Source organism: Zalophus californianus, chromosome 10, assembly GCF_009762305.2.
Source record: "Zalophus californianus isolate mZalCal1 chromosome 10, mZalCal1.pri.v2, whole genome shotgun sequence".
In the NCBI taxonomy this organism is placed as follows: domain Eukaryota; kingdom Metazoa; phylum Chordata; class Mammalia; order Carnivora; family Otariidae; genus Zalophus; species Zalophus californianus.
This window is the reverse complement of record NC_045604.1, coordinates 92,961,808-93,088,665: the sequence shown is the minus strand read 5'-3', so window position 1 is coordinate 93,088,665 and position 126,858 is coordinate 92,961,808. Positions and strand designations below refer to the sequence as shown.

Below are 126,858 nucleotides of genomic sequence, written 5' to 3'. Positions count from 1 at the left end.
AATGATGTTGAACAGCATTAGGCATGAGGGAAATGCAAATCTAAACCACGACAAGATCTCCCTGCAGAGCTACCAGGATGGGGTAAAGTTTCGGAAAAAAAAAATGTGACAACCCCAAATGCTGACAGGAGTATGGAGAACCTGGATCACTCATACAATTGCTGGTCAGAATGTGCAGCACATTGTCACATGGGGAAACAGCTTGACAGTTTTAAAAACCTACACATGACAAAATGAATTAAGTAGTATTGGATTATAAAGCAAAGCATGGAATAAATATCCATGAATTCATACTGATGTAAATAAATGAATAAATAAATAAATGAGGGAGAAGAAAGAAATCTCTCGAGTGGAAGAATTCCAGGTAATTTCTGTAGAAACTCTATCCTCAAGGAGGTGAAGCATTACTGTGCATGGTGACTTCCTTCCAAAGAGGACAGTATGGGAAGGCAGTAAGAAAGAGTAATTTACAGTGGAAAAATCTTTCTCTGTATTATTTTAATCAAGCTGACAGTGCTATTGAATCCCCTTCAATTTTGTTGGAAGCGAAGAATCCTTCTCATACCTACAAAAGGATTTGCTACATGATCATTGTCATTGTTGACTTTTTCAATGCCCACACCAGTTCTTCTAAGTGTTCCCTCACCCCAGGTTTGACTTCCCAGGGCAGACACCAGGCAGGATTTGGGGTGAGAAGGAAGCTCTTCTGTGAGCTAGGAGGAGAACAATGGGGAAAGGGAGCCAATCACACGAGGTGAGGATCTGGAAATGGAGTCCCTCAAACAGTTTCTCAACCTTTCTTCGTTGTCCCCCCCTCTATGGAGATTTTTGATACTTGTTTTCTTTCTAATTACCCCTCCATTAAGGTTTTTTTTTTAAGATTTTATTTATTTATTTGAGAGAGAGAGTGAGCGAGCACAAGCAGGGGGAGGGGAAGAGGGAGAGGGAGAAGCAGGCTCCCCACTGAGCAAGAAGCCCACTGTGGGACTCGATCCCAGGACCCTGGGATCATGACCTGAGCCAAAGGCAGATGCTTAACCGACTGAGGCACCCAGGAATCCCTCCATTAAGTTTTAATACCACTGATACACTACCTTTATTTACGTACTTTAGCTCTTTGGAAATGGATGCCTGGGGTCCCCCTGGGAGTGTTCCATGACTCCGGAGGAAATGTGTGCCCCTTTGAAGCACACTGCTCCTGCCAAGTGGCAATGTTCTCTCTTCAACCATCCAGACTCTCTTATGGCCCGAAAGTCTCTACCCGCTCTCTCTCTCACCACCTCTACCCCATGTCCCACTCACTTTCATCCCCAGCACCTCCAACATCACCTCCTGGACTTGCCATGAGATACCGAAATAGCTAAGTTCCTTGTCAGGGGCCACTGCTGGCTGGTGCTCTGCTCCATCAGAGCCCATGTCCGCTGTGTCCATCGTGAAACCTTTAGAGCTAGCACACAGCCTGGCATCGAATCACCATTAATGGAAGAACCGATCAACTGAGACTTGCCTTCTTCCCTACAACCCTCATCCCCTCCACACACCTGTATTGGTTAGCTACTGAAGGATAACAAACTGTCCCCAAACATACTGACTTAAAACAATAACCCTTCATTTAGCTCACAATTCTGCAAGCTGGCGGGGCAGTTCTTCTAGTCTGGGCTGACTTGGTGGATCTCATCTGGACTCTCCTGAACATCTGTGATCAGCTGGCGTGTTGGCTGGGGCCTGCATCTAGGGGGGGCCCCATCTGGGCCAGCTCATCTCTGCTCCATGTGGTCTTCCCATCCCACAGGCAAGCTGGCTTATTCACACCTTGGTCACCACAGGGTTCCTCTGCAGCAAGAGAACCCCAGTGCACGAGCATCTTCAGGTTGCTGCTTGCGTCCTGTTTCTTATCCCATGGGCCAAAGCGAATTGCCTGGCCACTCCCGATTCAAGTCGTAGAGATTCAGGAAGGCTTTACGACCCTCCTCTGTAACAGGCCACACCGCACCACCCACACCAAAGCAAGAGCTGCTGCCCTTCGTGACTTTGTCCTAGACTTGGTTTCCTGTGATGCTCCTTCTAGCATGCTTTTGCCAGGATGTTCCAAGAGCCCCATTCCCTGACTCTCAATCCCCAAGGACCAGTCCCACCTCTCACTCCCTCAATGGCTCCCATCTCCTTGCAATCTCTAAATTCTCTCCCCTCTGCACTCTGGAAGCCGTGATCCACCCTTCAGGGTTCAGACCTCCAGCACTCAAACTCATCCACAATTGGGAAACAACGGGTGGGTAAAACCAGAACAATGAGCCTTACCCAGTTCTCAGAGCTCTCCCAGGTCACTTTATTACTAAATCACTAAGTTTATAACAAGTTCTCTGTTTGCAGACAGGGCAAGGCGATCTCTCCCTCATTGAGCTTAGCCAGGTTTTGGATCTTTTTTTTAATAAAGATTTTATTTATTTATTTTGACATAGAGAGAGAGAACACAAGCACGGAGAGTGGGAGAGGGAGAAGCAGGCTTCCCGCTGAGCAGAAAGCCTGATGCAGGGCTCAATCCCAGGACCCCAGGATCATGACCTGAGCCGACGGCAGATGCCCAACGACTGAGCCACCCAGGTGCCCCCAGGTTTTGGATCTTGTTCTCTTTCTCTCCAGGGGTTCAATGGCCATTTGAGGTCTAGCCTGGAGAGGTGCCTCACTTAAGCCATACTGCATTATTGCAGGAGCTGTTGGTCCTGGAGCCATCTCCTCCCCCAACCCCCCCCGCCAGCCCACCCACGCATTTGGATCTTTAAGCTGACAAACGTTAAGTAACAGCCTACCAAGTGTCACCATATTCATAACCTACTGGGGTGACCATCATTCAGGATAGTGCCTGAGTTCCCCCCTCAACTGAATTCCAAGCATGTTTACCTAGAGTAGCTATAAATCAAAAGCCTTGATAAGGTAGGATTACATCATCCTTCACACCATGACTATTGAGTCATCAGAGCACTCAATTAGCACGGTAATTATATTGGTTTATTTATCTGTTCATCGGCTTCACTCTCAGTGCCTGATACATAGAAGGTGCTTGATAAATACTTGTGGAATGCCTAAGAGTGATGACAAGCTCAGGGAAGGACCATGAAAGACAAAGAAGGTGCTGAGTTCCAGCAACAGGGGATGTTTACACAGGGTAATGGGGGAGAGCTTTTCTGGGGAGGTGATGTTCCCTCTAAGCTTCAAGGGGGGAGGCTGAGTCAGGAAAGGGAATAGCAGAGGCAGAGTCTGGGCAGGTTAAGGGAAAGAAGGCAAGGCTAGGAGTGTCATAGGCAGGAGGAAGATGGCGTGGGAGACGGGAGGAGGGGCCAGACCACATAGGGTCTTGGGTCTTGTGGGCCAGGGGAAGGAATTGGATTTCATACCAAGGGGAAGAAGGGTCCTTGGGGGCTTTAAGGGGGGGTGTGTGGTCGTGAAATGGTCCATTTTATATTTGAGGCAACTACCTCGGAATGAAGCTCTGCCCCTTGTACAGGTTCTTATACTTTCTTATGAAGACCTTAGCCCCTCCACCTGGCTGGCTCTTCAAAGCATTTGCATCTGGACCACTCGGTCAGTTTGACCTCCAGGTCTTCGCTGAGGGTTCTGACCTCAAACTCACTGCTGCGGAATCTTGTATAAAATGTCCGGCTTTCAAGAACAATGCTTAGGCACATCAGTTCTGCAGGTCTCTCTCACTGTCCCGATTGTCTAACTTCTACTCTTGAATTGATCTAGTGTCCCAGAGATGTAGAATTGGACTGCACTATTTTGGCCCCATGGAACTTCAGTATTAAGGCACAGGCTCATGCCAAAGGGTCCTGGGGCAGCAGCTGCACACCCAGGCCCCAGCATTCACAGAGATCTCACTGAAGATGCTCTGGAGAAGCTTCTCGGGTCTCCATGGAGGAGTTGTCCCTCTCTTGAGTATGGAGGCTGACTGTGATTTTATTGAAACTGGAGCATGTTTCCATCCCTGTGAGGACTCAGGAAAGTCAGATTTGCAGCCTGCTTCCAGTACGTGTGTGAACAATAAAATACGCACAACTCAGGGCCTTTTGTAATTTGTTGAGCTCATGTTCCACTCTCATATTTATTTTTGCCTTTTGTGGTGATGTAATTCTATTAACCCTCTCAATTCCTTTTGTGGAACAAGGAGGGACATAAAAAAGAAAACAAAAAAATACAAAAATACAAAATTCTTTGCCCATGGCAGGCATTTTATTCATAACCATCTATACCTCCCCCCACCCAAAGAAAGCAAAAAAAACTCTAAAGTGAAAATACAGTTTGATTCTGCTTTGAACTTCGTAAATTTTGTGATATTGTGTAAAGATATTCTCTGTGCAGCAGAGCAAACACAATCAGAATGACTCCACATTGGGTGTCTGATGACCTAAAAGCTTTCCAATCTCTTTCTCTCTTGCCCATCTTGGATTACAAAAGCTGGAAATCCAGATATTCTGTTTGCCAGCCCCTATTGCAACTAGACCAAGTTCTAGGGTGGCCAGATTTAGCAAATAAAAATAAGGGACACCCAGGTAAACCCGAATTTCAGATAAGCAACACACAATTTTTTTATGTAAGTATGTTCCATGTAATGTTACTTATACTTTAAAAATTCTGTGGTGTTTTCCTGAAATTCAAATTTAACTAGGCACCCTGTATCTTATTTGGCAATCCTACCCAGTTCCTACCATGAGATATAGGGGAAAGAATATTGGAGCACATTTGGAATAATTTTATTCTGGATAAAAAGACAGAGACCACTGAAGAAAAGACCCATCTTTTACTACCAGGAATGCAGCTGTGATGCCTGGCAGTCTAGCAGCTACTTTATGATCATAAGGTAACAAAGAAAAGATTAAAAGTCAACATCTTGATGAAGACAGAGCACAAAGAGCTAACTGAGGTCTTTAATGATATTCTTCAATATTTTATTACTGAAACTGAAAGCATTCTAGATACCCACCGGTGTTTTGGTGGGTTTGGGTTGTTTGTTTTTTGTTTGTTTGTTGCTTGTTGTTAGTAGCCATTTCTGCTACTAAATACTCAAAAGTCTGACTAAGAACTCTAATTTTGGAGAAAAAGGGCTACTCTTCCTCAATGACATCTAGGAACAGATCCAATCTCATAAATGTGGAAATTTATCAGGAATACATGAGTAAATGAGGCTGCAGGGTAACCACACCCTTAACAATAGTGATGGCAGGGGATTTTCCTGTGTTGTTAGGGGCAGGGGTAGAGGGGATACATATAATGCAACAGTCAAAAGCACAAGTTCTAGGGGTGCCTGGGTGGCTCAGTTGGTTAAGCGTCTGCCTTCAGCTCAGGTCATGATCCTGGGGTCCTGGGACCAAGCCCCACATGGGGCTCTCCACTCAGTGGGGAGCCTGTTTCTCCCTGTCCCTCTCCTCCTGCTCTTACTTTCTCTCAAATGAATAAATAAAATCTTAAAAAAAAAAAAAGAAAAGAAAACAAAGAAACAAAAAACCAAAAGTACAAGCTCTACAGCCAATCTGCCTGGCTTCAAATCTACTTCTATCATTTATTGGCTATATGACTTTGGACAACTTACCAAATCTCCATGTGCCCTTATTTCTTCATCTAAGATGAGGATGAAAACAGAACATGACATAGACACGTTATAAGGACAGGATGAGTTAATACAAGTAAAGCAATTAGAAACACAAATATATAATCTATTAGTAATCCCGGATAGCATGCAGGCATGCTCCCTCACGCGTGGCTGATCATCTAGCCAATGGCGCTGTTCCCTCACCTCTGTGTGACATTTCCTCAGGAAAGCTTTCTTGACCAGCCTACAATGGCTAAGCTGCTTCAGTTACGTGAATCTGTGGCTGTCCCACATGTTTGCCACGCTGGATGGCAAGTCATGTTTAACTGTGTCTTCTCAAGAAGAATGGAAGCTCCTGAAGGGCATGTGTCATGTGTGTCCTGCTGGTCTTTTGTTGAATATAGTAATAAAAGGTTGATGGAAGGAAGAAAGGGACAAGGAAGTCTGCATTGGGTATGGACCGTGAGGGTGTGCTGTGGAAATGAAACCCAGAAAAAGCACAATCCAAAGATAGAGACAAGAGCATTACCTAAGGCCTGGTGACAGTCAGCTGGAGAGTAAGACTATAAATGCAGGATGAGGCTCCATCCCAGCATGCTCGCCTTGCCGGCCTTCGACTGTGGGGGCAAGGTGCTCAGGACCGGGGTGGACCAGCTCAGGGTAGCATACAGGAGCACAGGAGGTTGAGAACAAAGGCCCAGAAGCCCAGGTGTCAGACAGTGGAAGACCAAATCAGGGGGCAGTAGGGCCAGGGAGATGGACATGAGAACTCATACTGCTTGAAAGAGAGCAACAGAATGCGGCTACCCAGTCGATGAACAGAACAAGAAAAAGCAGAGAATCAATGACTCTGAGGATGCTGAGTGGAGTGGGGGGTTTACTGGCAGAGAAGGCAGAGCTTCTAAAGAAGAGCTATGTAGGAGGTGGAAGGGATGTCGCTGCTTTTAGGAATGCTGAGTTTGCGGAGCCAGTGACTCAGTCACTTAAGAGGAGATGTAAGATGCTCACCTGGAAAAGCAGTCCAGGAGGCACAAAGCAGGAGACAAGCTCTGGGAATCAAAAGCTTATGGTGAAAACAACCAGATAGAAGATCAGGATGGAAATCGAGGACTTGAACAAGCACTGTAAACAAATGGGACCTGACAGACATCTACAGAACATTCAACCCAGCAACAGAACACTGCACGTTTTTCTCAGGTGCACATGGAACGTTCTCCAGGATAGACTATATGTTAGGCTACAAACGTTAATCTTCATACATTTTTAAGAGACTGGGATCATAGAAAATATCTTTTCCTGGGCGCCTGGGTGGCTCAGATGGTTAAGCGTCTGCCTTCGGCTCAGGTCATGGTCCCGGGGTCCTGGGATCGAGTCCCACATCGGGCTCCCTGCTCCTTGGGAGCCTGCTTCTCCCTCTGCTTCTCTCTCTCTCTCTCTCTCTCTCTCCCCCCCCCCCCCGCTCTGTCTCTCATGAATAAATAAATAAAATCTTTAAAAAAAAAAAAAAAAAAGAAAGAAAATATCTTTTCCTATCACAAATGGAATGAAACTAGAAGTTACCAGCAGAAGGAAAACTGGTAAATTCACAAATATATGGAAATGTTTAACCAATGCACCACAAAAGAAATCAAAAAGGAAATTAGAAAATACCCTTAAATAAGTGAAAATGAAAACACAGCACCCCAAAATGTATAGAATGTTGCAAAATAAGTGCTAAAAGTGACATATACAACTTTAAACAAATACATCAACAAGATGTGGGGCGTCTGGGTGGCTCAGTCAGTTAAGCGTCTAACTCTTCTTTTTTCTTTAAGATTTATTTATTTCAGAGAGGGAGACAGAGAGCACAGGAGGAGGGGCAGAGGGAGAGAATCTCAAGCAGAATCCATGCAGAGCACAGAGTCAGATGTGGGGCTCGACCTCACAACCCTGATATCATGACCTGAGCCGAATCCAAGAGTCAGATGTTTAACTGACTGCGCCACCCAGGCACCCCTAAGTGTCTGACTCTTGATCTCAGCTCAGGTCTTGATCTCAGGGTCATGAGTGCAAGCCCCCAAAAAAGAGAGAGAGAGAAAATATATTTTTAAAAAAAGAAGACCTCAAATCAAAAATGTACATCTTAAATTTACATCTTGAGGAACTAGAAAAAGAACAAACTAAACCCAAAGCTAACAGAAGGAAGGAAATAAGATTACAGCAGAGACAAATGAAATGGAGAACAGAAAAAGAACAAAGAAAATACACAGAACCAAAAACATATTCTTGAAAAAGATCAACCAAACTGACAAACCTTTACTATACTGATAAAAAAAAGAGAGGCTCCAAATGACTAAAATTGGAAATGAGAGTGGGGACATTACTAATGATTTTACTAATTGTTACTAGTGATTTCTGTAATGATTTTACAAAAATAAAAAGGATTATGAGAGTACTATAAACAACCGTATGCCAACAAGTTGAATAACCTAGAAGAAATAGAGAAATTCCTAGAAACCCACTAGTTACCAAGACCAAATTTGAAGAAATAGAAAAGCTGAATAGACATATAAATGGTAAGGATATTGAGTTAGTAATTTAAAACCTCCAAACAAAGAAAAGTCCGACCAGATGGCATCACTGGTGAATTCTACCAAGCATTTAAATAAGAATTAACACCAATCCTCAAATTCTTCCAGAAAATTGAAGAGGAGGGAGCACTTCCTAACTCAGTCTATGAGGCTAACATTACTCTGGTACCAAAGCCAGACAAAGACACCATAAGAAACCTACAGACCAATATCCCTTATGATTATTGATGCAAAAGTCCTCAATGAAATACTAGCAAACCAAATGCAGCAGTGCATTAAAAAAACCTCATGACCAAGTGACGTTATTCCTGGAATGCAAGAATGGTTCAACATATTAAAATCAATAAGTGTAATACACCACAGTAATAAAATGAAGGGGAAAACCACAGATTCATCTCAATTGATGCAGGAAAAGTATTGGACAAAAAATCACATCCTTTCATGATAAAAATGCTTAACAAAATAGGAATTTAAAAAACTACCTCAACATAATAAAAGCTGTATATGAAAAAACCCACAGTTAACATCACACTTAATGGGGAAAAACAAAGCTCTTCCTCTAAGATCAGGAAAAGACAAAGATGCCCATTTTTGCCACTTGTATTCCACAGTTTTGGAAGGTCTGGTTGGGGCAATTAAGTGAGGAAAAGAAAGAAAAGGCATCCAGATTGCAAAGGATAAAAGAAAATTGTCTCTATTTCAAATGACATGATCTTATAAATAGGAAATATGCCACCAAAAAACCTATTAGAATAAACAAATTCAGCAAAGATGAAGGATACAAAATCCACACACACAAATCAGTTTCATTTCTATACACTAAAGATAATCCAAAAAGCAATTTAAAAAATTCCATTTGCAATGGAATAGCATCAGAAAGAACAAAATACTTGGGAATAAACTTAACCAGAGACTAAAGACTTGTGCACTGAAAACTATAAAATATGACTGAAAGAAATTAAAGGTGACGACATGAAGCGGGGGGGAAATCAGAGGGGGAGATGAACCATGAGAGACTATGGATTCTGAGAAATAAACTGAGGGTTTTAGAGGGGAGGGGCGTGGGGGGATGGGCTAGCCCTATGATGGGTATTAAGGAGGGTATGTATTGCATGGAGGATTGGGTGTTACACGCAGACAACGAATCATGGAACAGTACATCAAAAATGAATGATGTACTGTATGGTGACTAACATAAAAAAATAAAAAAAAAGAAATTAAAGACGACTTCAATAAGTAAATGGGAAGACATCCCATATTCATGGATAGGAAGGCTTAATGTTGTCAGGTTATTACTACCCAAACAATCCACAGATTCAATGCAGTACCTATCAAAATCCCAACAATGTTTTTTGCAGAAATAGAAAAACCCATCCAAAAATTCATATGGAATCTCAAGGAACCCAGATAGTCAAAACAATCTTGAAAAAGAATAGAGGTGGAATTCTCATGCTTCCTCACTTAAAAACTTGCTACACAGGTACAACAGAACAGTGGCATAAAGACAAATAGACCAAGGGGATAGAGAGCCCAGAAATAAACCCTCCTGTATATGGTCAAATGATTTTTGACAAAGATGCCAAGACCATTCAGTAGGCAAAGAAAGGACAGTCTCTTCCACAGAGTGCTGGGAAAACTGGATAGATACATGCAAAAGAATGAACATGGAGCCTTACCTACCATGTACAAAAATTAACTCAAAATGTATGAAAGACCTCAATATAAGACCTAAAACTATAAATATACAAATGGCTAACAAGTATTTGAAAAGATGCCCAAGGTCACCAACCATTAGGGAACCACAAAACAAAATTACCTTGAGATTCTAATCACACCCATTAGAATGCCTATTTGCAAAACAAACAAACCCAGAAAATAGCAGGTGTTGCAAGGTTGTGGAGAAATTGGAACCTTTACATTAACTGACAAGAATGCAAAATGGAAAACAGTATGGAGGCTCCTCAAAAAATTAAAAACAATTATCATATAATCCAAAATTCCACTTTGGGGATATACACTAAAAAGAATTGAAAGCAGGAACTCAAACAGGTATCTGTACACCAATGTTCACAGCAGCATTATTCATGGTACCCAAGAGTTAGAAACACCTAAATGTCCTTTGATGGATGAATGAATAACCAAAGTGTGGGAGGAGGGAGGCTGAGGGAAGAAGAAGCCTATGATGACCCATGAACACCAAGTCCTGGGCTTCCAGGAAGAGGAGGAAGCACTGGGCACAGAGAGGAGGAAAAAGTCCTGGGATCGAGCCCCACATTGGGCTCCTTGCTCAGCGGGGAGTCTGCTTCTCCCTCTGCCTGCTCTGCCTGCCGCTCCCCCTGCTTGTGTTGACAAATAAATAAATAAAATCTTTAAAAAAAAATAAGTATCGAAAAGCAATACTCACCTTTCATACTAGTTATGTGCTAAAATTTTCTATTCTATAGTTTTCTAAAATAGTGAACATGATCCACTAAATGGATTCACCATCCAACCACTAATGGCTTGTTGGTCCCAAGGTTTCAAAACCACTGGATTAGTGAATGTTATAGGAGTGTTAAAGACATACCAGTACCAGCCTGAGAGCTTCTCCTTGAACTTCTTAAGACTTGAAAGACCCCTGAAAAGGAAGTCACTTTTTCAGGGGGTGATTAGATGTTATTTCACACTGTATCAGTCAATCCCACCAACAGGCATGCTGTCCCACTCTCTAGAACACTGACTGGGGATTCTACCTGGTGGGAAGATGGGGCCGTCCTCTCTCTAGGAGAGTGGAGGGCCAGGGGGCTTCCTCAGTGCCATCCTGCACACACAGGATCAGGTTCACGGCCCATCAATAACCAGAAGGTTCATCAGGGGTGGACAGGCCTTACATTTCTGAATCACAGGATAAGCGCCCTGGGCCCTACACATCTGTCTAACTCTGTTAGTATTCTGTAGCTGCCATAACAGATCAGCACAGACCTTGTGGCTTAAAACGCTAATATTCTCTTACAGTTCAAGAGGCCAGAAATCTGGAATCCATTTCACTGGGCTCAAGTTGTCAGTAATGCTGGTTCCCTCTGGAGGCTCCAAGAGTCTGTTCTCCTGCTCTTCCCAGCATCTGGTGGCCACCTACATGGTTGGTTTGGCCCTTTCCCCATCTCCAACGTGCACTGCTCCTCTCTGGGCCCACCAGCACACCTCCTTCTCCTCCCACCCTCCTGCCTTTCCTTGTAAGGACCCTGTGATTGCACCGGGCCCCCCCAGATACTCCTGGGTAATCTCCCCATCTCAAGGTCCTTAGCTTAATCACACCTGCAGACCCCCTTCGCTGTATGAGGTAACACATTCAGAGGTTCGAAGGACAGGAGGGGACATTTTAGGGGCCATCATCCAGCTGGTTGCAATAAACCAAGAAGGATTTAAGCAGGCAGGTCCCGGCCAGGGCAGAGCCAGGAGCCGAGAAGAGCTCTGGCCTCGGGTGGAGGTGAAGGCCCAGGTCAAGGTAAACCCCCATGTGGATGCTGGGGCCCGAGATGAGGCTGACTCAGAGGGAGCAAGCCAAGGCTGGAGGAGGATTCGGGATCTTTGGTTTCAGCTGACGTGGAGGTAAATGAGAGCCCACCCAGGGGAGCAAGGAGTGGAGGAGGACCAATGCAAGGGCGAGTGGCAACAACAGGTTTATTTCAAAGAGAAGTCAACGGGCACAGAAGGTGATGTGACAGCCCTAGGAGCTGAGGCTTCTCAGGGTGTGGGATGAGGTTGGTGGGCCAGGTCTGGCCACCACCCAGGAAACGTGGCCCAGCAACTCTGGGAAGGTCAGTGGCTTCAGCTCCTGGCTCGGCACGGGCCTCCAACTGATTAGTAAGTAATTTCCTTCAAACCTGAGGGAAGGAAACACACAGACGCTGTTAAGAGACTCACTGTAGAGCAGAGCAAGCAGACTAAGGTGGGAGAACAAGGCCCTACCGAACTCCAGGCCCACGGCCATCAGCTTGGGGACACAGGCCACACACCTCCTCATGCAGCTCTGCTCTCCTGCGTGGTAAGAGGTGATCATCCACAAGGAAGCAAGGGGTTGGACGAGGCTGTGTTTACGGGGGTTTTGAAGGGATTCAGAAAGCACTGTCACAGCTTATGGGCTCTGCGGTTAACTCCAGAAGTCTACCCGCTCGGCAATGAACCCCAAGCAAATGCAGAGACGGGACAATTTTTACCTCACATATATAGTACTGACGTCACAAAGCAGCCCCTTACAGAAAAATGTTCCGGGTGTTGTTACTTTATGAAAACCAGAACCAGCTTAATAGGATTACAAAAGAGCTACATTTCCAAAAGTGTGGCAAAGTTGAGTCAATCTGGACATAGTGTCATGACAGAAGTTTTATAATGCCATGAAAATTATGCTCACTGAGCATTTCTCACAGTGAGGGGAAATGGCTGTTAGGATACTTAAGTGTAAAAGATCAGGACTCCAAGTACGTAAGCACAGAAATTCAATTCTGCTAAAAACAAAACATAGCTAGAAAAAGAGTGGAAGGAAAAAGCTACCATAGCTTATCTCTGAGTGATGGGCACGCAGCTGATTTTTCTCTTCTTCACTGGACTTTTTAGAAGCTTCCAAAGTCTCTATTAAGAATCACATTTTTAAAATTGGGGGTTGTGTGTGGACAAGAGTATAAAATCCCACTAATAAATTCTTTTAAATAAAAAGACAAATTTAAAAGGATTTTGTGGGCTGAACTGTTGGGTAAATTTATAAACTACCAGATGGCTAAGCCCCAGGGGGATGATTAACAGCCTCATGTCAGCATGGAATGTTCGAGCGGGAGGCTGCCCTTGCTGTGTCATGTTCTGTGTTTTGTCTGGGCTCCCTGCCTAAGGCTGTATGTCATTGGACGAGTCTGCAGGACGCCGTCCGCGGGACACCTGAAGGGCGGCTACTCCAGTTAAGGTCACACTGGGATCTCAGTCTCCACAGGGCTGGAGAGATGCCCAAGGGAGGACCTCAGAGGAAGCAAGACCCACGTGGGGCAGCTGTAAAGGAGGAAGTGGGTCAAGACCGAGGAAGCAAGTAACACTGAACAAGGGCCATGCTCCCGCCATGGCCCTCCTCTGCCAGGCGAGGCGACTTCACCTTAATCACAGAAGGTAAGGGGAGGAATTTGACCCATAGGTGCATGGGTTTGCTGGAGACACACAGAATGACTTGTGTGCCTGATCTCTAGTAAACCTGGTTATAAGGTGATTCAAAAGACAAAGATTGGTTACTTTTATTAAGATTACTGCTCTAAACTCTCAAGGTCTCTTTCCTTCTAACAGAGGAAATGTCAGAGGAGACCTCTAAAGGGCGGTCAGTTTGTTAGTGCTGGTACACATGATTTATCTGAATGATTCACCTGGTTTCTGTGCTATAAAACCAGAGGATATAACAACTCATTTTCTGCCTATGGCTCTTGGACACATGTGTCCAATACTCTAGTTCTTTCCAGGCATGTCTTATGGAGTTTGGAGACAAAAAGATCCCCATTTCTAGGGCAAATCAACAAAAGTAAAATCACGTACCTAGTGCATGTCCTCCTTTGGTTGCCCAACAAAGGCAGTAATGCTGCATGAGCTGTTCGAGAAGTTCCATTTCATCCAGGAATTCAAGTGACTCTATTCTGTGGAGAGAACAAAAGTAGGACAATATCAAGCTCTACAATTAAAAATGAACATGATGACCCAAAGTTTATGAATATGGAAAGATGTTCATATTATACTAAGAAGAAAGAAGAAGAGAGTGCAATATAGTATGTATGGTGGGGTTCCATTTTATCTTTATTATAAAAATAATACCATAAATAAAGTCAAAAGACAAATGACAAACTAGAAAAAAATTTACAACACAAATGACAAATGGGTAGATTCCCTGCTCTGTAAAGAGTTGTTATATTTCATGAGAAAAACTTTTAAAACTCATTTAAAAGACAGGTAAAAGACATATTCACCGAAAAAGAAAAATAAGATGCTCTCAATCTCATTAAAATACAATACTTTTTCAACTATCAGATTGACAAAGATCAAAAAAAGGCTGATATGCATTTTAGCAAGGACATGGGGGAAAGGTGCTCTCCTGCATTACTAGTCAGATTACAAAATGGTACAACCTCTCTGCATGCAACTTGATCTCTTCTATCAATGTTGAAAATGCACATCATTTTACTCAGCAATTCTGCCTTTAAGATTTTACCCTATGAGGGGTGCCTGGGTGGCTCAGTCGGTTAAGCGTCTGCCTTCAGCTCAGGTCATGATCTCAGGGTCCTGGGATTGAGTCCCATGTCGGGCTCTCTGCTCAGTGGGGAGTCTGCTTCTCCCTCTTCCTTTGCCCCTCCCCTAGCTCGTGGTCTCTCTCTTGCTCTTTTTCTCTCTCAAATAAATATATAAAAATATTTTTTTAAAAAAGATTTTACCCTATGAGTACAAAGAGGTATGTTCCAGAATATTCACTGCAGCATCATAGCATAAAACCTTAAACCAGAAGAGCTGGGTTAAATAAATTAAAGCACATTCATACAATAGGATAATATGCACCCATCTGAAAGAATGGAATAGGTCTATATGCCTTGACACAGAACAGCCTCTTATGCTTACCACAGAGTTCAAAAACTAAGTTGTGTAGTAAATAATGTGCAGGGCATACTATTATCTATGAAAGAAAAAGTGGGGGGTATATGCGTTTGTATATGTATAGGTCTCCTCTGGAAAATACAGAAGAAACTGGTAATGGCGCTTGTCTCTTGAAGAAGTGTAGTAGACTGGTAGTGAGGGAAACAGGATTGAAGAGTTGGTTTTTGTTTTTACTCTACATTACTTTATTCTGTCCATTTTCTTTTATCATGTGCTGGTATGATTTTTTTCAAAAAAGCATTTAAAATGTAAACTTTAAAACATATACACACACAAAGAAATATGCAAAACATATAAAATAGCTTAAAAATTTTTTCTATTAAAATATGGGCACACTGGGGGAGATTTCAGACATTTCCAAAAAGTATTAAGAAGAGAATTTAAAATGATCCATATGCCCACTATTCACAATAGTCATTGCTAACATTCAGGTATTGCCATTAGTCCAGGCTGCGGGTGGAGGGAGGGGCATACATACGTGCATTTGCTACACACGTTTCTGTATTTGTGCTTTTGTTCCTGTCTTGGTAGGCAGGCCTAAGGGTCACATCTGAACTGAGAGTGATTATGCATAAGGTACTTGACTTGTCTCTCCCAACTCATCTTACCAGAAGACACACGAGGCAGATTTGCTTCTACAAAACACCAGCACCATAATGAAGGCTCCAGGATGTTTAGCACCAAGTTCAGCTCTTAGGAGACACTAGATTGTGAAGCCGTTCCCTAGAACGTGAAGCTCCAAGGCAGGCGTATCTTTTGGACCATTTTGATCTCTGTTGTACGCCTGTGCTTAGGAAAGTACATGGTGCACAGTTGGCACTCGTATTTGTTAAATAAACAGGCTTGCCTTAGACTTCTTTTTTATACATAGTATCCAGCAAAAGCCCCGTGGCAAATGCAGACACAAACTACCAGGCATTCCCACACCTGGGAGGTCTGTTCGCGCAGCCCTGGGCAGACAGACAAAAGCCCATCCCACCTCATTCCCCTCCTCTGTCAGGGATACACAGCGCTGACTACACAAGGCCATGGCAACACAAGACAAATGACGGCCTAAGAAAAAGTTGCTCCCGTGACAGCTGCCACCAGTTACGGGCTCCCCCCTGGGCATCCAGAAGAGCTGCTAGAGCATTTCTACTTTAGATGCCTGACCAGGGCTATTCAAAACAGCACCTTGACATGTAGCAAATGAAAACCAGCCTGTGGGAAAGGAAAATTCTAGAAGATTCCAGAAAACATGGACCTGATCACATGGAGACATCTCTTTCACAAACAGTCAAGGCCTTGATGTAAACATTTGGAAAAAACAGTCATACTTCTAAAAAATTAATAGCAACTTCTGTGGAGAAGAAAGGCCTAAAATTCTTCTGATTATCTTGTAAGAGACCTATACCGGTAGGTCCCCAGAGACAAGAGGAAACACAAACCAGGGAGTATAAAGTAACGATAAAACAAGAACTGAATTAAAGCTGGCACGAACACTGCCCAGAGATAAATGTGATGTTGTTTATAAAAGGGAAATTAAAGTACAACAAAATAAATAATACGGCACAACTAAATGCCCAGCACTATATGCTACTTTTTAATTACTATAAAATTATTATCACTGATTAATCCATCCACATAACAATATAAATACTATACATCATTGAAGAGGACACGGGAACCTTCTATATTTGGGTATATTTTGGTACGTGAAGAGAAATACAATCAATTGTTAAGTTTCTAAAAGAGGATGGTGATTTATAGACCAATGCATGTAATATGAATCTACTGATTCAAAAACCAGAAACCTATATATCAATAAATATTCACCTTTATATACACACAGAAAAACACACCTCAATTTATTAACAACAGCAATTTCTGAAGGTGCAGCTACAGAGTGCGAAACTACTTTGTATTTCAGGCACATCATACATAGCTTGAAAATTGTTTCCAAACAATCTATTTTATAATGAGGGGAGAAGTCCGTTTAAAGATCTGCGAGCAGACTTTTCCCTGAAGCCCTTGGACAACATCATTCTCCTCTTCCTCCAAAACACAGGGATTGTGCAAAATTTCCACTTGCAGAGGGTGTTCTGGGAGTGTTACAGGTGCGATTGCTTATTTTGACTAAAATAATCTGTGTTGGCATAAACCCTATCTCAGTGGGTGGCTAATGAGTTACTCTCAAGGTGCTATCAATGGTTAGTCTGTATTAGCAGATTAACCTGTTTCAAAATAAGTCTAGTTAGGGTCTGAGGGTTTGTTGTTGTTGTTGTAGTTGTCTTTAACTCATAATTGTTCGCCACGAGGCTAACTATTGGCAATCCCGCACCTGCTCACTTCAGCTTGAGGCAATTTGCTGTACAGTTCCATCATGTCGACTGCTGACGCCGTTTCCCACCCATTCAACAGGAGCCGTTCTTTCTAGAATGTGTGGTGAAGAGAAATGGAGAAGGTACAAGGCACTGGCATAAAAATCCAAAACAGTCTTTAAGCACATGAAAATTTATCTTAGAAATCTTTCGGAAGCCTATCCTGGCCCCTATCTTCCTTCTTTTTATTTTCCAATTTTCTACACCAAACATGGGAGAGAAGTCACTAAAGTATATATTAAAGAGAAATAAAGAAACTTCTCTAGGAGCAACAGTTTTTGAAAGCATTCGAGTGGTAATGTGACGAAGACATGTAAAATCTAACCTATTTAATGGAGGCAGAAAAAAAAGAAGATATTTAGAAAAATCTATTAGATTTCAGTGGGGAGCCTGGGTGGTACAGTCAGTTAAGCGTCTGACCCTTGGTTTCAGCTCAGGTCGTGATCTCAGGGTTCTGGGATCAAACCCTGAGTTGGGCTCCGTACTCAATGTGGAGTCTGCTTGAGATTCTCTCTCTCCACCTCCCGCCCCCTGCTCCTCCCGCTTATGCTGTCTTTGTCTCTCTCTCAAATAAATAAAGTCTTTAAAACAAGGTCTATAAGATTCTAAGAAACTTCACTTGATCTTAAAACTTAAGGGGCATGTCAAGTACAAAGATTGGACCATGTTTGGATCCTATTTCAAACACACCAAATATAGAATTTTTTTTTTTTCTAAACAACTCGGGAGTCTGAACACACACTGCATAGTGTGTGCTATGAAGGAGTTCTGATTGATTTGTGAGGTGTGGCCATGGTATTACCATGATCCCAGGGGAAAGAAAGTCCTTACTGGTAGGAAATTCATACTGAAGCATTTATGGGCAGAACAATATACTGTCTGGGATTTGCCTTAAAATACTCCAGTGATAATACCAACAAAAACTGGGGATAAATAAAACAATATGGACAAAATGTGAATTACTGAAATGGGCTGATGGGCACACGCTGTTCCTTTTACTATTCCCTCTGCTTTCATATTGTTTGAAAATCCGCATGATGGAAGTTTTAAATCCTAGGGTATAGGAAATGTCCATGTGTATTTTCCATACCAAGGGCTTGGACTTCCCTAGCCTGATGAATTAGCAGCCCCCGTGGAGCCCCAGCTTCTCAGATGTGTGAAGGGAAGGTGCCCTTCCCTTGGGGGCTCAGGGCACCAGAGTCCTCACTCTCTGACCTGTGACTCTAACGACTTGCAGGTCTCCACTCCCGCCAGGTCACATTGTCGCCTCCGCAGGTTCTCGATCATGATCTGTCCAAACCGGTCATCCATGTTCACCTGGGAAGGGAAAGAGGAGGCTGGGCACAGCCACAAGGGTTTCTCTGTTTCTCGAATATGCAAAATAAGACGATACCACTCTATTTCTAACCAGTCAAGGCTGATACCCAGGGCAGGTCATGGAGTCGGGTGCAGGCACAGTACACAAGGCTGACAAGGGCGTACACTGAGACAGCCCCTAGAAGGGCAGCTGGATGGGCTGTGCTTGGCCTGCTAGCATGCTGTCCTGCGGGTCTACTCCTGTGTGCACACAAGGGTGCAAGAATGTTTACGACAACATTACATATAACAGGAAGGATCTGGGAAGAAGTTAAACACCCATCATCTGGGGTTAAAGAAATTCTGGCATGGTCATTTAATGGAATATTGCACTGCCATAAAAACAGGAAAAGAAGAGGATATACATGTAGATACAGACACAGACACAGATATGGAATGATTTCTTAGGTAATAAACTTTTGAAAGGTGAGGTACAGAGGAATGTGTAGAATATGCTTCTATCTGCCTTTAAGAAAAAAAAAACACAACTCTGTCTACATTTATATATGCACAGAATAATTCTGGAATCTGGCCATGTTGCTTCCCATGTTAGAGGGCTAAATTCCAGGGTAGGAGAGAGACATGCCTTTCCCTACCTACCCTTTTATACTATTTGGTTTTTAAAAAACTGTGCATGTGCTGTTACTTTTTGAATAAAGAACCATTTTAAAACCAGTTTAAAAAACCATTAATGTGTATATACACACAGATGACACAGTGTACATTACCATAGCATATATGCTATTATCCTGTCACACAAAAGGTATCAAAACTTCATCGCTTTTATAAAATGATGCCCAGAGTTCCTGTGACGACATCGCCAGACAACACCCAGTATTACTCTTTTTTGGTGGATGTGTGAGGCTTATGGGGCACTAAGGTCACACTGCCTGCTATTCCTTCAGAATTGAAGGGTGTCTGTGAATACATGCTCTGTTGTTTCATTGCCTGGGTTGATATCCTGGCCTGACACTCTCTAGCTGTGAGGCTGGGTGGCTGTGGGCAAGATGCCTAATCCCTCTGTGCTTCAGTCCCCTTCTCACAAAACCTGGAGGGCTATTGTGATAATCAAATAAGGTAAGACATGTAAAACTTATGGGATGTGCCTGCTAGTCAACAAATTCTACAAAGTTGCTATCCTTCTTACATCAGTATTGACATGTTCATCATTTATATTTATACAGTTTTTGTCATTTTAAACTACTGATCAGGGGCGCCTGGGTGGCTCAGTTGGTTAAGCGAATGCCTTCGGCTCAGGTCATGATCCTGGAGTCCCCGGATCGAGTCCCATATCGGGCTCCCTGCTCAGCAGGGAGACTGCTTCTCCCTCTGACCCTCTTCCCTCTTGTGCTCTCTGTCTCTCATTCTCTCTCTCTCAAATAAATAAATAAAATCTTAAAAAAAATAAAATAAAATAAACTATTGATCAGAAAACCATGGAAGGCATGGGAGTAATTAATACACGTGAGGATGCTGATGATTTTGTCTTTGTTAGAAAATTAAGTTAAATGTTTATCATTCACAAAGTGAGGATGGGAGGTGGGTATTGAGCCAGTTTAGGGACTGCTATGGACAACGGAGTGAAACCTGGCTACTGTTACACCCATTCACCAGGACTGCAGACTGAGTCTGAGGAGTGCCCCCAATTAAAGAGAGGGAAGGAAGAAAACTCAACCAAGAACCACCTATATAAGAATCTGGCCTGGGGCACGGGGTGGCAAAAAGGTCAACCAGGTCTAGCCTTAGATCTGTCTGTAAGTATGTTGCAGTGGGTAAGGTCTTTACTGCTCTTGTCTGTAATAAAATTTAAAAATAAAATGAGATAAAAAAATAAAGTAAAATCAATAAAAGCAAAATGAAAGAAGCAATAAAAATAGCTACCGTACTTGTCACATGCACACTGCTACACATCATCTCACGAGTTCCCATAATAATCCAGAGAAGTTATCCCTTTAAAAACAAGGACCTGGGGCTCAGAGAGATCCAAAGAATAGCTCATGCCTGCCTAACAGCCAGGCAATGCCATAAATGCTCTTGTACAAATTAATTCACTTACTTCTCACTACAACTCTATGAAGTCGGGACTGTTATTATTCTCATTTTTTGGATAAGGAGACCGGCACAGAGAGGTTATGAAACTTGTCCAGGTCACACAGCTAAGCAGTCTACCTCCAGAGCACGGACTCCCAACCACCATGCAATTTTTCCTAAGGTCACACAGATATGGATAAAAGCCAGGACGAGGATTCAGACCCAAGCTGAATAATTCCAAACCTCTAAAGCGTAACCCTTTCCACTAGATCAGAAGAGAAAAACAGGCAGCCAGTGGTCCAAACTCAGTGATCTTAGAAATCAGGAAATTTTATCTTAAAATCCTGCATTGTAACTTCTCCTGAAAAATTGGGAGTTCTCAACTCTAGGCTCAGACACCCACCAACTGGCTGGCACTGAGCAGGGGCCCCTCCCATGAGATGGGACCTGGATGCTCTGGTTAACCATAGTCCCCACCACTCCCGCCTGCCCCACACTAGCCAACTTCATCCATTTGTATCACTGGCCTGCCTCTGAAGGATTCTGAGTTTGCTACCCCCTACACCTACAGGACAGCCCAAATTCCCTCTACCAAGGTCTATGACTCTACCATAAATACAATGATAAAAGAAGAACTCAAAAAACTTTTACAGAGGCCAAATAGAAGTTCCAAAAGCTCTGGCTGTAAGTTCATAGGAAATCAAGAAATGAAGGATGTTGGGAATTGCTAGAATCAATGAAAAAGGAGGTATGTGAGTGGCCAGAGGCAGAAGGAAAAGAATAAGTGGGAATATGTACTGAGGTTGCTTGGAGAGTGTTAAGCCACCATGGGCATATATGCAGAATGCAAATGTCTTGTGCTCCCATTTACCTGTTCGTAGTTTATGAACATGGCAGTGTCAAAACTGCTGGCTGCCCACTTGAGAAGGTTGGCCGACTGCTCCGGAGTCATGTAAACCAGCACACATTCAGTTACCAGGAGTGTTGGCAACCTTAAGAGAAGAAAAAAAGGCACATACATATGTATTCATCAAACTGGGACTCTCTAGGGATGCCTGGGTGGCTCAGTTGGGTAAGAACCTGGCTTAGGTCATGATCTCGGGGTAGTGAGATCAAGCCCTGCATCAGGCTCCCCATGCAGTAGGGAGTGCGCAGGGATTTCCCCCTCCTTCTCCCTATGCTCCCCCCCGCACATGCGCGTGCTCTCTCTCTCAAATAAATAAATAAATAATGTCAAGTATACAGAAAAAAAACTTGGAGCTCTCTAATGGCACACATGTGGCAGTACTGGCAGGGCAGGAAAACCCTATTTTTCACAGCCCAGGAAAACAAGATGCGCTGAACAAGCACATCAACAATCAATGTAGTAATAGATGTAGAATACCATGATGACCCAAAGTTTTAGACTGTAAAAAGGTGAGCAATGAGCAAGGATTTGCTGGCTTGTGAAACAGTGTTAAAGGCGTGTGGTGGTGTGTAAACACAGCTACAAATTCTCCCCTTCCCCCACCCCCTGCCTCCGCCCCCCCCAACCCCCAGATAGTCCAAGATGACGGAGGAGTAGGAGACCTTAGTTTCATCTGGTCCTAGGAATTCAGCTGGATATCTATCAAATCATTCTGAACACCTGCAAACTCAAACGGAGATCTAAGAAAAGAATAGATGAAACTCTACAAATAGAAAAGCGACCACTTTCTGCAAGGTAGGAGGTGTGCAGAAGTGAATCCAAGGCGGTATATGGGAAGACAAACCATAGGGGGGGGAGGAAGCCTCATCAGCCGGCACTGGAAAGTGATAGAGTGGTGGAGCACAAAATCAGAACTTCTAGAAGTCTGCCCCTGTGAGTGACACCCCTGCTTGAAAGGTGCTCAGGTGGTGAAGCGGGGCAGAATCCTAGGTGGGACAATGTGGTCTCAGGAGGTGCCTGAGTGTGGCAGAGCTCCCAGGCATCGGAGTGGGGAAGACGGCTGTAATCAGCAAGCCCAGGAGTGGGCTCTCAGCTTGGGGTTGCCATAAACTGTGAACCAAGGCACGGTCAGGTGACTACTCTAGGACCAGGGGCCCAGCAAGTGGCAGAACCGCCACAAACCGCCTCCCTCGCCTCCCTCCCCTGGGAGGAATGGCACAGGTGCACACTGCAGGAGCTTGCAAGGTTTGGAGACTTGAAATGGGGTCACGTGCCTGAGATAGAAATGCTTGGTCACAGGCTGGATGAGCACAGAGTGTGGTCAGAGACCAGGGAGACAGGAGTGATTGACTGCTTTTCTCTGATGGCTCACTGAGGAGTGGGGCCCCGAGCTTTGGGCTCCAGGGCCAGAGATTGGGAGGCCGCCATTTTCATTCTCATCCTCTAAAGCTGTGCAGAAAGCCTTCAGGGAACAAAAGCCACAGAGAGCAAATCCAAGCAGATTACTTAGCCTGGCCCCTGGCAAGGATGGTACAATTCTGCCCAGGGCAAAGACACCTGAGAATAATTGCAACAGGTTGCTCCCCTAGAATATCAGCAAGAACATCAGCTAAAACCAAATTTACAGATCATACAGCACTGCAAAACTCCAGCACTAGGGGAAATTAATATATAGAATTCATGGTTTTTTTCCCCACAATTCTTTAGTCTTTGAATTTTAATTTTTATTCTCTTTTCTTTCTCAACCAATTTTATCAACTCTTTTTTAAAATCTTTTTTAATTTCCATTTTTACACTTACATTCTATCCTTTCATTGCATTTAACTTTATTTTTGTGTGTATATATATGTGTGTGTGTGTGTGTGTGTGTATTTCTATATATTTGTGTGTGTGTGTGTGTGTGTGTGTGTGTGTGTGTGTATGTTTATCTTTCTTTACAATTTTGGGATGCAGTTTCTTCTAACAAACAGACCAAAATATACCCAGAATCTAGTGTATTGATCTGCTCCCTTCACCTCTCTGATAATATTCTCTCTCCTTTTCTTCTTTCTTTTCTTGTTAAAGTCTTTTTTAATTTTCATCTTTACAGTTACATTCTATCCTTTCAATGTATTTTATTTTATTTATTTATTTTATATATATACATATATACACATTTTTCTTTCTTTACAATTTTGGGATGTAGTTTCTTTTTTTTTTAAGATTTTATTTATTTATTTGACACAGAGAGAGACAGTGAGAGAGGGAACACAAGCAGGGGGAGCAGGAAAGGGAGAAGCAGGCTCCCCATGGGGCAGGGAGCCTGATGCAGGGCTCGATCCCAGGACCCTGAGATCATGACCTGAGCCAAAGGCAGACGCTTAACGTCTGAGCCACCCAGGCACCCCTGGGATGTAATTTCTTTAACAAATAGACCAAAGTACACTCAGAATATATGTATTGCTCTGTTCTGTTCACCTGTCTGATTATATTCTTTTTTTATTTTTTTTTTATTTATTTATTTTTTTGGTTTAAGGACTCTCCTAATTTGTATAGTGTATATTTCTCTGGGGTCATTGTTGCCATTTTAATATTTGGTTCTCTTGTTCATCTATTCTTCTCTGGACAGAATGACAAGAGAGAAAAACTCATCTCAAAAAAGAGAACAAGAATACTGACTGCCAGGGACCTAAGCAGTATGGATATAGGTAAGATGTCAGAACTAGAGTTCAGAATAATGATTATAAAGATACTATCTGGGCTTGAAAAAAGCACAGAAGACACTCGAAAATCCCTTTCTGGAGAAATAAAAGAACTAAAATCTAATCAGGTCAAAATAAAAAAGGCTATTAATGAGATGCAATAAAAAATGGAGGCTCTAACTCCTAGGATAAATGAAGCAGAAGAGAGAATTAGTGATATAGAAGACAAAATGATGGAAAATAAAGAAGCTGAGAAAAAGAGAGATAAACTACTGGATCACAAGGGCAGAATTTGAGAGATAAGTGATACCATAAAGTAAAACAATATTAGAATAATTGGGATCTCAGAAGAAGAGGAAAGAGAGGGGGCAGAAGGTATATTGGAGCAAATTATAGCAGAGAACTTCCCTAATCTGGGGAAGGAAACAGGCATCCAAGTCCAGAAGGCACAGAGAACCCCCACTCAAAATCAATAAAAATAGGTCAACAGCCTAACATATAATAGTGAAGCTTGCAAATCTCAGAGACAAAGAGAAAATCCTGAAAGCAGCTCAGGACAAGAGGTCCATAACCTACAAGGGTAAAAACATTAGACTGGCAGCAGACCTACCCACAGAGACCTGGCAGGCAAGAAAGGACTGACATGATATATTCAGGGTGCTCAATGAGAAAAATATATAGCCAAGAATACTTTACCCAGCAAGGATGTCATTCAAAATAGAAGGAGAGATAAAAAGCTTCCAGGACAAAAAGAAATTTAAAGAATTTGTGATCACTAAACCAGCCCTGCAAGAAATATTAAAAGGGATCCTTTAAGTGAAGAGAGAGCCCAAAAGTAACATAGACCAGAAAGGAACATTTTACAGAAACAATGACTTTACAGGTAATACAATGGCACTAAATTCATATGTTTCAATAGTTACTCTGAATGAAAATGGGCTAAATGCCCCAATCAAAAGACACAGGGTATCAGATTGGATAAAAAAGCAAGACCCATCAATATGCTGACTGCAAGAGACTAATTTGAGACCCAGAGACACCTCTGGATTGAAAGTGAGGGGGTGGAAAACCATTTATCATGCTAATGGACATCAAGAGAAAGCTGGGATAGCAATCCCTGTATCAGACCAATTAGATTTCAAACCAAAGACTGTAACAATAGATGAGGAAGGACACTATATCATAATTAAAGGGTCTATCCAATAAAAAGATCTAACAATTATAAATATTTATGCCCCTAACATGGGAGCAGCCAATTATATAAACCAATTAATAACAAAATTAAAGAAACACATTGATAACAATACAATAATTGTAGGGGACTTTAACACCCCACTCACTGCAATGGACCCAGATCATCTAAGCAGAAGATCAACAAGGAAACAAGGGCTTTGAATGACACACTGGACCAGACAGACCACATAGATACATTCAGAGCAACAGAATACACATTCTCCTCGAGTGCATATGGAACATTCTCCAGAAGAGATCACATTCTGGGTCACAAATCAGGTCTCAACTGGTACCAAAAGACTGGGATCATTCCCTGCATATTTTCAGACCACAATGCTTTGAAACTGGAACTCGAGGAAATCTGGAAAGAACTCAAATACATGGAGGCTAAAGAGCATCCTACTAAAGAATGAATGGGTCAACCAGAAAATTAAAGAATTAAAATAATTCTTGGAAGGAAATGAAAATTAAAACACAACTGTTCAGAATCTTTGGGATGCAGCAAAGAGAGGGAAGTATATAGCAATACAAGCCTTTCTCAAGAAATAAGAAAGGTCTCAAATACACAATCTAACGTTACACCTAAAGGAGCTGGAGAAAGAACAGCAAATAAAGCCCATAAGGAAGATTAGAGCAGAAATCAACGAAATAGAAACCAAAAGAACAGTAGAACAGATCAACAAAATTAGGAATTGGTTCTTTGAAAGAATTAGTAAGATTGATAACCCCCTGGCCAGACTTAACAAAAAGAAAAGAGAAAGGGTCCAAATAAGTAAAATCATGAATGAAAGAGGACAGATCACAACCAATACCAAAGAAATACAAACAATTACAAGAACATATTATGAGCAACTATATGCCAACAAATTAGGCAATCTGGAAGAAATGGATGCATTCCTAGAGATGTATACACTACCAAAACTGAAACAGGAAGAAATAGAAAACCTGAACAGACCCATTACCAGCAAGGAAATTGAAGCAGTAATCAAAAATCTCCCAACAAACAAGAACCCAGGGCCAGATGGCTTCCCGGGGGAATTCTACCAAACATTTAAAGAATTAATACCTATTCTTCTGAAACTGTTTAAAAAACTAGAAATGGAAGGAAAACTTCCAAACTCTTTCTATGAGGCCAGCATTACCTTGATCCCAAAACTAGACAAAGACCCCACCAAAAAGAATTACAGACCAATATCCCTATGAACGTGGATGGAAAAATTCTCACCAAAATACTAGCCAATAAGATCCAACAATACATTAAAAGGATTATTCACAACCAAGTGGAATTTATTCCTGGGCTGCAAGGTTGGTTCAACATCCACAAATCAGTCGATGTGTTCCTACATAAATGAAGGAAAGTCAAGAACCATATGATCCTCTCAACAGATGCAGAAAAAGCATTTGATAAAATACAGCATCTTTCTTAATTAAAACTCTTCACAGTGCAGGAATAGAGGGAACATACCTCAATATCATAAAAACCATATAGGAAAAGCCCACAGTTAGTATCATTCTCAATGGGGAAAAATAGAGCTTTTCCCCTAAGGTCAGGAACACAGCAGGGATGTCCACTCTCACCACTGCTGTTCAACATAGTACTAGAAGTCCTAACCACAGCAATCAGACAACCAAAAGAAATAAAAGGTAGGGGTGCCTGGGTGGCTCAGTCGGTTAAACATCTGTCTTCAGCTCAGGAGATGATCCCAGCGTCCTGGGATCAAGTCCCACATGAGACTCTCTGCTCAGTGGGCAGCCTGCTTCTCCCTCTGCCTGCCACTCTGCCTACTTGTGATCTCTCTGTCAAATAAATAAATAAAATCTTTAAAAATAAATAAATAAATAAAAGGCATCCAAATCAGCAAAGAAGAAGTCACACTCTCACTCTTTGCAGATGACAAATTGTGGAAAGCCCAAAAGACTCCACCCCAAAATTGCTAGAACTCATACAGGAATTCAGCAAAGTGGCAGGATATAAAGTCAATGCACAGAAATCAGTTGCATTTCTATACACTAACCATGAGACAGAAGAAAGAGAAATGAAGGAGTCAATCCCATTTACAATTGCACCCAAAACTATGGTTTTGGGCATAAGATACCTAGGAATAAACCTAACCAAAGAGATAAAGGATCTACTCCAAAAACTACAGAACACTTATGAAAGTTGAGGAAGACACAAAGAAATGGAAAAACGTTCCATGCTAATGTATTGGATGAGCAAATATTGTGAAAATGTCTATGCTACCTAGAGCAATCTACACATTTGGTGCAACCCCTATCAAAATACCATCAACTTTTTTCATAGAGCTGGAACAAATATTCCTAAAATTTGTATGGAACCAGAAAAGACTGCAAATAGCCAGAGGAATGTTGAAAAAGAAAACCAAAGCTGGTGGCATCGCAATGCCAGACTTCAAGCTCTATTACAAAGCTGTAGTCATCAAGACAGTATGGTACTGGGTGCCTGGGTGGCTCGGTCGTTAAGCGTCTGCCTTCAGCTCAGGTCATGATACCAGGGTCCTGGGATCGAGCCCCGCATCAGGCTCCCTGCCCAGCGGGAAGCCTGCTTCTCCCTCTCCCACTCCCCCTGCTTGTGCTCTCTCTCTCTCTCTCGCTGTGTCTCTCTCTGTCAAATAAAAAAAAAAAATCTAAAAAAAAAAAAAAAAAGACAGTATGGTACTGGCACAAAACAGACACACAGATCAATGGAACAGAAGAGAGAACCCAAAAAGGGACCCTCAACTCGATAGTCAACTAATCTTCGACAAAGCAGGAAAGAATATCCAATGGAAAAAAGACAGTCTCTTCAACAAATGGTGTTGGGAAAATTGGACAGCCACATGCAGAAGAATGAAACTGGACCATTTCCTTACACCATACACAAAAAATACACTCAAAATGGACAAAAGACCTAAATGTGAGACAGGAATCCATCGAAATCCTAGAGGAGAACACAGGCAGCAAGCTCTGTGACCTCAGCCACAGCAACTTCTTGCTTAGACATGTCTCCAAAGCCAAGGGAAATAAAGACAAAACTGAACTATTGGGACTTCAAGATAAAAGCTTTTGCACAGCAAAGGAAACAGTCCACAAAACCAAAAGACAACTGACAGAATGGGAGAAGATATTTGCAAATGTCTTATCAGATAAAGGGCTAGTATCCAAAATCTGTACAGAACTTATCAAACTCAACACCCAAAGAATAATCCAATTAAGATATGGACAGAAGACATGAACAGACATTTCTCCAAAGAAGACATACAAACGGCCAACAGATACATGAAAAACTGCTCCACATCACTCGGCATCAGGGAATTACAAATCAAAACCACACGGGTCTGAATGGCTAAAATTAACCACTCAGGAAATGAGAGATGTTGGCAAGGATGTGGAGAAAGGGGAACCCTCCTACACTGTTGGTGGGAATGCAAGCTGGTGCAGCCACTCTGGAAAACAGTATGGAGGTTCCTCAAAAAGACGAAAGTAGAGCTACCCTACAACCCAGCAACTGCACTACTAGGGATTTACCCCAAAGATACAAATATAATGATCCAACAAAGGGGCACCTGCACCCCAATGTTTATAGCAGCAATGTCCACAATGGCCAAACTGGAAAGAGCCCAGATGCGCATCGACAGATGAATGGATAAAGAAGGTGTGGTACACACACACACACACACACACACACACACACACACACACACACACACACACACACATACTGAGTTTGGAGAGATTTTGTTACACATCAAAAACCGACAGATACAATGCAGAAATAGTGATACTCATTTAACCAAATCTAATTCTTATATAAATCTTTATCATCAAGAATTGACAACAACAAGAACAATTTTCAGGAAATTACATTTGTTAGTAAGCACTCTGATTGATAAGACCCGAAGTAATGAACAAATTATGAAATAAGAAAAGCAATAAACTCCTAGAGAAATCTCCAAAAGCCTTAATTCTTCAAAGGGAACACAGACAGCCCCAAATTATATGAGCTCTGCTGGTTTATTCCTGGTTCTTTTACTGCTCCTTCTCTGACTCCTTCACTGTATCCTCTTTCTTTCTCTGCCCCTAAATATCGCTGTTCCTCATGGTTGGTTGCTATTTTTCTCACAAAGCAAGTGGGTTACTTTAAAAAAAAAATTTTTTTTTAAGATTTACTTATTTTAGAGAAAGCATGTGTGCACGTGGGATGGGGGAGGGGCAGAGGGAGAGAGAGCATCTCAAGTAGGCTCCCCGCTGAGTGCAGAGCCCACCACGGGACTCAATCCCATGTCCCTGAGATCATGACCTGAGCTGAAATCAAAAGTCAGATGCTCAACTGACTGAGCCACGCAGGGGCACTGCAAGTAGGTTGTTTCTGTCCATGTTTATTGGCGAGGGATCTCAAAACAAACAAATTGTCTGAACTCGAATACCCAGGAAAGTAGTTGAAAAGAACATGGTATATGTTACCATCAGAATGGAAGCTGTACAGCTGGGCTCAGAGTGTGAATTCACAATCACTAGACAGAAAGGCTCCCCACCAGTAAGTGCCAGCTCTGACCCGATCATAGTACCAACTATCCACCATTACTGTTCATCTGGATTTCCTTTTTTTTTGGACAATGAAATGGTATATAACTCAAGTTATTTAAGAAGAGATATCCAAATGCTCTCTGGACCCAACTGGAACATGGTATAAAGAAACTGAGGGCACTAAATCCAGAGGAAAGACAATGAAGTCTGAGTTGCAAACAAAGTTGAAAATCAGAAAGAATAATTGTTTAAAAAATAATTGTTTTAAAATTAGCAATAACCTAAGTTTTAAAACCCCAGATTATATCAACATAAATTATTAGAAAAAGTAAATGAGTGGGGAAAAAGTTCCAAAACCTCAATTAATAGGTTGATAATTAGAGAACTACAGCTCCCAAAACCTTTTCAATGCAAAAGGTACCCAATTTTACTTAAGACAGTGGGGAAGCCCCGTGAAGAAGGCTATGTGGGAATTTTTTGTACAATTTTTGCAACTTTGTTGTAGATTCGAATTATTTGAAAATGTAAAGTTAAACATTTTTCAGTGTAGTTTTAAGAGGTAGCCATTGGGAATATTAAAAATCGGATTAATACTTTTCAAAATATAAGTGAAAGCAAAGCAAAGCAAAGATAGTAGTAAAGGAAAATGCAGAGCACAAATGAAGCCCCATAGAATTATATGTGTAATTCTAATACTTGTTCTAGCCATTGCTCTTCATCCATTTTGTAGATGTCCAAAGCAAGGCAAACTTCCCTATCAAGATTTATAACTGATTATTTCCCTGATCTTTCAGCAGATTTGCTCCAACAGCAGGTTACTATGCTGGCAATAGGTGGCAGCTGGTTACCATGGTGACCATAGTAATCTAAAGGAGACTGTAGTCTATGTGCCAATTTCTGTTCAACTGCTTTCACAGCATACTTAACTTAATCTTCAGGACCATTTTGTGAAGTAGTTTTTATCCCAGTTCATAAATGAAGAAATTGAGGCTCAAAGAGGCTTCTGGGGGGGGGGGTTGTTTGTTTAAGAAAAAAACTGCCCCTATTAAATAACTTGGAAGCAGGAGAGGTCACTTGGAATCCAGGATAAGATTCCAACACTCGGGCTCTCCTCACTCTGAGAGGGCTCCAGGCTTACCAGCGTCACCTTGAAGCAATCTACTGACCACTCACTAACATGCCCCCAAGAAAACCAGTGGTGTCCTTGAACGTCGAGACTTCCCTTCTGCTGAAAGAAGAACACCCTACATGCTACGATCTGGGAACCATCTAAAGCATTCCCCAAAGGAAGAAAGAGGCATATTCCATACAGTGCATTGACCTTGCTCTCTGAACACTCAGTGAGACACACAAAGAGTTAGACAGTAAGTACTGGGTCAGTAAGCACCATCCCTGACATCTGCAAAGGTGGACATACAAATCCCAACGATGATAACCTGGTTTATGATTCTAGGCTAAACACGTAAACAAGAACTTCAAAGTGCAGAGATGACAGCCATCACCACTTTAACAAAAGATGTATCCGGAAGGTCAAGCTTCAACTCCCTACACTTCCTCCCCTGCATCGCCCAAAGCTCACCTGTATTTGCACCTGTCCTCACCCTCTTCCTCTCCTCTCAGAAGAACAACAGCTTTCCCTTCCCTCCAAGGCTCTTAGCCTCTGTGGGCTCTACGGCCTCTTCTCTACCAGTGATTTCCCTACTAGCTACTCTCTTTAATCACTGGCCACTGATTCTTTGCCTTCAATTTATTTTTAAAGTAACTTTCTGTTTTCCCTACCTTCCCCTCAAGCCTCTCTCTTGAGTTACTCACCCAAAATATTGTTGAAAGTGTCATCTTCACTGACAGTAAGCTGTGTAGACATGTCTTTATCCCCCTCTACTGTTAAATTCCAATCTAATTTTGACCAGAATCAGTGTGCTAAAACCACACATCTCACTCCCTTCCACTGCTCCCAAAGGTACCTGCTCCCAAGAATTTGGTGTGAACCCTTCTGGTCCATTTTTAAAATGCTTCTGTGATACATAGATATGAACATGGAAGTACTGTATTTTGAGGGTTTGATTTTACACATTTGGTATCACACTATGTGTATTATTCTGCAACTTGATTTTTTTTTTATGCAACATTACGTTTTTGAGCTCTCTCCATGCTGATCTAGGTCATGCATTTTACATGTTGCTCACTCATTCTTCTCCTGATGGACATTTAGAATGTTTCCAATTTTCTGCTACTAAAAACAGTGCCTATAATGAACACCCTCCTTGTACAGGCACACAGACTTTCTCGGAGTACACACATCCAAAAGTGGAACGAACTACTAAATCACATGGTACACATGCTTGCAATTTTAGTAGATACTTACAGATTGTTCCTCATAATTCACTTGCACCAATGGCGCACGACCATTCTCATTCTCACATAACCTTGCCGACACTTGATAATGTCAGACTTTTACATTTTTGCCGACTTGGTTCGATTAAAATAGAGTTCCATCTCATCACCAATGAGGTTCAATACCTTTTTCATATGATATTCAATTTCTTTGAGCTACTTTGTCATCTCTCTTTTGCCTGTTTTCATATGGGACTTACTTTTTTTTTAATAGTAGCTTATCTTTATCTATTCTGCATACTAATCCTTTATATATCGCAATTATACGTTTCTATGCATATAATTATCTTTTCTCAAACTTTATGATGTTAGGCATCAGTATGTCACAAAAGCAATACATGTGATTCTGATGTGAAAACAAGCTTGAGAAACTTCGCTTCTAAAAATACTTCAGAACACCACTCTCAGTAGCAATGAAATGATAAACAGTTCAGAATAAAAAATGGGACACAGGTATACTGCTGCAATTTTAACTGGCCTTATTTCATATTAGCAAGAAGTCACAAATGCAGAAGAGGTTAAAAAAAAAATCTCACTGTGGATTCATGTTACATTTCTTTAGTTTCTCTTCCAGTTCAGGTAAATCTCGGAGATCTGCTCCAATAATGGCATATCTCTTTGAATCTAACAGGTGTCCATCTGCAAATCCAAGAAGAGATTATCATTTTAACAGAAATTAACCAAGAGATTATAATTTCAATGGGTATAGTTCTTTCAAAATTAAAGTAAACTTATTGTTTTTCTCCATTATAAAAATACATCCTCTGTTGTGGGGGAAAAAAATATCAGGAATGAAGAGGGGAGAAATGAACTAAAATCATACCTTCCAGAGATAACTATTAGTATTTGAGTGTAGAACATCCTGGGCCTTTTTTCTATGTGCTTAAACTCATATATACAACATAAACACATTCTCACACAAACATACACACACACCTCACACAGAAAAAAGCAAACAGGGCCAATTCTTTCAGAAACTGCTTTTCCTATTTAACAGTAATATCAATGACATCCTTCGCTGTAATGATTTCCTAGAATTCCATGAGTGGATAAAACAACTTACTCAACCAATCTCTCACTATCGGGCATGTGGTATTGCCAAGTTTTCTCCATCTGAGGCACTGTAATGAACATCTTTATATAGACATCATGAAGCACCTGTCAAATAGGTCTCTATGAGTGGAATTAGGAGGTCAAAGGGTAAGCCTATGTAAATAATGGTACCGATTGGCTGGCTGCTCTCTAAATGTTGTGCCAATCTGTGAGATACTGTGTTTAAAGGAAAATTGTCTCTATACTTAAGTATTTACAAATAAAATGATAACATTTGCTTTAAAATACTCCAGCAGAGATTGGATGGAATGGTTTTTATACTGGTTCTCAAGCTTTGGCAGCCATCAGAATCACCTGAAGGATTTGTTAAAACACAGACTGATGGGCTCCACTCCCTGAGTTTCTGATTCAGCAGATCTTTCAAAAGTAGAAATTTTTTCAAATTCTTTTAAAAGTTAGAAACCTGTATTTCTAACAAGTGCTTAGGCCGTGTTGATGCCCCTGGTTTAGGACTAACTTTTAGAACCACTGGTACAGATGAAGTTGGTCATAGTTAAAGTTAGATGTTGGGCACGTGGAGGTTCACTGATTTATTTTTATGTATGCCTAAAAATGTTGTCAATTAAAAGTTTAAAAAATGGATTGTAATTTTCTTTTTAAAGATTTTATTTATTTATTTGACAGAGAGAGACACAGCGAGAGAGGGAACACAAGCAGGGGGAGTAGGAGAGGGAGAAGCAAGCTTCCCTGTGGAGCAGAGAGCCCAATATGGGGCTCGATCCCAGGACCCTGGGATCATGACCTGAGCTGAAGGCAGACACCTAACGACTGAGCCCCAAAAATGGATTGTAATTTTTTTAAAAAAAGGAAACTGCTTGGTTGTTTACCCGAAGCATTTCTTGCTCAGCTTCCTCAAAGGTACAAACCATGGAAGGAACTGGAACATCCAACAGCCATTCTATATTGTTGCTAATAGCTCAGGTTCTCTCAGCTCTGAGAGGTCACAGTAGAAAAAGGGAAAGAGGCTAAACCATAGTGTCTGAAAACTCTCATGATGCTGATAACCCCATTCAGCTGACTCAAATACACTGGGCCACACACCATAAGCTAAAAGATGTACCTCCTAGGAACCTGCTAGATATCAGACATGCAGGGAAACCCGAAGTCAGAGCCCCAGGTGCCACAATGCCCAAGTCAGAAAAGGAATATAAAGACTACGAAGGCACTTGTCTGCCCTATTATGAGATCAAATAATGATTCCCAAATACCTGTGCACCTTCTTGCAAATAGCGTACATGCTACTAAAAAGTGTGCTTGGAGTGAGTTATTCTATCCCTGATCAAAAAAAAAAAGAGTTGAGATGTACTACAAAAACACCAACACATTCGTTCATTTGACCATTCAGGTGCGTATATATTTAACCAACAATCTTGGCATGCCAGGCATTGTTCTAGGTGCTGGGGACACGGTGATGAACAAGAGACAGGTTGCTGCCTCTCATAAGGCTTACCCCCGCAGAGGAGGGAGAGAGCCAATGAATTATTAAAGAAAGGAAGAATTAAGAGAATATCAGAGTATTAAGTGCTAAGAAGCAAATAAAAGGTGATTAAAAAAAAAGAGTGGGAGGGACAGTGTTCAGTCTTTCACCTGCTGGTCATGGAGGGCTTCTCAGAGGAGGCAGTAGCTAAGCTGAGACAGAGGTGATCAGAAGGAGCCTGGCAGGCAAAATTAGGGGAAAAGAGTTCCATGGTAGAAGGAAGTGGAAGATCCGAAGATGACAGTCAGGCAACAGCAGGACAGTGTTCTGCTCAGGACAGCCAGATCAGAGTTACTGTAGTCAAAAGTAAAATCAGGAGGCAGACGGAGGAATGCTTAACCGTGTGGATCCCAAACAGTGGGAAGATTTAAACAGGGGAGTAAGAGAAGCTGATTTACTCCTTCTAACTTACTTTTCACCGGGTGCCCATCTATATACTTTGAGTTTTCCTCCCCATGCATAGTTCAGCTTAAAAAAAAGTGTCAATTCAAAAATGCATATTTTTTTTCACTTTAACATTCATGAAATCAGGATACATCAAATAGTCAAGAAACACCAGTTTAACTTGCCAGCACTTTGTGTTTCCTAATGATAAAGAAGCAGTAGTGAATCTTACAATCACAGCCTCATAGGTTTGATGAAGGAAGGTAATGTTTCAATGAAATTTGTGCCACTTTTATGATCACCTATCACTTTTGTCAAGCCTTCACTCACATTTGTATTTCCCTTATTTTTATTCAAATTCTCCTTTCTCGGTATGCTGGCAAGATCAAAAACTAAAAGCAAAGGACCAGAAAATGTGCCTACATGAGAAACAAACACAGAGTTCAAAAGCAAGCAAACAACTAACAAAAAAATCTGCCCAAAAAACACTGATGAGGGACTTTTATCAAAGAATGTATCTTTATGTTCTAAAGGATTCCTAGCAATTGAAAAGAAAATGAAACAATGCCACTGACACATTCCCAATGGACTTTACAAAGGAATCCTGCAGGCCAATAAAAGGAAGGAAGGATACTCCAACTCCGTAGCACATTCAAAGTTATTCTAAAGATTTTAAATTAATAGGTTTGCAAGATAGGCAGAAATTTTTGTTTTAATGGTAACAGCCACTGTCAGTGAAGGTGTAGGGAAAGAATCCTCGTCTACTCTCATGAAAATACAATTTACTAAAGAGGGTCTTGAAGAACAGTTTGGCAGTAGCTATTAGAATTCATAAGGGACAATTCCTTGAACCAGCAATTCCTGCAAATATGGACGTGTACCTGTGCTTTCTACAACACTGTTTACTAGAAAACCATAAAAAAATGCAGCTATCTAAAGGACCGTTGGTACTGAATACATAAAGTGAAATGGAATTTCCATGCCAGGGAGAACATAATGAGGCAGACCTATATATGCCAATAGGAAGACAGCCATGAGCCACTAGGATGCAAAAAGAGCGAGTTACAAAACAGGACATGTAAATTATTCACCTTATTAAAATTATACATAAATCTATTTTAAGAAATACAGATTCACTAATTCAACAGATATATATTGAACTACAACCTATGTATTTATTCAATGTGTACATACCTTCTTTCAACAAAAATTTATTGAAACTTCTAAGTGCCAGGCACTGGATCTTATTTATGTGTGTGTTTTCTCATGTATGATATTGATCCGTCTCTAGGTGCACTGTTCCTTCACAAGAGAAAACACTCTGAACATTGGTTATCTTGGTGGGGGGAGAGATTGTGGAGGGTCCCTACTTTCTACTTCATACATTTGTGTACTGATGGATCAAAGGTGATGCCAAGTGTTAGCTCTTCCATTACAGGTAATCATTCTGACACAAGTACTCACCAAATACACAGAAAACCAGGAGAGCTACAGTGTGGAGAAAACAGCTAGGCCAGCACATGGCAAAGCCTGCACAGGTTCTACTTATAATTTGTAGGAGGAAACAGAGGATGGGGGAGATGTTCTACATGGAGGCGTTTCTTCACGAGGAGCATGACTATGGCACTGTGGTTGCATAGAGGCCTCTCTGGCTGTCCAGTGTTTCCTGTGTGATCTGTGTCCACCATCCAAGAAGGCCATCCTTCTGGGCAAGTCTTCTTCTTTTTTTTTTTTAATTTATTGTAATGTTAATCACCATATATTACATCATTTGTTTTTGATGTAGTATTCCATGATTCATTGTTTGTTCATAACACCCAGTGCTCCATGCAGAATGTGCCCTCTTTAATACCCATGACCAGGCTAAACCATCCCCCTACCCTCCTCCCCTCTGGAACCCTCAGTTTATTTTTCAGAGTCCATCGTCTCTCATGGTTCGTCTCCCCCTCTGACTTACTCCCCTTTATTCTTCCTCTCCTGCTGTCTTCTTCTTTTTCTTTTTTCTTAAACCATGTTGTGTTATTTCTTTCAGAAGTACAGAACTGTGATTCAACAGTCTTGCACAATTCACAGCACTCACCGTAGCACATACCCTCCCCAATGTCTATCACCCAGCCACCCCATCCCTCCCACCCCCAACCACTCCAGTAACACTCAGTTTGTTCCTGAGATTAAGAATTCCTCATATCAGTGAGGTAATATGATACATGTCTTTCTCTGATTGACTAATTTCACTCAGCATAACACCCTGCAGTTCCATCCACGTCGTTGCAAATGGCAAGATCTCATTCCGTTGGATGGCTGCCTAATATTCCCTTGTGTATATATACCACCTCTTCTTTATCCATTCATCTGTCGATGGACATCTTGGCTCATTCCACAGTTTGGCTATTGTGGACATTGCTGCTATAAACATTGGGGTGCAAGTACCCCTTCGGGTCCCTACATTTGTATCTTTGGGGTAAATACCCAGTAGTGCAATTGCTGGATCGAATGGTAGCTCTAATTTCAACTGTTTGAGGAACCTCCATACTGTTTTCCAGAGGGGTTGCACCAGCTTGCAATCCCACCAACAGTGTAGGAGGGTTCCCCTTTCTCCACATCCCCGCCAACATCTGTCGTTCCCTGACTTGTTAATTTTAGCCATTCTGACTGGTGTGAGGTGGTATCTCATTGAGGTTTTGATTTGGATTTCCCTGATGCCGAGCAATGTGGAGCACTTTTTCATGTGCCTGTTGGCCATTTGGATGTCTTCTTTGGAAAAATGTCTGTTCATGTCTTCTGCCCATTTCTTGATTGGATTATTTGTTCTTTGGGTGTTGAGTTTGGTAAGTTCTTTATAGATTTTGGATACTAGCCCTTTATCTGGTATGTCATTTGCAAATACTTTCTCCCATTCTGTCGGTTGTCTTCTGGTTTTGTGGACTGTTTCTTTTGCTGTGCAAAAGCTTTTTATCTTGATGAAATCCCAATAGTTCATTTTTGCCCTGGCTTCCCGTGCCTTTAGCAATGTTTCTAGGAAGAAGATATTGCGGCTGAGGTCGAAGAGGTTGCTGCCTGTGTTCTCCTTTAGGATTTTGATGGACTCCTGTCTCACGTTTAGGTCTTTCAACCATTTGGAGTCTATTTCTGTGTGTGGTGTTAGGAAATGGTCCAGTTTCATTCTTCTGCATGTGGCTGTCCAATTTTCCCAACACCATTTGTTGAAGAGACTGTCTTTTTTCCATTGGACATTCTTTCCTGCTTTGTCAAAGATTAGTTGACCATAGAGTTGAGGGTCCATTTCTGGGCTCTCGATTCTGTTCCATTGATCTATGTGTCTGTTTTTGTGCCAGTACCATACTCTCTTGATGATGACAGCTTTGGAATAGAGCTGGAAGTCCGGAATTGTGATGTCGCCAGCTTTGCTTTTCTTTTTCAATATTCCTCTGGCTATTCAGGGTCTCTTCTGGTTCCATACAAATTTTAGGATTATTTGTTCCATTTCATTGAAAACAGTGGATGGTATTTTGACGGGGATTGCATTGAATGTGTAGATTGCTCTAGGTAGCATTGACATCTTCACAATGTTGGTTCTTCCAATCCATGAGCATGGAACGTTTTTCCATTTCTTTGTGCCTTTGTGTCTTCTTCAATTTCTTTCCTGAGTGTTTTATACTTTTCTGAGTACAGATCCTTTGCCTCTTTGGTTAAATTTATTCCTAGGTATCTTATGGTTTTGGGTGCAATTGTGAATGGGATTGACTCCTTGATTTGTCCCTCTTCTGTCTTGTTGGTGTATAGGAATGCCACTGATTTCTGTGCATTGATTTTATAGCCTGCTACTTGACTGAATTCCTGTATGAGTTCTAGCAGTTTTGGGGTGGAGTCTTTTGGGTTTTCCACATACAGCTCTCAGTTTTTCCCCATCAAGAATATTCGCTGTAGGTTTTTCATAGATGGCTTTTATGATATTGACGTATGTACCCTCTATCCCTATACTCTGAAGAGTTTTGATCAAGAAAGGATGCTGTACTTTGTCAAATGCTTTTTTTGCATCAATTGAGAGGATCATATGATTCTTGTTCTTTCTTTTGTTAATGTATTGTATCACGTTGATTGATTTGCAGATGTTGAACCAGCCTTGCAGCCCAGGGATAAATCCCACTTGGTCATGGTGAATAATCCTTTTAATGTACTGTTGGATCCTATTGGCTAGTATTTTGGTGAGAATTTTTGCATCCATGTTCATCAAGGATATTGGTCTGTAATTCTCCTTTTTGATGGGGTCTTTGTCTGGTTTTGGGATCAAGGTAATGGTGGCCTCATAAAATGAATTTGGAAGTTTTCCTTCCATTTCTATTTTTTGGAACAGTTTCAGGAGAACAGGTATTAATTCTTCTTTAAATGTCTGATAGAATTCCCCTGGGAAGCCATCTGGCCCTGGGCTTTTGTTTCTTGGGAGATTTTTGATGACTGCTTCAATTTCCTTAGTGGTTCTAGGTCTGTTCAGGTTCTCTATTTCTTCCTGGTTCAATTTTGGTAGTTGATACATCTCTAGGAATGCCCCCATTTCTTCCAGGTTATCTAATTTGCTGGCATAGAGTTGCTCATACTATGTTCTTATAATTGTTTGTATTTCTTTGGTGTTGGTTGTGATCTCTCCTCTTTCATTCATGATTTTGTTGATTTGGGTCACTTCTCTTTTCTTTTTCATAAGTCGGGCCAGGGGTTTATCAATCTTGTTAATTCTTTGAAAGAACTAGCTCCTAGTTTCCTTGATCTGTTCTACTGTGATTTTGGTTTCTAGTTCATTGATTTCTGCTCTGATATTTATTATTTCTCTTCTCCTGCTGGGTTTAGGCTTTCTTTGCTGTTCTTTCTCCAGCTCCTTTAGGTGTAGGGTTAGGTTGTGTATTTGAGACCTTTCTTGTTTCTTGAGAAAGGCTTGTATTGCTATATACTTTCCTCTCAGGACTGCCTTTGCTGTATCCCAGAGATTTTGGACAGTTGTGTTTTCATTTTCATTGGTTTCCATGAATTTTTTAAATTCTTCTTTAATTTCCTGGTTGACCCATTCATTCTTTAGTAGGATGCTCTTTAGCCTCCATGTATTTGAGTTCTTTCCGACTTTCCTCTTGTGATTGAGTTCTAGTTTCAAAGCATTGTGGTCTGAAAATGTGCAGGGAATGATCCCAAACTTTGGGTACCGGTTGAGACCTGATTTGTGACCTAGGATGTGATCCATTCTGGAGAATGTTCCATGGGCACTAGAGAAGAATGTGTATTCCGTTGCTTTGGGATAGGATGTTCTGAATATGTCTGTGAAGTCCATTTGGTCCAGTGTGTCATTGAAAGTCTTTATTTCCTTGTTGATCTTTTGCTTAGATGATCTGTCCATTTCAGTCAGGGGGGTGTTCAAGTCCCCCATTATTATTGTATTGTTGTCAGTGTGTTTCTTTGCTTTTGTTATTAATTGCCTTATATAACTGGCTGCTCCCATGTTAGGGGCATAGATATTTACAATTGTTAGATCTTCTTGTTGGATAGACCTTTTAAGTAGGATATAGTGTCCTTCCTCATCTCTTATTACAGTCTTTGTTTTAAAATCTAGTTTGTCTGATATAAGGATTGCCACCCCAGCTTTCTTTTGGTGTCCATTAGCTTGGTAAATGGTTTTCCACCCCCTCACTTTCAATCTGGGGGTGTCTTTGGGTCTAAAATGAGTCTCCTGCAAACAGCATATGGATGGGTCTTGTTTTTTAATCCAATCTGATAGCCTGTGTCTTTTGATTGAGGCATTGAGCCCATTTACATTCAGGGTAACTATTGAAAGGTATGAATTTAGTGCCACTGTATTGCCTGTAAGGTGACTGTTACTGTATGTTGTCTATGTTCCTTTCTGATCTTTGCTGCTTTTAGGCTCTCTCTTTGCTTAGAGGACCCCTTTCAATATTTCTTGGAGGGCTGGTTTCGTGTTTGCAAATTCCTTTAGTTTTTGTTTGTTCTGGAAGCTTTTTATCTCTCCTTCTATTTTCAATGACAGCCTCGCTGGATATAGTATTCTTGGCTGCATATTTTTCTCGTTTAGTGCTCTGAAGATATCTTGCCAGTCCTTTCTGGCCTGCCAGGTCTCTGTGGATAGGTCTGTTGCCAATCTAATATTTTTACCATTGTAGGTTACATATGTCTTCCCCCGAGCTGCTTTCAGGATTTTCTCTTTGTCGCTGAGACTCGTAAGTTTTACTATTAGAGTCGGGGTGTTGACCTATTATTATTGATTTTGAGAGGGGTTCTCTGTGCCTCCTGGATTTGGATGCCTGTTTCCTTCCTCACATTAGGGAAGTTCTCTGCTATTATTTGCTCCAATATACCTTCTGCTCCTCTCTCTGTTTCTTCTTCTGGGATCCCAATTATTCTAATGTTGTTTCGTCTTATCGTATCACTTATCTCTCGAATTCTGCCCTCGTGATCCTGTAGTTGTTTCTCTCTCTTTTTCTCAGCCTCTTTATTTTCCATCATTTGGTCTTCTATATCACTGATTCTCTCTTCTGCCTCATTTATCCTAGCAGTTAGTGCCCCCATTTTTTATTGCACCTCATCAATAGCCTTTTTGATTTCGACTTGGTTAGATTTTAGTTCTTTTATTTCTCCAGAAAGGGTTTCTCTAATAACTTCCACGCTTTCTTCAAGCCCAGCTAGTATCTTTAAAGTCATGATTCTGAACTCTAGGTCCGACATCGTACTAATGTCCGTATTGAGTAGGTCCCTGGCAGACGGTACTACCTGTTGTTCTTTTTGCTGAGATGATTTTTTTCGTCTTGTCATTTTGTCCAGAGGAGAACAGATGAATGAGAGAACAAAATGCTAACAGGTTTACAACGTCCCCAGCAAATATACTGTATACAAATCAGAAAAGACCTGACACCAGGGGAAAAGAAAGGGAAAGAAAGAAAAAAGAAAGAGAAAAAAAAAAAGAAAAAAAAGATAAAAACAAAAACAGAACAATACAAAAAAAGCAGAATATGATCAAATATGATCAGGCTAGTGCATAGATCAGTGCCACACACTAGATTTTGGGCGTAATTTGGTCCCTTAGAAAAAAGTGCCTCCTAAAATTTTAAAGGAAGAAAGACATATATGTACAAAATAAGGGTTGATACAATGAAGGGATGGAAGATGACTGTAAAGATGAAAATTATAAAAGATTTTATAAAAGGACTTGATAAGAAGTTGTTTGAAAAAAGAAAGAAGATTTAAGAAAAAAAAAAAGAAAAAACGGAGAGAATGTGATCAGGCAGGAGACTAGAACAGAGCCATACACTAGTGATTTAGGGTATATTTTGATCTGTTAGAAGAAACTGTATGTCAAAATTTTAAAGAGAGAACAACTTATATATATATATATGCCAAAAATAAGGGTAACTACTATGAAGGGATAAAATATGACTCTAAAAATGAAAAATAAAAAATGTTTTTTTTTTAAAAAAGAGATTGATGTTGGTTGAGAAAGGGAAAAAGAAAAATAAAAAAAAAACAGTTGACAAAAATTAACTTTGATGAACTAATGAATCATGGTAAAAAAAAGCCATGAATTCTATGTGCAGTATTCCCCTAGCGCTGGAGTTCTCCCGTTCTCCTTGATCGGTAAACTTGGTCTTGGCTTGCTGGCTGTTCGTGTTGATCTTCTGGGGGAGGGGCCTGTTGCTGTGGTTTCCAAATGTCTTTGCCGGAGGCTGAATTGCCCTGCCCTTGTCGGTCCAGGCTAAGCAAGCTGCTCGGGTTTGGTCTCAGGGGCTTTTGTTCCCTGCAAGCTCTCGGTACAGCCTTGGAGGACCAGGGCAAAAATGGTGGCCTCCCAATCTCCACCCGGAGGAGCTGAGAACTCGGGGCCCCATTCCCTAGTGCGCCCCCAGAGAAAAGCAGTCAGTCCCGTGTCCCCGATCTCCGGCCACACTCCGTGCTCACCCGGCCTGTGACCGAGCGTTGCTATCTCTGGCACCCGACCCCGTGTGGAGTCTCCAAACCCAGCAGATCCCTGCGGTGCGCTCCCGCGCCGCTCCTCCCCGGGAAGGAAGGGGAGTCTCCCCGGATCTGCTGCTTGTTGGGTCCCTGCTGGAGGAGCAGTGGCCCGACTGGGCCGCGGATCACAGTTTATGGCAACCCTGAGCTGAGAGCCCGCGCCTCGGCTCCGTCTCTGCAGCCGGCTTCCCCGCTCCGATACCTGGGAGCTCTGGCGCACTCAGGCACCCCGGTCTTTCTGTGACCCCAAGGGTCCTGAGACCACACTGTCCCGGGAGGATTCCACCCCCTGCTTAGCCACTCGAGCGATGTCCCTCAGCGGAGCCAACTTCTAAAAGGTCCGATTTTGTGCTCCGCGGCTCTATCACTTGCCAGAAGCGGCCGACGGAGGCCCCCTCCCCCGCTGTCTATCCTCCCGACTATCGCCTCGGATTCACTTCTCCGCACGTCCTACCTTCCAGTAAGTGGTCGCCTCTCTGTTCAGAGAGTTGTTGCTACTCTCCTCTTCGATCTCCTGTTGAGTTCGTAGGTGTTCAGAATGGTTTGATCCCTATTCAGCTGAATTCCTGAGACCAGACAAAATCTAGGTCTCCTACTCCTCCGCCATCTTCCTCCGCCTCCTGGGCAAGTCTTCTGACCTGAATTATTAATAAGTCCCTTGAACTACTCTGCCAGACACAGACTGGAAACGATGGAACATTCTGGAAGAGGTTTCCCTTGGTTTGAAAGGCATAGAAGTGAGCAGAAAGTTGATGGAAACACTCATAATAAAAACGTGAGGCGAAAACCGGAGCACAGGGGCCAAGGAGGTGACCTAATAGGTGGAGCAGGTCAGGTACAGACAGCGGGGAACAGTGGGGGCGGGACTGGATGGTGACTGCCCCCCTCCATGAGGCAGCCATGTAGGAGGGAGGGTCTGATGTTGCCGGACTGGATGTTCCCAAAGAAAGCTGGAAAGGGAGAAATTCCGGAAAAAATCTATTTTTGCACACCATTTGCAAATCACTGAAACACACTTGTAAAGATTATAAATGGGGACCTATGGACATCTGCTCTAAATTGCTTCACGGTAAATGCGATGCAGTGTAAATGTATCAGCAGAAGTACATGCTGTGTGACATCATGGGCGCACACACATTCTGACGCACAAACACACACACACACACACACACACAGACACCCCATATTTCAAAGGAAAAGGGGAAAAAAAGCAAAGAGAGTTCTATAGTCCGTACTGTACCGCGTAGGTTAAGGGTACTTGCCGTTTTGAAGTGGGTCCTCTGAATGTAATTCTATAATGGGTTGTAATAAGAAAGGTTTGACTCTGTGGGAAGATGGGAAAGAGAGAGAAATGAGTCCAGGAGCTGTTTCAGCAAAATTGCAAACACCCACTCCAGAAACGGCAAATACATCCTGCAAGGGCCATCACTGCACAGGGCCTTCTGCTTCATGACATCTGGCCCCCAGCACACACACTCATACTTCAGTGGATCGGGGTTCAGGCGAGGTCACTAAGCAGGACACTCCGAATCAGATGTCCAGTCACAGTCTGATCATAAATACTGAAGACTCAAAATCGCTCAGGATAGTGAGCAAGAATTTTCCCGATGTTTCAGTGTTTTCCAAGCCATATCTAGTTTCCTGCCTCTCCTCCAACAAAATTTTTAACACAGTGCTTATTGCTCACAGTTAACTGAAAAACGGACTCTATTCAGACCAGAAGTCAGTAACATTTATGTGATGAGTCTCCTCCTTCACAATATGCAAAAATCAGACCTCAGAGAGCCAAATCCTCTATCAAACAACCACACACAAAGGCCAAAGCATTTTTCAGCCCAGAGGCCACCTCTGGGCTTAAGTGAGAGCCCACTTACTCTTATTTCACTCGGGGTTCCCCAACAAGCTAGGATGTCCTCTGCAGATGCACAGCCTCAGATGCCAGACGGCAACTAAAAAGCATATTTACCGTAACAGAATCTTGTATTTGGAAAGGGTGAAAACCTTGTTTTTATAGGATAAAGTAGAATAAGCTCATACTTGAAAAATATGTCCAGATGTTGAGAATTAGACATCTCTGAAGGACAAGCTGAAACTTCCATGTGCACTAAAAATTTTTTTAAATATAAGACCTGGCATTTTATTGAAATCACTCATTTAAAAACAGGGAAGGGAGTACAGGTCAAAACCACTAAGAAACCTTGACTTTGGCTTGAGGCCAGGGTTTAAATCTCAGCTCCACCCTTTCGTCCACAGGTGCCCTGACGGATATTCGCTTCACTGCTTTGAGCCTCAGCTTCCCCACTGGAATTCACGAGTCTGCTCTGAGCACTGAATGATGATCCAAGTGAAGCATTTCACATGGTGCTACAAAAAGTCCCAGCAGAGATTCACAAACTTGTCCTCTACAACTCTGCAAACTTTTTAAAATCTGGCCTCAGAGTGGCCCCTGGAATATCTCATGTATAGTAAATGACTGAGTTCAGCCTTCTCGTCATTTGCACGAACAATATTTACTTGACATCTGCTCTGGGCCTGGCACCTCTCTATGCCCTGGAGAGATCCAAGTACACAAAAGACACAGAACAATTCCGATGATTAAACTATTGTAGGTCATTTCTTCTCAAGGTTCAGAGAAATGACGTTCATGGACAGAACAGTCCCAAGGGAGGGTGTCTACTGCATTTGGAAGGACTGCTCGAGAGGTTGGAATGAGGATCCCAGGGCCAGCAAGAAAGCGGTGTGGGGGTGCAAGGAGAGCCCCGTAAAATGAGGTCTCCGGCATGCAGACCAGCCCCCTACTGACCGCTGCCTCTGAATCCAGAGGCTCTGTCCTCTGGTCCAAGCCACACTTACTTGAGGCTGTGCAGCTTTCTCGTGACTATCATTGGAAAGTCGACCTCAAAATATTTACTTGGGAGAAGATCTTCATCCTGAGGAAAAATACACAGTGAGTTTTCTAATTCTGTATTCCCTCATACACTGACTGACCATCTTCACGTACTGAACACTAGGCCCCAAATAGCAAAGGCGTACTTAGCGCCTTAAATTAGGAACGATATGGTCAGAAATGTATTGTTTAGGTGACTTTGGTCTCCGCATGAAGAACGGATGGAGGACAAAAGTTAGGAGGATCTCACAGTTGTCCAGGAAGAAGGTCCAGGGAAGAAGTCACGGGGAGCCTGAACTGGGGGGGGGGGGGGGGGGGCGCCACTGGGATGGATGTGGGGAGGCACTGAGAGGTGCTGGGGAAGTAGGACCTAACAGACTTTTCCAAAACCCAGACTGAGACAGATTAGGGAGGGTCAGGAACCCAATGTGGGGGGGGGGGGGTTGGGACCAGCATTTAGGGGATCAAATAGGATACAACAGCTAATATCACAAAGCATCCCCCCCAGTGAGAGCAGGCAAGGTTTGCTCATTTGACCTAGACTCCAAAGAGCAAACAAGCATTTTTTTTTAAAGAAACGCAGATTAAAAAAAAACAACAAAAAACCTTTGGACCAATATAATTATCAAACAAACCAAAATTCCTCCATAAAATCTTTTAGACCCTATGCTATTAGCCTTCCTCACTCCTGACAGATAACCTTTCTCTTGGAAGGGGTACCTAGGTCTCGGTGTACCTTGACCAAAAATAAAAATGCCAGACTTATTCATTATTAACCGACCTACATGACGGGGGAGAAACCAAACCTCGGGACCAAGGGAAAAGGGAGTTGGGCTGAAAGGAGGCTTTTCTTCAGCGGCTTCTGCTCACACTGCACACGTTCTGCCCCTGCATTCTGTTCCAGCTCCTTCCACCACACCATGGTCACTGAGGTACAGACACCAACATGGACAGAAGACTGCAAAGACCCCCCTGAACGAGAACAGGGCTCTGTGTAGAGAACAGGGAAGGAACCTGGACTTGGAGGAGCTGCAGTCCATTGTCTGTTCCACGCTCCAGCCCCACTGGCTGTCCAATTTGGGGGAGACACAGGCTCTCGTGCCCCCCTTTCCCTATCTGTGTAACCCACCCCTCCAGAGCTCCCAAGTTAATTCATGAGGTCATGGAAGTGCAAGCACCTCATAAATGTGAGCTCTCCTAACCTGAATGAAAAAGGCAGAGGCAAATGATTGATATCAGGCCAGGCTGAGGCTGCTGAGTTTTCACCTGAGTAATAGAAAGGTCGGGAACACTGATGGCCAAAGACCTTCTTATCAGGAGAGCTCATTAGGGACAAAACACATATGCAGGTTGCGTTAGGCCCACACGCTCTAATTTATCTTGGTAAATGTCTGCAAGAACTCTGGGGAAACTCCCGAACCCATCACTGCCACATGACTGACCTAATAGAAAAAACAGAAAAATCCGTACAAATGTACAGGAAAGAAAATGCAATGGGTGAGGGTGTCGTCGGGAACAGGTTGCACACTTCAATTCCAGCCCAGAATCCAAGACCAGCGCTTTGGTCCTGGTTCTGCACTAACCGGACCCATCTTCTTTCCTGTAAGTGAGCATAGTTACACCTGTTCTTGCCCCCTAACAGAGCAGGTGAGGGATCAAATCAGGGAATAGCTACAAAAGGCCTTTGTGTCATATCACCATCACCCAGCCTTGCACATCCCCAAACTGTACCAAGGACACTGTCATGATGACAATAAAGTCTTCGTTATCGTCAATATGGCAGATGCAGGGGCTCTGGGTCTCACAATTCCACTGGCAGGGTTCTTCCACACGTGCAGAGGACATGTCTACAAGGATTTTTACCATAACCCCTGTTTGTAACAACAAAGGATGGGAAGCCAGGCGCCCATCCTTCACCAGGCTCTGGTGACATCACTTATGTGGCTGATGGTAGCAGCAGGTGCAAGCAGCTGGGGACAGGGGTGCAAGACAGGCAGTTACTGCATTCCTTCTGAATATATTTTTAACATTTTTGAACCAGGCGGGCACCTTCACAAATGAAACAATTCAGGAAAGAAGGGGAATTTTCATTTACCTTTAATCTCCAGAAGGTGGTATCCATCCCAGCCCCAAGATTTAGAATTTGACAATGACATTCTGTCTTCCGTAGAAATGCCTTTATCAGCTGACTGACGCCATGGACTCGAGCAAAATATCCTGAGAGAGAGACAGAGACAAGCTATCGTTCAGTGAGGTCGGAAATCATCCTTGCAGAGCCCACCCCAGGAGAAGAGAAAATGAGGACTCTCCTGCTCTTCTTCGGGGTCAGTGGTTTATCTCTGGACTTCATGGGAGAGAGAGTGACTTTCACATTCTCTTCCTTTTTTTTTTATTTAAAGCTTGCTAGAACCAAAGTAAGTACAATCTATTTAACGGTAGAATTAACTATCTTAAAAATAAAATGGTCCGTAAATTTACTTATGAAAGACAAGTCGGATCTAAATATTCCTTCAGGAAATGTGCTTTTTTGTGGCTAGGTGAAAGCTACTCAGGACTCTGCAAAAAGTCAAAATGACGAGATCATGATGAAAATAATATTTTGGGGTCATTATATGGGACAGATAAATGTCACAGCAAAAAAAGAAAAGAAAAAAAAGGCTATATTTCTTACCGTGTTCCCTTCATCTCCATCCATGCGGGTAAGAGCCTCTGTTTATAAAATGGCCTCATGGGGCACCTGGGTGGCTCAAGCGGTTAACTGCCTTCAGCTCAGGTCAAGATCTCAGGGTCCTGGGATCCAGCCCCATGTTGGGCTACCTGCTCAATGGGGAGCCTGCTTCTCCCTCTGCCTGCTGCTCCCCCTCCTTTGCGCTCTCTCTTTCTCTCTCTCAAATAAATAATATCTTTTAAAAAATAAATAAAATGGCCTCACAGACCATCTGCACTGTCAATAAATGGACTTGCTCAGCTCCAGGAGAATGGGAAGGTGGAGCAAAGGAAATGAAAAATAAAAACAGAGGGAAAGGAAGATAATATCTGTTCTAAAGCCCTGCTGCTTGAGTATAACTACTTTAAGAACAAAATTTGAGTAGCATTTAGAAACTTACTGCAATGTGACAAGGAATTCTATGTCTATTCATTCTCCTAATAAATAACTTGAGCTTCTACTTTATGTGTTTCTTGCATTTTATTTTTCTCGGGAATCATTTTTAATGTATGTTATAGAATATCGTCCACAACAGATTGGTTATTGGAAAAAACTTTAAAGATGCTCACAACACGCTGTTAGGGAAGCATTCTCCTAGTGGGCCCCAGTCTGGAGATGCAGCCCAGGCAGAGAAAGGAAGGAAGGAAGGCCGGCTGACACGCTCCCTGGAGCGCCCATCTCCCGGGCCCCCAAGGTGGGTCCCTGTCTCTGCAGCACTGGTTAGGAAAGCTGCCTCAGGAGCCAGGGAGGGAACCTGAACCCAGGCCTGGCCCCATCTCCCCGATGCCTGGGTTCACCCTCAGCTCCAAGTAAGGTCCATGTCCTTATTCTCAGGGACCACCAATTTATACTTTCTTTGCATTTCTTATAGAATCTACCCATGGGCTCCATCTTTAGGGCCAGGATTCCCTGCATGCCCAAGGACTGTGGTCATTTGGTCAATTTCTCAATCTGGCTAAGACTGAGACACCCTCCCGTCTCAAATCCTTTCACTGCCTTGATAAAAAGGACTTGCAGAGCCTAATAGTGTCACTATTATTTTACTAAGGCCATGAAAGTAATTCCTTACTTGAACAGTTTACAGTAAAAAATAATATGAGTGTCTCTTAAGCATATAAAAATCATCTTCAACTTCACCCCCACATAAGAGGAATATAAAATAAAATTACTGTAAGATACCATCCTTCCCGTATCAGATTAACCATGATGAAAAGGTTCCTAATACACTGTGTCAGTGAGGATGTTGGAAAATAAGCACTTTCATACGCCACTGGAGAGAATGAACACTGGAACTCTCACTTTTGTAGAATGAATCCCTAAAAGCTCAGGTCTCTGGGCTGATGAGGGGACGCTGGGAGGGAGGGGGTCACTTGCCTCTGTTAATTTCGGGGGCCTTCCTCTCCTTAGACAGTCTTACAAAATGCTGGATGTAAGGGTCATGCCAGTAGCCAAGGCTTACTGCAAACCTGGAGGAGGAAAGGAGGCAGGTGAGTTGAGGTCAGTAGGATCTGACCCAGTTCTCAGGAACCAGGTCAGGAAGGAAAATCATCTACCTCAAAAGGCCAACAGAGGCACATTCGGTGCTCCATTACAAATGTCAGCAGACTCAGCCATATGTCTTAGTGCTCCCAAACATGGCCCCTCACCCTCCCCACGGCACCCATTTCTTCCCTCTCTTTACTCATGTGGCTAACTCCTTCTCCAGGACCCTAGAGGACAGAACCTCACCTCATCCCTCACCAAGAAGACCTGCCACCACTTATTCCCTCAGCAAACTTACTGGCGAGAGCCACTCAGACAACTCTGCTTGACCAGAAGTTCTGTGTCTGTAGGAAAGGAAATCCAGGATTGTTTTGTAAAACTCACGAATGACTACCTAAGCATTTCCCTCGGCTCTGTATTAGGTACCAGTCATTGCTCTCAGCACGTCATAGTGGGGAAAACCAGGAACAAAGAAACACAACAGCTACAATCTAGAAAATGCCATACTAGCCTGCACTCTCTGGTCTACACAACCTGCAAAATGCTATGGTAGCCTAAACTCTCTCCTGTCTACACTACAAGGAATCAAAGTCTTAGTGTTCTAACCCAGGGAGCTGAAGCCCAGATTACCACTGAAGGTCTTCTGGCAACTGTGAGGAAATCAGCCTTACGACGACGAGAAGTAGGGAAAGGAGCCTGGATCCCTAAGGCCATGTGAAGCCATTTTGGCCCTTGCCTCTCAATGGATATCTTGTGAATTAATAAATGTCTTTAACATTTCAACCAAATGGAGGGGCACCTGGGTGGCACAGTTGAACGGCCAACTCTTGGTTTAGGCTCAGGTCATTTTCTCGGGGTCCTGGCATCAAGCCCAATGATGGACTCCATCCTTAGCCAGGAGTCTGTTTCGGGATTCTCTCTCCCTCTCTCCCTCCCTCCCTCTCTCTCGGCCCTTCTCCCGCCCCGCACTCTCTCTCTCTCTAAAATAAATAAATCTTAAAAAAATAAATAAATAAATAAATAAAAATAAGTAATAAATAAATCAAATGCAGTTGGTCTTCTGTTACTTATAGGCTGAAACATCCTAAATGATATCCTGAGCCCATTACCTCATTTCCAGTCGTTTGATGAGTAAGGTGAAAGAGGTAGGGTGTGTGTGGGGGGAGCGGGGTGTGTGTGTGTGTGGTATCAACCAGCTGGGTTCTGAGTTTCCAGAAGCAGATAGATATCATATCTTCTCTTTGTATCCATTGACAAGGCTTACTGCTGCCTTGACTACAGTCTGTGCTAATCCTGTACATGCACCCCCCCCATTCTCTCCCATGAGGGCCATGTGGCCACAACCACAGATACCCATAAGGAAGCACATGCCTTCGGCTACTCAAGGCGGCTACTCAAGGCAGCAGCTCAACACAGAAACACACAAAGTACGCACTAAGGGACACAATTTGCTACAAGCCTAGATTGTCAAGGAAAACTGACCCACAGAGTTTTACAAGGGTGAACAGGCTCCATTGTCTAAAACAGTGCTTTTCAAACAGTGAATTGTGACCCATCCATGTCATAAAATCAACGTAGTAGTCTGCAAATCCCCGTCTTAGAAAATGCAGTCAACTAGAGTAAACTAGAAAATAGGAGTAGGCATTACACACTGTAAGAGTTAAAGATTGTTTTGTGAAGCTTTTGCTGAAGTGTGTGCTCGGGGTTTAAGTGCCATGAAAACTCTTTTCTCTAAACAAACAAAACAAAATAGACTCTTTTTTTTTTAAGATTTTATTTATTTATTTGAGAGACAGACAATGAGAGATAGAGAGCACAAGAGGGAAGAGGGTCAGAGGGAGAAGCAGACTCCCCGCTGAGCAGGGAGTCCCACGTGGGACTCGATCCCAGGACTCCAGGATCATGACCTGAGCCGAAGGCAAACAAAATAGACTCTTAAACACAGAAAGGAAACCGGTGATTGCCAGAGGGAAAGGCGGGGGTGGGTGAAATTGGTGATGGGGATTAAGAGGTACAAACTTCAACAAATATAAATAACTCACAAAGACAAAATGTACCTCAGGAATATCGTCAATAATATTGGCTCAGTCGGTTAAGTGGCTGCCTTCGGCTCAGGTCATGATCCTGGGGTCCTGGGAACGAGCCCCACGTCCGGCTCCCTGCTCAGCAGAGAGCCTGCTTCTCCCTCTCCCTCTGCCTGCCACTCTGCCTACTTGTGCTCTCTCTCTACCGCTCTGTCAAATAAATAAATAAAATCTTTAAAAATAATAATAATATAATAACACTGTACCGAGACCGATGGTGAATATACTTAATGATGGTGAGTGCTGAGTACTGCACAGGCTTGTTGAATCACTATGTTGCACACCTGAAACATGACATTGTATAGATCAATTATATTTCAATAACTAAAAGAGAAAATTGTGTTCTCACCATTGGTGGTTTGATGAGCACTGTCCTCGAAGCCGTCATCTAGTGCCACCTAGTGGTAAAGGCCCTATCTGCAGTTGAGAAACAACCACAGACCAGTGACAAGAGTCCGCAAACACGGATGTCTGGTCAGAAGGGGCCTTCCAAATGACCTGGTCAACCCTGACATCCAGGGCAAGCACCCTTCAACAACACCGAGCCACTGCCTGAGCACACCCCACAAAGAAGGCACTCGCTCCCACGGTGAGCGGCTCTACCTGCTGATAAGCTGACCAAGCTGCCTTCCTCTAGGAGCTCCTCTCCGTACTTCCTACTGCCCTCTCCTGGATGACAAGGAGCAGCTTCTGTACCGCCCTCAGTTTAAACACTCTGGATCCAGACAAGCGATACTTGTTGAGTGTCCACTAAGTGCCAGGCACTGGGGATACAGTGGGGAACCCGGGAAGACACAGAGACAGAGACAAAGAGAAGGAAGAGCTTATGCCAGATGAAGGACAACAGCATGGGGGCAGGAAGCGCCTCGGAATGTTCCGGTAGCAGAAGGTAGGCAGGGAGGCTGAAGAACAGCAAGAAACAGGAGAAACCTCAGAGATTTCTAGAGTGTGTGTGTTCTAATTTCTCTGTTTCAAAATTTTTCTACACTAATCATGTGCTGTATTTCATTCTAAGACACCATCAATTGTAAGACTGAAAAAAGAAAGAAAAAATACTGCCAGTTAGTTTTTTATTGTTTAGAATTCTGATTTTGTGTTTATGGAAAAGCCCTTTTAGACTTTTTGAACAGAACGAAAGGGAAAGGATGAGTGACATGAGTTGGTTAAGTCTTCCCTTTCAGAAGATCTGTGAGTTTCCACACAACATTGACCTTCGAGCCGCCAAGGGCACTGGCAAGGCAGCATTTCTGAAGAGATCTCCATCATTGGATCTGAGATTTCTTTCCAAGCTCCCGACCCTCCAGGTGTAGGCTGTGTTCCTGAGTCTTTCTTGATCTCGTCAGAAGGTACCAATGGATGGTTCTGGAAGAGCAATCAGGATTTGTGCTCCTTCTTCAAATGGCCCTTAAATGGTATGTGGCCTGAAGCAGCCAGGGGCTGTGGGTGCAGTAGTCCAGCCACGCCACGAGGAAGACCGAGCACGTCCACGTGCACAGATAATGACAACTCTTAACATGACACACAGTGACTGCAGGACACATCAAGAATGAATCACGGGTGCCTGGGTGGCACAGTCTGTTGGGCAACCGACTCCTGGCTGAGGCTCAGGTTGTGATCTCAGAGTCTTGAGATGGAGCCCCACGTCTGGCTCCGCACTGGGCGAGGAGCCTGCTTAGGATCTTTCTCTCTCCCCTCCCCTCCCTACCACTGCTCACACGTGTTCTCACTCTCAAAAAGTTAAATAAATAATCAAATAAAACCCAAAGAATGAAAGATCCCATATTTAGAAAAACCTTTTCTCAGTGTTCATTCAATCCAGTATTGCCCTGAAATTTTCATGATGTTCACATACCACCTGCTGCATTTAATATTCCTTTATATATTTTTAAAGATTTTATGTATTTATTTGAGAGAGAGAGAAAGAAAGTGAGGGAGAGAGCCCAAGCAGGGGGAGTGGCAGAGGGAGACGGAAAGGGAGAAGCAGGCTCCTCGCTGAGCAGGGACCCCCCGCCCCCCAGGATCATGACCCGAGCCGAAGGCAGACGCTCAACCGATGGAGCCACCCAGACGCCTCTTAATATTCCCTTAAATCAACTCACTTCTTTTTAGTACCCAGGTCTAACGTGCTACCTAATATTTTCTTCTAACACACCCTGTAATAAATATCTATTAAAATGTAAAATTTCTATCTGGGTGCCACCTCAAGTCATCTCACATTCCCCCTGTGGGAAACACTGATCTGCTCCAATCACCTGTTCATTCAAGAAGCACTGACTGACTTGGCCCCTTCGGCAGGAGCGTCACCTGCAACGGTGGGACCTTGCCAGGAAAGGGGTGACATGCCCTCCACCGGGTATTTCTCCATCGGAGGGAATGGGAAGGGGCCCTCCCCGCTCTCCCAGCCAGTGAGGGTCAAGGCCGGGGGTGCTTCATTTCACTTCTAATCAACACTCATGAGTGCTGGCTACAATGCAAGGCATTATTCCACACGCTGGACAAATAGGAACACGTACCGCCCTCGGAAGCACCCTCCGTGGAAGGCACCGCTTTACAGACAGAGGCCAAGGTTGTTTCCTCAAGCTGTGCAACCTCGGAGGAAACTTAATTCCATTGCTTTTCAAACCTACTTTCCCACTTGGACTTCCATCCCTTCCCCCAACACTTCAGTTGCTCAAATGGTGTCTGTGTGTATGTGTGTGTGTGTATGTGTGTATTTATATGCACCATATGTACATATATACGTACCTACAATGTTTATATCTGCAACTGTAAAGGTCAATCTGATACCCTTAGCATCAGTTTTCAAGTTTGGAATTTTAGCTGTGTGCTGCATACTGGCCTTTAAGATATGTTCTACCTCTCATTTTTAATTTTATCCTTGTTCTTTTGCGTGGATCAGTCTCAGTTTTTGGTTTCTATTTCTTGTTGGTTTTATTCTTGGTTATAAATGGAAGGCAGGAAGCAAAGTCTTAAGGGCAACAGACTTTGTACCTACACAGACTTGGAGTTTCTTTCCCTTCTTGTGAGTGCTGTTGCTTTCCTCAGATCCACAAGGCCTTAAGTGTTTAATTGCCTAGGGAAACAAAAAAACAAAACAAAACAAAACAAACCCCACGAACAACAGCCTGGGTGGCTCAGGTCATGATCTGAGTCGTGAGAGTCCTGCGTTCAGGCTCCAACACTCAGCGAGGAGACCGCTTCTCCTTCTCCCTCTGCCCTCCCCGCCCCCACCACTCTCACTCTCTCTTAAATAAATGAATAGAATAGAATAGAATATTTTACAAAACCAGAAAACAACACTAGGCCTCAATTAACTAAGACCCGTAAGCTATCATTTCCTCCCAAAGGAAGTTACCAGTATTGCCTTCTGGCTTCATCTAACAACCAGTGACTTCACAAGGATTAAGAGGATCTCAAATCTACTGTCTCTATTGCAAGGAGTCCCTGAACACTGGGCAAGATATTAAAAGAAAAGGAACCAACATTCACCAGAAGGTGAATAAGGAGAAGTCAATCAGAAAGTTCCCGTGGTACAATGTCTCATATCGGACTTACACAAACAAACAATAAAAATAAAACAGTCAGCATAGAATAGAATAATAGGATACCAAGGATCTGAATAATGTTAAAGTACTTTTGGAAAAAATAAAACATTAATGAACATCTATTCTGAAAATTTTCTCCCAGTCTTGCCTATTCATTTTCTTAGTGCATTTATTTTTCCTTTGTAATTACTGCTTTTTGTGTTCTGTATAAAAAATATTTGCCTACCCCAACCAAGGTTGTCAAGATATTCTCCCATGTTTTCAGACAAAAGCCTTATGGTTCTAGCTTTTTTTTTTTAATATTTATTTATTTGAGAGGGGCAAAGAGAGCACACAGGGGGAGGGGTAGAGGGAACGAATCTCAAGCAGACACCCCGCTGAGCATGGAACCTGAGCATGACACGGGGCTTGATCTCATGACCCTGAGACCATGAGCTGAGCCAAAACCAAGAGTTGGACTCTTAAGAGACTGAGTTACCCAGGTGTCCCTGGTTCTAGCTTTTATATTTAGGTTTATGATTCATCCCAAATTAATGTGTATGTACAGAAATCAGATAGGGGTCAAGGACCATTCTGTTTCCACTTGAATAGCCACTTCATGGAGAATCATTCATTAAAAAGACCTCCCTTTCCCCCACTGACCTTATTTAACACTCTGGGCAAAAATCAATCAACGGTACTTGTAGTGATTGGTCTATTTTTGGATTCTCCATTCCGTTTCATTGATCTATCTTTATGCCAAAGACTTTGAATACTGTGGCTCTGCTATAAGTCTTAAAATTAAGCAAGAATAAGCAGTGTAACATCTTCAATTATATTCTTTTTTTGGAAGACTTCTTTGGCTATTCCAGACCCTTTGCCTTTCCATATACATACAGAATCAACTTGTTCATTTCTTCTAAAAAAAAAGAAAAGATGGCTAGGATTTTGACTGGGATTGCATTGTTTGCATGAATTAAGTCGTGGAGAACAGAAATCTCGATGACATTGAATCTTCCGCTGCATGAACAAAGCATATCTCCCATTTATTTCAGTCTTCTTGAATTCCTCTCAACAATGTTTTATAGTTTTCTGTGTAAGGGTGTTTCATGTGTATTATCAGACTTATTCCTAGCCAGTTTGCTTTTTCGTTGTTGTTTTTGTTTTATAAGAAGGCTCCACACCCAGTATGGAGCTGAGTATGGAGCCCAATGCAGGGCTTGAACTCACAACCCTGAGTTCAAGACCTGAGCTGAGATCAGAACACAGATGATTCCTCAACTGAGACACCCAGTCACCCCAACCAGTTTATGTTTTTGATGCTACTGTAAATATTTTAAATTTTCATAATCCCATCCATGTATACTTACAATGCATCTAACTGGCAAAGAATTCCTAAGCAGAATACATAATAAACTCCAATAAGTCAAAATGAAAAACAACATTAACAACAAAAATGGGCAAAACACTTGAACAGAGGGTCCACAAGATATGTGGGAATGCCCAATAAACACATGAAAAGGCGCGAAGATCATTCCTCACCAGGGAAATGCAATGTGAAACCATAATGAGATGCTATTTCACCCTCACTGACAACACAGAATGTTAACAAGGATGCTGAGCAACTGGAGTGTTACTATATTGCTGGTGGGAAGTGTAAACTGATAAACCACTTTGGAAATTACTCTAGCAGTTCAATATATCCCCTCGCTGTGACTAAGCAATTCCGAGAGAAATTTAAGACTTCTATAAGAATGTTTATTGTAGCCTATTCACAATGACCAAAATCTTGGATAGAACGAAATGTCTAATCATCAGATGAACAGATGAACAAATCATGGTTTATGCATACTACATACAAAGCAGGAAACTACACTGATAAAGACTCTCTCCTTGACCAAACTCTAGCCAGTGTCCTCTGAGCCATCGTCTCGACTAGGCATCAACCTTGCCTTATCATACACAGACTCCAATAAACACTAACATAGCTTCTTACAGCTCAAGCCCCCACCCTAGGAAGACACCAGGCCCCCTTAGTGCCAGCCTGAGGAAACTCAAGGCATCTACTGTTTGTTCAGCCAACAATGAAAAGTTGGGCCCTTGTCTCCCAGTGAGCAAATCCAGGTGGTTTCACATGGACCAACAGCTTTCCCATTTTTTTTTAAACCGTTTTTTTTTTAAAGATTTTATTTATTTATTCATGAGAGACAGAGGGGGAGAGAGAGAGAGAGAGAGAGAGAGAAGCAGAGGGAGAAGCAGGCTCCCAAGGAGCAGGGAGCCCGATGCGGGACTCGATCCCAGGACCCTGGGATCATGACCTGAGCCGAAGGCAGACCTTTAACCATCTGAGCCACCCAGGCGCCCCCATTTTTTGTACTCTGTTAGTTCTCTGATGTTATTCCCTCCTGGCCTTACTGCCTCATTCTCTCTTTAAAATGTCCTCTGTACAAATTGAGCTTGAGTTTCATTCATGCTGGACTCTTTTCTTGATTGCAATAGTTATTACTGATTAAACTCTGTCCTCAAAACTTTAACTAGGATCTGGCTTTGTTTATCTTTGATAAGTGCACACAACCTGGATAAATCTAAAAGAACACAATGAGTGAAAGAAGGCAAAAGGATACATCATGCTTGATTCTGATTATACGACATTCAATAACAGGCAAATCTAATCTACTATAGATTCTGAAATCAGAATATAAACAGTGGGGATAAGAAGACTAACTAGAAAGAGATACAAGGGAAACTTCTAGAGTTTCATATATAGTTTATATCCTGTTCTTGGTATTGCCTTCTGGCTTCATCTAACAGATATACAGTTGATCTTGGTGGTACACAGATATACAGTTGATCCTTGAACAACATAGGGGTTAGGGGTATGGACTCCGGTACACTCAAATATTGGCATATAAATTTGACTCCCCAAAAATTTCACTACTAATTGCCTACTGTTGACCAGAAGCCTTACTGAGAGTATAAACAGTTAACACATATTTTATATGGTAGATGTATTATATATTGTATTCCTTCAATAAAGTACAAAAAAGAACATATTCACAAAATCATAAACAAAATACATTTACAGTACTGTATGATATTTATTGAAAAATCCACATATAAGTGGACCCATACAATTCAAACCCATGTTGTTCAAGAGTCAATTGTATATATTTTTAACATTCATCAAACTGAACACTGAAGACCGGAGCATTTTATTTCATAAATTATCTCCCTGTCTCCCCTGCCCTTCCACCTCCATTCTCTTCCTTCCCTTCTACCTCTGTCTCTTAAGAATACCTGGTGAGAGATGGCAAAGGAGTAGGAGACCTGGATTTTGTCTGGTCCCAGGAATCCAGCTGGATACAGACCAAACCATTCTGAACACCTATGAACTGAACAGGACATCAAACAAAAGAATAGCAACAACTCTCTGAACAGAAAAGCGACCACTTTCTGGAAGGTAGGACGTGCTGAGAAGTGAATCTGAGGCGATATTCGGGAGGATAGACGGCAGGGCACGGGGCCTCTGTCGGCCACTTCTGGTGAGTGATAGAGCTGCGGAGCACAAAATCGGAACTTTTAGAAGTCGGCTCCGCTGAGGGACGTCGCTCCAGTGGCTAAGCGGGGGGTGGAACACTCGCAGGACAGTGTAGTCTCAGGACCGTCGGGGTCACAGAAAGACCAGAGGTGCCTGAGTGCGGCAGAGCTCCCAGGTATCAGAGCAGGGAAGCCAGCTGCAGAGACGGAGCCGAGGCGCGGGCTCTCAGCTCGGGTTTGCCATAAACTGTGATCCGCGGCCCAGTCGGGCCACTGCTCCTCCAGCAGGGACCCAACAAGCAGCTGATCTGGGGAGACTCCCTTTCCTCCCCCAGGAGGAGCAGCGCAGGAGTGCACCACAGGGATCTGCTGGGTTTGGAGACTACACACTAAGTCGGGTGCCAGAGATAGAAACGCTCAATCACAGGCCAGGTGAGCATGGAGTGTGGCCGGAGACCAGGGAGCCGGGAGTGATTGACTGCTTTTCTCTGGGGGTGCACTGAGGAGCAAGGCCTCGACGTCTTGGCCCCTCTGGGGAGGAGATTGGGAGGCCGCCATTTTCACTCTTGTCCTCCAAAGCTGTACCGAAAGCTTGCAGGGAACAAAAGCTCCTGAGAGCAAACCCGAGCAGATGACTTCGGCCGGACCCGGCAAGGGCAGGGCAATTCCACCTCCAGCAAGGACATTTGGGAACCACGGCAACAGGCCCCTCCCCCAGAAGATCAGCAAGAACAGCCAGCCAAGACCAAGTTTACCGATCAATGACAACGGCAGTACTCTAGCAATAGGGGAATACTGCACATAGAATTCATGGCTTTTTTTCCCACGATTCTTTAGAGTAATAAAGTTAATTTTTTTAAATTTTTTTTTGAATTTTTCTTTTTCCCTTTTCAACCAACATCTTACCAATGTCTTTTTTAAAAACTTATTTTTTATTTTTCATTTCTAGAGTCATAGCTATTCCTTTATAGTAGTTACCCTTATTTTTTGGTATATGTATATATATATGTTGATCTCTCTTTAAAATTTTGAGATACAGTTTCTTCTAACAGATCAAAATATACCCTAAATCTCTAGTGTATGGCTTTATTCTAGTCTCCTGCCTGATCACATTCTCTACCCCCCTTTTGTTTTTAAACCCTCTTCTTTCTTTTTTCAACCAACTTCTTATCTTATCAATTCCTTTTATAAAATTTTTTAATTTTCATCTTTACACTCATATTCCAACCCTTCATACTATTAACCCTCATTTGTGTACATATATAAGTTTTTCTTTCTTTAAAATTTTGGGAGGCACTTTTTTCTAACAGACCAAAATACGCCCAAAATCTAGTGTGTGGCACTAATCTATGCACCAGCCTGATCATATTTGATCATATTCTGGTTTTTTTGTTTTGTTTTGTTTTTGTCTTTTTCTTTCATTTTTCTTTTCTCTTTCTTTTCCTTTCCTTTTACCCTGGTTTCAGGTCTTTTCTGATATGTTTAGTGTATATTTTCTGGGGACATTGTTACCTTGTTAGCATTTTGTTCTCTCTTTCATTTATTCTCCTCTGGACAAAATGACAAGACAGAAAAAATCACCTCAACAAAAAGAACAAGAGGCTGACCGGCTGCCAGGGACTTAATCAATACAGACATTAGTAAGATGTCAGAACTAGACTTCAGAATGATGATTTTTTAAAGATACTAGCTGGGCTTCAAAAAAGCATGTAAGTTAATAGAGAAACACTTTCTGAAAAATAAAAGAACTAAAATCTAACCAAGTCGAAATCAAAAAGGCTATTCATGAGGTGCAATCAAAAATGGAGACTCTAACGGCTAGAATCAATTAGGCAGAAAAGAGAATTAGTGATATAGAAGACCAAATGATGGAAAATACAGAAGCTGAGAAAAAGAGAGAGAAACAACTACAGGATCAGGAGGGCAGAATTCGAGAGATTAGTGATAGCATAAGACGAAACGACATTAGAATAATTGGGATCCCAGAAGAAGAAAGAGACAGAGGGGCTGAAGATATACTGGAACAAATTATAGCAGAGAACTTCCCTAATTTGGGGAAGGAAACAGGCATCAAAATCCAGGAGACACAGTGAACCCCTCTCAAGATCAATAAAAATAGGTCAACACCCGAACACCTAATAGTAAAACTTACGAGTCTCAGAAACAAAGAGAAAATCCTGAAACCAGCTCGGGAGAAGAGACCTATAACCAACAATGGTCAAAACGTTAGACTGGCAACAAACCTATCCACAGAGACCTGGCAGGCCAGAAAGGACTAGCATGATATATTCAGAGCACTAAATGAGAAAAATATGAAGCCAAGAATCCTATATCCAGCTAGGCTGTCATTGAAAATAGAAGGAGAGATAAAAAGCTTCCAGGACAAAAACTAAAGGAATTTGCAAACACAAAACCAGCCCTACAAGAAATATTGAAAGGGGTCCTCTAAGGAAAGAGAGAGCCTAAAAGCAGCACAGACCAGAAAGGAACAGAGACAATATACAGTTACAGTCACCTTACAGGCAATACAATGGCACTGAATTCAAATCTTTCAATAGTTACCCGAACGTAAATGAGCTGAATGCCCCAATCAAAAGACACAGGCTATCAGACTGGATAAAAAAACAAAACCCAGGTCAAGAGGCAAGATGGCGGATGAATAGGAGACCTGGATTTCGACTGGTCTCAGGAATTCAGCTGAATAGGGATCAAACCATTCTGAACACCTACGAACTCAACAGGAGACCGAAGAAGAGAGTAGCAACAACTCTCTGAACAGAGAAGCGACCACTTATTGGAAGGTAGGACATGCGGAGAAGTGAATCCGAGGCGATATTCGGGAGGATAGACGGTGGGGGAGGGGGCCTCCGTCGGCCGCTTCTGGCAAGTGATAGAGCCCCGGAGCATAAAATCGCAACTTTTAGAAGTCGGCTCTGCTGAGGGACGTAGCTCCAGTGGCTAAGCGAGGGGTGGAACCCTCGCGGGACAGTGTGGTCTCAGGACCCTCAGGGTCACAGAAAGACTGGAGGTGCCTGAGTGTGGCAGAGCTCCCAGGTATCGGAGCGGGGAAGCCAGCCACAGAGACGGAGCCGAGGCGCGGGCTCTCAGCTCGGGGTTGTCATAAACTGTAATCTGCTGCCCAGTCGGGCCACTGCTCCTCCAGCAGGGACCCAACAAGCGGCAGAGCCGGGGAGACTCCCCTCCCTCGCCCGGGAGGAGTGGCGCGGATGAGCACCGCAGGGATCTGCTGGGTTTGGAGACTCCACATGGGGTCGGGTGCCAGAAATAGAAACTATCGGTCACAGGCCAGGTGAGCACGCAGTGCGGCCGGAGACCAGAGAGACGGGAGTGACTGCTTTTCTCTGGGGGCGCACTGAGGAGCGGGGCCCAAAGTTCTCAGGCCTCCGAGTGGAGATTGGGAGGCCACCATCTTCACCCTGGTCCTCCAACGCTGTACCAGAGCTTGCAGGGAACAAAAGCTTCTGAGATCAAACCGGAGCACCTTGCTTAGCCCGGACCGACAAGGGTGGGGCAATTCCGCCTCAGGCAAATACATTTGGGAACCACGGCAACAGGCCCCTCCCCCAGAAGATCAGCACAAACAGCCAGCAAGCCAAGACCAAGATTACAGATCAAGGAGAACTGGAGAACTCCAGCGCTAGAGGAATACTGCATATAGAATTCATGGCTTTTTTTTTCCGTGATTGATTAGTTTTTCAAAGTTAATTTTTTTAACTGTTTTTTTAATTTTTCTTTTTCCCTTTTTCAACCACATCTTATCAATCCCTTTTTTAAAAAACACATTTTTTATTTTTCATTTTTAGAGTCATATTTTATCCCTTCATAGTAGTTACCCTTATTTTTGGCATATATGTATATAAGTTGTTCTAGCTTTAGAATTTTGAGATACAGTTTCTTCTAAGAGATCAAAATATACCCTAAATCACTAGTGTATGGCTTTGTTCTAGTCTCCTGCCTGATCACATTCTCTCTTTCCTTTTTTCATTGTTTTTAATCTTCTTTCTTTTTTCAAACAACTTTTAATCTTATCAATTCCTTTTATAAAATCTTTTATAATTTTCATCTTTACATTCATCTTCCATTCCTTCTTGTATCAACCCTTATTTTGTACATATATAAGTCTTTCTTCCTTTAAAATTTTAGGAGGCACTTTTTTCTAAGAGACCAAAATACGCCCAAAATCTAGTGTGTGGCACTGATCTATGCACTAGCCTTAACATATTTGATCAAATTCTGCTTTTTTTTGTATTGTTTTGTTTTTGTTTTTATATTTTTCTTTTTCTTTTCTTTCTTTTCTCTTTCTTTATTCTTTCTTTCCCTTTCTTTTCCCCTGGATTCAGGACTTTTCTGATTTGTATAGAGTATATTTGCTGGGGACGTTGCTAACCCGTTAGCATTTTGTTATCTCATTCATCTATTCTCCTCTGGACAAAATGAGAAGACAAAAAAAATCACCTCAGCAAAAAGAACAAGAGATAGTACCTTCTGCCAGGGACCTACTCAATACTGACATTAGTACGAAGTCAGACCTAGAGTTCAGAATCATGACTTTAAAGATACTAGCTGGGCTTGAAAAAAGCGTGGAAGTTATTAGAGAAACCCTTTCTGGAGAAATAAAAGAACTAAAATCTAACCAAGTCGAAATCAACAAGGCTATTGATGAGGAACAATCAAAAATGGGGGCACTAACTGCTAGGATAAATGAGGCAGAAGAGAGAATCAGCGATATAGAAGACTAAATGATGGAAAATAAAGGGGCTGAGAAAAAGAGAGAGAAACAACTACAGGATCGCGAGGGCAGAATACGAGAGATAAGCGATAAGACGAAACAACATTAGAATAATTGGGATCCCAGAAGAAAGAGAAAGAGGGGCAGAAGGTATATTGGAGCAAATAATAGCAGAGAACTTCCTTAATGTGAGGAAGGAAACAGGCATCAAAATCCAGAGGCACAGAGAACCCCTCTCAAAATCAATAAAAATAGGTCAACACCCCAACTAGAAGAGACCCCGAATAGCCAGAGGAATCTTGAAAAAGAAAAGCAAAGCTGGCGGCATCACAATTCCGGACTTCCAGCTCTATTCCAAAGCTGTCATCATCAAGACAGTATAGTACTGGCACAAAAACAGACACATAGATCAGTGGAACAGAATAGAGAGCCCAGAAATGGACCCTCAACTCTATGGTCAACCAAACTTCGACAAAGCAGGAAAGAATGTCCAGTGGAAAAAAGACAGTCTCTTCAACAAATGGTGTTGGGAAAATTGGACAGCCACATGCAGAAGAATGAAACTGGACCATTTCCTTACACCACACACAGAAATAGACTCCAATGGTTGAAAGACCTAAACGTGAGACAGAAGTCCATCAAAATCCTAAAGGAGAACACAGGTAGCAACCTCTTCAACCTCAGCCGCAGCAACTTCTTCCTAGAAACATCGCCAAAGGCAAGGGATTCAAGGGCAAAAATGAACTATTGGAATTTCAACAAGATAAAAAGGTTTGCACAGCGTAAGAAACAGTCCACAAAACCAAAATACCACCAACAGAATGGGAGAAAATATTTGCAAATGACATATCAGATAAATGGCTAGTATCCAAAATCTATAAAGAACTTTTCAAACTCAACAGCCAAAGAACAAATAATCCAATCAAGAAATGGGCAAAAGACATGAACAGACATTTTTCCAAAGACATCCAAATGGCCAATAGACACATGAAAAAGTGCTCAATATCGCTTGGCTTCAGAGAAATCCATAATCAAAACCTCAATGATACATCACCTCACACCAGTCAGAATGGCTAAAATTAACAAGTCAGGAAACGACAGATGTTGGCGGGGATGTGGAGAAAGGGGAACCCTCCTACACTGTTGGTGGGAATGCAAGCTGGTGCAACCACTCTGGAAAACAGTATGGAGGTTTCTCAAAAAGTTGAAAATAGAGCTACCATACGATCCAGCAATTGCATTACTGGTATTTATCCCAAAGATAGAAATGTAGGCATCTGAAGGGGTATGTGTACCCCGATGTTTATAGCATCAATGTCCACAATAGCCAAATTGTGGGAAGAGCTAAGATGTCCATCGACAGATGAATGGATAAAGAAGATGTGGTATATATATATATACAATGGAATATTATGCAGCCATGAAAAGGAATGAAATCTTGCCATTTGCAACGACACGGATGGAACTGGAGGGTATTATGCTGAGCGAAATAAGTCAGTCAGAGAAAGACATGTATCATATGACCTCACTGATATGTGGTACTCGGGGGTGGGAGGGATGGGGTGGCTGGGTGATAGACATTGGGGAGTGTATGTGCTATGGTGAGTGCTGTAAATTGTGTAAGACTGATGGATCAGAGACCTGTACCTCTGAAACAAATAATACATTATATGTTAAAAAAAGAAGAAGAAGAAGAAGATAGCAGGAGGGGAAGAATAAAGGCAGGGGAAATCAGAGGGGGAGATGAACCATGAGAGATGATGAACTCTGAGAGACAAACTGAGGGTTCTAGAGGGGAGGGGGGTGGTGGGATGGGTTAGCCTGGTGATGGGTATTAAAGAGGGCACGTTCTGCATGGAGCACTGGGTGTTATACGCAAAGAATGAATCATGGAACACTACATCAAAAACTAATGATGTAATGTATGGTGATTAACATAACATAAAAAAAAAAAAGGAATACCTGGGAAAATTCTTCTCTTTTTCTTTTTCTTTTTTTTTAAGGAGGTTCCACACCCAGCATGGAGCCCAGTGTGGGACTTGGACTCACAACCCTGAGTTTGAGACCTGAGTTGAGATTAAGAGACGCTCAACCCTACTGAGCCACCCAGGCACCCCTACCTGGGAAAATTCTAAAAGAAAAAAACAAAAAAGATGAGAGATGTAGCTGACCCTCTAAGTTCCCCTTTCAATACCCCCTTACCCTTTCTTCCTTACTAAGCGGACCCCAATTTTCTTCAAGGTAATAATCTGCCTTGTGAGAAATTCTCCCCTCCCACATGTTCCTGCAGCTAGGGGTAGGGCCATGTGCCTAGTTCTGGCCAATGACACGTATGTTGAAGTCTACACAGTAGGGCTTCCTGCAAAGCTATTGCTTTCACAGACTGAGACACATACCTTTTGTCAGTGTCCCTTTCTTTTCTTCCTTCCTGAAGTAGAGCTGCTTAAAATGAACTAAGAAAACGGTGCTATTCCCTGGTAAAACCTATTCTTACTCTAGAAGCAACCTATGAGAGCTCTCAATCAATTCACAGATAAGTTATATCACAAGTCAAAATGTTTAAGGATCAAAATGAAAAAAGCAAGTCAAACTGGAAATGAAGAATGATACAGGTATGGCTGTATTAAAGTATATATAAGAATTTAGTATCTAAGTGATGTTTCAAATCCTTGGGGGATATAGACCATCACTACATGGTGTAGGGACAAAAACTGCTACTTTATAACATACAAAATAATAAGGATAGACGAATGGTCTGAGCAATAGAAGCCAAAACAATAAAAGTACTAAAAGAAAATGTAGTGATTGAAAATGGTTTTTAAAGCAGAATCCAAAAGCCACCAGCCATAAAGTTAGACTGCCAGATTCAGAATGAAAGGTATCATGAAATGTATGGTACAAGCTAAACTGAAAGATAAACAACAGTTTTACAGAAAATACTGCAACATTACAGGGGCAAGGGACTACTATCCTCCATATAAAAAGTTCCCCAAAATCAATAATAAAACTATAAATAACCAAACAAAAAGACAACCCAGTAGAAAAATGATAAGGAGAGAGGATTCATGTAAAAAACTATCAGTGATAGTGAACAACTAAAAATACTCAGTCTTACTAGTGATTATGAAAATATAAATTTAAGGGGCACCTAGGTGGTTCAATCACTTAAGCATCTGACTTTTGACTTTGGCTCAGGGTTGTGGGATACAGCCCGAGTCAGGTTCTGTACTCAGCTGGGGTCTGCTTGAAATTCTCTCTCTCCCTTTCTCTCTGCCCCTCCCTCCATGCTCTCTCTCATATAAATACATCATTGAAATATATATATTTAAAAGAGGCATTATTTTCTACCTGCCAGTTGACAAACAATTTAAGAGACTGAGAATACTCTGTGATTATTATCTCATTTACTATGGGTGAGAACAGAAAGTGACTAAACCTCTTCTGACGACCATTTTGCAGAAGCTTCTCCTCTGAAATCCATCTCACTGGAAAACTCAAACACACACGCAAAGATGTTCATCAGAACCCTACCTCTTTTTTTTTTTTTTAAAGATTTTATTTAGTTATTTGACAGAGAGAGACACAGCGAGAGAGGGAACACAAGCAGGGGGAGTGGGAGAGGGAGAAGCAGGCTTCCCGCGAAGCAGGGAGCCTGATGCGGGGCTCGATTCCAGGACCCTGGGATCATGACCTGAGCCAAAGTCAGACGCTTAACGACTATGCCACCCAGGCGCCCCTCAGAACCCTATCTTAATAACAAAATCATAGCCATCCAAATCATGAACACAAGGATGGTCACATAATGTACAACCACTCTGTGTAATACCATTCAACCATTAAAAAAAACAATGCAAAAAATTATATGCACAGTCTATTCAAATAAGATTACTAAGTGGGGAAAATGACTTCATATTTGTCATTTAAAAAATTAATCCTTGGGGTGCCTGGGTGGCTCAGTGGGTTAAACGTCTGCCTTCGGCTCAGGTCATGATCCCAGGGTTCTGATACCCAGCCCCACATTGGGCTCCCTGCTCAGCGGGGAGCCTCCTTCTCCCTCTGCCTGCCGCTCCCCCTGCTTGTGCTCTCTATTTCTCTGTCAAATAAATAAATAAAATCTAAATAAATAAATAAATATAGTGACATGTCTTCTCTGGGGAGGGAAAGCAGAGGTCCTCACCTTCAGAATATCTGAGATCACAATCTCAGCCCTGCACTCTGGGCAGAGCTGTGTAGATGCCATCAGTGAGCTGGAAAGGCCTAGGCCCCTCTGTAAAATGCTGACTCTCCCAAGAGGAGATCCTCTGACCCACTTGCATGTCAAGGGGGATGTTTTTCGATGCGGTTGACAGCAGAAAAACTTCTGGAATTCTCACAACAGAATTTCAGTCTTACAGCCCATGGCCTGGTTTCCAAAACACACAGACCACTCAAAACCAGTGAGACAGAACATGGGAATTTGGAGACCTCATCAGGAAATAGAACCTTGAGCATCTACATTCAGTTCCTCATCACTCTGCCGGCTCAGAAATACTTACTAGGGGTCTACGAGGCACATGGCACTGAGACACACATGGTCCCTCTCGGCACCGTTATTCCCACGGGGGAGACAAACATTAAACGAGATGTCTGCATTGCAACAGGACTGACTGCCACAAAGGAGATGCACAGAGAACAGATAATGAGCTAGACCTTGTCTGCAGGTGTCGGGGGGAGGGAGCCGCATCTGACATGAGCCAGAAGGCTGGGCACCTTCTTTGACTCATTGGCCTCACACGCATCCCATCTGTCAGTATATCCCATCAGCTGTCCCTTCAACATGTACCCAGAATCTGGTCGATCCTCAGCACTTCCACTCCTACCATCCTGATCCAAGCCAGCAGTATCTCTGACTTGGAATATTCCAGTAGCCTACTAACTGATCTCCCTGCTTCCACCCTCACTGTTCTCAACAGAGAAGCTGAAGTGATCCCATTAAAACCCAAGTCAGCTCACCTCATTCTTCACTTCAAAATCCCCCAGTGGCCACCACACCAGGTCCCTAACACCCCATCTGCTACTCTCCCCCTTCTCCCTTACTCTGGCCTTGTCATTCCTGGAACAAGTCAGGCCAGCTCTCTCCACGGAGGCCTTCCTACTCCTCCTTCTCTCTGCCTGGGACACTGTTCCCACAGACAGGCACAGGGCCCACTCCCTCACCTCCTGCAGGGCTTTCCCCACCCTTGTCCTCAGGGGGCCTTCCCTGGCCATCCCAGCTCAGATGACAACCCCTTCCAACCCTCCTACAGGATCCAGCACCCCTGACACGCTGGATTCCTTGGCTCTGTGTTTACTGGCTGCTTCTCTCACTGGAAGAAAGGCTTGCTAATAGCTCCACCGTGGTCTGTTTGGGTCACATCTGGAAGCGCACAAGAACCGAGCCTCCGGCAACTGAGTAGACATCCAATAAAGAATGTGGGGTGACTGCAGTCATCTGAGGGAAGATGAGAGCTCATGAGGCAAGGGGGGTGGGGGAAAAAGCATCTCAGGCAGAGAGAGCAGCCGAGCCGCCCCAAGGCCGGCGGACACAGGGCACATTGGAAGGACTGACCAGACTGTGTAGGGCAGGGAAGGCGAGCGGGAAGCAAGACTGGAGAAGGAGGATGGAGCAGCCATGAACACACAGAAGGAACGTTTGGGTCTATCTCGAATGGCAACAAGAAGCCAGGAAACTAGGCAGTGACATCAATGAATGGGCCTTCCACAAACCTCTGGCTTCAGGGGGAGACAGAGATTTGGGGGAGGTAGAAGCACCTGGAAGCTCAGCGAGCAGACTAGCACCATGGCTCAGACCACAAATGACCTTAACTAAGACTGAGAGGGCAGAAGCAGAGGTGGAGAAAAGGAGGTAGATTCCAGAAATATTTAGCAGATAAAATCACAGGTCTGGGTGAATGATCACATAAGGGGGTAAGGAAGTAAAAGCAGAATTCCAAGATGACTCCTCCCTTTTGCATGTGGGACCTGAAGGACACAGTGGCCCCATTCACGGAGTTGGGGGGGTGGGAGTGGCAAGGAGAAAAACATAGGAAGGGGATCTCGAGCAGTTTTGGAAAGAATGGATGGGCGATAATTCTGAGACATTGAAATATAGTTTTCCAGGTGGCAGCGGGAGACCCAGGGAACTGTGAGAGGATCACAAAAAGTAAAGTGAGTCACGCCACGCAGTACAGATTCTCACCTTGTGGCTGATGGGGAATCAAACGGTTTTGAGGAATTCAGTGACAGGAGAAGATGTGGAATTCCAAAAAAATTATCCTGGCCAGAGCAGGAGCACGTGGATGGGAGAGGGAGCTGGATGAGAAGCAGGCAGAACGAGAAGGACATTGCAACAGAGCAGGTAGAAGGGACCTGAGCCAGGGGTGTGGCCACAGGGAAGGAAAGGGTAACAGACCTGCCCTTTGTCACCACGTCATTTCACACGGCCTCTGGGGATCGTCTGAAAACCTGGAGCACGTCAGCTCCCCCACTTGAAACCCCTCGGTCCTCCCACGTATCATTCTCTGACAGCCTCTCCAGAATTTTCTCTTGCTCCCCGCTCCCCAGCCCAATGTCAGGTGCCGCTGACACAGCCCTGGGCTTCCATGGCCAGGCTAGTTTCTTCTGCCTGACAAACACCTATTTGTCTTTTGAAGGCCTCCCCACTCCGCTGGGAAAAAAGGAAGAGCAGTGCAGACATCGAGGAGGCGGACTGGCACCATGAGCCGGGCTGCACGGCTGGTCGCAGCGGGCCTGGCACTCAAGGAGACACCACATGGTTCTCCTGTTGGGACACAAACGACCTCGCAGAACAGTAGCATGAGGTGTTGTGGCCCCGGTGATGAAGGGACACAAAATAGGACCACTTTCTCTTTTGTCCAAACAGACAAAAGCAAACTTGTTGTGCCCACCCCAAAAGCCAATCTTCCTCTCTCCCAGCTGATACGAGTGAGTGCCTTCCTTCTGAATGACATTGTTCGTCATGCTCCTCACACCTCCTTCTAGAAAACACTGATGGAGCTACCCGATCCCAGAACTGTCTCGCCTCGCCTCGCCTCGCCTCAGTACCCAGTCCAGGCAACACCCCTGCTTCCTTGAACACTCCCAAAAACATCCGCCCAAAGCCCAAATCCTATAAGTTCTTTCTAACACCCTCTTTCTTACGGATCAGCCCCACAGTCGCCATGATGTGGGTTCTCCCTTAGGATGAGTAACAAAACCACTGTGTTTGACAAGAGGTGTGCTCCCAGTGGCCTTTATGGAGGATGCTGACCACTGTCACGGGAGGAAAGGCTGGTTCCCTTTCTTGGAGGGAATCCTAGGTGTCCTGGGAGGCTAACTGGCCTTCTTAATGTGATTTTAGGGGTTTTAGGGCTATAACCTAGGGCGGCAGGAACCAGCCTAACCCACAGTCAGTAACTTCAACTAAATAAAATTCAGATGGAGGGAAATCAAGGGGCGCATGGGTGTTCCAGTCAATTGAACGTCTAACTCTTCATTTTGACACAGATCATGATCTGAAGGTTGTGAGTTTGAGCCCCACATGGGCTCCAAAATCAGTGTGGATTCTGCTTGAAATTCTTTCCCCCCCCTCTTCCTCTGCCTCTCCTCCGCCACACTCATGCAGTCACTCTCTAAAATAAAGAAATACAATCTGTAAAAAAAAAAAAAAAAAGAATGGAGGAAAATCAAAAGTAGTAATAATACTTTATTGAAGGCTACACTCTGTGCCAAATCCTGTGCCAACTCCCTTCGATCTATTTCTCTTTTAATCCTTACATCCCAAAGGTGGGTTTCCAATCTTATCCTGATTCCAAAGAGAGGACTGAGGCATAAAGTGATATGGCCATGATTCATGCAAGGAATCCCAATGTTATTAATAACATGATTTTCTGACAAGGTTTAAGGGTTTAACACATTGCAGTGAAGATGCAGATCAAGATATCACAGAACATGAAGGACAGAGGCCTGCAAAATGTCTTCACACATTAACTTATGGATTCTTCCAATCTTGCTGCATGTTGTTCAGACGAAGGAAAGCCCAGTGCAAAAAAAGCTTTCATGTAATGATTCCAGATGGGAAACATACCTGGTTTTTAGAGCCAGGACCTAACCCAGAAGATTCTGATTCAATGAGTCTAGACAAGGACGTGAGAATCTGTGTTTTCTTTAAAAAGTCCCACAGGCTCTGATGAAGTGCACTTTGGGCTGGGTACCACTGCCTTAGAGTCTCTGCCATTCCAAACCCAAACTTCCCCTACAATGTTTAGATGTCTGCAGACAGAGGGGGGCATTGGAAACTGAGGCAGACAAGAACAGGGAAATTATAAAAACTATCCAACAGAGAGTCAAGAAAAGGCAAGCTATAGTTAAACTACTTCCCTGTTCTTTCACTGTGTCTGAGTTACTCTACAGTTAATTCACTCTTTTTTTTAAATAAGCAAATTTGCACAAACTGTCACCAACAAATATAACAAATCATCAACAAATTTTAAATATACCTAACTGTGATATGCCCCTGAAAGTATTTTATTTCCCTCTGATCATCTTGATGGCACTTCAGATTCTCTTAGCAAATAACAGTTGGTATGAGAAAAATTATTTCTAATTCAACAGTTCTACACATGTGGTCAACAGCACCTGAAACCTGGAGAAGAAATGAAGTTGGGTGGAAGCCATTTAAGTTCACAAATTTCACCACAGACTGCCTTCCAGTCTTCAATACTTATGTAAGTATTTATCTATTTATGGAATCAAACACCACTAACACCCACTACATGTCAGCCATGGCTCTAAGTGTTTCATTAATGTTAAATATCATTTAATCTTTACAATGATCTATGAAGTGGGATTATCATCATCCCCATTTCTCACATCAGGAAACTGAGACCCAGAACGGTTTAGGAACACAGCTCATAAGGGGCAGAGCTACAGTCAGCTTGGCCCTGGACTCCATGTTTTAAATCACTATGCTTAGTCTCCAGGAACCTACAAAAAGTGCAAGTCTTAACCCCAAACCTTGGCTTTCCCCACCCTCCCGTCCTAGGTGGCCCCAGCTTCAAGGGCATTCTCTCAATTCCTTTACCAGTTCACACTCCTTCTCTGCTCTAAGTGAACACCCCCTACACACAACACATCCCGGTTTTGTTCTTAGCCTTCTGTTCTCAGGTTAACCATTATTGCCTAAATTACAAACTCTAATGCACTCTATTTCTCAGCACTCAACGCAACACTGTAATTATGTATTTCATGGTTAATTATTTGCTTCCTGTCTTTTCCAACCAGGTGGTGAGTACATCAGACACCATGTCAGTCCTATTTACCATGGGTTCCCAATCACTGAATACCCACCACCCACCCAAAGGGGAGGGTCAACCACAAAGTACACTCTCAACAATTTCTGTTAAGTACACTCCAGCCTCGGACTTTCCGATATGGGACACGTATCTGCTCACAACGCTGTCCCCACTACACCCCTAGAATGTAGACTCCCCTGGCATACACACAAGAGCTCTGGAAAGTACTGGCTCTCCACACCAGTATTACGTGGCCCTGGGCAGATCATTCAGCGCCCCCACCCCACCCACACACACACACCTTCACTGGCGTGATCTCAGGTGCACAATGGGGATCCTGACAATCCCCAATGTAATGAACCTATTCAAGAGGTAGAACCTGAACTTCTCCTCCCCCATCAACACTAGACATACTTGCTTCTTGTCGGTCTTCCACCAAGACTTTAGCCCCAAGAAGGCCAAGACCCCGTCTGCCTGGTTCAGGCCGGATTCCCAGTCACGCTCTCCCCAGGCCTGGCGCACAGTACAAGTGATTTAATTATCGGCTCCATAAATGAACCACTGCCCTGTGTACTTCACAGGTGTCAAGCGAGGGTCGCACGAATTGACGGCTACCTTTTGGCGAACAAGCGTGTTCCGGAGACACAGGCCCGCCTCCCACCAGCCCCCAGCCCCCCGGGGACGCCGGCCCCTGACCACGCGCCCGGTAGACACCTCTTGCACATAGAAGCATCTTCGCAAGTGCCGCGCACTCCCTCGTCGTCTGTGTCTGTCGAGGAGGAAGAACAGGAGGTGAAGGAGGGCGTCCTCAGGCTAGTGGCCATGACCGTGGAGGTTCTGGGGTGCTGCGCCCACCGAGAACATCGAAGCGGGGTCCACAGACGCGGAGGGAACGAGCCAGCCGCCTAGAGGATAGGACAGAGGGGCTGGGTTCCACCGCTCTCAGCGCGGTGGCGCGGCTCAATGACGGAGCTCAGGTCAGGTCCGGGAGAAACCTTCCCGCTCATTGGCGCCTCAACCCACACGCTCATTGGACAATTTTACGCCCCCTCCACCCGCGTTTGCGATCATTGGCTAATTCTTCGTTCACGCCCACACAACCCGGAAGCTCGCTCAGGGGGCGAAGTAAACTGAAATTAACGCAAAGGAGCACGGCAATTCTTTCTGGGAATTGTAGTTTTGGGTGCCCCAGGAGAGAATCGGTTTTCTTCCTGCTGCTCAGAATATTTTAGGTTGTCATTCACAAAGGGGAAAAGGCACAGGGAATTCAGCCGGGAGAAACAAGGGTTAGTGTTACAGTTAGTCGGGGCTCCGTCTCAAGCACTGAACAAACGTTCCTCGAGCGCCCACTCTGCGCCAGGAGTTGTGCTAAGTAAGGGATTTGCGCACAAAATCGCCTTTCAAATGTGGAGGAAGGAATGTGCGGAAAACTGGTACAATGTAAAACTGTCTAGTAGTGAAAGCGAACTAGAGCTGCCAGTTACAAGCATCAATGGCTGAAGTTAATATTATATGCAGTGAAAGAATAAAACATTCATAAAGTTCAAACCAAGCAAAAGGAATGTTTACAGATACACAAATATATAATAAAATATTGTACAGAAGTGGAAAGGAAGGAGGCAGGGACTCCAGGGAGATGTAAGAATGGCTCCCTGGTTGCCTCCTGCGTCACTGTGGTTCAGGCAATGGGAGTGGTCTTGCCCATCTCCCGAACTGCCACTCCTTCCCTGTTATTGTGTGTCCTCCAGAGCCTTCAGGGTTTTGAGGCGCACTTCCATGGCTGCCCAGGGCCCAGGAGCTGATGAGAAACACAAAAGTGGAGGGAGAGCCGATTGGTGCTCCACTCTCTCCCAGTACAAAACCCCTCCTCCACACACTTGCTTTCTCTTAGTGTTGTTGCTTCCCAGAACGTCCAAGGACTCATCTCGGGATCCAGGGGCTTGAGGCTCCCACTCCCGCCATGGACAAAATGATCTTCCTGGCTGTGGACTCCAACACTGGGGAGATGGACTGGCATGCCCGCAGGAAGAAGACAGTCATCTGTGAGGCCGATCCACCCAGCTCCCTTTCCCCATAAACACCCAGAATATGTGCACCATGTGTGAATAGCTGGAGACAGAAACAAAAACCCATGACTTTATGCGGCTAGAAATGAAACAGTCTCCTGAGGGAATCTGTAGAACGGGGGAAAAAGGGGCGAGGGGAAGCAGTCCACACTGGGAGGAAATGAACTCAACAGCCGTGCTTGGCGGGTCCAGGACCATGGGCAGCCGGGAGCCGATTGTCGGCCAAGAGCTGGGCGACAAGTCTCGGTATGGCACAGCTCCGGGTTACGGGCCGCCGGGGAGGCAGCGGGGGACCAGAATAGTGGGCCAGCGGAGCGGCCGCCCTCCGTCCCCACCGCCTCAACCCCCAGCCCCCCGCCCGACTGCACCGGGCGCTCCTCAGGCCAGCCCGAATCAGAACAATCCCCTGCCCACGGTCTGGTTGGCCAGCTGCTTTATGTGGTTGAATTGCTTCTTTATGGTGGCGGCGGCGACTTGCGGAACTCGGGCTAGGCAGCTCTGGGGCCCACCAAGGCAGCTACACCGATTCCCCGCCTAGGCCGGCACCCCGCCCTCGCCACTTCCATCCAAAAGCGCCGCCCGCCAAGCCTTGTTTGGCCAGGCTAGGGGCTCAGTAAGCAGCCTGGCCTCCGCCGCGGGAGACCCGAGGCCGCCCTGCGCAGAGCGGGTAGCACCGCTACCCGGCCCCGCCATTGCCGCCCGCAACCCCCTGCCGGGACAAGTCAGCACAGAGGAGGGAGAGAGCTCACCTGCAGGGTGCTCCCCGGAGCCGGTGAACCACCAAACCCCGGTGTGGGATGCACTGTCCCCGCAGACCTGGCCGGGAGGGGAGGGACAGGTCATTCAGGAGTGAGTGAGACTTCCTTCACCAGCCACACCTCCGATCTCACGATCGACTTTGCTTATGTCATCTCATCGCAGACACAAATCCATAGACTCTGGAGCCTCTGGAGGCTGGAAATGCCCAAAGTCTCCTTGAGGGCGGTGCCTCTGTGCAGGTGTAGATATTTGTCAAATGCACCTTGGATCTGCTCTCCTAGGTGAATGGATGTGTGTGACTATGTACATTGCACCTTAATTAAAAAGATACTGTTGTGTTTAAAGTACAAGCTGCAGGAGTTTGTCTACCCTGACACCACTTAGTGCAGAAAATCCAGGGCCAGATGCATTTTCTGTTGGCGGGCACCTGGAGGCAGTCAGGCAGGAGCACTCAGTAGCGGCCCACCCAGGACAGCCAGGAAGCAGGGGGAGAAAAGGAAAGGGCCCAGCCCTGCGAGGGAAGTCGTGGGGATGAGTGGCTGGGACCAGAACCAGTGGCCAGAGTCGGTCTTGAGAAGGCCCAAGGCCTCGGCCTTTCCTAGCAACCTGGCGGGGGCCGCACCCAGGCAGGCATTGCCTAGAAACGCCTATTGTGTTCTGATTCTTAGCCTGGCTCAGGCAGGGGTTCTAGGACATTTGGCGGGGTAGTCCGACTGTGCTGGACGCTTTTCCACAGCGGACCGTGACAGTTATATGACCAGCGAAGATGTGCTCCTGGGTTGGTGGCCTGGGCTCTGGCCTAGGCCATTCCCAGCGGAGAGGGGATGGCAGTGAGACTTCCTTCACCGGCTACAACTCGGATCTCACGATGGACTTTGCTGATGTCATATCATCTCAGACACAAATCAATAGACTCCTCAATGAGATCGAAACACTGGAGGGCTGAGCTTTCACTTTGGAAACGTTTGTCCAAGGGACCAAATAACTCAGACTCCAATGCCATCTGGAAACTGAAGAGCACCATCAGGGACCTAGAAGAGCAGCGGATGAGGGAGATTGAGGAACATCATCTCGGAGTTGCAACACTGCACAGTGTCCATCAAGAAAAACTGGCCGATGTCATTGACAGGCACCACAAACAACTCCTCAAGTATGAAAAAATGGGTAGAAGACCTACAAGATCAATACTCTCCTGGCCATGGAAAAGATGATGTACTTCAAGAAAAGGAAACTGAGCTTAGAAGGTTGAAGCAACAACTTGCAGAAATGGAGCGGCTGAATGACAATTTAAACAACGTTGCTTCTGATCTCAGAGCAGAAAACCAAAAGTTGGTTTTGGTGCTCCAGGATGTAAGACATCAGCTGGAAGAATCTATTCTCCGGAACAACGAGGATTCTCTGGAAAACAACACTGCTGTGAGGACTTTAAAAATAGAAAAAGGACGGTTAATAGCAAAATTGTCTCGGGCGGAAAAGAAGCTGTTGGAGGAAACGAACAAGTATGAGCAAACTATCAAAGAATGGTCCCCTTTAGAGCGTGCGCCTTTCATTCGACATAGTCAAGAGAAAGACCTGGAAATAGTACACCTCAAAAAGAGGATGGAGCAGATGGACGCCGACCATAAAGCAACGAAGGAAATGCTGTCCTCTGCTTTGGAGGAGCAGAAGCGATTGACACAACTCATTAAAGAGAAAGAGATGTATATTGAAGAACGTACAGGAAGTCCAGAGCTTCAGGAGGAATTCGGTCACTCTATCCAAACCTTCAGAGGCAATGACATTTTCCAGCCATCCGTGGAGGACAAAGAGAGGTGTCTCCCATCCATGAGAGACAAAAGTCATCATCTGAGAGAATAACTGGAGAGCCCAAGACAACAGAGTCATTCTGTACCTGTGGTCGACCCTAAAATCCTAGACGAGATCATAGAACTAGAGTGTGAGGTGTTTCAACTCCAGGAGTTAAAAGACGATCTCGAGGAGGAAATCAGAGAGCAACAGAAGATCATTCACAACCAACAGCAGGGGAAGATAGGACCGCTTCATTCTTTACAAGAGCAGAAGCAGAAAGTGGACCATCTCCAATACCGGCAGGAGCAGATGACTATTGAACACACTCAGCTCCTTTCAGCAAAAGACGAGGGGATTCAGAATTTGCAGGACACGATAGAACAGATGAAAGCCTGGCTGCCTGACAAAAGCCAGCACATTCCAACAGAAGACTGTGATGATGTGGAAGTCACAACAAGTCAGCCTCTTCCTAGAGAAAACGGACGTGAAAAGCTTGATTCATCTGAAGCCGAAACTCAAGATTAGTCCTAGGAATCAAAGAACACGAACTGGAGATGAAGTTTCTAACTGAAGAGAACATCCAACTGATGGAACAGATCGATTGGCTCTCCAAAGAGGAGATTGGTAAACTAACTCAGATCATCCAGCAGAAAGATTTGGAGATTCAGGGTCTTTCCAGCAGGATCTCTGCGGCTTCTCACAGCCAGAACAGGGACGTGAAGAGACTTCAGCGGCAATTGCAAGAGTATGCTTGGAAAAGTGAACAGGTCTTGGCTGCCTTAAATGAGAAAACGAGGGAGAACAGCAATCTGAAGACAGAATATGACAAAATGGCAGATAGAATTGCTGCCACAGAAGCAGACCTCCAGAGGATGCAAAAGGAAAATAAAAAACTGTCCACTAGAATTGAGAGTAGTGGTCAGGAGATGTTTAGAGAAATGATTCAGAATTTATCACACATTGTTTGAGAAAAAGACCTCAAAGTGGATGCGTTAAGTCAGAAATGTCAGACTTTATTGACACTCCTGCAACCATCCAGCACTGTTAATGAGGTTCGAGGAGTTAATATGGATCAGTTGAAGCAACTTCTACAGGAACGGGACACATTAAAACAGCGAGTGAAGATCATGGAAGAGTGGAAACAGCAGGTGATGACTACAGTCCAAAATATGAAGCGTGAGTCACCCCAGCTTCAGAGAGATCTGGCACAACTCCAGGCGCGGGCTTTCACCAGCAGCGAGAAGGATTCTGAACTAAAGATGACCTCTAGTGACCTGATGCAAAGGTACAAAGGCAATGAAGTACAATTACAACATTTAGAGAAGGAACTGGCACAAATTCAGCTCAGCATCAGGGAGCTTTGCAATGCCAAGGATCTCTTTCTAGGGAAACTGGACGTGATTTTCCTCCAGCCCTCCACCGACTCCTTGGAGTCATCGGACTCTCTGGAGGCCATGAAATCTGACAGAGTGAGTGAGGCTTCTCAGTTGCTCCAAGAGGAGGTAGAAGAGCTAAAAAATCAATGCAAGAAAAAGATACAATGATTCGAACCCTCCAGGAAGATAATCAGAGATGGATTGATTCAGTGGCTGGCACGTGGGAAGGAGAAGGCCAACGGCAGGAACACAGGGATTCCGACATTGAGCAGCTGAAGGAGAAACAGACCGTTCTACAAAACTTCCTTCAGGATCAGGAGCTCCGAATCCAAGTGAAAAGTGAGGAATTGCTTTCTTTACAGGAGAACTTCAGTAGCCAAGTGAGTGAAAAAGAACTTTTGAGGCAGATGGTCACCAATCTGAAGGAGAGAAGAGCAGAGTTTGAAATGGATGTTTGTCAACTGAGGGAGGAAAATGCAAAAGTCGTGGAAGCCTCTAGAGGAAAGGAAGTGGGAAATCAGGCATTGCAAGAGACACATAGGCTGCTTTCAGTGATGCGGAGAGAGGAGGAATCCCAGGGTGCTGTGATGAAAGAGAAGGCACTTGCTTTGGAGCAACTATTGCAAGAGAGAGAAGAGCAGGAGACCGGGGAAGTGAACTGGCTTGTCAGTGCAGTTACATCAATGCAGGAAAAGACAGTTCTGTGCCAACAGGAGAGAGATGAAGTCCTGCTGGCCCTGAAACAGAAACAAATGGAAACCTATGCCCTCCAAAGGAGGTTCACCATTTATGTGAGAGCGAATTACGCCTAACCCAGGAGCTGGAGAGACGGCGACACCTGGCTCTAGACGCCGAAGACGCTCATCGCCGGGAAGCTCTGGCCTCAGAAGACAAAGTGGCTCAACTCAGGAAGGAAGTGACGGTCTTGCAGGGAAAACTAGTTGTGTCTTCCACTGCCATGGAAAATGCCAGCGGTGGAGCCAGTCTGCAGGTAGAGTCGCTGCAGGAGCAGCTGCATGTGGTGACCCAGCAGAAAGAGGACACCGCACTGCAGCTTGCTGCCTCCCAGGAAGAAGGAAAGCAGTATGGTCACATCCTAGCTGACCTCAAGTTGGAACTTGCCGAATGGATGGAAAAGGCAGACAGCCTGGAAGGAAAACTGAAGTCATTACAGGGACGATTCCATAAAACAAATGCTGACTTGGAGCTGAAGGAAGACCAACTCCAAGAATTCAAGAAACAGAATGAGGTCCAGCAGGAAATCCTGGAGGACACACCGAAGAAACTGATGAACTTAGTCAGTAAGTCCGAAGGAATGGTGGACAAAACCCTACTAAGGAGACTCTTCCTGGGATCTTTCCAAGCACCTGATGCCGAACGGCAGGAAGCATTAAGGTTGATGGGAAGCATGCTGGGGATCGGAGAAGACCAGATGTGGCAGCTGTTCAGTGAAGGGCCAGGTGGTGTTACCAGCTGGATGACTCGGGTGCCTGGACCCAAAAGTGCCCCCAACACAAGTGTGAAGCCAGATCACGGACCTATGGCCAAGAATTCTTTTTCAGGACTTTCGTCCAGTTTCTAGAAGCAGAATCTCATTCAGCTTTGCCACCACCAAAACCCTCTGCTCATGACGTGAAGCCCCCAGATTCCGGAGGAAGGGGAAAACTGGCTATGAAACAAGGCCCACCACGTCCGAACACTACCCTAGGATCCACACCCCGGAAAAAAGATGTGAAGCCCCGCACCACAGCTGTGTCTCTTATTACCCCACTTAGACTGGAAACGGATCGATCGGAGCACCTTCTTCTAAATGCCATCACTGATGCTTTGCCCACATACATGCCCCAAATACTGTCACCTGCCAAGAAGGTTGGAATGGCGGCCAAATGCCTCTCCAAGAAATAGAGGATTCTCAAGCCCGAGATGAGACAGTGCTCGGAAGACACCAAATCACTCCGTGTGTTTACCTTATCCCAAAATGTCCTTTTGCAAAACGTACTATTTGAAGTTTTGCTTTCAGCTGAATAAAAATATTCTTTTATGAGTTAACAAAAAAAGGGTCTTTTAGTGACTGCAGAGGTATTCACCAAACTGAAAATGGTGCTTATTTCTTATGAGAGTAGACATTGGTGGGGTTGGAGGCTGTGGTCAATGGTACTTCCAGTATTGCCTGTAATACTTTGATGTTTTCATAAGGAGCACGTATCTACATATACCTTCGGTAAGGAAAACATAAACTTTTCTTAATGTTCCAAACTTATCGAATACACGAGCACCCACATCTTGTTTGAGAAACTAGGTTTATAGCATGGAAGTTTAAGATAAATACATTTTTTCAAAAAGTGCAAGTTTGATTTTCCCATCTATGTCCCATTTCTCTTTCTCTTTTATTTTTTATTTTTAATCATTTTATGTTGCCTGGGAATCCACTTCATGGGTAACCTGATTTCTCTCAGGCCTTTAGAAATATATGTTTATTTGTCTAGCTAGGCATATAGTATTCTCTGACTTGCTTTTTTCAAAAAAAATCACTCTGCCTTCGAGATCTTTACAAATGTGAATGAATTCCAGTTTATTCTTTAAAAGGAAATGCAGGCATTAATGGATATACCCTAAATTACTTAACTAGCTCCTATTGATCAGTATTTGATGGGTTTTTACTTCAAATGTCCATGGTCAACTCTCTTGTTCATTTCCTCAAAAGCCACTCCAAATCTTCATTTGCAGTTCCAGGCTAATTACTCCCCTGTACTGTGGAAACGATCCATTCAGACTTCTTTTCTTCTTTTTTTTTTTTTTCTAATTTTATTTATTTATTTGACAGAGAGCAGGAGAGCACGGGTGGGGGGTTGTTGGTAGAGGGCGAGGGAGAAGCAGGCCCCCCTGGTGAGCAGGGAGCCTGATGTGGTGCTTAAATCCTGGGTCACTGAGAGCATGACCTGAGCCGAAGGCAGATGCTAACCGACTGAGCCAACCAGGTGCCCCCCCATTCAGACTTCTTTAAAGACCTCTTTCCATTCCATTAATTTTCCATTCTGCTGCATCTTCAACCTGCCAAATATCTTAAGTCCGTCCCTCCCTTTCTGATGCCAGTGTTCTGGTTCACCCATTCCTGTCTCTTGCACAGACTAGTGCAGTAGACTGCCTACCGATCTTGCTGATTCCACTCTCCGCCTCCCTTGCATCCATTCTCCACGCTGCTGTCAGGACGAAGTGAGATGAAAATCTGATGTTACTTCCCTGCTGTAATTATTTGAGGGTTCCCCATTGCCTGGAATTCGACCTTTAAGAGACCACCCAAGCCCTTGCTTTTGCAGCCTTCCCTCCTGCTCATCATTCACATACAGGCCACCCTTTAGCCCCAGTGAATTCTTACAAGCCCCAAATAGTTTATTATCCAAATAACTTCAAGTCCATGAGCCTCATCATTGTGCTTTGACAAAGGTACAGAGCAGAAGGATTTCATTTTTCTCCTCTTCACCCATTGGTGGGGGAGTGATTCCCACCCTAATGTAATGGGATGCCCGGATGCTGAACAGATGAGCTCGACAGTAATTTATAACCCACGTGTACTTATGGTCCATACCGTGCAGGGCCACAGGGGGGTGCACCTGGGAGCAGAGGGCGAAGGGAACTTAGAGTAAGGCCATTGGAAGCCCTCTGATGTTCCCCGATGCCAAGACAACACTTCCTATGGAATCTTAATCTCACGCTCTCCATCCCAGTGGACTCTGGTATATCCACATCATTTTCAGCCTGGGGCTGAGACTTTTAAGGACTAGGACAAGTGCTTCTCTAGGAAGTGTGGCTGGCACCTGACCAGGAAGGAGAGATGGCATCAAAACCAAAATGTGTCAACTGCCATTGATGGTCACTCAGTTGATCCCAAGGGAATCCTGAAGTAGCCAAGGGACAGAAGGTAAGGCTGACGTCCCGCACGCCGCGGAATCTGACAAGGACTGTGGACCCAAGCAGCCGCCCCCACCTGCAGGTTGGATATGCAGACTGGTTCAGTCTGTAGCAAGAAGGTCTTGGTAACTACATTAAGCTGGTGGGGTACCATGACCCGCGGAGTAACAGACAGCAGGTTATGAAGGCTCAGAGTCTGTGAGAGACTCTGTTTCCAGGAGAGCCCAGTGCATGGCCAACAATTGCTCCTTTCATGGTCTATAACCCAGGGCCAAGGAGGGCTGTTTCTTGCATTGGGAGCCCATGGACAATTCCAGGGATTCCAGGAAACTGGAGAGGTGCTTGCTAAAGCCTTTTCACTTAGGGAAATAATGGGTGATATTTTTTAAAAAGATTTTATTTTTGTACTTGAGAGAGAGCTGGAGCTGGAGGAGGGGGTCAAAGGCAGAGGGAGAAGCAGTCTCTCCACTGAGCAGGGAGCCCCACGCTGCGCTTCATCTCAGGACCCTGAGATCATGACCTGAGCCAAAGGGAGACGCTTCACCAATTGAACCACCCATTTGCCCCCAAAAGGCGATTTTAACTTGGACAGATCCTAGAGCCTTTTGTAGAGGGGAGCCCCACCCAACCTGGGCTCATGGACCAGTAACAGCCTAAACGGGCTTATGTAAAATTTATAAACAAGGAATATGTCACCTCCAGAACCGAAAAAATACTGAAAGACTTTGGACGTGTATGTCCTTTTTTCTTTTAAAAGATTTTATTTAGTTAATTGAGAGAGAGCGCGAGAGTGAGAGCACAAGGGGCTGGTAGGGGCAGAGGGAGAGGGAGAAGCAGGCTTCCCACTGAGCAGGGATCTGAGGTAGGACTGGATCCCAGGACCCTGGGATCACACCCTGAGCCAAGGCAGGCACGTAACGGACAGAGCCACCCAGTCGCCCCCTGTAGTTGTATGTCCTTAACAAATGTGTCAACCAAATGTCCTCACAGTAGGATGTCATAAATGTGATGTCATACCTTTGTTCTTGCAGAAGGTTGGGTGCAATAAGATCCTATCTGCAAAGATTGCGTGTCATAGAGCGGTTTGTGTGCCCTGTGCATAACAAGGTAAAATGTGTCCCCTTCAAGGTCAAGGCACACGTGACTGAGAGGATGTTGAAATAGGCACTAAACAGAACATATTGGAAAATCTATAATTGCAAAATATTCACCATGTTTAAATTAGTTGGGATTCCGGCTGGGCTTTTTTTATTTAAGGTTTTATTTATTTATTTATTTATTTATTTATTTATTTATTTATTGTAATGAGAGAAAAAGAGCACAAGCGCGGGCAGGGGGAAGGAAGGGGCAGAGGGAAAGAGAATCTCAAGCCAACAGCACCCCACACAAGGAGCCCAACAGGAGGCTTGACCCTTGATCCTGAGATCATGATCTGAGCCAAAAGCTTAAACGACTGAGCCACCCAGGCACCCCTAGGGGTCTCAGATGTTTGAAGGGGACCAGGAAGATATAGCAATAACTGTCACAATGGAAGTTTTGTAGACTCACAATGGAAGAAGTTTTGTAGACTCTCAGGAAGGAGGTCCTGAGAGCCATGGAGGGCCACCCAAGGAAGCACCCTGGTTGGTCAGGAGAAAGAGGGAGTGAAGGGAAAATGTGGGCAAGACCCTTTCTTGTGGTTTCCATGGGAAGGGACAGGTGAGGCAGGGTAAGCAGGCTTAAGACTGGCTAGTTTGAATAATTTCAGTGGGCTCCAGGCCATAGTGGTATCTGGAGTAGTCTGTCCCTGTCCCTCAGGTGATCAGGGCAGGGGATAGTGGCCTGAGTGTAAGAACTTCTTAGAGGAGGTGCTTGGGGGTAAAGGCTCTGTATTGGTTGGTTTACATGTGAAAGGTGTGCTCCCAGGCAAGCTGTTGACCATCTCTAGGAATTAACTAAGCCTGACAGGGACAGTCCCTCCAAAGTCAGGAAGGCCTGAGATGTTAAAGCATTAAATACAGGAGCTAGAAAATATGGTTATTTTACTAGGTATAACCATAATTTGAGCCCTCGTATTAAGTTTCTGAAGGTTAGCCACCTGGTGCATCTTAGCAGACATTAAAGTTAATTCAGAACCTATGTTGTAGAGGCAAAAAAGCCAATCAGCCTCCTTTTATCTTTTGTCATAATTATGTACTAATGTACATTAGTACATGTACTAATTATTTTACTAACTCTTGGTTTTCCAGTTGGGTCAAATTGTGAACCTATGGTCAATTAATTTGGGGGGGCTGAGGTTTCCTCCTCTTGTATCCAGTTTCCTTTCTTCCATTCCTCCTTTATTTTCGATTTGTTTGTTCCTGGATATACTTGTGGGGTGGAGAAAGGTCTTTTTACCCTGCTCGTCTTTCTCTGTGTTTTTTTTTTTTTTTTTTTTTTTCTGCCAGGAAGATCATTTTGTCCATGGCCGGAGTGGGAGCCTCAAGTGTGTGCATCCCGAGATGAGTCCCTGGACGTGCCGGAAGCAACAACACTAAGAGAAAGCAAGTATGTAGAGGAGGGGTTTTGTACTGGGAGAGAAGTGGAGCAGCAAACGGCCCTCCCTCCACTTCTGTGTTTCTCTTCAGCTCCTGAGCCCTGGTCTGCCATGGATGTGTGCCTCAAAACCCCGAGGGCTCCGGAGGACGCACGGTAACAGGGAGAGGAGCGGCAGCTCGGGAGTCGGGCTAGGCCACTCCTATTGCCTGAACCACAGTGACTCAGTAGGCAGCCAGGGAGCCATTTTTACATCTCCCTGGGGTCATGGCCTCGTTCCTTTCCACCCACAACACAGAGGGTCATTCCCAGGACGGTGTGTGGGGTGCGCTCTCCCCACCAGGATCTGTCTGTCTGCCCCAAGCACTGACCCACACCCAGTCAGTGGAACGCAAGCACAGCAGTCAGCAGGTTGTGTGGCTGTGGAACTCAGGAGGGAGCCTTGGAGACCAATCCAGGCCAGATGGGAGGTCACACTGATGGCATCTCCCTCCTAGATGCAGTCAATTCACATCCATTCGCACCTTGTTGGCAAGAATGGGACATTAGTTTGGAAACGGATGGCGACCTGCATTTGAACTAACAGAATATGAGCTAACAAACAAGCTGGCCAGGGTTTGTCAGTTCCCTCCCAGATTGTGATTGTCACTTCTGAATCAAAGCTCAGCAAAGAACAGAGGTGTCCTTCGCTTAGAAAATGACAGGGGCGGATCAGTATATCTGCCTCCACCTTCCTCCAGTTACCCTCAGCCTCACAATCCACACCTAGGGGATTGATACCTTATACTACTAGCCCTTGACACTTACTACTGACTAACACCCATGGGATGTGTCCACTGTCAAGCTGGGAGACTGTACTAATTCAGTGGTTTGCATTACCCTCTTGGAGAGGACCACTCAAGGAAAGCGCTGTATTTGATCTCACTGCTCCCCCGGGCAAGCCTCCCTCACCTCAACCTTCCCCACTGTCATTTCTACTTTGGCTGTCAATGAGCTCTTGTCCCTCCATACAATACTAAGTAAGCTTTTGATATCTGATCTTGCTCTAAGATACGTACACTGGCTTTTTATTGTTATTGTGCTTGTGTGTGTGTGTGTGTGTGTGTGTGTGTGTGTGTGTGTGTGTGTGATCCAAGCTTTTTAACGTTTGAGTAGATCCATTCAGTGCTCCAGGCAGAGAAATGGAACATACAAATACACGTTTTTATTTTTCTAGAAAATGTTTTCTAAGAAGTGCAGTACAAAATATATATATATAAGAAGTATCTTAAATATGCATAATAATGAAACACATGTGAACCACCGCAACTTGAGAAATACTTCAGGTGCCTCTGCAATCCTTACCCTCCCCATTCCCTGAAGGTCACTGTGGTGCTTGTTTCCCCCCTCCATTCCTTTCTTCTACTGTACAGTATTTTATCATATATGTGCCTTTCTCTAAATATTCGTTTTGCTTGGTTTGAACTTTATAAAAATGTTCTATTCCCTTCTTTCACTATGTTTCTTAACTTCAGCCATTGATGCTTGTAACTGGCAGCTCTAGTTGGCTTTCACTACTACACAGTTTTGCATTGTACCAGTTTTCTGCACATTCCTTCCTCCACATTTGAAAGGCGATTATGTGCGCAAAGCCCTTTCTTAGCACAGCTCCTGGCCCAGTCAGCGCTCCATGAACATTTGCTCAGTGGTTGAGACTGAGCCCCGAGTAACTGTTAACACTAACAGTTGTTTCCTCCAGCTGGATTCTCTGCGCTTCGCCCTAATGCTGAAGATCTTGTAGCTCTTCCTCCCCTTGAATGACAGTTGGAAGATATTCTCACCACAAGAAGAAACCCGGTGCACTCCCCGCCCACCGATGACTACAATTCCCCGAATGCATTGCGGCGGACCTTTGCGTCCATTTCAGTTTACTTCAGCCACCCCCCCGCCCCCGCCGCCTAACGGGTATAGTGGGCGGGGCTACATTTTTTATCCAGGGACCCCGCCGCGGTGCCAGGGGACTGCGAAATTTTCCAGTGAGGGCCTGGGCAGAGGCGCCAATGAGAAGGGAAGGTTGTTAGGGCAGCTGACGTGGGTGACGTCTCTGAGCGGCGCCAGCTGAGCGCGGTGGAACCAAGCCGTCCTTCCTTCTCGGAGGCTGGCTTGTTCCCCCGGCGTCTGTGGACCCCGTTTAGCTGTTCCTGGTGAGCGCAGTACACCGGTACCTCCACTGCCTTGGCCAGTAGCCTGAGGACGCCCTCTTTCAGCTCCTGCTTTTCCTCCTCGACAGACACAGAGGACGAGGAAGTGCCCGGCACTTGCGATAATGCTTCCCTATGCAGAGGTGACTGCCGGGCGCGGGGTCAGGGACCGGCGTCCCCAGGGGGCTGGGGTCTGGTGGGAGGCGGGCCTGTGTCTCCGGAACACGCTTGTTCGCCAAAAGGTAGTCGTTACCTCCTGCGACCCTCCTTTGGCACCTGTGAAGTGCCCAGGGCGGGGCTTCATTGATGGAGCCGATAATTATCTCACTTGTGCTGTACACCAGGCCTGGGGACAGCGTGACTGGGAATCCGGCCTGAACCAGGCAGACGGGGTCTTGGCCTCCTTGAGGCTAAAGTCTTTATGGAAGACCGAGGAGAAGCAAGTAAGTCTAGTGTGGATAGGGGAGGAGGAGTTCAGGTTCTCCCTCTTGAATAGGTTACATTCCACTGGGGATGTCAGGGTCCCCATTGTGCACCGGAGATCAGGTCAGTCAAGGTGTGTTTTGGGGGGTAGTTGGTCAGCCCAGGGCCACGTAATACCGGTGTGCAGAGCCAGTACTTTCCAGAGCTCTTGTGTGTATGCCACAGGAGTCTACATTCTAGGGCTGTAGTGGGGACAGCTTTGTGAGCACAGATAGGTGTCCCGAATCGGAAAGCCCTAGGCTGGAGTGTACTTCAGTCATTCGTTCATTCAACAGAAATTGTTGAGAGTGTACTTTGTGGTAGGCCCTTTCATTTGGGTGGGTGGTGGGTATTCAGCGATTGGGAACACACGATAAATAGGACAGATACGGTGTCTGACATATCACCACCTGGTTGGAAAAGACTGGAAGCAGATAATTACCCATGAAATACATAATTACAGTTTTGCTTTGAGTACTGAGAAATGCAGGGAGCACTGGAGTTTGTAATTTAGGCAGTAGGGTTAACCTGAGAACAGAAGGCTAAGAACAAAACGGGGATGTGGGAGGGTGTTCACTTAGAGCAGGGAAGGAGTGTGAACTGGTAAAGGAATTGAGAGAATGCCCCTGGAAGCTGGGGCCACCTAGGGACGGGAGGGTGGGGAAAGCCAAGGTTTGGGGTTAAGACTTGCACTTTTTACAGGTTCCTGGAGACTAAGCATAGTGATTTAAAGCATGGAGTCCAGAGCCAAGCTGATCGTAGCTCTGCCCCTTATGAGCTGTGTTCCTAAACCATTCTGCATCTCAGTTTCCTGATTGAGAATTGGGGATGATAATAATCCCACTTCATAGATCGTTGTAAAGATTAAATGATACTTAACATTAATAAAACAAGTAGAACCATGTCTGACATGTAGTGGGTGTTAGTGGTGGTTGATTCAAGAAATAGATAAATACGTACATAAGTATTGAAGACTTGGAGGCAGTGTGTGGTGAAATGTCTGAACTTAAATGGCTTCTACCCAACTTCATTTCTTCTCCAGTTTTCAGGTGCTGCTGACCACATGTGTAACACTCTTATTAGAAATAATTTTTCTCATTATTGACTGCCATTTGCCAAGAGAATCTGAAGTGCCATTTAAATGATCAGATGGAAATAAATACGTTTCAGTACCATATCACAATTAGGTGTATTTAAAATTTGTTGATGATTTGATTTATTTAATATTTGTTGGTAACAGTTTGTGCAAACTTGCTTACTTAAAAGTAAATTGACTATAGAGTAATTCATACACAGAATAAGGACAGAGAAGTAGTAGAACTAGAGCTTGCGGTTTCTTGAGTCTCTCTTGGATAATTTTTATAATTTCTCTGTTCTTCTCTGTCTCAGCTTCCAATGGCCCCATGTGTCTGCAGACATGTAAACAACATAGGGGAAGTTTGGGTTTGGAATTGCAGAGACTAAGGCAGTAGGAGCCAGCCAAAGTGGAAATTGGGAAAGCTTGAGGAGCTTTTTTAAAAAAGATATTTGTTTGTTTCTTTGTTTTTAATTTTGTATTGTTATGTTAATCACCATATATTACATCATTTGTTTTTGATGTAGTGTTCCATGATTCATTGTTTGTTCATAACACCCACTGCTCCATGCAGAATGTGCCCTCTTTAATACCCATCACCAGGCTAACCCATCCCCCTACCCTCCTCCCCTCTAGAACCCTCAGTTTGTTTTTCAGAGTCCATCATATCTCATGATTTGTCTCCCCCTCTGACTTACTCCCCTTCATTCTTCCTCTCCTGCTATCTTCTTCTTTTTCTTTTTCTCTTAAGATATGTTGCATTATTTGTTTCGGAGGTATAGATCGGTGATTCAACACAATGGTCTTACACAATTGACAGCGCTCGCCATAGCACATACGCTCCCCAATGCCTATCACCCAGCCACCCCATCCCTCCCACCCCCCACCACTCCAGCAACACTCAGTTTGCTTCCCGAGTTGAAGAATTCCTCATATCAGTGAGGTCATATGATATATGTCTTTCTCCAATTGACTTATGTCACTCAGCATAACGCCCTGCAGTTCCATCCACGTCGTTGCAAATGGCGAGATCTCATTCCTTTTGATGGCTGCCTAATATTCCCTTGTGTATATATACACCACATCTTCTTGATCCATTCATCTGCTGATGGACATCTTGGCTCTTTCCACAGCTTGGCTATTGTGGACATTGCTGCTCTAAACATTGGGGTGCACGTACCCCTTCGGATCCCTACATTTGTATCTTTGGGGTAAATACCCAGTAGTGCAATGGCTGGCTCGTATGGTAGCTCTATTTTCAACCGTTTGAGGAACCTCCATACTGTTCTCCAGAGTGGTTGCACCAGCTTGCATTCCCACCAACAGTGTAGGAGGGTTCCCCGTTCTCCGCATCCCCGCCAACATCTGTCGTTTTCTGACTTGTTAATTTTACCCACTCTGACTGGGGTGCGAGGTGGTATCTCCTTGAGGTTTTGATTTGGATTTCCCTGATGCCGAGCGATGTTGAGCACTTTTTCATGTGTCTCTTGGCCATTTGGATGTCTTCTTTGGAAAAATGTCTGTTCGTGTCGTCTGCCCATTTCTTGACTGGATTTTGTGTTCTTTGGGTGTTGAGTTTGATAAGTTCTTTATAGGTTTTGGATACTAGCCCTTTATCTGATATGTCCTTTGCAAATATTTTCGCCCATTCTGTCGGTTGTCTTTTGGTTTTGTGGACGGTTTCTTTTGCTGTGCAAAAGCTTTTTATCTTGATGAAATCCCAAGAGTTCATTTTTGCCCTGGCTTCCCGTGCCTTTGGCGATGTTTCTAGGAAGAGGTTGCTGCGGCTGAGGTCAAAGAGGTTGCTACCTGTGTTCTCCTTTAGGATTTTGATGGACTCCTGTCTCATGTTTAGGTCTTTCAACCATTTGGAGTCTATTTTTGTGTGTGGTGTAAGGAAATGGTCCAGTTTCATTCTTCTGCATGTGGCTGTCCAAATTTCCCAACACCATTTGTTGAAGAGACTGTCTTTTTGCCATTGGACATTCTTTCCTGCTTTGTCAAAGATAAGTTGACCATAGAGTTGAGGGTCCATTTCTGGGCTCTCGATTCTGTTCCATTGATCTATGTGTCTGTTTTTGTGCCAGTACCATACTGTCTTGATGATGACAGCTTTGTAATAGAGCTGGAAGTCCGGAATTGTGATGCCGCCAGCTTTGCTTTTCTTTTTCAGTATTCCTCTGGCTATTCAGGGTCTCTTCTGGTTCCATACAAATTTTAGGATTATTTGTTCCATTTCTTTGAAAAAAGTGGATGGTATTTTGATGGGGATTGCATTGAATGTGTAGATTGCTCTAGGTAGCATTGACATCTTCACAATGTTGGTTCTCCCAATCCATGAGCATGGAACGTTCTTCCATTTCTTTGTGTCTTCTTCAATTTCTTTCCTGAGTGGTTTATAGTTTTCTGAGTACAGATCCTTTGCCTCTTTGGTTAAATTTATTCCTAGGTATCTTATGGTTTTGGGTGCAATTGTGAATGGGATCGACTCCTTGATTTGTCTCTCTTCTGTCTTGTTGTGGGTGTATAGGAATGCCACTGATTTCTGTGCATTGATTTTATAGCCTGCTACTTGACTGAATTCCTGTATGAGTTCTAGCAGTTTTGGGGTGGAGTCTTTTGGGTTTTCCACATACAGTATCATATCATCTGCAAAGAGTGAGAGTTTGACTTCCTCTTTGCCGATTTGGATGCCTTTTATTTCTTTTTGTTGTCTGATTGCTGTGGCTAGGACTTCTAATACTATGTTGAATAGCAGTGGTGAGAGTGGACATCCCTGCCGTGTTCCTGACCTTAGGGGAAAAGCTCTCAGCTTTTCCCCATTGAGAATGATACTCGCTGTAGGTTTTTCATAGATGGCTTTTATGATATTGAGGTATGTACCCTCTATCCCTATACTCTGAAGAGTTTTGATCAAGAAAGGATGCTGTACTTTGTCAAATGCTTTTTCTGCATCTATTGAGAGGATCATATGATTCTTGTTCTTTCTTTTGTTAATGTATTGTATCACGTTGATTGATTTGCGGATGTTGAACCAGCCTTGCAGCCCAGGGATAAATCCCACTTGGTCGTGGTGAATAATCCTTTTAATGTACTGTTGGATCCTATTGGCTAGTATTTTGGTCAGAATTTTTGCATCCATGTTCATCAAGGATATTGGTCTGTAATTCTCCTTTTTGATGGGATCTTTGTCTGGTTTTGGGATCAAGGTAATGGTGGCCTCATAAAATGAATTTGGAAGTTTTCCTTCCATTTCTATTTTTTTGGAACAGTTTCAGGAGAATAGGTATTAATTCTTCTTTAAATGTCTGATAGAATTGCCCTGGGAAGCCATCTGGCCCTGGGCTTTTGTTTCTTGGGAGATTTTTGATGACTGCTTCAATTTCCTTAGTAGTTATAGGTCTGTTCAGGTTTTCTATTTCTTCCTGGTTCAGTTTTGGTAGTTGATACATCTCTAGGAATGCACCCATTTCTTCCAGGTTATCTAATTTGCTGGCATAGAGTTGCTCATATGTTCTTATAGTTGTTTGTATTTCTTTGGTGTTGGTTGTGATCTCTCCTCTTTCATTCATGATTTTGTTGATTTGGGTCATTTCTCTTTTCTTTTTGATCAGTCTGGCCAGGGGTTTATCAATCTTGTTAATTCTTTCAAAGAACCAGCTCCTAGTTTCGTTGATCTGTTCTACTGTTCTTTTGGTTTCTAGTTCATTGATTTCTGCTCTGATCTTTATTATTTCTCTTCTTCTGCTGGGTTTAGGCTTTATTTGCTGTTCTTTCTCCAGCTCCTTTAGGTGTAGGGTTAGATTGTGTATTTGAGACCTTTCTTGTTTCTTGAGAAAGGCTTGTATTGCTATATACTTTCTTCTCAGGACTGCCTTTGCTGTATCCCAAAGATTTTGGACAGTTGTGTTTTCATTTTCATTGGTTTCCATGAATTTTTTTAATTCTTCTTTAATTTCCTGGTTGACCCATTCATTCTTTAGTAGGATGCTCTTTAGCCTCCATGTATTTGAGTTCCTTCCGACTTTCCTCTTGTGATTGAGTTCTAGTTTCAAGGCATTGTGGTCTGAATATATGCAGGGAATGATCCCAATCTTTTGGTACCGGTTGAGACCTGATTTATGACCTAGGATGTGATCAATTCTGGAGAATGTTCCATGGGCACTAGAGAAGAATGTGTATTCCGTTGCTTTGGGATGGAATGTTCTGAATATGTCTGTGAAGTCCATTTGGTCCAGTGTGTCATTGAAAGTCTTTATTTCCTTGTTGATCTTTTGCTTAGATGATCTGTCCATTTCAGGCAGGGGGGTGTTAAAGTCCCCCACTATTATTGTATTGTTGTCAATGTGTTTCTTTGCTTTTGTTATTAATTGCCTTATATAATTGGCTGCTCCCATGTTCGGGGCATAGATATTTACAATTGTTAGATCTTCTTGTTGGATAGACACTTTAAGTAGGATATAGTGTCCTTCCTCATCTCTTATTACAGTCTTTGTTTTAAAATCTAATGTGTCTGATATAAGGATTGCCACCCCAGCTTTCTTTTGGTGTCCATTAGCATGGTAAATGGTTTTCCACCCCCTCACTTTCAATCTGGGGGTGTCTCTGGGTCTAAAATGAGTCTCCTGCAAACAGTATATGGATGGGTCTTGTTTTTTAATCCAATCTGATAGCCTGTGTCTTTTGATTGAGGCATTGAGCCCATTTACATTCAGGGTAACTATTGAAAGGTATGAATTTAGTGCCATTGTATTGCCTGTAAGGTGACTGTTACTGTATGTTGTCTATGTTCCTTTCTGATCTTTGCTGCTTTTAGGCTCTCTCTTTGCTTAGAGGACCCCTTTCAATATTTCTTGGAGGGCTGGTTTCGTGTTTGCAAATTCCTTTAGTTTTTGTTTGTTCTGGAAGCTTTTGATCTCTCCTTCTATTTTCAATGACAGCCTAGCTGGATATAGTATTCCTGGCTGCATATTTTTCTCGTTTAGTGCTCTGAAGATATCTTGCCAGTCCTTTCTGGCCTGCCAGGTCTCTGTGGATAGGTCTGTTGCCAATCTAATATTTTTACCATTATAGGTTACATACCTCTTCTCCCGAGCTGCTTTCAGGATTTTCTCTTTGTCTCTGAGACTCGTAAGTTTTATTATTAGATGTCGGGGTGTTGACCTATTTTTATTGATTTTGAGAGGGGTTCTCTGTGCCTCCTGGATTTGGATGCCTGTTTCCTTCCTCACATTAGGGAAGTTCTCTGCTATTATTTGCTCCAATATACCTTCTGCCCCTCTCTCTCTTTCTTCTTCTTCTGGGATCCCAATTATTCTAATGTTGTTTCGTCTTATCAAATCACTTATCTCTCGAATTCTGCCCTCGTGATCCTGTAGTTGTTTCTCCCTCTTTTTCTCAGCCTCTTTACTTTCCATCATTTGGTCTTCTATATCACTAATTCTCTCTTCTGCCTCCTTTATCCTAGCAGTTAGTGCCCCCATTTTTGATTGCACCTCATCAATAGCCTTTTTGATTTCGACTTGGTTAGATTTTAGTTCTTTTATTTCTCCAGAAAGGGTTTCTCTAATAACTTCCACGCTTTTTTCAAGCCCAGCTAGTATCTTTAAAGTCATGATTCTGAACTCTAGGTCCGTCATCTTACTAATGTCCGTATTGAGTAGGTCCCTGGCTGACTGTACTACCTCTTGTTCTTTTTGCTGAGGTGATTTTTTTCGTCTTGTCATTTTGTCCAGAGAATAGATGAATGAGAGAACAAAATGCTACAACGTCCCCAGCATATATACTGTATACAAATCAGAAAAGACCTGAAACCAGGGGAAAAGAAAGGGAAAGAAAGAAAATAGAAAGAGAAAAAAAAAGATAAAAACAAAAACAGAACAATAAAAAAAAGCAGAATGTGATAAAATATGATCAGGCTAGTGCATAGATCAGTGCCACACACTAGATTTTCGGCGTATTTTGGTCTGTTAGAAAAAAGTGCCTCCTAAAATTTTAAAGGAAGAAAGACATATATGTACAAAATAAAAGTTGATACAATGAAGGGATAGAAGATGAGTGTAAAGATGAAAATTATATAAGACTTTATAAAAGGACTTGATAATATAAGAAGTTGTTTGAAAAAAGAAAGAAGATTTAAAAAAAAAAAGAAAAAAAGGGAGAGAATGTGACCAGGCAGGAGACTAGAACAGAACCATACACTAGTGATTTAGGGTATATTTTTATCTGTTAGAAGAAACTGTATCTCAAAATTTTAAAGAGAGAACAACTTATATATATATGCCAAAAATAAGGGTAACTACTATGAAGGGATAAAATATGACTCTAAAAATGAAAAATAAAAAAAAAAATTTTTTTTTAAAAAAGAGATTGATAAGATGTTGGTTGAAAAAGGGAAAAAGAAAAAGAAAGAAAAACAGTTAACAAAAATTAACTTTGATGAACTAATGAATCATGGTAAAAAAAAGCCATGAATTCTATGTGCATTCTTCCCCTAGCGCTGGAGTTCTCCCGTTCTCCTTGATCGGTAAACTTGGTCTTGGCTTGCTGGCTGTTCGTGCTGATCTTCTGGGGGAGGGGCCTGTTGCTGTGGTTTCCAAATGTCTTTGCCGGAGGCTGAATTGCCCCGCCCTTGTCGGTCCGGGCTAAGCAAGCTGCTCGGGTTTGATCTCAGGAGCTTTTGTTCCCTGCAAGATCTCCGTACAGCCTTGGAGGTCCAGGGCAAAAATGGTGGCCTCCCAATCTCCACCCGGAGGAGCTGAGAAATTGGGGCCCCGCTCCTCAGTGCGCCCCCAGAGAAAAGCAGTCACTCCCTTGTCCCTGGTCTCCAGCCGCTCTCCGTGCTCACCCGGCCTGTGACTGAGCGTTTGTATCTGTGGCACCCGACCTCAGGTGGAGTCTCCAAACCCAACAGATCCCTGCGGTGCGTTCCCACGCCGCTCCTCCCCGGGGAAGGAAGGGGAGTCTCCCCGGATCTGCCGCCTGTTGGGTCCCTGCTGCAGGAGCAGTGGCCCGACTGGGCCGTGGATCACAGTTTATGGGAACCCCGAGCTGAGAGCCCGCGCCTCAGCTCCGTCTCTGCAGCCGGCTTCCCCGCTCCGATACCTGGGAGCTCTGGCGCACTCAGGCTCCCCCGGTCTTTCTGTGACCCCGAGGGTCCTGAGACCCCACTGTCCCGCGAGGGTTCCACCCCCGCTTAGCCACTGCAGCGACGTCCCTCAGCGGAGCCGACTTCTAAAAGGTCCGATTTTGTGCTCTGCGGCTCTAGCACTTGCCAGAAGCGGCCGACGGAGGCCCCTCCCCCGCCATCTATCCTCCCGACTATCGCCTCGGATTCACTTCTCCGCACGTCCTACCTTCCAGTAAGTGGTCGCTTCTCTGTTCAGAGAGTTGTTGCTACTCTCCTCTTTGATCTCCTGTTGAGTTCGTAGGTGTTCAGAATGGTTTGATCCCTATTCAGCTGAATTCCTGAGACCAGACGAAATCTAGGTCTCCTACTCCTCTGCCATCTTGCTCCACCCCCGTTAAGATTCCATATTAAGGGCTGTCTTCACACCAGGGACAATCAAGGAGGGACTAAAATAGCCTAAGGCAAGTTCTCCTCTCCCGCCTCCCTCACAGGTAAGGTCTCCTAACCAAAAACCCTTCTCATCACATGGACCAGATGTAGTGCCTGTTGATTTTTGGGAGCAGTGTTCCGTTCCCTAGAAAACCACTGAATTCTTCAAGCGAGCCACTCATACCCTCCCATGGGATCCAGGACTTGCCACATCTTCTTGTTAGGACAAAGTCTTGCCTTCCAAAACCCTGCTTCTTCCCTCTGTTCCCAAGTGCAATTCCTGTGCAGCCCTGCACAGTGTGTGGTATCCTCCTCCCCTGAACTGTGAGAATATGTGACTAGTCAACTGCTGTCAGTCACAATTGTCGGGTGTCAAGGGATCCCTACAAACCTAGAGCAGGAATCTCTGTCTTGCCAGGGAACTAAGGAGAAGCTGAATAAAAACAAGTGACATCACAAACAGGGTGGCCCCACGTTACCTGAGGACACGGGGTCAGCTTGACGTGCTCCTTCACTAACTAACTGGCTTCAGTGGTGACAATCACGATCTGGGAGGGAACCGGCAATTGCGGGCCAGCTTGTGTGTTAGCTTGTGTTCTGTTAGCTCAAATGGAGGTCGCCACCCATTTCCCAACTAATGTCCCATCCTTGCCAACAAGGTGAGTACGGATGTGAATTGACTGCATCTAGGAGGGAGGTGCCATCAGTGTGACCTCCATCTGGCCTGGATCCGTCTCCAAGTCTCCCTGCTGAGGTCGGCAACCACATGACCTGCTGACTGGTGTGCTTGAGTTCCACTGACTGGGTGTTGGGCCAGTGCTTGGGGCACACAGACAGATCCTGGTGGGGAGAGTGCGCCCCACGCACCGTCTTGGGGATGACCCTCTGTGTTGTGGGTGGAAAAGAAGGAGGCCACGACCCCAGCGAAATGTAAGAATAGCTCCCTGGCTGCCTCCTGCATCACTGTGGTTCAGGCAACAGGAGTGGCCTTGCCCGACTCCCGAGCTACCGCTCCTCTCCCTGTTACTGTGTGTCCTCCAGAGCCCTCAGGGTTCTGAGGCGCACGTCCATGGCAGCCCAGGGCCCAGGAGCTGATGAGAAACACGAAAGTGGAGGGAGGGCCGTCTGGTGCTCCACTTCTCTCCCAGTGCAAAACCCCTCCTCCACACACTTGCTTTCTCTTAGTGTTGTTGCTTCCCGGCGCATCCAGGGACTCATCTCGGGATCCAGGGGCTTGAGGCTCCCACTCCGGCCATGGACAAAATGATCTTCCTGCCTGTGGACTCCAACACTCAGGATATGGACCGGCATGCCCGCAGGAAGAGGACAGTCATCTGTGGGGCCGACACACCCAGCTCCCTTTCCCCATAAACACCCAGAACATGTGCACCATGTGTGAATAGCTGGAGACAGAAACAAAAACCCATGACTTTATGGGGCTAGAAAGGAAACAGTCTCCTGAGGGAATCTGTAGAGCGGGAAAAGGGGGGAGGGGAAGCAGTCCACACTGAGAGAAGGTGGGGCTGTAGCAGAAGATGGTTTGGCTTTATCAACATCTGCACTGCAGGTCCTGTGCTCGTTCACTTACCACTCCACTGCCTAAACCTGTTTGGCACAAGATCGCCGTCCTCAGGGTGATGGGGGAAACATATGAGGAATTCTTATATGAGGTCACATACAACTCGAATGCCCACACAGTTAGAAACATCCGTAGCACCCCTGTGGTGAAAAAAGCCTCATTTCCGGGACTGCCCTCCTCTTCCATCACGCCCTGGTCCCAGGCACCATCAGCCCTCATCTTGTGCAATGTGCAGTGACCTGCCTGGGTATTTGACCGTATCTCAGACTTGCTTCTGAGTTTTCCCACCTTTCCCATACCACTTGGCCTTAGAGGTCTTCTTAATCTTGGGTCTATCACCTTCTATGTCCTCTTAGAGTGCTGTGCAGCCCCCAACATGCAGTAGGCAGACTGCTATCAGATGGCGTGAGATGTCAGTGACCCTAGTGGTTATGGATGTGGAGTATGGTGTGGTCCTCTTCATAGGCAATTCCATGATATCTCATTTTGTTTTACACTTTGTTGCATTGTACAGCCCCTGATCTTGTTCTGAATGTCCTTCTGAATACAGAAAAAGGAGTGTGTCCTAAACAAAGAACAAGGGGCATCTCTAATGAGTTGGGGACATATGAGGACTGGGATGTGATCCCCCTACCTTGCAGAGCAGAATGTCAGAATGACAGGTTCTGTGGCTACCCTCTCTCCACGTGTATATGCATGTGTATATGTATGTTAGTGACACTGCCACACTGGTATGTGTGCTTGGTATATAGATATATGACCCAGTGTATGAATGAGTAAGCAAGTGTGCATAGGAGTGGAGTGTGTGCATATTTGAGTGTGTGTGAATGTATATTTAGAGGCATAGGTATCGTGTGCATGCATTGATAAGTAAGTGTGTGTTTCTATTTGAGCTTGCAGGTTTATGTGTGTATGGGCACACAAGCTGCTGTGCCCGTGAGTATGAAAACCATACTGCTAGTTGTCCCCCACATCCATTATTCTATTCTTGTATGGTGTTAGACTTTTTGCTAGTTATGTGGTTTCTCAGAATCAAGATTTGCTTTGTAGTCTCCCTTGCAGCGGGGGTCAGCCATGAGACTAAGTTCTGATCAATAGGGTGTGAGCAGAAATGCTGTGAACAACCTCTAGGTCATGCCTCTAAGGGCAGGATGCACTATCCCCATTCCTCCTTGTTCCTTACCCTATGGGCTGGAATGTAGGCACAGGGGTGAGCCATCATGGACCACACCATCGAGGGCAACATCCCGTGTGTGGAAGGACAGCAACATGATGGGAGGCTTCTGGGCCACATTCACTCTGGAGCCTCTTTACTGGCCCTACCTGCTTGTTCCAGATTGTTTCATGAGACAACAAGGAGTTCTTAAATTTAAGTCGCTCTCCTGAGTCACAGTTATAGAAGCTGTACGAAGGTCTATCTTAGCTCAGTACAATGCATGTATATCTGTGCATAATTCTGGTAAAGGCGATTTCTTCCCTGTAGAGTTGGAGTGTCTCCAATTTGATATCTGCCTCTTATCCAGCTAGAAAGACTCTGCCTGGCATGTTGCAAATTGTTTGGTTTATTTGGATAGGGAAAGATGTGAGGTTGCAGTGTTGAGGACCCAGCTCTAGGGCCATTTGAGATGTCCAGGAGAGGAAAAAAGGGGTGCCTTCTAGTTAGAGACCTGACCACCACTGTATGACCTTGAGCAAGTCCTGCCTGCCCACTTCCCATCTAGGCTGTATTACTTCCCCCTTGAATGAAGGAGTTGGACTGTTATCCCCACAGATCCTTCCCAGCTCAGAGGTTTTGTGATGGTGGCTTTGGCATTATTAGTTCTCTTGACTTCTGGCCCCTGGAAATTCTCAGTATATCCTCAAGAAGACGTCTATCCATCTGGGGAGCCTATGGGTCCTGGTGCTTCGGGGTGGAGGCTATGGGAGCAAAGACCAGCAGCCAGCCATAGGCATAAAATCCCATGGACCTTCACCTTCAAATGCCCTGAATGTTTGAAGACTTGTGGATGCATGGCTGCCTTAGCCCAAGGTTATGTGTGACCCAGGCATAAATTTGCTCCACAGTGTTAGGGTGCAGAAGACTTCCCATTTCCTCGTTTTCCTAAAAGTCAAATGAAATCTGGCTCTGAGCCCCCACTCCCATGACTGGTGGGTCGTTGGGCTGCCTCCCCCACCCAATGAGACTGTCTCAAATCCTAGAGCTTCTGTTAGTGCCAGCAGGGGTGTGGTCCTCAGCTGTCACTTTTGGGAAGGGCTCCCCACAGTGGCTCAGTCAAGCTGTGGCTCAGATAAGGCCTTCCCCATAGCCTTCAAAGTCACGTTCTTGGTCATCACCCCTAGGATCCAAGCATCACCCCATCTGAGGGTTGCCTCCTTTGGTGCACTGCTAGGGAGAAGAGCATAGGTCTCCAACACTTCGAGTCTGGCTTGCTGTGCCCTCTTGGTCCTGGGAACTCCCGTTCGCGGCCAGGGTGACACTCTTCTGTCCTCCATTCACCCACCAGCCCTTCTCCCCTCACTCCTCTGCAGCGACTCCCACTTCATTCTATGTTCAGTCCGACCTGCCCACTAAGGACAAGAGGGACTCCTGGAATTCAGAAAAGCTCTGGCCATTCTGCTCCCTCCACCCCAAGACTGGCTTAAACCTTCGACTGACCCTGTCCTGGAGAAATATAATTTGAGCCACATGTGCAATTTAAAATTTTCCAGGACCACTGGAAAACAGTATAAGAAAATGGATGAAATTTATTATATTAATATGATTTCTTTAACTCAGTATATTCACTGAATTACCGTTTAAACATGTAATCAATACAAAAGCATTAATGAGATATTTTGCATCGGTTTGTCGTACTTAAGCCACTAAATTCCAGTGTGTATTTTACATGGACGGTGTATCTCAGCTTGGATGAACCACATGTGGGGCACTCAGCAGCCCCGTGTGCCAGTGGCTACCACACTGGACCGGGCAATCTTTTTTTTTAATTTTTTTATTGTTATGTTAATCACCATACATCATTAGTTTTTGATCTAGTGTTCCATGATTCATTGTTTGTGCATAACACCCAGTGCTCCACGCAGAATGTGCCCTCTTTAATACCCATCACCAGGCTAACCCATCCCCCCAACCCCTCCCCTCTAGAAACCTCAGTTTGTTTTTCAGAGTCCATCATCTCTCATGGTTCGTCTCCCCCTCCAACTTACTCCCCTTCATTCTTCCCCTCCTGCTATCTTCTTCTTTTTTTTTTCTTAACATATATTGCATTATTTGTTTCAGAAGTACTGATCTGTGATTCAACAGTCTTGAACAATTCACAGTGCTCACCATAGCACATACCCTCCCCAATGTCTGTCACCCAGCCACCCCATCCCTCCCACCCCCCACCACTCCAGCAACCCTCAGTTTGTTTTCCGAGGTTAAAAATTCCTCATATCAGTGAGGTCATATGATACATGTCTTTCTCTGATTGACTTATTTCACTCAGTATAACACCCTCCAGTTCCATCCACGTCGTTGCAAATGGCAAGATCTCATTCCTTTTGATGGCTGCATAATATTCCATTGTGTATATATACCACCTCTTCTTTATCCATTCATCTGTTGATGGACATCTTGGCTCTTTCCACAGTTTGGCTGTTGTGGACATTGCTCCTCTAAACATTGGGGTGCACGTACCCCTTCGGATCCCTACATTTGTATCTGTGGGTTAAATTACCCAGTAGTGCAATTGCTGGATCGTATGGTAGCTCTATTTTAAACTGTTTGAGGAACCTCCATACTGTTTTCCAGAGTAGTTGCACCAGCTTGCATTCCCACCAACAGTGTAGGAGGGTTCCCCTTTCTCCACATCCCCACCAACATCTGTCATTTCCTGACTTGTTAATTCTAGCCATTCTGACTGGTGTGAGGTGGTATCTCATTGAGGTTTTGATTTGGATTTCCCTGATGCCGAGTGATGTTGAGCACTTTTTCATGTGTCTGTTGGCCATTTGGATGTCTTCTTTGGAAAAACGTCTGTTCATGTCTTCTGCCCATTTCTTGATTGGATTATTTGTTCTTTGGGTGTTGAGTTTGATAAGTTCTTTATAGATTTTGGATACTAGCCCTTTATCTGATATGTCATTTGCAAATATTTTCTCCCATTCTGTCGTGGACCGGGCAATCTTAATACAATACAGAACCAACAAAAATGTGGCTGGGAGGATGTGTGGAAGAGCTGAAGGGGATTAAGAGGACACTTAAGGTGAGGAGCACTGAGTGATGGACAGAACTGTTGAAACGCTGTGTTGTACACCTGAAACTAACATAAGGCTTCATGTTCACTATACTGGAATGAAAAGTAATTAATTAAAAAATACAGTGAAGGGGCGCCTGGGTAGCTCAGTCATTAAGCATCTGCCTTCAGCTCAGGTCATGATCCCAGGGTCCTGGGATCGAGCCCCACATCGGGCTCCTTGCTCAGCGGAAAGCCTGCTTCTCCCTCTCCCACTTCCCCTGCTTGTATTACCTCTCTCGCTGTCTCTCTCTGTCAAATAATAAATAAATAAAAATTTAAAAATAAATAAAAAATTTAGGGCGGAGCAAGATGGCGGAGGAGTAGGAGACCTAGATTTCGTCTGGTCTCAGGAATTCAGCTGAATAGGGATCAAACCATTCTGAACACCTACGAACTCAACAGGATATCAAAGAGGAGAGTAGCAACAACTATCTGAACAGAGAAGCGACCACTTTCTGGAAGGTAGGACGTGCGGAGAAGTGAATCGGAGGCGATATTCGGGAGGATAGACGGCGGGGGAGGGGGCCTCCGCTGGCCGCTTCTGACAAGTGCTAGAGCCACGGAGCACAAAATCGGAACTTTTAGAAGTCGGCTCCGCTGAGGGACGTCGCTGCAGTGGCTAAGCGGGGGTGGAACCCTCGCGGGACAGTGGGGTCTCAGGACCCTCGGGGTCACAGAAAGACCGGGGGAGCCTGAGTGCGCCAGAGCTCCCAGGTATCGGAGCGGGGAAGCCGGCTGCAGAGATGGAGCTGAGGCGCGGGCTCTCAGCTCGGGGTTGCCATAAACTGTGATCCGCAGCCCAGTCGGGCCACTGCTCCTGCAGCAGGGACCCAACAGGCGGCAGATCCGGGGAGACTCCCCTTCCTTCCCGGGGAGGAGTGGCGCGGGAACGCACTGCAGGGATCTGGTGGGTTTGGAGACTCCACACGGGGTCGGGTGCCACAGATACAAACGCTTGGTCACAGGCCGGGTGAGCACGGAGTGCGGCCGGAGACCAGGGACAAGGGAGTGACTGCTTTTCTCTGGGGGCGCACTGAGGAGCGGGGCCCCGAGTTCTCAGCTCCTCCGGGTGGAGATTGGGAGGCCACCATTTTTGCCCTGGTCCTCCAGGGCTGTGCGGAGAGCTTGCAGGGAACAAAAGCTCCTGAGATCAAACCCGAGCAGCTTGCTTAGCCCGGACCGACAAGGGCGGGGCAATTCAGCCTCCGGCAAAGACATTTGGAAACCACAGCAACAGGCCCCTCCCCCAGAAGATCAGCACGAACAGCCAGCAAGCCAAGACCAAGTTTACCGATCAAGGAGAACGGGAGAACTCCAGCGCTAGGGGAAGACTGCACATAGAATTCATGGCTTTTTTTTTACCATGATTCATTAGTTCGTCAAAGTTAATTTTTGTTAACTGTTTTTTTTTCTTTTTCTTTTTCCCTTTTTCAACCAACATCTTATCAATCTCTTTAAAAAAAAAAAAAACATTTTTTATTTTTCATTTTTAGAGTCATATTTTATCCCTTCATAGTAGTTACCCTTATTTTTGGCATATATATATAAGTTGTTCTCTCTTTAAAATTTTGAGATACAGTTTCTTCTAACAGATAAAAATATACCCTAAATCACTAGTGTATGGCTCTGTTCTGGTCTCCTGCGTGATCACATTCTCTCCCTTTTTTCTTTCTTTTTTTTTTTTAAATCTTCTTTCTTTTTTCAAACAACTCCTTATCTTATCAAGTCCTTTTATAAAATCTATTATAATTTTCATCTTTACAGTCATCTTCTATCCCTTCATTGTATCAACCCTTATTTTGTACATATATGTCTTTCTTCCTTTAAAATTTTAGGAGGCACTTTTTTCTAACAGACCAAAATACCCCCAAAATCTAGTATGTGGCACTGATCTACGCACTAGCCTGATCATATTTGATCACATTCTGCTTTTTTTGTATTGTTCTGTTTTTGTTTTTATCTTTTTTCTTTTTTTTTTTTCTCTTTCTTTTTTCTTTCTTTCCCTTTCTTTTCCCCTGGTTTCAGGTCTTTTCGGATTTGTATACAGTATATTTGCTGGGGACGTTGTAAACCTGTTAGCATTTTGTTCTCTCATTCATCTATTCTCCTCTGGACAAAATGACAAGACGAAAAAAATCACCTCAGCAAAAAGAACAAGAGGTAGTACCGTCAGCCAGGGACCTACTCAATACGGACATTAGTACGATGTCAGACCTAGAGTTCAGAATCATGACTTTAAAGATACTAGCTGGGCTTGAAAAAAGCGTGGAAGTTACTAGAGAAACCCTTTCTGGAGAAATAAAAGAACTAAAATCTAACCAAGTCGAAATCAAAAAGGCTATTGATGAGGTGCAATCAAAAATGGGGGCACTAACTGCAAGGATAAAGGAGGCAGAAGAGAGAATTAGTGATATAGAAGACCAAATGATGGAAAGTAAAGAAGCTGAGAAAAAGAGGGAGAAACAACTACAGGATCACGAGGGCAGAATTCGAGAGATAAGTGATTCGATAAGATGAAACAACATTAGAATAATTGGGATCCCAGAAGAAGAAGAAAGAGAGAGAGGGGCAGAAGGTATATTGGAGCAAATAATAGCAGAGAACTTCCCTAATGTGAGGAAGGAAACAGGCATCCAAATCCAGGAGGCACAGAGAACCCCTCTCAAAATCAATAAAAATAGGTCAACACCCCGACATCTAATAGTAAAACTTACGAGTCTCAGAGACAAAGAGAAAATCCTGAAAGCAGCTCGGGGGAAGACATATGTAACCTACAATGGTAAAAATATTAGATTGGCAACAGACCTTTCCACAGAGACCTGGCAGGCCAGAAAGGACTGGCAAGATATCTTCAGAGCACTAAACGAGAAAAATATGCAGCCAAGAACTCTATATCCAGCTAGGCTGTCATTGAAAATAGAAGGAGAGATCAAAAGCTTCCAGAACAAACAAAAACTAAAGGAATTTGCAAACATGAAACCAGCCCTTCAAGAAATATTGAAAGGGGTCCTCTAAGCAAAGAGAGAGCCTAAAAGCAGCAAAGATCAGAAAGGAACATAGACAACATACAGTAACAGTCACCTTACAGGCAATACAATGGCACTAAATTCATACCTTTCAATAGTTACCCTGAATGTAAATGGGCTCAATGCCCCAATCAAAAGACACAGGCTATCAGATTGGATTAAAAAACAAGACCCATCCATATGCTGTCTGCAAGAGACTCATTTTAGACCCAAAGACACCCCCAGATTGAAAATGAGGGGATGGAAAACCATTTACCATGCTAATGGACACCAAAAGAAAGCTGGGGTGGCAATCCTTATATCAGACAAACTAGATTTTAAAACAAAGACTGTAATAAGAGATGAGGAAGGACACTATATCCTACTTAAAGGTTCTATCCAACAAGAAGATCTAACAATTGTAAATATCTATGCCCCTAACATGGGAGCAGCCAGTTATATAAGGCAATTAATAACAAAAGCAAAGAAACACATTGACAACAATACAATAATAGTGGGGGACTTTAACACCCGCCTGACTAAAACTGACAAATCATCTAAGCAAAAGATCAACAAGGAAATAAAGACTTTCAATGACACACTGGACCAAATGGACTTCACAGACATATTCAGAACATTCCATCCCAAAGCAACGGAATACACATTCTTCTCTAGTGCCCATGGAACATTCTCCAGAATTGATCACATCCTAGGTCACAAATCAGGTCTCAACCGGTACCAAAAGATTGGGATCATTCCCTGCATATTTTCAGACCACAATGCCTTGAAACTAGAACTCAATCACAAGAGGAAAGTCGGAAGGAACTCAAATACATGGAGGCTAAAGAGCATCCTACTAAAGAATGAATGGGTCAACCAGGAAATTAAAGAAGAATTAAAAAAATTCATGGAAACCAATGAAAATGAAAACACAACTGTTCAAAATCTTTGCGATACAGCAAAGGCAGTCCTGAGAGGAAAGTATATAGCAATACAAGCCTTTCTCAAGAAACAAGAAAGGTCTCAAATACACAATCTAACCCTACACCTAAAGGAGCTGAAGAAAGAACAGCAAATAAAGCCTAAACCCAGCAGGAGAAGAGAAATAATAAAGATCAGAGCAGAAATCAATGAAATAGAACCAAAAGAACAGTAGAACAGATCAACGAAACTAGGAGCTGGTTCTTTGAAAGAATTAACAAGATTGATAAACCCCTGGCCAGACTGATCAAAAAGAAAAAAGAAATGACCCAAATCAACAAAATCATGAATGAAAGAGGAGAGATCACAACCAACACCCAAGAAATACAAACAATTATAAGAACATATTATGAGCAACTCTATGCCAGCAAATTAGATAACCTGGAAGAAATGGGTGCATTCCTAGAGATGTATCAACTACCAAAACTGAACCAGGAAGAACTAGAAAACCTGAACAGACCTATAATCACTAATGAAATTGAAGCAGTCATCAAAAATCTCCCAACAAACAAAAGCCCAGGGCCAGATGGCTTCCCAGGGGAATTCTATCAGACATTTAAAGAAGAATTAATACCTATTCTTCTGAAACTGTTCCAAAAAATAGAAATGGAAGGAAAACTTCCAAACTCATTTTATGAGGCCACCATTACCTTGATTCCAAAACCAGACAAGGATCCCATCAAAAAGGAGAATTATAGACCAATATCCTTGATGAACATGGATGCAAAAATTCTGACCAAAATACTAGCCAATAGGATCCAACAGTACATTAAAAGGATTATTCACCACGACCAAGTGGGATTTATCCCTGGGCTGCAAGGCTGGTTCAACATCCGCAAATCAATCAACGTGATACAATACATTAGCAAAAGAAAGAACAAGAATCATATGATCCTCTCAATAGATGCAGAAAAAGCATTTGACAAAGTACAGCATCCTTTCTTGATCAAAACTCTTCAGAGTATAGGGATAGAGGGTACATACCTCAATATCATAAAAGCCATCTACGAAAAACCTACAGCGAATATCATTCTCAATGGGGAAAACCTGAGAGCTTTTCCCCTAAGGTCAGGAACGCGGCAGGGATGTCCACTCTCACCACTGCTATTCAACATAGTATTAGAAGTGCTAGCCACGGCAATCAGACAACAAAAAGAAATCAAAGGCATCCAAATCAGCAAAGAGGAAGTCAAACTCTCACTCTTTGCAGATGATATGATACTTTATGTGGAAAACCCAAAAGACTCCACCCCAAAAGTGCTAGAACTCATACAGGAATTCAGTAAAATGGCAGGATATAAAATCAATGCACAGAAATCAGTGGCATTCCTATACACCAACAACAAGACAGAAGAGAGAGAAATTAAGGAGTCAATTCCATTTACAATTGCACCCAAAACCATTAAGATACCTAGGAATAAATTTAACCAAAGAGGCAAAGGATCTGTACTCAGGAAACTATAAAATACTCAGGAAAGAAATTGAAGAAGACACAAAGAAATGGAAAAACGTTCCATGCTCATGGATTGGAAGAACCAACATTGTGAAGATGTCAATGCTACCTAGAGCAATCTACACATTCAATGCAATCCCCATCAAAATACCATCCACTTTTTTCAAAGAAATGGAACAAATAATCCTAAAATTTGTATGGAACCAGAAGAGACCCCGAATAGCCAGAGGAATCTTGAAAAAGAAAAGCAAAGCTGGCGGCATCACAATTCCGGACTTCCAGCTCTATTACAAAGCTGTCATCATCAAGACAGTATGGTACTGGCACAAAAACAGACACATAGATCAATGGAACAGAATCGAGAGCCCAGAAATGGACCCTCAACTCTATGGTCAACTTATCTTTGACAAAGCAGGAAAGATTGTCCAGTGGAAAAATGACAGTCTCTTCAACAAATGGTGTTGGGAAATTTGGACAGCCACATGCAGAAGAATGAAACTGGACCATTTCCTTACACCACACACAAAAATAGACTCCAAATGGTTGAAAGACCTAAACGGGAGACAGGAGTCCATCCAAATCCTAAAGGAGAACACAGGTAGCAACCTCTTCGACCTCAGCCGCAGCAACTTCTTCCTAGAAACATCAACAAAGGCACAGGAAGCCAGGGCAAAATGAACTATTGGGATTTCATCAAGATAAAAAGCTTTTGCACAGCAAAAGAAACAGTCCACAAAACCAAAAGACAACTGACAGAATGGGAGAAAATATTTGCAAATGACATATCAGATAAAGGGCTAGTATCCAAAATCTATAAAGAACTTAACAAACTCAACACCCAAAGAACAAATAATCCAATCAAGAAATGGGCAGAAGACATGAACAGACATTTTTCCAAAGAAGACGTCCAAATGGCCAACAGGCACATGAAAAAGTGCTCAACATCGCTCGGCATCAGGGAAGTCCAAATCAAAACCTCAATGAGATACCACCTCACACCCGTCCGAATGGCTAAAATTAACAAGTCAGGGAACGACAGATGTTGGCGGGGATGTGGAAAAAGGGGAACCCTCCTACACTGTTGGTGGGAATGCAAGCTGGTGCAACCACTCTGGAAAACAGTATGGAGGTTCCTCAAACAGTTGAAGTTAGAGCTACCATTCGATCCAGCAATTGCACTACTGGGTATTTACCCCAAAGATACAAATGTAGGGACCCAAAGGGGTACGTGCACCCCAATGTTTATAGCAGCAATGTCCACAATAGCCAAACTGTGGAAAGAGCCAAGATGTCCATCGACAGATGAATGGATAAAGAAGAGGTGGTATATATACACAATGGAATATTATGCAGCCATCAAAAGGAATGAGATCTTGCCATTTGCAACGACGTGGATTGAACTGGAGGGTGTTATGCTGAGTGAAATAAGTCAATCAGAGAAAGACACGTAACGTATGACCTCACTGATATGAGGAATTCTTAATCTCAGGAACAAACTGAGGGTGGCTGTAGTGGTCGGGGGTGGGAGGGATGGGGTGGCTGGGTGATGGACATTGGGGAACATATGTGCTACGGTGAGCACTGTGAATTGTGTAAGACTGTTGAATCACAGATCTGTACTTCTGAAACAAATCATGGAACATATTTTAAGAAAAAAGAAAAAGAAGAAGATAGCAGGAGGGGAAGAATGAAGGGGAGTAAGTCAGAGGGGGAGACGAACCAGGAGAGATGATGGACTCTGAAAAACAAACTGAAGTTTCTGGAGGGGAGGAGGGTGGGCGGATGGGTTAGCCTGGTGATGGGTATTAAAGAGGGCACATTCTGCATGGGGCACTGGGTGTTATGAACAAACAATGAATCATGGAACAGTACACCAAAACAAATTATGTAATATATGGTGATTAACATAACAATAAAAAATTTAAAAAAATAAATAAAAGAAAAAATAAAAAAAAGAAAAAGAAAAATAAATAAAAAATTTAAAAATACAGTGAATAATTCAGTGGCATTTAGTACATTCACAGCATTGTGCAACCATCACGTCTGACTAGCTCCAAAACATTTTCGACAAGAAACCTTGTACCCATTAAGCAGTTTCTCCCCATGCCCCTTCCCCCAATCCCTGCCAACCTGTCATCTACTTTCTGTGGATTACCTATTTTGAATATTTCAAATAACTGAAATCATTTCATGTGTGACCTTTTTGTGACTGGTTTCTTTCGCTTAGCATCCTGTTTTCCGGATTCATCCATGTTGTGACACCTGTCAGTACTTTGTTACTCGAGTAGGATTGCATTGTATGGATACTACATTTGTTTGTCCATTTCTCCTTTGATAGATACCCACAGTCTCTTAGTAAGTTTGAAGTTTGAGGGGCGCCTGGGTGGCTCAGTGGGTTATCTGACTCTTTCTTTTGGCTCAGGTCATGATCTCAGGGTCATGGGATAGAGCTCCATTTCGGCCCCTTGCTCAGTGGGGAGTCTGCTTGGGATTCCCTCTCTCATGCTCTCTCTCTGTAAAGAAATAGATAAATAAATTTTTTTAAAAAAGAAAAAACAAGAAGTTTGGGCACAAACAAAATGGTGGCTTGAATACACCCATGTTCATAGTAACATTATTCTCAAGAGCTGAAAGCTGGAAACACCCCGAGTGTCCATCAGGGGATGAATAGATAAACAAAGGTAGCATACAACTGCAATGGAAGATTATTTAATCTTAAAAAGGAAGGAAATGCTGACACATGGAACCACATGGATGAACCTTGTGGACAGTGTACAAAGTGAAATAAGCCAGCTCCAAAAGAGCAAATACTGTCTGATTGCATTTATGAAATGCCTAGAGTAATCTAGATAATAGAGACAGAAAGTAGCACGGTACTTACCAGGGGCCAGAAGGAGGAGAGAGCGAAGCATTGTTTCCTGAAGACAGAGTTTCAGTTTGGGAAGATGAGAAAATTCTGGAGACGTGGGTGGTGATGGTTGCACAACGATAATGTCCTTAGTGCCATTTAACTGTATGCTGAAAAATATGTTTTGTTATGTGTATTTAAAAACTGTTGTCTTGACTCTGAGGTTGATTTTGAAGAACTGGCTGTTGGATAAGGGAATTAGGAAAAAGCAGGTCTATTTTCTCCACTCTCACAAAGGAGCTATTCCTGGATCACATTTGAGGTCATGAAATCTTCTTTGTTCACTGTTAAATTATTTCTTTTTTTTTTTTTTTTTGGCCCGATGCTAAGGCTTATTTATAAACAAACATGTGATAACCTAATATTTTACACCCTCAGTTTAACTAAAACACAGCCGTGCTCAGAATGGGCACTCCTTGAGGGGAGAACTTATGACAGGTTATAAAAGAAAATAAAAGTTATAAATCTGTGCAATCTGTTTCTGCCCCAGGTCCACCTTGCTTACTACTCTCTTTTCTTACACAGTAGGATGGGTGATGGTAGACAAGGAAAACTGGAAGAAGCCAGAGAGCTAACACTGAATAGGGAGAAGAGAAAAAGCAGAAAGACTGCCAAGGTTTGATTTATGAGTGAGTATTAGGGAGCATGGAATGAAGAAAACGGAGACAGCTTGAGGAGGGGAGTTTTGAGTTTTGCTGTGCACTATGGCAGTCTGTGACCCTTGGCATTTTTAACAAACACTGTGGCAGAGATGTAAATTGCCTTTTGATTACTATTTATTTGAGTGTGATAGGGACATGAGGTAAGGCACAAAGTGACAAGGTCAAATTTGGTTCCCCTTTGCATCTCCAGGACCTAGGAAACTGTCCTAGAGTTGTGACTGAGTCAGCTCTATTTGACAGAGGAGTTGATCCTATGCATGGTCCTTAGGATCTCATCCTTCTCACTTCCTTTTTTCTCTTGCATTAGCCCCAACATCTTGTGAAGGGCCCTTCTGAGGTGATCAACTGAAAGAAGCAAGAGTGGTTCCCTGTGCAGGGGGAATACTGCAGCAGTTCTCACTTAATGTCATCCTGACACTCTGGGAACAAGCTGAAGCGAGAGAAGAGAATTGTGGTGACAGAAAGTATGTCGAGAATAGCTGTATATCACTTCATGTAGTGCAGGGGGAAGTCAACATGTTCATAAAAGTCCATTCAGCCTGGAAGCCAATAGCTTAAGTCATTCAAACTCAGTCTTGATGGACCGTAAACCTGCTGGCAACTTTTCGTATAAAGGACTCTGTAGAAAGATGAATTATATATATTGAATTGAACTTCAAGTAATAACTCTGCCACCTACTCTTTTTCATCTGTGGCCTTCCCAGTCCTATGAATTTTGATGAATTACAAAAAGTTCTATGGCAGCATAATCACTTAAACAAAAAGTTATCTGGGTAATAACACAAGCATCTTTAAACCGGAGAAAAACTCATTTGCCTTTGAGGTTCGATCATTCTTGATTTTCTCACTGCTCTGCTTGCCTTTCTCTGGAATACTGTTCAGAGTAATACCATTTGTTCAAGGCTTCAGGTGTTCCTTGGAATCTACCACTCTATTCTATAAAGGACTCACTCTTGGATGCTTTTGGTCAGATTTCTTCCACCTCCAAGTTCGGATCTTGGCTTTTCTTGGTCAAGCCTGATGCTGCACTGGTCCAAACGAGGGCCTCTTCCATAGAGAAAAGATGCAGGGAGCTTGGCTATGGAGCATCCCAAGATCATGTCAAACCATAAAACAACACATTCTTGGAATCCCACCTAACTGCTTAAATCTTTCTTTTGTAATTTTGATTTGTCTGCACTGCCTTTTCTGAAGACTCAGCTCAAGTATCCTTTCCTTTAGGGAGCTCTCTCTGATTCATTTCCAGGCTAGGTTATGTTATGTGTCTTTCCTATAGACTTTTTTTAAAAAAGATTTTATTTATTTACTTGACAGAGAGAGACACAGTGAGAGAGGGAACACAAGCAGGGGAACTGGGAGAGGGAGAAGCAGGCTTCCCAAAGAGCAGGGAGCCTGATGTGGGGGCTCGATTCCAGGACCCTGGGATCACGACCTGAGCCGAAGGCAGACGTTTAATGACTGAGCCACCCAGGCGCCCCTCCTATAGAATTTTTGATAGTGAGAATCTGATGAAAGTTTGGATTCTCAGGATCTTTGATTTCCCTGGGTTTGGAGAATTCATTCATTCATTCACTCATTTGTTCAACAACAATATTTATTGAGAGCCTACTGTGTTCCAGGCGCTGTTCTTGGCATTGGGGACACAGCAGTGAATAAAGCAGACACACATCCTGCCTTCTGGAGCTCACATTTGGCTAAGGAGAGATAGACAAGCATATAAGTAAATACACATATAGTGTACGAGATGGTGGGAAGAGCCATGGGGGAAAATATAGCATGGAAGGGTGATGACAAGTGCTAGGGGAAGGAGGTATTAGAATTTTAAATAGAGTGGTCTCACTGAGAGGGTGACTTTGGAGCAAAACCTGGAAAGAGCACTTCCCCTTATCATAAGAGTTTTGGAGGTGGGAGGTAAAATGGGTCTCTAACGGTAGAAACTCACCAGGTGAGATGCTCATTTTCCCAGCATGCCTTGCAGCTAGAGTAAGGGTGGGTGATCTAGAATAACTGAATCCATGGACCCCAGGATATAAACTGAGGGTTTCAGAGGGGATGGTGTGGGGTGGGAGGATGGGGTAAGAGGCTGATGAGTGCTAAGGAGGGCATGTGTTGTGATGAGCATTGGGTGTTTTACGCAACTAATGAATCACTGAACACTACATCAAAAACTAATGATGCACTATACAGTGGCTCACTGAACATAATAAAAAAAAAAGCTGAAAAACATAGAATAAGTGAATCCAAAGACTTTGGGATCTGTCAAAATAAAGAAGCTAGGAGAGTGGAGAAGCCATCTTTCCATAGCTGTGGCAGCCATGTGCTAGCTCCAGGGGTGTGGGACAAGAGGAGTGCAGTGCTGGGGTAGTGCTGTTTAACTGTGTTCACGCACCATGGCTGCAGAGTCTTCACCATGGTATTTTGAGACTGGGTTACTAGCTGGAGCTGAGCCTCCTTTTTCCTGTTTTCTGAGCCTTGTTCTTCGGGCTCTCTGGTGCTTCTGTGAGCTCCCTGGGATATTTCCAGTAAATTTCTTTCTGCTTAAATAAGCCAAAATTGGTTTCTTTTGCTTGCAGCCAATAGCTATGACTGGCACATCCCTATTCTGTTCTGTGCTTGCCACCTTCTGTGCTTCTGTCTCAACATTTTGTAAGGCTTCGTTTACATGTGTGTCTCCTGTTTACCACAAGCTGTTGAGAGGAGAGACCAGATATTTATTATTCATCCTCATGCCTCCGGTGTCTAGCCCAGTGGTTGGCACATAGTAGGAGGTCAGTATGCTTTTGTTGAATCTGTGAATGAACAAGAAAAAGAAAGAAAAAATGGACCTTCCTGAGTCCCTGCTTTTCTTCACAGCATCCTTCCTTTCAAGTAAATCCAGAAGCCATATGCAGCCATGCCAAGGCACCTCTGTCACTCAAGTCTAGAGCCCATCTCTTGCAGTGAAGCATGCAGATTAAAGGTGAATGCTTTTCCTTTGCTATCTGAAGCAGCTTTCCCCCAGGATACCACTGCAGAACTCATTGCTTTTAGGAAGAGAAAAACATGGAAAAATTAGTCCTCAGTTTGATTTCTAAAAGGGAAACTGAAAATCTGTTGCCTGCAGAATGGTACCAGGACATCAAGACTCTGCTGAAGAACTGATGATCTTGGGTGTATCATTTCCATAGGCCCCAGTTTCTTCTGAAAAATGGGGAGATGAAGTTAGATCAAGTGTCCCAATAGGTATACTGTTGACATCATGGGCTGGATTATTCTTTGTTGTGGAAGCTGTTCTGTGCATCGTGGAATGTCTAGAAGCATCCCTGGCCTCTACTCAGTAGATGCCAATAGTATTTCTCTAACTGTGACAAACAGTGTCCCTAGACATTGCCAGATATCCTTCAGCCATAAAATCACCCCTGGTAGAGAACCACTGAATTAGATGATATGAGATGATAAACCATTTTCAAGTTCCAGGGCTGGAGCAAGAGTTGGGGCTCTGCCATCTCCTAGCACCTAGCCCTGTGTGTGGCATCATGGCAAGCACTAAGGACAAGCTGAATGAGTGAGATGAAATACACAGTTCCTTCCAGTCAGATAACTTCTTTGGCACCAAGAGAATCACATAGATGGTGAGATATTCATTACGGATGTGACTACCCCTACTTGAGAACTGTTTAACATTCCTGGATAGAAACGAACTAAAGATAGAGGCCGGCGCTATGGAAAAAAGAGGTCTGTCTTGCCAGGTTAGCAACAAATAGTGACTATAATTATCAAGGAGGATCCACTCAGTTCTGACAGCTATCTCAGATCGTGTCCCCTGAAAGTTAACTCTGAATTTTATGAATATGATGAAAAGTTTAGTTGAGACGAATAAGTCCAGATCTTGGAATGAGAATTGTACACAGTTTAGTGTTCACATAGCAATAGGTTATATGTATTGATCATGAATATTAATTTCCAGTTCTTAAATTGCTTATTGTCTTTTGCTCTGTGTGATTATTATATCACCATCATCAGTGTCATGACCTTCATCATGGACTGGTGCTCTCACTCTTACATCCTACAGTTAGAACTCTTCTATTGGACCTATCAGGCTTATATGTTATCATATTCCAATAATTCCCTTTGATTCAGGAGGAATCTTTTGAGCACTTACCGTGGTCACCAACTCTTGTGACTCACCATCTCCCCTCTCCTTATCTTCCACATCCTGCTGTGCCTGTAAGGCAGTTCCCTCTATTTTTTTTTTTTTTTTTTTTGCCTGTGACCCCCACCCCCTACCCCTCCTCTTGTTCTGGGAAATTAGGAGTCCATAATCGCCAGCCTCCTCTCTTTCCTCAGCCTCTACTTAGTCATTTCCTCCCTCTCTCTGCTTTGACCCTGGTTCTTGGTGGTGGGGGGGGACGGGCATCCATTCTTGATGCCCCTCAGGTGCTGCCTGTGTTTTCCTACCCTGCATATTTCAGGATCGGGGGGTGGGTTTCAAGATTTGTGTCCTCCCTCTTCTTTGCCCCCTTGCCATTTCTTTGAGATCCATGGAGCATAATGGCCTCCTCCTCATTACCATTTTCTCCCTTCCCCTGATTATTCACCTAATTCATGGAAGACTTGGGTGCCGGGCCCACAGCCTTCCTCTCTGTCTCGATTCTTGCCGTCGGCCTAGGTGGCCTCTATGTGCACATGGAGGACCCAGCCTGCACACAGGGCACTCATTTTCTCAAACGCCTCCTTTGCAGTGATCACCTCTATCACCACTCCTACCATGGTGCCCTGGATCTCCGCCCTGGCTTGCACCACCTCCAGATGAGCACTATGGCTCCTATCAACCCTGATCTCTTCTTTCCAGTGTGTTCCATCCGTCATTTCTCCTCTGCCCTCAGGGTGCTCTTCCCTAGGACCTCCTTGGCTTTCTCTGTCCTTTAGGTTCTCCCTCGAGGTGCTCTCATCTCTCAGCTGAGCTTAGAGTTCCCAGCCCATGATTCAGTGATTCTGATGAAATCTGAGTAAACCCCAATCCCTGGGTGAACCAAAGCATCCATGTTCGCCTTGAATGCCAATGGTGGAAATCACACAGCAGGGCAGCTTGGAATGACTGTGAGTTCTTGCCAACCAGCCTCACGTGCACCCTCGTGGAGATCCCCCATTCTGTGCTTCCCTGGGCAGCTCCCTTTCCTGCTCTCCAGAATCCTTCCAGCAGACATTTCCCACTCTCCTTAATCTCTGATTGATGCCACCTTCCTCTTTCATTCTCAACGTAATGTGAGCGATGGGATGGGTATTGCTTGACATAGAAGATGGGAACCTTCAGATTGGAACTCTGTGAACATCCCTCCAAGAAAGGGAACCATCCCTTCCTCCTGTGACAGTGGTCAGCATCCTCCACAAAGGCCACTGGAAGCACACCTGTCTTTAAACACAGTGGCTTCTTTACTCATCCTGAGGGAGAACACACATCATGGGGACTGTGGGGCTGATCCAGAAGGAAGAGGGTGTTAGAAAGAATTTACAGGATTTGGGGTTTCAGCGGATGTTTTTGGGAGTGTTCAAGGAAGCAGGGGTGTGCTCTGGACTGGGTTCTGATGCGAGGCGAGACAGTTCTGGGATCGGGTAGCTCCATCAGTCTTTTCTAGAAGGAGGTGTGAGGAGCTTGACGAACGGTGTCATTCAGAAGGAAGTCACTTGCTCGTATCAGCCTGGAGAGAAGATGATTGGCATTTTGGGGTGGGCACGACAAGCTGGTTTTTGTGTGTTTGGACAAAAGAGCAGGTGTTTCTATTTTGTGTCCCTTCATCACCCACCGGGGCCACAGCACCTTGAGTTGCTGTTCTGCAAGGTCATTTGTGTCCAACAGGAGAAACACGTGGTGTCTCCTTGAGTGCCAGGCCCGCTGCGACCAGCCATGCAGCCTGGCTCATGGTGCCAGGCTGCCTCCTCGTTGTCTGCACTGCTCTTCCTTCTTTCCCAGTGGAGGGGGAAGCCTTCAAAGACAAATAGGTGTTTGTCAGGCAGAAGAAACTAGCCTGGCCATGGAAGCCCAGGGCTGTGTCAGCGGTACCTGACATTGGGCCAGGGAGCGGAAGCAAGAGAGAATTCTGGAGAGGTCGTCAGAGAATGATATGCGGGAGGATCAAGGGGTTTCAAGCCGGGGAGCTGACGTGCTCCAGGGTTTTGGGCGATCCCCAGCAGCTGCATGGAGATGACTTGGTGACAAAGGGCAAGTCTGTTCCCCTTTCCTTCCCTGGTGCCCCACCCCTGGCTCACGTCCCTTCTCCTATCTGCTCTGTTGCAACACGTCCTTCTCGTTCTGCCTGCTTCTCATCCAGCTCCCTCTCCCATCCACGTGCTTCTGCTCTGGCCAGGGTGATTTTTTTTTGGAATCCCTCATCTTCTCCTGTTACTGCGTTCCTCAAAACATTTTGATTCCCCATCAGCCACAAGGTGAGAATCTGCACTGTGTGGGGTGACTCACTTTGCTTTTCCTGATCCTCTCACGGTTCCCTGGGTCTCCCACTCCCAACTGGAAATCTGTATTTCCATGTCTCAGAATTATCGCAAATCCATTCATTCCAAAACTGTGCTTCAGATCCCCTTCCTATATTTTCCTCCTTGCCACCCCCACCCCCCAACTCCGTGAATCGGGCCCCTGTGTCCTTCAGGTCCCAAGTGCAAAAGGAAGGTGTCATCTTGGAACTCTGCTTTTTTTTTTTAATTTTTTATTGTTATGTTAATCACCATATATTACATCATTTGTTTTGGTGTAGTGTTCCATGATCCATTGTTTGTTCATAACACCCAGTGCTTGGAACTCTGCTTTTACTTCCTTACCCCCTTATGCGATCATTCCCCCAGACCTTTGATTTTATCTGCTAAATACTTCTGGAATCTATCTCCTTTTCTCCACCTTTGCTTCTTCCCTCTCAATCCGAGTAAGGTCATTTGTGGTCTGAGCCATGGTGCTAGTCTGCTCGCTGAGTTTCCAGGCACTTCTACCTCCCCGAAATCCCTATCTCCCCCTGAAGCCAGAGGTTTCTGGAAGGCCTTTCATTGATGTCACTGCCTAGTCTCCTGGCTTCTTGTTTCTGTTCGAGATAGACCCAAACGTTCCTTCTGTGTGTGCATGCCTGCTCCATCCTCCTTCTCCAATCTTGCTTCCCGCTCACCTTCCTTGCCCTACACGATCCTGTCAGTCTTTCCAATGTGCCCTGTGCCTGCCGGCCTTGGAGCGGCTTGGCTGCTCCCTCTGCCCGAGATGCTTTTTCCCCCACCCCCTTTGCCTCATGAGCTCTTGTCTTCCCTCAGATGACTGCAGTCATTCCACATTCCTTATTGAATGCCTACTCAGTTGCCAGAGGCTCGGTTCTTGTGCGTTTCCAGATGTGACCCAAACAGATCATGATGGAGCTGTTAGCGAGCCTTTCTTCCAGCGAGAGAAGCAGCCAGGAAACACAGAGCCAAGGAATCCAGTGTGTCAGGGGTGCTGGATGCTGTATGAGTGTTGGAAGGGGTTGTCATCTGAGCTGGGATGGCCAAGGCAGGCCCCCTGAGGACAAGGGTGGGGAAAGCCTTGCAGGAGGTGAGAGAGCGTGTCCTGTGCCTGTCTGTGGGAACAGTGTCCCAGGCAAAGAGAAGGGGGAGTAGGAAGGCCTCTGTGGAGGGAGCTGGACTTGTTCCAGGAATGACAAGGCCAGAGTGAGGGAGAAGGGGAAGAGTAGCAGATGGGGTGTTAGGGACTGGGGTGGTGGGTATTGGGGGATTTTGAAGTGAAGAATGAGGTGACCTGACTTGGGTTTTAATGGGATCACTTCAGCTTCTCTGTTGAAAACAGTGAGGGTGGAAGCGGGGAGATCAGTTAGTAGGCTACTGGAATATTCCAAATCAGAGGTGCTGTCGGCTTGGGTCAGGATGGTAGGGGTGGAAATACTGAAAATCGACCAGATTCTGAGTACGTGTTGAAGGGAGAGCTGATGGGATGTACTGACAGATTGGATGTGTGTGAGGCTGATGAGTCAAAGAAGGTACCCAGTCCTCTGGCTCATGTCAGATGCGGCTCCCTCCCCCCGACACCTGCAGACAAGGTCTAGCTCATTATCTGTTCTCTGTGCATCTCCATTGTGGCAGTCAGTCCTGTTGCAATGCAGACATCTTATTTAATGTTTGTCTACCCCGTGGGAATAATGGTGCCGAGAGGGACCATGTGTGTCTCAGTGCCATGTGCCTCATAGACCCCTAGTAAGTATTTCTGAGCCAGCAGAGTGATGAGGAACTGAACGTAGATGCTCAAGGTTCTATTTCCTGATGAGGTCTCCAAATTCCCATGTTCTATTTCACTGGTTTTGAGTGGTCTGTGTATTTTAGAGACCAGGCCAGGGGCTGTAAGATGGAAATTCTATTGTGAGAATTCCAGAAGTTTTTCTATGTCAACCGCATAGAAAAACGTCCCCCTTGATGTGCAAGTGGGTCAGAGGGTCACCTCTTGGGAGATGCAGCATTTTCCGGAGGGCCTAGGCCTTTCCTGCGCACTGATAGCATCTTTCCAGCTCTGCTCAGAGTCCAGGGCTGAGGTTGTGATCTCAAATATTCTAATGGTGGGGGCTGCTGCTTTACCTCCCAAGAGAAGTCATGTCACTTTATTTTTTTAAAGATTTTATTTATTTATTTATTTATTTGAGAGAGAGATTGAGAGAGAGAGCGCCCATGAGAGGGGGGAGGGTCAGAGCGAGAAGCAGACTCCTTGCTGAGCAGGGACCCCGATTCGGGACTCGATCCTGGGACTCCAGGATCATGACCTGAGCCGAAGGCAGTCACTTAACCAACTGAGCCACCCAGGCACCCAATTCATGTCACTTTAGAATGGGAATATTCTGGTGAGGACAAATTAGCTTCCAAACTTGCCCATCAAGACAGTCAAAAAATCATGACTCTTCTAGATATTTGCCACTCCCCCCAATTTTTCTCAAAGGAACAAATTAAATTTTGGAAAATATCTGTGAAAAACAGTGGTCTTGTATCTAGAATAGTAATTATTTTTCTTTTACAGTTCATTTTTTTAAAGATTTTATTTTTAAAAATCTCTGTACCCCATGTGGGGCTGGATGGCACAACCCACAGATCAAGAGTCACATGCTCTTCCACCTAAGCCAGCAAGGTACCTCTTTAGGATTAACTTTTTAAATGACAAAATGAATATATTTCCCCCATTCAGTATCCTAATTTGAGTATACTGTGTATATAATTTTTCGCCTTGTGTTTTTTAATGGCCGGACGGTATTCCACAGTGTGGTTGTACTTTATGTGACTATTCCTGTGTTCATCATTTTCGTGTCTGTGATTATGCTATTAAGATGCAGCTGTGGTGAACATCTTTGCACGCGTGTTTGAGTTTTCCAGTGAGATGGATTTCAGAGGAGAAGTTTCTGCAAAATGGTCCTCAAAGGGGTTGTGTCAGTTTCTCTTCTCACCATGGTAAATGAGTTGCTAATCACAGAATATTCTCAGTCTCTTAAATTGTTTGTGAACTGGCAGGGGGGAAATAGTGTCTCTTTTAAAAATGGAAAGATTTATTTATTTGTGAGAGAGCACGCGGGAGGGTCAGAGGGAAAGGGAGGGAGAGAATCGCAAGCTGACTTCCTGTAAGTGCTGAGCTCAACTGGGGCAGGATCCCACAACCCTAAGACCATGACCTGAGCCAAAATCAAGACCCAGATGCTTAACTGATTGAGCCACCCAGGTGCCCCTTAAATTTATATTTGTATAATCACTAGTAAGACTGAGCATTTTTAGTTGGTCACTATCACTGATAGTTTTTTACATGAACTCTCTCCCCTTATTATTTTCTACTGGGTTGTTGTCTTTTTCCTTGGTTATTTATAGTTTTCTTATTGATTTGTAGGAACTTTTTATATGTAGGACAGTAGTCCTTTGCCTCTGTACTTGTTGATGTATTTTCTCTCAAACTGTTGCTTGTCCCATACGTTTCATGATAAGCTTCATTCTAAATCTTATAGTGCCAAATCTGGAAGTCTAACTTCATGGCTTATGGCTTTTAGATAATGCTTTAAATGGCCTTTTTCAATCACTACATTTTCTTTTAGCACTTTTATGGTTTTGGCTTCATTGCTCAGACCGTTCATCTATCCTTGTTATTTTGTATGTTATAAGGTAGCAGTTTTTGTCTCTATACCATCTAGTGATGGTCTATATCCCCCATGGATTTGAAACATCACTTGATACTCAATTCTTAAATATACTATAACACGGCCATGGGTTTATCCTTCTTCACTACCAGCTGGACTTGCCTTTTTTCATTTTGATTTCTAAACATTTTGACTTGGGATATAATTTAGTTGTGAATTGATTGAGAGATCCTATGGCTTCCTTCTCAGAGTAAGAATAGGTCTGTACCAGGGAATAGCACCCTTAGTTCATTTGAGCAGCTCTACTCCAGGAAGGAAGAAGAGAAAGGGACACTTGAAAAGGCATGTGTCTAAGTTTGTGAAAGCAATAGCTTTTCAGGAAGCCCTACCATGTAGACTTCAACATACGTGTCACTGGCCAGAAGTAGGCCCATGGCCCTACCCCTAGCTTCAGGAACATGTGGGAGAGGAGAATTTCTCACAGGGCAGATTGATACCTCGAACAAAATTGGGGTCCTCTTAGTAAGGACGAAGGGGTAGGTGGATATTGAAAGGGGAACTGGAGGGTCAGCTACATCTTATCTTTTTTTTTTCCTTTAGAATTTGCCCAGGTAGGGGTGCCTGGGTGGCTTAGTTGGGTTGAGTGTGTGAGACTTGATCTCAGCTCAGGTCTCAATCTCAGGGTTGTGATTTCAAGCACCAGGTTGGGCTCCATGCTGGGCATGGAGCCTACTTAAGAAAAATAAAACAAGAGGAATTTCTCCAGGTATTCCTAAGAGACAGAGGGGGAGGGGAAAGAAGAGAATGGAGGTGGGAGGGCAGGGGAGAGAAGGAATAAAATGCTCAGGTCTTCAGTGTTCAGTTTGATGAGCATTAAGAAATGTATACAGTGGACTCTTCAACAACATGGGTTTGAATTGCAGGGGTCCACTTATATGTGGACTTTTTGATAAATATACTACAGCAATCCAAATGTATTTTCTTTATGATTTTATGACTATTATCTTTAGCTCACTTTATTGAAGGAATATATAATACATCTAACATACAAAATATGTGTTAATTGACTGTTTATGTTTTCAGTAAGGCTTCTGGTCAACAGTAGGCAATCAGTAATGAAATTTTGGGGGAGTTGAAAGTTACATGGAAAGTTTTGACTGCACAGGAGTCAGAACCCCTAACCCCTGCTTGAAACTTGTTCAAGTTTCAACTGTATGTCTGTGTACCACCACGAGAAACAAGACATAAAATCGCAGACTCCAGAAGTTTCCCTTGTATCTCTTTCTAGTCAGTCCTCTTACCCCCACTGGTCATTTTCTGATTTCAGACTCTGTGGTAGATTATATTTGCCTGTTCTTGATGTCATTTAATGGAATCATGCAGTATATATTCCTTTGTCTTCTTTCACTCAGTGTGTTCTTTGAGATTTATCCATGTTGTGTGTACTTATCAAAGATAAACAAAGCCAGATCTAGTTAAAGTGGTGAGGACAGTTTTTAATCAGTAATAACTATTGCAATCAGGAAAAGAGTCCAGCATGAATGAAACCCAACCTCGATTTGTACAGAGGGCTTTTTAAGGAAAGAATGAAGTAGTAAGGACGGGGCCGAAAAAAGTTAGTGAAGTAAAAGATTACAAAAAGTGGAATAGGCGTTGGTCCATTGTAGAACCACCTGGATTTGCTCACTGGGAGACAGGGGCCTGATTTTTCAGTGTTGGCTGAACAAACAGTAGCTACCTTGAGTTTTCTCAGACAGGGACTAAGGGACTGGCATCATCCTAGGTGAGGGGCCTTGAGCTGTTAGAAACTATGTTAGTGTTTGGTCAACTCCATGTTGAGGCCTCAAGTTTGAGGCCTAGTTGAGAAGAGGGCTCAGAGGACGCTGGCTAGTGTTTGGTCAAGGAGAGAGTCTTTATCAGTGTAGTTTCCTCCTTTGTATGTAGGTGCATATACCACAATTTGTTGATCTGTTCATCTGATGATTAGACATTTCTTTGTATCCAAGGTTTTGGTCATTGTGAATAAGTTACAATAAATATTCTTACAGAAGTCTTAAATTTCTCCTAAAATTGCTTAGTGGAATTGCTTAGCCACAGGGTGGGGATATACTGAACTGCTAGACTAATTTCCAAACTGGTTTATCAGTTTACACTTCCCACCAGCAATATAGTAACACTCCAGTTGCTCAACATCCTCGTTAACATCCTGTGTTGTCAGTGAGGGTGAAATAGCATCTCATTATGGTTTCACACTGCATTTCCCTGGTGAGGAAATGTAGTTAGGCATACTTCATGTGTTTATTGGGCATTCCTACATCTTTTGTGAACTGTTCAAGTCTTTTGTCCATTTTTGTTGTTAATGTTGTTTTTAGTTTCAATTTATGGGAGTTTATTATATATTCTGCTTAGGAATTCTTTGTCAGATAGATGCATGATAAATATACACGGATAGGGAAATGAAAATTTAAAATATTTACAATAGCATCAAAAACATAAACTGGTTGAGGGGACTGAGGAGCTCAGTTGATGAATCATGTGACTTTTGATCTCAGCTCAGGTCTTGATCTCAGGGTTGTGAGTTCAAGCCCTGCATTGGGCTCCATGCTGGGTGTGGAGCCTACTTACAAAGCAAAAACAACAAAAAAAGCAAACTGGCTATGAATAAATCTCATGGAAGACATGAAACACCTTTATACAGAAAAGTATAAAACATTGTTGAGAGGAATTCAAGATATGCTTTGTTCATGCATCGGAAGACTTGATGTCATCAAGATTTCTGTTCTCCATGACTTGATTCATGGAAACAATGCAATCCCAGTCAAAATCCTAGCCATCTTTTTAAAATTTTATTTTATTATTATTATTATTTTTCAAATTTTGTATTGTTAAGTTAATTACCAAACATTACATCATTAGTTTTTGATGTAGTGTTCCATGATTCATTGTTTGTGCATAACACCCAGTGCTCCACGCAGAACGTGCCCTCTTTAATACCCATCCCCAGGCTAACCCATCCCCCCACCCCCTCCCCTCTAGAACCCTCAGTTTGTTTTTCAGAGTCCATCGTCTCTCATGGTTCATCTCCACCTCCGATTTACTCCCATTCATTCTTCCCCTCCTGCTATCTTCTTCTTTTTTTTTTCTTAACATATATTGCATTATTTGTTTCAGAAGTACATATCTGTGATTCAACAGTCTTGCACAATTCACAGCGCTCACCATAGCACATACCCTCCCCAGTGTCTATCACCCAGCCACCCCATCCCTCCCACCCCCCCACCACTCCAGCAACCCTCAGTTTGTTTCCTGAGATTAAGAATTCCTCATATCAGTGAGGTCATATGATACATGATTATTATTTTTTTTTTTACTTCTTTTTCTGGGTTCTTTTTTTTATTATGTTATGTTAGTCACCATAGAATACATCATTACTTTTTCATGTAGTGATCCATGCTTCATTGTTTTATCATTTTTTAAAGATTTTATTTATTTGAGAGAGAGAAAAACTGAGATAGCGACAGAGAATACAAGTGGGAGGTGAGGGAGAAGTAGGTTCTCCCCCAGCCCCCAAAAGGGAGCCCCATGTGGAGCTTGATCCCATGCCCATAGGATCCAACAGTACGTTAAAACCAGTATTCACCACGACCAAGTGGGTTTTATTCCTGGGCTGTAAGGGTGGTTCAACACTGTTCAACGTGATACATCACATTAATAAAAGAAAGGACAAGAGCCATATGATCCTCTCAATTGAGGCAGAAAAAGCACTGGACAAAATGCAGCATCCCTTCTTGATTAAAACTCTCCACACTATAGGAATAGAGGGAATATACCCCAATAACATAAAAGCCATCTATGAAAAGCCCACAGTGAATATCATTCTCAATGGGGAAAAACCGAGACCTTTTCCCCGAAGGTCAGGAACACGACAGGGATGCCCACTCTCACCACAGTTTTTCAGCTAGAACTCCTAGCCTCAGCAATCAGACAATAATAACAACAACCTAAGAAAAGTCATCCGAATGGGCAAAGAAGAAGTCAAACTCTCACTCTTTGCAGATGACAATGATACTTTCTGTTGAAAACCCAAAAGACTCCGTCCCAAAATTGCAAGAACTCATACAAGAATTCAACAAGTTATAAAATCAATTCACAGGAATCAGTTGCATTTCTATACACTAACAATGAGACAGAAGAAAAAGAAACAGAGAGAAGAAAGAGATCCCATTTACAAATGCACCAAAACCCATAAGATAACTATGAATAAACCTAACCAAAGAGGTAAAGGATCTGCACTCCAAAAACTACACAACACTTATGAAAGAAATTGAGGAAGACACAAAGAAATGAAAAAAATGTTTCATGCTCGTGGATTGGAAAAACATTGTCAAAATGTCGATGCTACACAGAGTGATCTATACATTCCATGCAATCCCTATGAAAATACCATCAACTTTTTTCACAGAGTGTACCAAATTATCCTAAAATTTGTATGGAACCAGAAAGCACCCTGCATAGCCAGAGGAAGGTTGAAAAAGAAAACCAAAGCTGGTGGCATCGCAATGCCAAACTCCAAGCTATAGTACAAAGCTGTAATCATCAAGACAGTATGGTGCTGGCACAAACACAGACACATGGATCTGTGG

General features: G+C 43.8%; 1 protein-coding gene and 1 long non-coding RNA gene across 4 annotated transcripts; one reads left to right on the top strand and one right to left on the bottom strand.

Annotated features, from left to right (window-relative positions):
- Nucleotides 1-11,797: 11,797 nt before the first annotated feature.
- LCMT1 (leucine carboxyl methyltransferase 1) lies at nt 11,798-74,497 on the bottom strand. 2 transcript variants are annotated; one of them, XM_027613884.1, is made up of 11 exons: nt 74,260-74,497; nt 50,232-50,323; nt 48,246-48,367; nt 46,117-46,193; nt 44,526-44,587; nt 32,825-32,927; nt 21,421-21,541; nt 18,378-18,479; nt 17,123-17,214; nt 13,699-13,796; nt 11,798-12,017 (listed from the first exon to the last, which is right to left on the bottom strand). In XM_027613884.1, exons 1-11 carry the CDS (start codon nt 74,367-74,369, stop codon nt 11,995-11,997), a joined length of 1,002 nt encoding a protein of 333 aa, XP_027469685.1. In that variant the 5' UTR covers nt 74,370-74,497; the 3' UTR covers nt 11,798-11,994. The 2 variants fall into 2 exon arrangements, with proteins under 2 accessions (XP_027469685.1, XP_027469686.1); XM_027613885.2 differs by lacking the exon at nt 50,232-50,323 and having other exon boundaries at nt 74,260-74,422.
- A 13,389-nt stretch (nt 74,498-87,886) lies between these two features.
- On the top strand, nt 87,887-89,799 carry LOC113932838. Of its 2 annotated transcripts, none has more exons than XR_003523143.2 (3): nt 87,887-88,280; nt 88,482-88,580; nt 89,642-89,799. It is a non-coding gene; the product is annotated as an uncharacterized LOC113932838 (long non-coding RNA). The 2 variants fall into 2 exon arrangements; XR_003523144.1 differs by lacking the exon at nt 89,642-89,799 and adding an exon at nt 89,302-89,628.
- The last annotated feature ends 37,059 nt before the right edge of the window (nt 89,800-126,858 follow it).

Coding starts and splice junctions, on each gene's coding strand:
- LCMT1 (XM_027613884.1), bottom strand. CDS start 74,369: ATGGCCACTAGCCTGAGGACGCCCTCCTTCACCTCCTGTTCTTCCTCC. Junction 17,215..18,377: donor GCAAGTCGTTAGAGTCACAG/GTCAGAGAGTGA, acceptor CACACATTCTAG/AAAGAACGGCTCCTGTTGAA. Junction 12,018..13,698: donor CAAAGGAGGACATGCACTAG/GTACGTGATTTT, acceptor TCCTTCCCTCAG/GTTTGAAGGAAATTACTTAC.